Genomic DNA, 144,179 nt, shown 5'->3' with positions numbered 1-144,179 from the left:
AAGACAAGGAAATAAAATTACCTTGAAATAGAGTCTTTAATCTGGCAACTCTACCTCAGCACAAGAATATATGAGACTGTAGGGGAGGGTACATTTAATGGGAAAAATAGCTTGTAGCTGCTGCTTGCTCTGAAATATTTTATTTATTGAGTTCTCAGATAAAACGATTTGCTGTTTCATTTCAGATGGTGAACACTTGGAAGACCCACACAGAAAAGGCCTTCTGAGGATTTTAAATGATAATAATTGGCTTGAGAGAGTAGTGGAATTAATATATCTAACAATAATTAAAAGCACAGAATAGTGGTCACTCAGAAGTTCCCTTTAACAACAATGAAATTAGGATACTCATTACTCAAAAAAAGACTGGCTATTTGTTTGCATTCCATAAAATGAGGAAACTTTGCATCTCTGAGAAGTGTATACATGTAGATCAGTGGTTCTCAGTTAGGAGTAATTTTGTCTCCTCTCAGGCAATATTTGGCAAGGCTTGGAGACATTTTTGTCACATCTGATTGCTGCTATTGGCATCTGGTGGGTAGAGGCCAGAAATGCTGTGAAACATCCTACAATGCAGCACACAGCCTCCCACAGCAGATAATTATCTGTCCGAAAGGACAGTAGGACTGAGGTTGAGAAACCCCGATATAGATAAAAAAAGAATCATCTTAAATTCACAGAAAAACATATTCAAATCTCATTAAAAACTCCAAATAAGTCAATGAATTTGAAAACTGGCAAAAACTTTAGAAACTTTGTATTTCTAACATGTCTAATTGACTTCCTTATCCCAGGAACATATTCGTGAGGGCCACTGAAAAGAAACTTGTTAGTCATTCCTTCCAGTATAATCCCAAATCCACACTGACATTCTGGAGGATTCCAAGACAGCCTTTGAGAATTTTATCTATATTTAAACTAACAAGAAATGTTACTATACAATGTACTATGGGAAAGTTGGTGTACTTGGCAGTTTAGCAAATGAGACTCAACAACCAAGCAAAATTTGAATAAAAATCCAGTATTGCTATATAATATCTAAGAGTAGCTTTGGGCCTCTTAAAATGGGTGGTTATCTGAGCTGCAATTCACTATTAAGAGCATGAAGTCTGGTCAGAGACAACAAGTTTTGAGTCTCAGCTCCATTTTAACAAATTCTTCTATTGTGGAATCCGGATTCACATACTTCACCTAAAAACAATATTGTACTTAGCTCAGGGGGTTATTGTGAAAGTTAAAGTAAATAGCTCATATCAAAATATTTAGGACATTAACAGCTTAACACTCAATAAATGTAGGTAATAGTGACCTTGCTCCAAGCTAACCTATGAAAGTGTCACAAGATGAAACTTGATTGAGAGAAAGAAATTCTAGGAATTTTCTATATTTAAATTGCCCCTTCTTTTGGAAATTTTGACTTTCAGTAAGAAATCACTTTAAGCTATTAAGATGCTGAAAGACAGGAGAAAAGCTTGTGTACTACCTCATGCTGATTCTAAATCAGGGTATTTTGTTGATATCAAGAGAAAACTTCGTCACAAAGAATGAAGTCACAGTTACACAGGATTTCCATAGTTTTATTAATATACAACTTCAATTGCTGGATGGCCAATTTCAGTATTTCAAAATCCCATCTAAAGAAATAAATATAAATATAAAAGATAATGAAGACATGAAAAGTGACATAATTTTTGCTGGAAATTACAAATTTATGCATCTAAATAAAACCCTATAAAACAAAAAATAATGTAATTGTCAATTTAATATAAGCCATATATAATTTAGAGGTGAATAACTGAATGGATCCCTGAACCTCTCAATGAAAATTTCTTGGGGAACATACCTACCTACTCTAATAGGGAACATACTACCTACTCAGTAATCCCAAGATATCTATCCCAGTGTCCCTGTCCATGCTAGAGCATTAATAGCCTTTGATCCATAACTCTTTCAGCTTGAAACCAACTTCATACTTTGTCCAATTATGCACCAATGGCCCAATACAAACATGTAATTTATTGTTTCAAGTGGATAGCTAAGCCTGTAGCCTTCAAGTGATTTACACTTTCCCATGTGCAGTCTGTTACCCACGTGATGGTGACATCAAAAATATGATTTTGACCTTGTTTTCCCTCCTGGACACTAATGAAAGAACTACATAGAAGCTATACAAGATGAAGGAAAAAGCAGCTCTGTCATAGAGTTTGCCAAATATACCTTTTTCTACAATATTCCATTAACAATATACAAAAACTCACATGCTTTAGAAAGAAATGCTTTATATTATCTCTTGGAAAGCTTGAAATTCTCCCTAGGTCCATCCAAATTAAAGAGCAAGAAAACAGAAGTAAGGAAGTAATGGAAAGAAACTCAAGCTAACAAAGTACTTGGGATATAGTAGTAATCAATAATATTAATGATATTTAATATTACCAAATGAGTCAAAATATCAACAGTTAAATTCACTCATTTCTTAGAACCAGAATATACAGCATAAAATAATTTACCTCACATACTTCCAATCTCATTCCAAATATCTCCAAGAGGCTCTTGAAATTATCTCACTATGTGGGAATTTACCATAGCAAATTACTTTATATACTTGTTTAAATATAGTTTTAAATATAGGAAGCATTAGTTGAAAGTTGGAAAATCAGACTATATGCAGAATAATTTTATTTTAATTATATGTCTGGAGAGGATATGTGTTATTATATCCATTATTCATCTTTTTCTTTTAGAAGTTTCCTCTCCCCTACACCACATAATTGGGGGAACTGAGATTGAGAACCATTAGGATGGCATAAATATAAAGCTTCATGTGGACTACTTTTGCCCCCACATGGTGAGAGTATGCGTGAAAGATGCAGCCAATACAGAAGAAATGAGATCTCAAGGATAAATAAATGCAGGCATTGAAGTTCCTGATCATTCCTAGCAAGGATTTGGTCTTTGTCTTAAGAGGAATTGGAGGTCATGAAGCCATTGAAGAGAATCAATCAGGAGACAAGCCCGGTCATATTTACACCTGACAAAGATCACTCTGGCAACAGTGTGGGGCATAGTTTGGAGAGGAAATAGAGTGAGTGTGTGAAGTCCATTTTAGAGGTTATTGCCGACATTTAGGCAAGAAATCAAGGCACATCTTTGTGTAAGTCTTCCCTGATAAAATATTTATCCCCACTACTAGGTATTCTAACATTGTGCATTTTTCCTTCATCATACTTATCACAACTGTGAATGTATAATTTTTGTGCTATACTTTTTTAAATACCTGCTCCTCTGCTAGACTTGCCCATGAGTACAGGGACTGCATCAGTTTTATTCACCTCTTTTAACCCCAGTACACAGAAGAGTGCTTAGTATAAAATTGAGGCCTAATAAATATTCATTGAATAAATGAATGAATGACCACACGAATAAGAATTGACACTAATCTTTACTGACCTTAGAAACATGATTTCAATAGAAATTCTACCTCTGGACATATGATAAATAGAAAGAGATGAAAACAAATACATGGCTGAACACTCATTTATATCAATAACTAATATATCCACAAGCAAAGTCTTTTTTCCCCTCATGGCTGTCAGTAGACTGTTTTTACCTTTCTTTTGCTCAATATTATAAGGACATTCCAACAAACAGAAAATTAGCAGAAGTTGGGAAAGTGGGAAAGTGGAAAAGAGTTGGATAATGGCTACTAAGTTAAAAAGTTGTTTACAAACCAAGTCTACATTAGTGTCAAGATCCTAAAGCAAGCTTGAATATCATCTAATTGCTAATCCGATGGCTTTTTCTACATTTTAACTCACCCTCCAGTACATTAATTTGATAATATAGAAGAAAGATTCCTTTAAAGATAACTACAGCTCTAATTAAATTTTTGAGCCCCTTCCCCAACCCCTGGGGGAAAGGTGTACTGTCCATGGTGCTGAAACTCCAAAGATGGATGATTAAATTTTGTGAAGGTCTAAACACAATCTCAGCCCTTCTTTTTGATGCATGATCACAGACCCATAAGTTTGTTGTTGGATTCGTAATGAACCTCTCCCACTGGCTTAGTGAGATAAGGCACTGTCTAATTACTTAGTTTCAGCTTCTCAAATCGCATTGAGCACAAACCAGCACAGAATCAAAATCGTTTTGACTGACTAATCGGTCAAGCAATACTGAGTCATACTTTAAAGAAGGCTTTATTTTGCATGCACTATTTAGGTTTTCCGTAATATGACATTAGTAAGTAATTATTGTTTTAAATATTTTGAAAATCTGTTTAGATTACAAGACAATATTTCACCTCTGTATTAAGGAAATATATGCTATACCCCTACTGTGTTTTTATAATAAAGTTAATTCTACATAAAAATAATGTGATGATTTCTTTTCAGATTTCTCCCTTGGATAGTACATTTTAGTCTATATGAAGTCTCAAAGCACAGTTTCAACATAAGCTAACAAATGTGATGTATAGATAGTAAGTGCATCATAGGAAAGGTATTTCACGCCAAAATTACTAAATGTATTATTTCTATGTGCCCTACCTAGGTTCAAAGATGAGTTGGTTTCTGAAGTTGGAATAACTTGCATTTATTTTCAATATTTAACATGATTATTATTCACTATGATATAAAAATAATACATCGCAGCTCTTTTTTGTTTTGTTGTTACTTAGCTACATTCTTATTATAGAGCTCTAAATTCAGTTATCAATGTCCTCTTGAGCCCTGGATGGAAATTATTTTGGCTGAATTCCTCAAATCAGGAAGATAAATAAATATTTAAATGGATATGACTTGTGCCTTTGAGTAAATGTCCCGGGAAAATTATTTTCTTTTAATTAATTCCATTTTTCAGAAGAGATGGCTAAACAATTTTTATTTGTATGAAACGTATAACATTGTATATATTGTGTTATGGCTCATTTTAGACCACAAATATATAACATTACAATCATATTCCTGTATGAAGAGAAAAATGTAACAGTTACCTGATATTTCAATGAAGACTGCATGACAACCTAGACAGGGTTTGGGAACAGATGTTGAAATTCTGTGAGGAAAATTTAATACCCTGAAGCCTAACCACATTCTATTCTCATTGTCCATGCTCTATCATCACTTGATGGGGAAATTAATTAGTTTAAGTAATATCTTTGAGTATTTTGGGAACTCAGTGGATCCTCTGGAATAGAGTTAATTCTATTCTATTTTCAAGCCCCAAAGAAATCTGTGTTCATTAAATAAATATATAAGCACTTTTTCTATTTTCTATGCTATGTTGAGTGGTATACAAAAGAACAATAAACATACCTTATATCTCTACATTTCGATGTGAACTGCAAATGGTATTTCACTACAATTCACTTAACCCACATAATAATATAGTGAGGTAACTCCTTGGAAAACAGATCCAAGGGAGTTTGCTACTTGCCCAAGTTCATATAGACAAGGATAGAATTGGGACTTGAACCTGTGATTTCTGACTATGGCACCATATGTGTTTTCTATAGGTGTTGTCTAACAAAATACCTGACCTAAAGAAAGCATGACATGTTGAAAATAAAATGCAAACACATATGGAAAAAATTAAGTACCATATTAAAGAGGCAAGAGGAATGATCAACATTAAATTAGTGACCAATATAAAATAATGTCTAATATAAACTGAATGGAGAAAGAAACATTGGACCCTGAGATGGCTTTCTTAGAAAAGAGCCAATTATTAGAGAATTCTAAATAATTTAAGGAATTTTTCTAAATGATCTAAAAATACTTAATTCCCTCAGAATTTTGGACTATGATAGTTTCTCAGCTGCTTTCTTAAAGGAAAATCAAAGAATCTTCTCCATGACCAAATAAACTAACTAAAAATAATGTACACTGGAGGAGGCAGAAACGACATCTTCCGATAGCCGTAGACATTTAAAATACCATTCCTTGTATTTCCATATAGATGGCAATTCTATAGAAATACTGCATGTTTTGTTGTGTTAGTCTTGATAATGCTTTGGAGTAGTATAGAGTGAATTAATACTTGTTGCCATACACATTGAAATGAAACTATAAATGAGATTTCTTAAACATTTACAAATGTGCTGATAGTCCATATTTTGAAAGCAGTTCAACCAGTATTTGCCTAGGCATTTTAGTTTTCTTCCTAATGTTCAGATTAAGATAGAATAATTCTTCAAAGACATGGGTGAGAAAAAATTATTTCATTTGATAACCCAATTAATTTGGCCACCTAATGATCTGATTCATAGATATAATGAGGAACTGAAATCACTAGCTAATTTATTGCAGCACATATGGTGAGGACCTTCCTACTTTTGACCCATAGTCCACTAAAATGATAAAAAATTATAAAAACTGGATTGGTATGATGGAAAGTTGCACATTGAATGCGACTGGTCCTTGAAGAGGAAGAAAAAAAACATAGGTGGTTGTTGAGAGAGGAAAATAAAGGCACTGAAGAAATCTATATTTTATGTGACTATTTTGTAACAACTCAGAAAGAAATCTGAGCTAAAGAGAAATTTTCTATAAAGTGAGTGGATTAGATAAGTCCATTCTAAAATTCATTTCAGCTTTTAAAACTGTGGATGTTACTTTTCAAAAGTCTGATTCATTTATTAAAAGGACTATTCTGATTGCAAGTAGCAAAACACACTTCAAACTTGCTTAAGTAAATAAACAAGCTCAGAAGGAGTGAGTCTAACTCAAGACTCAAAAATAGATGAGAAAAAATTAATTTAAAAGTTATTGCAATAATCCAAAAGAGCCATGATGGTAGCCTCAACTAGCACACCAGCAGAGATACTGAGACATGGAAAGGCACAAGAGACATTTTCCAAGGCAGAAACAAAAGAATCATTTATTTATTTTTTTCAATTATTTTATTGAAGTCATATTGGTTTATAACATTGTGTAATTTCAGCTGTACTTTCTCATATATAAGTTTCTGAATAAACTGCATTGTGCTCACCACCAATAGTCTAATTTTTATGTCACCATATATATATGCCCCTTTGCCCCTTTTGCCCTACTCCTACCCTTTTACCTTCTGATAAAGACTAATCTGTTCTCTTTATCCATGTGTTTATCTTCCATGTGAGTGAAATCACACAGTATTTGTCTTTCTTTGTCTTTATCACTGAACATAATACCCTCAAGGTTCATCCATGTTGTTGCAAATGGGACAATTCTCTCTTTTTTGTGGCTGAGTAGTATTCCATTGAATATATATACCACATCTTCTTTATCCAATCATCAGTTCACAGGTGCTTGGGGTGCTTCTACCTCTTGGCTATTGTGAATAATGCTGCAACAAACATAGGAGTGCATAAATCTCTGTGAATTGTTGATTTCAAGTTTTTTTGATAAATACCCAGTAGTAGGATAGCTGAGTCATATGGCATCTCAGTTTTTAATTTCATGAGAAATCTACATCCTGTTTTCCATAGTGGCTGCACCAGTTTGCATTCCCACCAGCATTTATGAGGGTTCCCTTTTCTCCACAGCCTCTCCCGCACTTGTTATTTCCTGTCTTGTTAATAATCATAGCTATTCTGACAGCCATGAAATGACATCTCATTGCAGTTTTGATTTGCATTTCCCTGATAATGAGCGATGTTGAACATTTTTTCATGTGCCTTTTGGCTAGCTGTACATTTTCTTTGGAAAAATGTCTCTTCATATCCTCTGCCCATTTTTTGATCAGCTTGTTTGTTTTTTTGATGTTGAGTTGTATGAATTCTTTATATATTTTGGAAATTATCTCCTTGTCAGATATATGATTTGAAAATATTTTCTCCAAGTTTGTGGGTTGTCTTTTCATTTTGTTCATGATTTATTTTGCTTTGCAGAAGCTTTTTAGTCTGATGTAATCCCATTTGTTTATTTTTTCTTTTGTTACACTTATCTGAGTAGACATAGTCTTCAGAAAGTGCTGCTAAGACCAATGTCAGAGAGCGTACTGTCTATATTTTCTTCTAGGAGTTTTATGGTTTCGGGTCTTACATTCAAGTCTTTAATTCATTTTGAGTTAATTTTTGTCTATGATGTAACATCATGGTCTACATTCTTTCTTTTACATGTGGCCATCCAGTTTTCACAACACCACTTATTGAAAAGATTTTCCTTTCTCTACTGTATGTTCTTGGCTCCTGTGTCAAAGACTAGATGTCCATAGATGTGTAGTTTTATTTCTGGCCTTTCAACTCTGTTGCCTTCATCTGTGTGTCTATTTTTGGGCCAGTACCATGCTGTTTTGATTGGTATAGCTTTGTAGTATAGCTTGAAGTCAGGGATTGTGATGCCTCCAGCTTTGTTCTTTTTTCTCAGGATTGCTTTAGTTATTTGGGGTCTTTTCTTGTTCCATATGAATTTTAACATTCTTTGTTCTATTTCCATGAAGAATATCATTGGGATTCTGATGGGATTGCATTGAATCTGTAGATTGCTTTAGGTAATATGGACATCTTAACTGTATTTATTCTTCCAATCCATGAGCATGGAATATCTTTCTATTTTTTTATGTCATCTTCAATTTGTTTCAATAATGTCTTATAGTTTTCAGTGTATAGGTCTATCACCTCCTTGGTTGGATTTACTCCTAGATAGGGGCTGGCCCAGTGGCATAGTAGTTAGGTTTGCACACTCCACTTCAGTAGCCTGAGGTTTACAGGTTCAGATCCCAGGTGCAGACCTGGCACCACTTGTAAGAACAGGAAGATTGGCAACAAATGTTAGTTCAGGGCCAATATTCTTCACACACACACAAAAAGTTTATTCCTAGATATTTTACTTTTTGTTGTGATTGGGAATGGTATTGTATTCTTGAGCTCCCTTTCTGCTAGTTTGTTGTTAGTGTATACAAATGCAACTGATTTTTGTAAGTTGACTTTGTACCCTGCAACTTTGCAGTAGTTGTTACTTATTTATAATAGTTTCTGATGGATTCTTTAGGGTTTTCTCCACAGCATCATGTCATCCACAACAGCAAGAGTTTCACTTCTTCCTTGCCAATTTGGATACCTTTTATTTCTTTTTCCTGCCTAATTGCTCTGGCCCAAATCTCTAAGACTATGTTGAATAAGAGTCACAAGAGTGGGCACCCTTGTTTTGTTCCTGTTCTCAGAGGGATGGCTTTCAGTTTTTCACCATTAAGTATGATGTTGACTGTGAGTTTGTCAAATATGGTTTTTGTCATATATGGCTTCACTATGTTGAGGTACTTTGCTTCTATACTCATTTTATTGAGAGTTTTTATCATAAATGGATGTTAGATCTGGTCAAATGCTTTCTCTGCATCTATTGAGATGATCACATGATTTTTATTCATCATTTTGTTAATGTGGTGTATCACATTGATTGATTTGCAGATGTTGAATCATCCCTTCCTTCCTTGGTATAAATCCCACTTGATCATGGTGTATGATCGTTTTAATGTATTGCTGTATTCAGTTTGTCGGTATTAATTTAGAAGTTTCACTTCTATGTTTATCAGTGATACTGGCCTGTGATATTCGTTCTGTGTGTTGTCCTCGTCTGGTTTTGGTATCAGGCAAGGTTAGTGATGCTGGCCTCATAGAATGAGTTAGGAAGCACTCCATCTTCTTCAAATTTTTGAAATAGTTTGAGAAGAATAGATATTAAATCTTCTTTGAATACTTGGTAGAATTCTCCAGAGAAGCCATCTGGTCCTGGGCTTTTTTGGGGGGAGTGTTTTTTTTTATTACTGTTTCAATATCTTTTCTTGTGATTAGTCTATTCAGATTCTCTATTTCTTATTGACTCAGTTTTGGTTAGTTGCATGAGTTTAACAATTTATCCATTTATTCTAGGTTATCTAATTTGTGGGCATACAGTTTTTCATAGTATTCTCTTATAATCCTTTGTATTTCTGTAGTATAATTGTAATTTCTCCCCTTTCATTTTTAATTTTATTTGAGACTTCTCTCTGTTTTTCTTAGTGAGTCTGGCTAAGGGCTTGTCAATTTTGTTTATCTTCTCAAGGAAACAGCTCTCAGTTTCATTGATCCTGTATTATATTTTTAGTCTCTATTTCACTTATTTCTGCTCTAATTTTTATTACTTCCCTCCTTCTATTTACTTTAGACTTTGTTTTTCTTCTTTTTCTAGTTCTGTTAAGTGTAGTTTAAGATTATTTATTTGAGATTTTTCTTTTTTGTTGGGGTGGGCCTCTATTGCTATGAACTTCCCTCTTAGAACTGCTTTTGCTGCACCACATAAGAGTTGGTATGATGTATTTCATTTTCATCTGTCACCAGGTATTTTTTGAGTTCTCCTTTAATTTCTTCATTGATCCAATGGTTGTTCAGTATCACATTGCTTTGTCTCTACATATTGGTGGCTTTCCTGGCTTTTTTCTTGCATTTGATTTCTAGTTTCATGGCATTGCAGTTGGAAAAGATGCTTGATATGATTTTAATCTTCTTAAATTTATTGAAGCTTACCTTGTTTCAAAACACATAGGTTATCTTTGAGAATGGTCCATGTGCACTTGAGAAGAATGTGGATTATTTTGTTTGGGGATGGAATGTTCTATATATATATATATATATATATATATAAAGTCCATCTGGTCTAGTGTTTCATCTAAGGCAACAATTTCCTTGTTGACTTTCTGTCTGGATAATCTATCTACTGATGTGAGTGGAGTGGTTGAAGTACCCCACTATTATTGTGTTGCTGTCAATTTCTCCCTTTATGTCTGTTAATACTTGTTTATATACTTTGGTGCCCCTGTGTTAGAAAAATATGTATTCATAAGAGTTATGTCCTCTTGGTGGGATGTCCCTTTTATCATTATATACTGCCCATCTTTGTCTCTCATTGTCTTTTTAATATTGAAGTCTGCTTTGTGTGATATAAGTATGGCAACACCTGCTTTCTTTTGCTTTCCATTTTCTTGGAATATTGTCTTCCATCCTTTTGCTCTGAGGCTATGTTTGTCTTTAGAGCTGAGATGTGTTTCCTGGAGGCAGCATATTGTTGAGTCTTGATTTTTAAATCCATTCAGCCATTCTGTGTCTTTTGATTGGAGAATTCAATCCATCTACATTTAGAGTGATTACTGATATATAAGGGCTTAATATTGCCATTTTATCTCTTATTTTCCCATTGTTCTATATTTCCATTGCTTCTCCTCCCTTGTATTTCTGACTGCCATTTCAGTTTGGTGGTTTTCTGTGATAGTTTTCCCAGTTTCCTCTTTACTTATGATTTGTGACCCTATTCTGATTCTTTTCTTAGTGGTCACCATAAGGCTTGTATAAAAGATCTCATAGATGAGATAGTCCATTTTCTGATAGCCTCTTTCTGATAGCACCCACTATTTGCAAGGCATATTGTAGGTTGTATAGAGATGGCAGAAATCCTGGTTCTCATGACCAAGGTTCTTAAAATATGTTTAGAATGTAATAATATGTACACAAAAGCCATAATACAAGAAAGCATATAAGGACCAAATTAGTGGTTAGATGTAGCTTTTGAGTTCCAAAGAGAAAAAAAGTCACAGATATTATTTCTTGCCAGGGACTTTGCTAAATACTTTACAGGTCTTCTCTCATTTAATCCTTACAATCAAATTCTACAAAACAGTTATTATTTAAACCACTCTAAAGATGAGGACATGCTACAGAGCAGTTGAGTAATATGTACAAGATAACATAGCTGCCAAATGTTCAAACCCAGGCAGTGACTTCAAATACCATCATGTGTCCCTTAACAATGAGGATATGTTCTCAAATGCATCATTAGGCCATTTTGTTGTTGTGGGAACATCTCAGAGTGTATTAAGAGGGAACAAAATGTGCTAATCCACCCCAAAATGCAAAGTTGTTTTTTTTTCTTTGCTGAGGAAGATCACCCGGAGCTAACATCTGTACCAATCTTCCTCTATTTTTTAGTATGTGAGCCACCAGCACAGCATGGCCACTAACAGAGCAGTGTAGGTCCATGCCCAGGAACTGAACCTGGGCCACTGAAGTGGAACACAGTGAACTTAACCACTAGGCCACCAGGGATGGCCCAACAAGTCTTTAACATAAGGATTATTTCAGGCTGATTATTTTCAAGAAACAAAAGACTCAGAAAGGTTTTTTTTTTTTTTTTTGTTACCTCCCCCTTAACTATCTAAAAGAATTCAGATTTTAAAAAACCTGTCTTAGAAAGCAAGCTATTGCCTTAGTTCAAGGCATGAAGTAGGTGGTAGACAGGGAGGAATCTAGAAAAGTCTATTTGTTGGGCTCCCCTCTGTGTTCTTCCCCATTTCTGTGTGGCCAAACACTTGTTTTCCTAATGTTTGCTCCTTTCCACCTACCTGTGAGTTGCCTTCCTTCCCGTTGAAGTCCCTCACTCTCCCCACCCTCAACATCCTCTTTTGTCTCTAGCTGAGGATGACATTTTAGGAGAGGGCTTTGGTCATTTTGGTGAGTTACTCAGTTTTGCTGGGATTCTCCCACGTATAGATGTTATTATACTTTTATTTGTTTTTCTCCTGTTAATCTATCTTGTGTCTATTTAATTCCTAGACTTGCCAGAAGAACTTAAAAGGTAGAGAAAAATTTCTCCCTTGCCTACAGTACTTACACAAACCTAGATGGTACAGCCTACTACACACCTAGGCTATATGGTACTAATCTTATGAGACCACCATTATATATACAGTCCATCATTGACCAAAATGCTATTACGCAGTGTGTGACTGTATTGTACCCCACTGCACGCCCACAATAGTAGAAAGAATAACAAAAATTTGGAGAGGACATGAGATGTGCACTAGGACATAAAGTATACATAGTATTTCCTGTTATGAGAAAGAAAAGGAATATCATGGGCAGAGAGAGCATATTGTGGGTATCAGGGAAGGCCTGATATTGCAGGGATGGCAAAGTGCATAAGTTCATATACAGCAGTATTAGAAAATTAAGATGGAAAGTTAGGATGGGGCCAAACGTCAAAGAATTTGAGTATTAAGTTCAAGTGTTGTGCTTTATACTGTAGGCAGTGGGCGATATCAAAATTTTCTGAGCACAGGAGCAGCAGATTCAAAACAGACTTTTACTAACGTTAATCTGGCAGGAGTATGGAATTTAAAAAGAGAAAAAAGAGCAAAAGATCCAAAGAGGTATTGAAATATTTTGAAATCCAGGACAGCAGCCTACACTAGAAATAATAACTAGCCAGATTTGTTTAAGAAGTCCTCATCACCAATAACAACACACCAGATTTGTTTCTTACCAGCTATGAAAATATGCCCTTATTTTCAATGTTTGGTTTTACTCACTGGAACCATTTACAATGATAATTATGTTCAATAATATTTTGAATAATTGAAATGTTGATTCTTAAGTACCCAAAAGATCTTGGTTTTGTTGTAGTATGAAATTATTGAGAATTGACTCTGGTTACCAAAAAAGTCTCTAAGTAAAATAGAATAAATAAGATAATTACCTAAAATCTGACCTGAATTGCATATGTTCCAAATGTTTCCCATTGTAAAGGACACTTCTGCACGCATAAACTGTTGAGAATTCAGCACATCACTTATGAGAAAGGATATTGTAATCAAGTGTCTGGTACTCCACTTAAAAGAAAAAAAAACATTATTCCTATATAAGAACACAATGTGAAGAATCTTAGAATGTGTGTGACTTCTTTCTAACAAAGCAGAAAAGAATATGAGGTAAAGAGAAATATTCTACAAAGTGAGTGGATTGGACAAAAACAGACCTTTCTAAAGAATGTCTCCCCGCCCTCAAAAAAATAGAACACCTATTCTGAGCATCTTTTCTCAACTCTATTTTCACTGACAGTATGTTAGAAGCTAGAAATTGGCCATGCTGAGAGAATGCACCCCATGGAAATCAGAAAATGCTACAAATTTGGGCATCTTTTTTTCAGAGAGCCAATTTCCCAACAAATTTGCCAATTTGCTATCACTAATTATACATGTTCCACATATTTACTATAGTTAAGGACCCTTACTCTTGTGAAAATGTTGGCGAATACAGCACTTGAAATAGAAATTTTAAAGAAGACTTTTCAAATGAAAAATTAGGCATATTTTTGCTTTTTAAAGAACAGACATCTAAGATTTATAATTTTCCCTTTGTTATAACACAGCTCAATAATGTTTTGACATTCACTAAATATTTTTAAGGCTATTAATGAGAATTCTCACTAAAAATATAAAAGTTGTTCTCAACTCAGATCAGATCAGTTGATCTCAAACCCAGATCAGTTGATCTCAACCCAGGTCAGTTCTCAAATATAAAAGTGCATCAGAATTGCTTAGAGAAGTTGTTGAAATGCAAATTCCTGGGCCTTACTCTGAGAATTTCTGATTCTGTGGATTTGGGTGGGTGCTCAAGAATTTGCATTTTTAACAAGGTCCTGGGTGATGCCTAAGCTCCTGGTTAGGTATGATACTTTGAACACCATTGATCCAATTAAGTATATTTTATTATCAAATAGAAAATTTGCCATGAATAATTTTAAACACTTTAACTTTCTGATTCAAACCCTTCTAAAACAGAGAGGTCTACATTTTACTTCAGAACACTACCACACACAGTTTAATGTTTCTTTATAAGGGATCTCTCTGGGCCTTTAAGTCATCACTTGGACATCAGTTCTCATTTTTCAGAATTCTAAATAAAAGAGATGACCAGCATATATGCTTTTACAACCACAGCATATAGTGTCTCAGAGGTTCCCTTGGTAATCTGCAGTTAAAATTACCATCAGACTGTTTTGCTATGATTTTCCTATTTTCTTAAGGGTAAAATCATTCTGCCAGTTAAGATTATATTGTATATATTTTTACATGCAACAGTAGCATTTAGGAAGCATGAAACTCCCACACAAATGTGAAAATTGACACCAAAAATGGCCGTATTTCAAAATCTAGCTTTGGTCTTGGTTTGTCTCTCTTTCTCTCTTTCTTTCTCTCTACACACAAAACATCATTTCCAAATTTATTTACATATCTATTATTATCCCCTTAAATTTGAACAGTCACCTACATTTTCTATAAGTTAAATTTCTTCCCCAAAGTGGAAATATTAGTATTTCCCTCTTAAGGATGTTGTGTGAAACAAGTAACTAATCATGGTTTTTGTTAAACAATATTGTTAACAATGCTCAAATGTTCAAGTATATACTACAATAGTGAATTTGATTTTTAGTGGAAATTTAAATACTTTGCAAAACAAACAGAGAAGATAAGAAAGCTATTAAAATGTCAAGGTACTCCTTGAAATTAAATATCAAGAGTCCGACTTTAAATGGAGCATTATGCATTACATCAAAGAATGTCTGTCTATTAGTTCATTTATAGATATATGCATTTGTTTGTTACTTCATTAAACTAGCATTTATTGAGTACCTACTATGTGTCAAGTACTAGGCACTGGGGATAGAATACTGAACAAAAACGGAACCTGCCTTCATGGATCTCAGAATCCACTGGGGCATAGAGATATGACTGAAATAATCACATTAATGAATATATCATTCTAAATTCAAATAACTAATACAAAGTAAAGAAATGGGGTATTAAGAGCACATATAATGAAAAATGATTGACCTACATTTGGAAGTCAAGGAAGTAGTCCACAAGGAAATTACTGTCTTGTGCTGGGATCTGGAGGATTAATAGGCATTAACTAGGCAAAAGGAGAACAGTGTTCCAGAGGGAGGAAGCAACACACAGGCCCCTGGGCTGAGTGAGAGGACACTGGAGTGCTAGAGGACATGAAAGCAGACAGTGGAGCCCTGTCATGGAAGGGAATGGAGAGAGAGATTGAGAGAGAGTGAGCACATAAGGCTGGACAAATCATGGCAAAACTTTTAATTGCCCTAAGGACGCTAGAAAGGCATGGATGGGTTATCAGAAGTGGGAGACATGAACAGGTTTGCTTAAGAGATTGCTACTCTGGTTGCTTTAGATATATTGGATTACATAAAATATGCATTGTTAAATTAATTTCACTTTTTTTTACTTTTTCAATGTGATTACTATAAATTTTTAAATTTTTTTTATTGAGGTCACATTGGTGCACCCCTGTGTTCACTGCAGCATTATTCAAAATAGCCAAGACTTAGAAGCAACCTAAATGCCCATCAAAAGATGAAGGGATAAAGAAGATATGGTATATATAGAAAATTTAAAATTTTGTTTGTGGCTTTCATATTCTGGTGGGCAGTGCTATCCTAGAACTTTATTTTTCTCTACTGCTTTGAGCTAATCATTTGAGAAAAGCCAAGTGGCAGGGAATCAGAATGCTCTTTCTCATAGGTAAGTTTTTTTCAAAAATTCTGAATACTACTAAACACCATTACATATTAAAGATGATAAAAAATCAGGATGTTAACAAATCTGGGATAAAAAGCAGGGAACCCTATTCATTAGAATTTATAACTTCATAGGCAATACATTTAACTATTTTGTTATGACAATTATGAAGTCATTGAATAGTACCTAGTAACGATGATTATACTGACATAGGAATAATCATGTCAAACCGTAACTGATTCTTAAAGTGTGAATCACACTGTATGAACTTATGCGTATAATTCATACTCCACACTCAGCTCCTTAGCCCAAAGCAGTAGAAAAAATAAACAGTTCCGGGACAGCACTGTCCATGAGAAATATAATGAGAGCTATGTATAAAACTTCAGTTTTCTAGTGGCCACATTAAAATAAATTTTAGAGTGAAATTAATTTAATAATATATTTTATTTAACCTAATATATTCAAAGCCATCATTTCAACATGCAATCAATATAAAATTATTAATGAGATATTTTTCATTCCTTTTCTAGTACTGTCTTTGAACTCAAGTGTGTATTTTAATCTCTCAACACATCTCAACTCAGAGTTTCCACACTTCAAGTGCTCAAGAGCCACATGTGGCAGGCGGCAGCTGTGTTGCACACCACAAGTCTAGGAGGTAGTGGTTTGGGCCCCTTGTTCTGTCTCCGTCACTAAAGAACTTAGTAACTTTAAAAAAAATCACTTAAACTGTATCATTTTGTCATCTGTGACATGGGCATAAAATCTATTTTATCTGCCTCAAAAAGTTATAAAAATAATACATTTAAAAATAATTCAATATATATTTCACATTATAAAGAATGACTTCAATCTACTTTCATGATTTTTATCCCTCAAAATAAATAATAAAAACATAAATCATCAAAAAGGATGACTAATACTGTAACTAATACTACTTCTTTTACTGCTACTACTTGTACTGCATTGGTTTTAAAAAATATACTATGCGATATTCAGTTTTCTCTAAGTGAAATTAGAACTCACAGTAATGTCCGCTAGGAATTGAGTCAGCCAATATTTCAAAAAGAACATGCACAGGAATTTTAATAAATTGTAAATATTTAATGATGCTTGTGTGTAAATATTGGACAGATGCCTCAGCTATGAGTACCACAAGCATTTTCATTACCAGAAAATTGGAAATCACACAGATTAAGAAGAAAATTATGAATAATGGTACACAACTTTAATGAATATTAAAATACTCCAAGTTCAAACCACAATGACATGTAACAAACAAAGCTATGGCGGCAATTCCAGATATCTATCTTTATATAACTTCTGAAAAGTAAGTGAAGTTGAATGAAGTGTTTGGCGCCTGATTTTTTCAGATATCTTGTGCTATCCATTTGTTACATAAGAATTTAATTCTTTAGTAGACTATATGCTACATGAAAAGCATAATAAATGGGGTTTGACTTGTTCCTTATAACTCAATCTTATCACTGTAACTAGCATTTTGTGTGGTAAGGGGGCTTGGTTTCCCATCACTGGTATTCTTTAACCCAATTCCCAAATTCAAGTCCCTGTTACATACGGCATGCTATGCTAAGATAGATGTAACACCTCACTACAATTTTTTAAATGTGTTATAAATGTCAAAGTCATTTGAATAAAATTAAATTTTGCAATGATTCATTGTGCTTTGGAAAAAATGTTACTGTCTTTAAAAACATCCTCTGTAGTAGACGGATTGCTTGAATGTCCCCAATTTGCTTCTCTGTGTACCCATGTCTATTTTGCTACATGACATTGCAGTAATAACTACTAATGAGGTCCAATCTATTCCCTTACTCTTTTTCACTTTTTTATTGTGGTAAAATGCATATAAAATAAAATTTACCATTGTAACCATTTTTAAGTGTATGGTTTAGTGACACTACATACCTTCACATTGTTGTGTAACTATCACCATCATGCATCTCCAGAAATTTTTCATTTTCCCAAACTGAAACTCTGTACTCATTGAACACTAACTCCCCATTCCTCTATTTCCCCAGTCCCTGCAACCATCCTTCTATTTTCTGTCTCTATGAATTTTACTGTTCTGGGAACCTCATATAAGTGGAATCTTAGAATATTTGCCCTTTTATGAGTGGCTTATTTTACTCAGCATATCTTCAAGGTTCATCAATGTTGTAGCATGTCAAAACTTCCTTCCTTAAAAGACTGAATAACATTCCATTTTATGCACACACAGACAACACACACACACCCCACATTTTGTTTATCCACTCATCCGTCGATGGACACTTGGGTTGCTTCCATCTTTTAGGTATTGTGAATAATGCTGTTATGAACATGGGTGTCTCTTTGAGATCCTGCTTTCAATGTTTTTGGCTACATACCCAGAGGTGGACTTGCTAGATCATACAATAATTTTATGCTTAATTTTTTTAGGACTCACCATACTATTTTCCACAGTGGATGCACCATTTTATATTCCTGCCAACTATGCACATCCTTAGCAATACTTGTTATTTTCTACTTTTCTGATTATAGCCATCCTAATGGGTATAAAGTGGTATCTCATTATGATTTTAATTTATTCCCTTACTCTCGAATCTGACTGGCTTTGTGACTAACTTTGGTGAATGAATATTAGCACAGCAACTTAAGAACAAGCTTGAAAAAATGAATATGCTTGTTTCTTGCCCTCTGCCAACAACATGGGAAGAACATTCTCACGTTTGCCTGTTGGAAGAGGCGACATGAGGAAAAATGCTGACGCTTAAGTCATCCCAAGAGGCCATCCTAGATTAGGTAACGGGCAGCTGATCCTCATATACGTGAGTGAGCCCAGGCAAGGTGAGCAGAGCTACCCCGCTGACCCACTCTGACTGCGGAGGCATAAGTGAGCCCAGCTAAGATCAACCAAGCATAGCCAATCAGCCGAGCCCAGTTCAAATCAGAGAAACCCTACAGACTCGTGGCTAAATACATGGTTATTTTTTGTTTATTTTTCAGCATTATTGTGGAAAACGGATAAATTATACACAATCTATTGGGGGCAAACCAAAGAGCAAATTATTGTGTAAAAGTCTAGCACTAAATAATAAGTCAAGGGATAAGTGTCAGTGGTAAGAATGTACCAAAAGGAAAGATCAATTAGGTCAAGATTGCCAGAATACAGTGAAATAGACCAGTGGAATGGAGATGGAAAAACTGAATTCTGTGTTTTTGAGGAAGTATGCTTTCCTGTCTCCATCCACTCTGTCCAACCATGGCCAGTGTGCCTAGCTCCAGAAATTTCTTTCTAAGACTCCCTAGGCTGAGAAAGCAAAGAACCAAGGGCATTGGTTTGAACCTATGTAAGACCCAGAAATTTAGGAATCCGGGCATGACAGTCTTCCTCCCAGTTAGACAGACTGTGAAGTTCTTACTGGCTACACAATTTCCTTTTCACTTAACTTTACTCCTTGTGACCTGTGGTCATCTATTTGCCCTTCCTCTGTTTTACCCCTTGCCAAGTGTAGGCCTCAGTGTTTCCTGTCCAGCTTCTGTCAACATTATAGTTGGAACCCTCATCTGGAAATTATACCTTCCACTGGTTTCTTCTCCTTGTGTTCCTTGGAAACGAAAATTTGCAGAAAACAGAAACAAAACATGATTTGGATATTATGCCTAGTTTGCTATTGAAGATGGTTTTATTTTACTATGAAAAGTCAAGTTCAAGAATTTTAAACTCAGTACTAGAAACAATTATGGTCTTTCCCTTTTGGTTTAATTTTCTACTATGCTTTGGACTGTATTCTCACAGTTGTCATTATCATCATTAGTTTCATTACTCATGAAATGAGCCATAAAGCATGTTCAAGTAGAAGCCAAGGGAACTTAGTGCCAATTTTCGTCCCATGATCAATTTGAAATACCTTGCTGTTTTGGCCATGACTGAGAGAAATTAACAACATCTTAAGGCAAAATGCTATTAATTTACTCTTTAAAAAAATAAGTCTTATTCCCATGGAAATTTATTTCTAACTAATCAGATCCTTTTATTTAATTTTTGAGTCTAACAACATTATTTTCATAAATAGACACCTTTTCCCAGCAATGTCAGAGAATACAAATACCACAGGGATTTTATTAAATGCGTGTAACTGAGGCGAATATGCTAACAGAACACTTTGTTTCATAATGAAAAAAAAATCAAAAGAAAAAGAATAAAACCTGGTCCTAATTTCCCCACAAAAATATCATTTCAAAGATAAATTTTTAGCTGTCAAAACTTATGTCATGAGAAATATATCAAAACTATTCTTTGACATGTAAGAAGAAATCTAATTTATTTTATTTGTCTTAATCTATGTAGCAAGAATTTGTAACCTGGGGAACCACAGGCCAGCAAGGAGACCATGGATGGAATTCAGGAGGTGCACGCACAAGGTGACCACGGATAGAATTCAGGAGATCCATGAACAAGGAGACCATGGATGGAATTCAGGAGGTCCACGAACAAGGAGACCATGGATAGAATTCAGGAGATCCACGAACAAGAAGACCACGGATAGAATTCAGGAGATCCATGAACAAGGAGACCATGGATGGAATTCAGGAGATCCACGAACAGGAGACCATGGATGGAATTCAGGAGGTCCATGAATGTGGATGAATAAAATTATATCCTTGTTTTCCCACTAACCTGTAAGTGATTTAGCTCTTCCTTCAATTATGAATATAGACAACAAATTCCAGCACTTTTAGCAGAATCTGTGGCTTTGCCATAAGCAGAAATCAAGATATTTCCATATTACGTGGAAGTTGTTGCAAATAGTTCAAAATACCATTTATGTTCACCACCACTTAAAATTGTAATTAGGTAATAACAGATCCTATTATTAAAGGTGTTGAAGAAGTATATATATTACTATGTCACAAGTTTGTTTTTACTATATTTCAAGAATCGTATTTAACCATAACACGTTTCCTTTAATGTTAAGTATTTTATTTTATACTTTTAATAACGTTATTCAACAAAGGGGCCTACAGGTTTCACCAGGTGCCATCAGAGTCCACGGTAACGCAATTTGATGAGTCACTGACTGAAAACTTTGTGTTGGCAGCCCAAAGAAAAACTAAAATCAACACTATCTGAGGTGGTTCTCCTTCTCCTCTCTTTGAATTTGGGGTCCTTATTCTGCCTGTGCTTAAGGTACTGAGGATCCCCCTGCACAGCAAGTAGTTTTCCCTCCTTTCCCAGCAGTTCTCAAAGATCAAGACTTTTTCCCATATTCTATTAAAACCTTGTCTCTGCTATAAGCATAAAGAACTAAGTGTGTTAATGTTCAATGCCTCACTGGAAAATGACTTTTTTTTTTTTTTTTTAAGAAAGATTAGCCCTGAGCTAACTACTGCTAATCCTCCTCTTTTTGTTGAGGAAGACTGGCCCTGAGCTAACATCCGTGCCCATCTTCCTCTCCTTTATATGTGGGATGCCTACCACAGCATGGCTTTTGCCAAACGGTGCCATGTCCACACCCAGGATCCGAACTGGCGAACCCTGCGCTGCCAAGAAGTGGAATGTGCGCACCTAACTGCTGCGCCACCAGGCCAGCCCCAGAAAATGACTTACATTTTAACAGATCATTTATGGAGACAGTGTCTTAATTGATGACAGAAAATCCTTAAATGTGAAGAAAAGAGAGAAGATGCCATTTACAATCAAGAGTTCATAAGCTCAAGCTTCTCTATTTACCTGTACTTCCAAAACTCTAGAAAAAGTCAAGTTCACAAATGTATATAATTGGGCTACATTTTAAAGCCAAATTCTAAGGTTTGAGTTAGACTAGGGAAATGAATTTTACTCCTCTGCTGAATTAGAAAATAATAAAAAATCACATCAAAAGTTTTCTTCATCACGCCTATGAGACACCCTCTGAAAGCAGACATGTCTGAACAAGTACTCCAAAACCCAGATGTTTTCAAAAGCTCAACATTGCTGTATGTGTCTTCAATCTAATTTAATTGGTCCCATTTCATGCCCTCTTCTTAGATCTGGAAATTTAAATTAACATACACTCATTTCTGGTGAGACTAGCAGCATATGATATGAAGTATCACAAGATAACAAATGATTCAGCCAAGGTTTTTTTTCCCCTCTCTCTTTCTATTCCTCTATAATCTAGGGCACCCAGTTTGATGGGTAGAGGAAAATTTCAAGAAGCGAAATTTTAAGTTGAAATTGGCTAGGTTAAAAAAATTGTATTCACATTTCTCTGCCAACCTCAAGGGAAATATACTGACTGAGGATCACATTGAAATGTAGGTGCGTTCAGACACTTCCTGAGTTTTTATATTTAACTTCCTTTAGACTCAAAGCAAGAACCCAGGGAGCCCACTTCCATTTCATACTCTGTTAGCACCTTTCATGAGGGAAGAAAGGGGTGATTGAACAGTTAGAATTTGTAGCAATTCTAATTATGTGGGATGCTGAAATAAGATTAGCAAGAACTGAAATGCTGAGAAGTAGACAACATCCTCAAAAACAGTTAAGAAGTCTTGGCATCAGCGATTTGAGTGTAGGTCTCTTCCCAATGAGCTTATTATAACAGGAAGATTAAAATTTAGTACATAGAGAGCAAACCTGAAGATGGCTGACCCTCTTTTGTCAGGGAATAGATCTTTGACCTTTTTTAGACTGAAGAACTTCACGCATGAAAAACAAGCACCCCTGAAGTATGAGGTGCACACATATTCTAATGCATTCAGTAATTAATAACTGTAATGTCATCTGTAGAAGAAACATGTCACTATTCCATTTGGTCACATCCAAGGCCCCTCTGTTTACAGTCACATCACCATGAAGTTTTGCATACATCCAGAAACAACATACTATAAAGAAGAACAGGTGTTAGATAAATGTAAACATCTCAACAGATAGGTAAATGCTAGTGTGAATAGCAACACTTTTGAAAAATACAAATTAATGACATATATATGAGAAAAAAATTTATTCACTTCACTTGGCTTTTTCATACAGTTTCTGTTCTTCCCCTCCCTAAATACGATTTACCCTCCAAGTCGTATTTATCTAAAAGCTTGTGGGATATTTAAATGAGATTACACTTAAAACTACTTGCAAGGTCAGAGGACGAGTCCTCAGATTTTGGCAAGATCTTTGCCATTTGTTCAATTAACTCACTGATGATCTGAAAGTAAATCTGGTATTAGAGAGAGAAAGTTATATCCTGTGCATCTATGTGACAAGCAGCTGAACTGTATTAGCTTTCTCTGAGAACACAAAGAGCCAAAGCCATGAAGGAATACAAGCCCCAGCCTGGGAAGTGGGGGGGGGGGGGGGGGATGGGGGTGGAGGGGGATGAGGGTTAAACAATTCAATAAATAAAATTGTTAGGTTGGCTAAATCAAAAGTTTGAGAGCAAGGTGAGGGCTGAGAATGAGCGCCTCCGTAAATTTTGTACCTTTCTTGATGCACCCAGCCCTGGTTTAAGTAGTTTGATAATTTCAGCCACGTTTGACATTAGGATGTGTAGCATATAGGAAGGCGATATTTTCTTAAGTGTAGTTTATAGTCCTGAATGATAAGTACCTGCAAAACTTGGTGAAATTGAGGATGTTTTACAGCCTGTCCTTGACCTACCAAGATAGACGTTCAGAGAGTGAGGCCCAATAATCTGCATCTATAACATGCACTTGGGGAATAATGATGCATTCTAAAGTAGAGTTTCGTATGCGAAAGAATGAAATCGAACCCCTATATTACACCATACACAAAAATCAACTCTAAATGGATTACAGACTTAAACATAAGACCTGAAGCCACAAAATCCCTAGAAGAAAACATAGGTGGTAAACTCTTTGACATAGGTCTTGGCAATGATTTTTTGGATTTGACACCAAAAGCAAAGGCAACAAAAGCAAAAATCAGTAAGTGGGACTACATGAAATTTAAAAAGTTTCTGCACAGCAAAGGAAACCATCAAGAAAATGAAAGGACAACCTACCAAAAGGGATAAAATATTTGCAAGTCATATATTTGATAAAGGGTTAATATCCAAAATATATAAAGAACACATACAACTCAATAAATAGCAAGAAAACAAACAATCCAGTTAAAAAATGGGTAGAGGAACTGAAAAGATCTTTTTCCAAAGAAGAAAACAAATAGCCAACAGGTACATGAAAAGATGCTCAATGTCACTAGTCATCAAGGAAATGCAAATCAAAACTACAATGAATAAGAGAGTAGAACTTAAATATTCTCACCAAAATAAATAAATGAATAAATAAGGGTAAATCAAGCAGATCCTCAAGTACTTGCTGTGTAACTGGATGACGGATTGAATAAACAGAAGACAAGTGGAGACGTAGGTAGTGGTTTGAGGGTTGTCTTGTACTCTGGGGATTTTCCTTGAACTAACAGAAAACAAAGCAGAAAGGAGGATATCTGCATGATATTTACTCACTCACATAATTTACCGTGTTGCTTTTCCTAATGGAATATATTCTGACAACTTCCAATAATTTTATGCAGAAATATTAAATTTAATCTGAAGTGTCATTTTGTGCTAGATAATAGCCAATACTGCTATTTTCTCGGGTAGGTAAATTAAAAACAAATGGCAACTGAATTCTTAACTTTGTGAACTTGCATTTCTTAATTTCTAGTCCCCATTATTTTATTAGCCTACTTACCCAGCATGCTACTAAATTAGCACAATGTATACATTTAAAAACTTAGAGTATCTTAAAGGAAATCACAAATGCCCTTAAAATAGGGGCACACACTAGGATATGAGTTTCATACTATTCCACAGAAAGCATGGGATTGTGATTCCTCTACAGGACAAAAGGGTATCTTCTGAATCAACCTACACAGAAGAAACACTTCTATTTAGGAAACTGGAATAATCATAGATTAGACTTTTGATTGTGGAAAACACCTACGTTTGTATTTTCAGGTTGGCATATTGCTGCTGTAAAAGGAAGTTTTACGTTTTTCAGTCTTGAATTCATGTTTGTTTTTTACATAATATACAACACCTGTGGGCCTAGCAGAGCCTTACTCAATAGACATCCTCAGTTACCCCATTTGTCACAGCAATGATTAGGATATGAAGACATATTTTGGTGCTAACAAAGCCATATTGTAGGCTCAATAGCTAAAGTGACAGGGCGGAATGGCCCACTGAGGTACAGTTTTTGAGGAAACATTGCCACAGAATGTTCATCTAGGGAAACAGAGAATGTTTCTGCATGTTAGTTGAATATTGATTATAGTACTTTGGGGATTTCTGGATGGTGTTTTGGAATTGGGGGTTTCCATGCGTGTGGCAAAAGCTTTTTGTGTGTTTTCTAGGAAGAAAAGTCTAGTTTAGAGTGCAATAACCAGGTGATAGATTCTAAGAAAAGGCGACTCCTCAACATTTCTCATCCAGTCACTAGCACCAGATCCCAATCTCACCAGCTTTGGCCCTTTCCCCAAAGGTAGAAGGAGAAGACAAACGAGGTTATCAACACCTAGACCAATGTATCAGGAAAGGGGAGAATCCAAGCATGAGAAACTTTAACCAATGGAAATATGAGTTCAATGTACACAAGAAATAAGCAAATAACAGGGGATGTTAGTAAAATAGGTCTCTCACTCTTTCAGGGTATTTCTCTGGGTAGCCTCTTTAGTAAGGCTGAAGTATGAAACAAGATTTTCAAAAGTGGGGTCTCGGACCACCTGCACAAAATCCCTTAGAGAACTTGTTTCAAGTGACATAGTCAGAAATCTCTTCCTCTGTCTCCCAAGTCTGCTTTCCTGTGTTGGCATCATCTTCAGGCAGGCTCTCTCCTGAGACACCACAGGCAGCTCCAAGTTTCTATGCTCCTCACAGTCGGCAAAACATGAGCTCCTCTGTCCCAGCCTTTCCTAGATTATATCCTGTTGGTCTGATTTGTGTCACAAGGCTGATTCCTGCACCAGGCATTGTGGAAGGGGATGAAATATAGCCAGACCTGGGATGTCTGCCTTACTGTGGTGCCAAGATGTGAGGTCAGTCTTATCCAAACCTCAGAATGTGAAAGGGGTGGTTACCTCTCAAAATGAGGCCACAGATACTAAAAGATGGGAAATTAGACACTGGCATGACAAAAACAAGAAATGTCCTTTACAAGACACTTTGTATATGTTCATTTAGTTATTTTTTAGGTATTTATTTATATATTTATTGGTATCTTTCTTTGTTCCAAGAAAGATTTAAGACCAAATGTCTGGTATTAAGACACCCACACACAAACAAAAGAGATGAGTTGTTCACATTACAATGGGCATTTTTTTCATCTAGATATATTTAGGGAAAAATTTAGATATTTGCTTTATTTTTTTAAACCACTTTATTAAGGTATGATTGACATATAAAAATCTGTACGTATTTAATGTATACAACTCTATGAATTTGGGGATATACCCGTGAAACCATCACCACCATTAAGGCCATCAACATATCCATCACCAGCCAAACTTGCCTCCCACTCCCTTTATTAATATTATTATTACTATTTTTATTTTCCCTGTGTGGTAAGAACACTCAATATAAGATATACATGGATAGACCTGGAGGACATTATGTTAAGTGAAATAAGCTAGACATAGAAAGACAAATACTATGTGATATCACTTACATATGGAATCTAAAGCAGTCAAACTCATAGAAGCAGAGAGCATAATGGTAGTTGCCAGGGGCTGGGAGGAGGGGGAGATGAGAAGGTGATGGTCAAAGGTTACAAAGTTTCAGTCATGCAAGATAAAAAGTCCTGGAGATCTATGATATAGCACAGTGCCTACAGCTAACAATACTGGATTGTATACTTAACATTTGCTAAGAGGGGTGCTCATTTAGTTATTGTACTAATGAAAGTAGAGGCTTCCAGAAGGAACTCTTAAAATTCTGAATTGTTCTCATAATTTTTGTCCTTGCTCTGCATTTCTTTGTCTCGTTATTTCTATACAACACTAACTCTCAATTTTGCTCTGTGTGGTTTGGCCTTCCCACCATATTCCCATGGGCATAAGATGGTTCGGTGGGAAGCCAATCAAAAACACGCAACAAACTCTTAAGAGTATCATGTGAATTTGGAATTGCACTCAGCTACTAAAACAGAGACCTGGAGCAGCAGTTGCTTGAGCAAGATCAAGTTTTATCTTCTCTTATTATGGACGTCCAGAAGAGGTAAGCCAATCAGGGCTGATGTGGAAGATCTACAATGATCTCATTGTCCTAAGCTTCTTCCATTTTACTGTCCCGTCTTCTTTAACACGTGGCTTTCATTCTCAAGGTTGTCTCAATGACAGCAGAGCAGCCGCAGCTGCAGCCATCATGTCCCCATAGCAGGTAGGAAGAAGAGAAGGACTGATGGGGGGCATCTCCCTGCCAGGTTGTTCCCTTTACAGATAGTTCCTGGAATCTCTACCTAATGACTTCTGCTTACACGTCATTAGTCATTTTTACCCGCAGGAGAGGCCAGGAATCACAGGAGTTTTTGTTTTGAGCAAGACACATTGCTTCCCTTCCTTATCTCCACAACTCATGGGACTATTGCTAACAAAAAAAGAGAAATGGATATTAAGCAGCCAATTTGCAATCTTTACCATAAAAGAATATCAATGGGTTCTTGAGACTGCAAAGTCAAAACTCAAACTCTAGAGCAATTCACTGTTTTTTTAAGAAACTTTCCAGGAAAAATCTTGATAAGGCCTCCTACAAATTAAAATGAAAATCAATTCAGTTTTAATTTCATCCAGCTTTGATTGGACAATAAACATTAAGCAGTAATTTATTGAGTACAAGTGCCCATATTTTAGAAGATAATGATACCATAAAGTAGAGCCGCTACACTACAAAGGGGCAATATGTATTCCCAATTTCTCCAGGAGAAAAGATTTATCAGCCCAAGTCCCAGACAGAGGCAACGCTGTCTTGCTATTAGCAGCTCGCCCCTTTAGTTCTCTGCTACCAGATGAGAAATCTGAGGGAGCCATTCATTTATAGAACAACACGGATATCTCAGTTCCCTAACCTGCTGTTAATTTCACCACACTGTATCCTAGGGCACATTCTTTACCTGAGTCCACCAAATTATATGTGTGCTTTCTGGGCAACAGAGGCAAAGCAACTTATTAATTTGAGAGAATAGTGGAGCGTAAGAAAATATAGTGAAACAACCATTCCCTTGGCATAAACATCCATTTAACGAAGAACAAACTGTAGGCTCACTCATTTAATTCTAAGAATCCCTCTAACGCAGATTGCTATACTCACAATGCTTTCCAGTCTGATCATAGTTCTTCCACTCTTGTCTACTTTTCAACCTATTTTAATTGGAAAGTTCCTAACATCATTCATTTTTAATATTGTAAATAGGATGACCACAGAAATTGTTATTTTAAAAGTAGGAGAGAAGCAGGAGAGCTTTGCCAGGCAATGCATCCTTGCAATAATGATGCAACAATATGACATTTTTACAATTTGTTTACTTTCTAGTTTATTGCTATCCCAGCATCAATTCCTTTTCTTTTATTTCTTTTGTATTTTGTTTCATTCTTGTCACAGGACTTTGATTTTTCTTTGGATGTAAATTTAGTGGGAAAATAAATCAAAGCCCCCTCAACTCTTGGCCGTGGGAGGGCAGGAGGCAAGATGCTCTCTTCCCCGGAACTTGAATCTTAAGCCTAAAGACCCACAGGTTAAAAGAAATTCAAATTGACTCGTCCAACAAAAGTGCCCTATAAAGACCATCTATTTCTGCTACTTGAATTTGCAGAGTGGCTATGATCCTTTCTAAAGTTTACATCTTCATACTTTTGTTCAATTCTCTGAACTATTATTGCTATCCCAGCATCAATTCCTTTTCTTTTATTTCTTTTGTATTTTGTTTCATTCTTGTCACAGGACTTTGATTTTTCTTTGGATGTAAATTTAGTGGGAAAATAAATCAAAGCCCCCTCAACTCTTGGCCGTGGGAGGGCAGGAGGCAAGATGCTCTCTTCCCCGGAACTTGAATCTTAAGCCTAAAGACCCACAGGTTAAAAGAAATTCAAATTGACTCGTCCAACAAAAGTGCCCTATAAAGACCATCTATTTCTGCTACTTGAATTTGCAGAGTGGCTATGATCCTTTCTAAAGTTTACATCTTCATACTTTTGTTCAATTCTCTGAACTATTCAATATTCCTTCCAACAAAGGTCTACTTCGCTTAGGGCTAGTAAAGTCCATTCTATTTCCTTGCAACTAAAGAACCATAATTGATATGAAGAGTCAAGACCAAATGTGATAACAGCAGGAGTCCCCAAAGTCCCTGTACGTCCCCAGGTGTTGTGCTTCTAAAGCAAATGGTGGGAAGATAGTCCTTCTCAATTCTTGAAACAAAAATATAGGTTGGCTCTACAGAAAAAGTGCTACATCTCTCTAAAAGCCTGACTTATAACTCAGAGCCTCTGCACATCAGTTTGATGTCTTGCCACACAGATATTTTTAATGCATTAACCCTAGAAGTTGTCTTACACAGTTAAGACAATTTAAAGATTTGAATCAATATACCACTGTTTCTAAACTACAATTTTTTAAATATTTTTAAGCAGAGGATTTATTACTGAAAAGAATTAGATACCCTGACCTGAACCACAATAAAAAATAAGAGGGAGAAAAGATACTCAGTAGAACTAACTTTGTTCCTAGAGCCCAGCTAGTTTTAATCCTCACCACTCTTTATATCATATATGACACTTTTCAGAGAGACACAAAAATAAGCCCTTTCCCTAAATGGTCCTCATTTTTGCTCTTCTGCCCCTATCAGCTCTAAATTATAATTATTGGGAAATTAAAAGTGGCATTGGTTGAAGGTCATTCCCTTTGAGTAGGTGGAGTCAGAAGTTTCTTCCTGCTTAATGGATCAAAATGTTTGGGTAGTATCACCAAAGAATAAGAAGACAGCCATGAAAAGCAAGGAAGACTATTTAGGAAAAAAATCCGATGTTATATACATAAATTTCTATTTCATTTCTTTACTACACATCTCTTCTCCCGACCATCAATTTTACACAATTATAATAAAAAAATTTCTAGCTCATCTCCATAGAAAAAATAAACTAAAAGCTCAAAATATTCTTTATAGATTGCCATTTGTCAATGTTCTGAAGGGCTTTTAAAGCATCTAATAAGAGAAGAATAGTTTCCTTTAGTAAATAAAGTCCATAAATGGTATTTGACAGTAACGATTTAAATTTTACTTACTTAGCTGCACAGTCAATTATCCATATACAAACATGAAATTGGTATTTCTTTCATGCAATTTTAAAGGCTTAAAACAGTATACAAAATGATAAATGAGGAATAAACTGCTTTCCTGTAAAAGGATTTTAGGGATGCTCAAAGGAAGAAATAAAGAAATAGAATCAACTTGAATTGTACCAAGGTGGGAAAATAATGACTGCTTTCTCTCTGCATTTTGGAAGTGTAGCATGACGGTACAAGCAAGAGAATCTTGTTTTAATTCTTTTTCAGCTGTTAACTATTTTCTACATAGAAAATAGCATATATAATGTTTAAAGTTTGTTAGATGCATGGTTTAAACCATAATAAAACAAGCAGCTGGTACTCAGAACGAAGCTCAAAGAAGACAGCCTTACAGATATTTTGAAGACCCCAGGATGCTCCTCCTTGAGCAGAGCCCCTGCATACCCTGAGAGGTAACTGCTATACTAAATTTCTTTTAATCATTTGATTTTCCTTGGATTTGTTCTACACATGGACGTGTCCCCATTCAAAAAGCTTGCTTATGCTTTTCTTAAGGTTTAGAGAGATAGACATGTCCACAACTTGCTTTTATTTAATTTAATTAATTTATTTTTCAGTATTGTGTTTTTGAAATCATCTATGTTTCATTACTAAATAGGAAACTACTGTATACACAAACCAGAATTTAATTATACATTTTTTTTGTAGTGATGGACGTTGGGTTGTTTCCTCTATTAAGAAAAATGCTGTGATAAATATGCATACCTTAGACACGTGTAAGAGTTTCTCCAGGTTACATTTCTGGGTGTAGAATTGCTGGCTTTTAGCTTTCATGCATGTGCTTTTCTATTAGATAATTCTAACTTGGTTTCTCAAGTATTTATATCAATTTCATATTTCCACCATCAGAGTTCCTGTTGCTCCACATCCTTGTCAACACTTTATAATTTCATACCTTTTAAAACTTTTGCCAATCAGGTAAATGTACAGTGAAGTCTCTTGGTGGTTACAATTTGCATCCTTCTGCATACCTTGATAGCAGGCCTCTATGTTTTTTGGACATTCATATTTTCTTTTCTGTGGAATGCTTGTTATGTCTTGATCACATTTTTATTGACATCATTTTTATTGATTTATATGAGTGTTTTATACAGTCTGGATATTAATCCTAAGTCAGTTATAAGTATTACAAATATATTATTATTTTTTGTTGGCATTTTCATGATTTATAGTATCTTTTAATAAATGTAACTTCTTACCTTTAATATAGTCACTAATTTTCTCCTTTAAGATTTTTTGTCTTGCTTAAGAATATAACAAAGATACGTTTCTCTAAAAATATAAAATTACATCTTTGATATTTAGTGTCACCAGGAACTGATGTTTGTGTGTGGGTCTATGGAAATGAAGTGGAATTCAATTTCATATCTTTTCATATAAACAAACATGTGTCCAAGAACCTTTTCATTGCGAAGTCCACGCTTTGTCTAGTTGTCTGTAGAGAACCTCTGAAATATATTGTGTGTATACATATGTATATATATGAAATATTTTGATATGCAGATATATTTCTAGGATTTCTAACACTCCATTGATTGGTTTATCTGTCAGCAAGATCTTTTTGCACCTGCTATTGCCTCTACACTTGAGAAACGAAGTTAATACTACCTAGTAGAAAAGCATCTCCTGCAGGTCTTTGCTTGGCTCACTTTTCCCTCTATTTAGGTCTTTTCTGAAAGGATACTTTTCTGAAAATTTTAACCTAAAACAGCCCCCAATCTCCCATTGATTTTTTTTTTTTTTTTTTTGAGGAGGAGGAGGATCAGCCCCAAGCTAACATCTGCCACCAATCCTCCTCTCTTTCTTTTCTTTGGCTGAGGAAGACTGGCCCTGAGCTAACATCTGTGCCCATTTTCCTCCATTTTATGTGGGATGCCTGCCACAGCATGGCATGACAAGTGGTGCCATGTCTGCACCCGGGATTCCAACCAGCAAACACTGAGCTGCAGAAGCAAAATGTGCAAATTTAACTACTGTGCCACCGGGCCAGCCCCACTCATTGTTTTTTAAATCCTGTATCAAATTCTATTTTATATATCCTTCACCATTGCTTTGTACTTACATATACTAGTTTGTTTATTGCCCATATCATCCACTAGAATATAGAACCATGAGAACTGAGACCTTGCCTGTCTTGCTCATTTGTGCATCTTCACTACCCATGGAATAATACTCAGAGGATAGTGGGTATTTAATGAAATTTTGTGCAAGGAATAAATTAAGAAACGGGTATAAAATTTGCTCTGTAATTTATGAAATGGGGAGCATTGGACAAGTTACTTAACCTTTCTGAAGGGCACTTTTAAAATGCCAATATTATTTCCTTCTTTGCAGGCTAAGAGTTAGGGATAATGTACGTATTGTGCCTGCTACAGTGCCTGGCACACAGAAAGGACTTTGAAAATAATATATTGTATTATATATAGTCCCCCGATGAGAAGAAACAAGATGCAACTTGCCATTAAGAAAACATCAAATATACAGATAGGAAATATCAAATGAGAATTTTGGACTCAGTTGATTACAAAAAAAATGAAAGAAAGATAAAAAAAAGAAAGAAAGAAAGAAAGAAAGAACCCTCTGAAACTACTTTCAACAAAAGAAGGAATCCATTAGAAGACGATAGTGGTATCTCATGGAACCCAAGACTAGAAATAGACTCGGGGAATCCTCCCTCTCCCTCTCTCATTGCTGCTTTTCTCTGCAGTGAATTTAATTCATCTCCTTCCTTGCAACCAGCTTTCTCTGTTTTTCAGTTTACGTGGCAGCCAACAGCTACTGAGTTCATATGTTACATATTCAGTCAATCAGAAAGTGGCTGATCTTACTTTTCAATCTCAATTGCAAATTTTCCTGGAAAGAAAGGATTTGACTGCTTTGGTTTATATACCCACCATTCAACAAATCACTTGTGGTCACAGCATGAGGGTCATATTGCACAAACATAGCAGCTCCCTCTGACCCATGTAGATGGAGAGAGGAGTTACCTACTCCCAAAAAGGAAGCAGTCTTCCTTCCATAAGTTAAGGTGGCCGGGAAGACCATGAATAGGCATCAATTCTGACTATATTTTATAAATGTTAGTTAGTCTGATCTTCGAGCATCAGCTCAAAAAAGAACCACAACAGGAAGGTATAGCATAGTGAAAGGCCTCCACTGCAAAAGCTAAAAGACCTGGTTTCCCGTATCTAGTTAGCCAGCTGGGAAAATTCAGAGAAGTCACTATACATACAGTAAAAGGGTTAAATCAAATAGTATTATTTTTGTTGCTTTAAAGCTTTAAAATTCAATTCTTTCAATGGTGGGTTAAATTCCATGATACATTGATGGACATAAATAAAAATTTCCTTCCTTGTCTTCTTAATCTGTGCATTTTCTTCTAGATCCCTTATCTAATGCTGCAATTCTACGATGCAACAATGAATGACTAGGCTCAAACATGAATCCCTTGCTTAGAGAGACACTAAAAAGGAGACTTTATTTTGTTCTCCAAAGTTAAAGAAAGATCGATATTGAGACTGACTTTCATATCATGAAACTCTTATTTTACCTGATATCCTGCATGGCTCCACAAGGGCAACTGAGAAGGATGTATTTTCCTACCCTCATTTAACCTAACATTCCTTGGGAGGGGTCACTCCCATGGTGACAGCTTCTGGCAAAGGTTGACAGCACCATCACCAATTAAAGTGCCTCTTCTTCCTGACAGTCAGTACCCATTTTATTCTAGAGGTGCAATTTGGACTCTTTCTGTCATAAATCTCCTCTCCTGGATGGCAGTTTGAGGAAACAGCTGCTTCATTTCTCTCATACCATGGGAAGTTTCAGCCCACTGAAACCTCATCCACATGGTACTAATGACTGTTCCCTAAACAGCCCTCAAATTTGAAAGGCACTACCCACAGGTCCACAAAGCAGGAGGCCAAGAGTTAATAGTCTGCAAATGATATAGACAGCAAACTCACTAATGTCAAGTGAATAAAATAGTATATTAACAATTGTACAACAGTACTGTAAGCTAGATCCATACATGAAAAATAATGATTAAAGGAACGAAGCATTCTCTTTCTGAGCAACTACTAGATACCAAGTAATAGGCTCAGTTGTTTAAATACATTATCTCATTTAATCTTGTAATAAAAATCTCCATTTTTAAAATGAGGAAAAGGAGCCTCAGAAAAGTGACATCGATTTCCCAAAATTACACAGAAAAAAAGTATTGTTTAGTGTAACTTTCACAAAGTCAAATGCTCACAGAAGCCAAGCAGGTAAAATAAATGAATAAATTAGGCATGGCACTTGCACATTAAACAACAAGAAATGTTCCCCACCTCTACAATTAAGAATACACTCCCTCCAGGCTGGCCCCGTGGCTGAGTGGTTAAGTTCATGCGGTCCGCTGCAGGCGGCCCAGTGTTTCGTTGGTTCGAATCCTGGGCGTGGACATGGCACTGCTCATCAAACCATGCTGAGGCAGCGTCCCACATGCCACAACTAGAAGGACCCACACCAGAGAATATACAACTATGTACCGGGGGGGCTTTGGGGAGAAAAAGGAAAAAATAAAATCTTAAAAAAAAAAAAAAAAGAATGCACTCCCTCCTAGCAAATTTCAAGGATTATTATCTATATCTTAAATGTGCTGACCACAAAAAAAGAAATAGTAATTATGTGACATGATGGAGGTGTTAGCTAACACTATCATGGTAATCATTTTGCAATGTACAAATGTATCAAATCAACATGTTGTGCACATTAAGCTTACACAATGTTATATGTCAGTTATATCTCAATAAATCTGAAAGAAAAAAAAGAGGACACTCCTTTTCTCTGAAAATACCCACCCTGTAGATCATCCTTAATCTTCATAGGGACAGATAAATATTTCTCTATTATGAGAAAAGCAATAACGTGAAAGAAAAGATCACTGGTTACTGACACAGTTTTGGAGTCAGGGCAATATGGAAGGATAGAAACTATGGTTAACTGTGGACGGCATGTCTTGACTAAACAGAGCAGACATAGTAACCCTCCAGCCAATAGTTCTCCTGGGAATGCAGACACAGAGTGGCCAGACCTCATTTTCCAAGGAAAGATGCAAGTCTAGATCTTTACATCAAATTCTCCAATTTTTAAATGCTGGCTCAAATATTTTAAAAATATAATACACAGGCTAAATAAAATACACCTGTGGACCACCCTTTTTCAAAGATAGAGCAAGTAAAAATGAAGACACTGGATAGTGCACATCTGGGTTGAAACCTAGCTAAGCCACATAATGACTATGTACTTAGCTTCTCCAACCCTTAGTTTTCTCACTTGTAAAATAGAGATAAAAATAGTATCAGTAACAGGGTCATTAAAAGGATTACATGTGATAATGAATGTGAAGCACTCAGCACACAGCAACTGGTCAATAGATGTTAGCTAATACTTATACTAAGTAAATGAGTCAGGATTTAAACTAAAGTTCACCTTACTCCAAAGCCCATCCTTTTTCCATTATATCACCATTTTGCTTAACAAGCTGAGGACTCTTCATGGTGTTTTGGGGATCTCTTATAGTTTTGTTTCATCATAAAGTTGCTTTGATCACCCTATAATTATGATTAATCTCATGAACTTCCTTTCTCTAGCACACTCAGAAAGCTAAGCATTGGCTTTGGTCATCAATAAAGGAAAGCCTGACTCAATCTGGCTTACAAGATAAAGGGACTTTATTAGCTCACCTATCTAAAAAGTTTAGACTCAATTTTGACACAAAAGTTGTGTGTATGTGTGCGTGCGTGTTCCATATTTCTCTCTGCCTTCCAAGATGTTTCTATATTCCTAAAACTGACTTATTTTGTGATCCCAAGATGGCTGCTAATACCTTGGGATATGTGCTTTCTAATTCACATCTAGCAGGAAAGGAGATCATCTTTACTCCAGAATTCTTAGCGAAACCCTGAATTTCACCTTGATTGGGCCAGATTAGATGACATAAGAATGGGATGGCAACCCCTGAACCAAAGTACATAACCAAGGAAATGAATTGCTCTGATTGGTTTAGCCTAGGTTTTTGGCTCCACCACAAGATACCCAAATAGAAACGAGCAAGTGTTTGGAAAAGAGATTTAGAAGAGGGTTATCAAACAAGATATCATCAAATGTCCACTATACTGGTTTTAAAATTTTGTTTGTTTGAAGAATTGAAGTGTAATAGAAGCAGTAAATTTTATTACCAGGTGGTATTGAGATAGCCATGGACTGCACCAATTATGGTGAGTGATAATTTTACATTAGATAATGTCATTCTTTAATACAAAACAAAGTGATACTTAGTATCATGGACTCTTAAAACTTAAAAGCCAGAAGAAATCTTAGACAGCAGCTGATACAATATATATATTTGATAGATAAATAAAATGTTTCCTGAGTAGCATAAACAGCACGATTAACATCAAACTTTAAAGTTAATTGTAACTGGAATCCATATTTCTCTACTCATATTTCTGTTTTCTTTGAGCAGTTCAGAACAAATGGACAGGTCAAACTGCAAAGCCTTTTAGAGAAAATGTAGACTGATAAAACATAATTAGAGTAATTTTTAAGTCAGATCTACATTCTCTAAGTACTTCTAAGAGAAGAAAATTGATGGATCCCTATTTGGGGAAAGAAAGAGATAATAATCTCTCTGTCTGCCTGAACACATGCTATGATCCTACACAGCCATTTCGTTTTGCTTGATATTTGCAAGTTCTCCAACTTAGATGAGAAGAGAAAGGAGAGGGGGAAACAGGGGAAAACGGGATGGGAAAGGAAGAGAAAGGAGGGGAAGGAAAAGGAGTGACTTAATTACTAGAACTTGTATTTTGTCAAAGGCAACTCTTTTTCAAGGTTTTCAGATTTTTAAAAAAAATTTATATTGTTCTCTGATTCTGTCTCTGCCAACTTCAACAGCAGAATATTGCCAACAGAAGTGGTAAGCAATGTAATATCAAAAACATATGGTTCATGTGATAGGGAAACCAAATTCATTAGAATCTATATCTTTAAAAGTTTATACAAAAATTGGTAAATAATAATGAACACCTGAAATTATACAATGTTATAAACCATTATGATCTCAATAAATTAATTGAGAAAAAAAGAGTTTTTTGTTTGTTTGTTTAGGGTTAACAAGAATAGTATGATAAACTGTGCCTTACACTTCTAACTTGAAATTGAAAAGATTGTGTTTTCATAACTTTCAAAGAGATTGATTCCATAATTGTACCCCCTACAAATTAAAGAATCTTTGCAAATCTAAATCAAGAAAAAATAAAAGAAGAAAAATGAGCAAAGATTTCAGGATGACTTTTCCCAAAATATACATTTCTCAATCTCACTATTCTCCCTGTTCTTTTCCTCACATAAAAAGTTATGATTTATAGCCTAGCCTTTTTACAGAATAATGATTCTAATACTAAGATCAACTGTGGTCTGGATGGAACCGCCATGCTAAGAAACAGAAAACAGATTGAAAAGAGCCCATTTTTGTGTTTAAATTAAAAAATGTAGATTGAAAAAAATTTATCTGGAAATAATAGCCTTCTTGGACTGCGTTACTGTCACGAGGTATTCCTAGTCCACTGGTAAATAAAGATTTCCAGATTATATATGTGGCTGCACAGCGAATAATCTTAACTGCTTTCACCACTAGTCCAACCAGTTTGTCGGATGTTAGTCATCAATGTATCACAGTACCTCTCACTTCTAGGAAAGAAATACTCAGAGCAGTGTGAAAATTATTTCTTTAAAAGACAGCACCAGGTTTGTTTCTGTGGCGGGAACCAATTTTGCATAGGAAAATGCACTGACAAGAAAGTGAGTTAGGGGAAAGTGTGAGTGGGTAAAGGTTGGCGAAAGCAAAGACAACAGAAGAAATAACTAAAATTCTCTGCACTGAAAATAAATCCCTAAACAAAAATAAAAATAAAATAGCCTCTTTTCTTGCTTTTAATTTCCTGTTATACAGAGGATCAAAAGTGAGAAAAGGGAGAGAACAAAGAAGATAGAATGAGGGGCAAAGAGGGCTCCAAACACAGCCGGGAAGCCTGGAGCTCAACTTAGGGAAATAGCTACAGGACTTCTAAAAACGGGAATTCCTTACAGTGAATTTTAATTTATATGTGTTACTTCAGTGTAAAACTCTCCGTTTATCCAAAAGTTCAGAAAAACCTAGACATGAAAATCCCTTAAATAAGTGGTTTGGTGAAAAGTGAGGAGAAAGGCTAAATTCTTGCCTCTGGGTCCTGTGGCATGAAGCAGACTGAGGCAGAATGGACAGACAGCCCCCAAACTGACCTTATTCATCAGAGGTTATTTCACTCATCTCAAGGACCTAAAATAGTGTCTGGCATGTAGTGTTCAATAAATACTTGTTGGTTGAAGGAATAGATGAGCAAATGAATGAATGAAGAATCTTAAAGGTAGCAGTGATTTTGAGAAGGTAAGCCCCTTGGGAACCAAGAAAATCTTGCAGAGATGGTCATACTGTTAGTAGAGTAAGAAATGAAGTTTCTAGCAGTCTTATTGAAATCTTATAGGTCAATAAAACCCTGGTTAACATCTAGTTTACATCTAGGTTAACATCTAAGACTTTTAAAAATGAAAGTTTCAAGAGTAAATACTACTACAAGTTTTATTTTTTTTTTTAATCTTAAAGCATCTTCTTTTGCTTGCCTTTAATTACCTGTTGTACAGAGAATCAAAAGGCTTTCAAGGTCACTACCAAAAATAAATGTCCAAAGCATAATTTACAACTATTGGAAGAAAAGCATCCTGAAATAACAGCTTTATAGACGCTCTAGTTAAACCAAAAGCTCACTGTCATTCTTGGACCTAGTCAAGAGCATTTTCTTTGAGAAGGAAGAGGAGGAAGAGAAGAAGAAGAAAAGGAAAATTTCCTTACAGTTCACCTTGTATAGTTTCCTTACATTGTTTCTTGTTGGCTCTAACAGGGCCATGTGCCATCCCTAATCCAAACACTGGGGCCAAAGGAATGTTATATTTGGACAGACCTGAGGCACATGTTTCTTCCTGGAGTCCAGGATAGTGTCAATGCCTTAGAAGCATGTGAACTGCAAGTGGAAAAATAATAACATATCAGAGAGATCAGAAGCACGGTTATATAAGGAATAAATAGATTCTGGTTAGCCAGAAAACAGATGTCCACTTATAGACATCATTTGATTTTTCTTCTTTCAGGTAAGTCAATATTTCTACTAAAACAACAGCATTTTTTGCACCTTGGCAGAGTTAGTAACGATGTTAACACCAGTGAGAATCTCACTCAAAAATTTTTAGATTTTCTACATCATGGTAGTAGCTCTGGGAAAAAAAGCATATCATGAAATGGGAATGCTAATGAAAATACTCTGAGTAACTCTAAAATGAAACAGCAGCATTATTCCCACATTTCACTGGCTGCTATTTTAGCAAATTAGTAATGCGTTATTTAGCAAATTAGAAGGAAACTAGTCAGTGAAGAATTTTCCTTTATTGGGTCACCCTATAAAGAATGTTGTTAAAATTAGATCTTAAATACCACTCCCTTAACACCAAATCAGCAAGCTCTGCCAGGTTAATACATTTTTATCTCATTTTTCTATTTTTATTCATTATTTCTAACACTTTTATTTAATTAAAACTTGGCTATCTCCAAATGAACTTAAAGATAGTTTTTAAAGACAGACATGAATGCTTTGCATTCTAACAAAGGACAATGTTTGAATAGTGTCTTGTATGCCTTCCCAGAGAATATGTAAGTATTTTTAGGCATTATAGTGAATCAAAATGAAATTGATACTTCATAAAAATCACTTTGAAGAAATAAGAGAGCTGCCTTTGGCCATTGGGTTTGAAGAGGAACTCCTAGCTTACTACATTTCCTTTTAAGGGCATTGCATTAAGAACACAAGTTATCTTAACCTTAATGTACACCGCAACAAGAACCAAAAAATACGGGCACAACAAAAACATTCAGCTGAAGAATTGCTACCCATAGGCAACATGGAGAATGTTACCAACAGGTTTTGTAAAACAATAAATATTTGATATGTCTTATAGGATCCATTACCAAAGTGTTTTTATGAACAATGATATTAGATTTATTTTTTTCCGGCTTTATCTCCCCAAATCCCCCTGGTACATAGTTGTATATCTTAGTTTCAGGTTGATATTAGATTTTAAGACTCCTATGTTCATTTGTTCTTTTGATTAATCATTTATTAATTTTAATAACAAAAAGTCACAATGATTGTTGACATCCAAGAAAGAAAATTAACATTAAATATTAGAGATCTTTCTTGAATAATGCGTTGTTTAAATAACCAGACTTGTTTTAATCAGCATTTTCCACTGCATGTTTCTTTATACCAGACATGAGAACAAGTCATGTACAGACTCTTGAACTACTTTTCTTCACAGTTTAGAGAAACAGTGGACATCTGAATTAACCAGAAAGGGGAAAACATGATAGCTAGCTTGCTGATAATGATGACGTTTTACTCTGAAATTATGGATCAAAATTGTAATATTTACCTCCCTATTGCACTTTAAAACAATGCTATGCTATTTTCCCGTGTGTCATCCCCTCAAGAAGCTTCTGCATCATTGGAGAAATTAGACCAGTGTACATAGAAGGACCCCAGAATCCAGTTTAAGGCAGTATATGAGCAAGTACTATGTTTGAATGATTAGATATCATGGTTCACACAGTTCCACAATTGAATGCATCTCCAGTATACGTATATATTAGTGTCCCTTCAGCTGAGGCCCTATGAAGACCATGATTCCTGTTAGAAATGGAAGTTATAAACACATCTTTCAAAGGTTCTAAGGGCAATATGGTTAGTAACAATAAAAGATATGTAACTCATCATTAGTCTAACATTTAACTGTTTATATACAAATTCTAACATTAATGAGCATCTTTTCCTTAAAGCAAGTCATACATGACTTACCTTCCAAAAAGAGAACTCCATGTGTATCTAGACCAAGACAGAAAAAGAAAATAATCTAGTATCATGTTTGCAAGTTTTGGTAACTGAAATCTTGAAGAAAGCAAAAAATTCTTGTTTAACCTAAACATTTAGTGTATTTTCCATTCATGACTAGGTACAGTATAGTCAAATTTTTTCACAAAATCTTTTGTATTATAATTGACAGGCATATGTATTTAAGATAACCACAGAAAATAATACCATCCAAGACTGATCCATCATAACAACTCATCATTAATATTTTCTCAGAAAAGACATTAAATGAGTTATATGCTATTACAGCCATAGTGAAATGATCATTCATACTAACACAGGAAAAAAATCAACATAATCATCTACTCTTGAAAAGATTTCTAAATTTACAATAGCTAGTAATCTTCTTAATACTAACATACCTACAAGAATCTAGAGTGATTCAGATGTTCAATTGTAGACTAAATATTGTCAAATAAAAACCAAAGCTGGATAGTAGTTAGAGACCTAAAAACAGATCTTATTCAGGACTATTCCCATAGGGGGAAAAAGACTCAACATCAACCCAGGCTCAACTCCAAATGCAGCATGGGCAAGTGGGAACTTGTAGCCAAGGAGAAGGGTCGGGGGCAGGGGATGGAAAATTCTAAGAGGAAATAGTGATGGGGGGGGTTCTGGCTAAATGGACCTAATAGGATTCTTGCTGAAGGCAGGCCAGGGTGCCCAGACATCGCCTGGGGGATGGTGGAGGATGAGGAACCTGATCAGATAGCTATCGAGAGTGATCAGATATCGAGGGTGGGGGACTCGCTAAATTGACTTGGCAGAATTCTTGCTAAAACTGGATTTTACAAGGAAGCACACAAGGTGGACCCAGGAGAATGTTCGGGAGGAGCCTAACTAAAGTTTGGTCAAATAAGCCGTCAACATAAACAGAGACGATCTTAGGATATACAGTGTAGTGATGTCCAATCACCACCTGCTCTTTAATCAACATCTACTTTCAAAAAGCTCTACGTGTGAACACACTTATTAGCATAAAACATGAAAAAAGTGATTAGCTTAAAAGATGAACAAAAAAGGTGCTTAAAAGAAGAAACTACTTTTCTCTTAATTGTCAGCACATGGAAGGTCATTCTAAAAATGTTTTTTAAGTCCAAAACTAAAAAGAGCTGATAGATTTTAAAACATAAAAATTTTAGAAATTTGAATAATAAGATGACTATTATCAATTATCAATGCTTGCAAAAATCACTCTGGCCTCCACATTAGTCCTTGAATTCAATAAGCAAGTCTCCACTTTAGAATTCTTGCATTTGTTGTACCCTCGACACTTTTTGTTCAGGTAGCAACATGTCCTCCTTTCTCTTACTTCCTTCAGATCTCTTCTCAAATGTCACCTTCACAGTGGGGCCTTTCCTGACCACTCTACATAAAATAAATAACAGATATCCCCCAAAGAAGCAGATTTTCTTATCTCCCCTTATCCTGCTTTATTTTTGTTGATAGTATTAATCACCATCAGAGTTAATGCCCTCCACAGTTCATGCTTGTACTTTTTAGCTCTCATAACTAAAATGCAAATAATACACTTCATCAAGGGAACCTGTCTGAGACAGTAACCCCTCCATTTCAAGAAAGCATCTTTCAGCCAGCACCATTCTTCTGTGAAATAAGCAGTTTCTCTGGCAAGTCTGAAAGAAGGAATGAGGAAAATGAGAGGATCACTCATTATAACTGCCCTCCTGGAGTCCTTTCAAGAATATGATTCCATGGCAGATGAAGAGAATTCAGAAACTAAGAGGCACTCTGCTACGATTTACAGGAGGCTTGGGCATAGATCCACATGAAAGATAAATACAAATGTGTGGGGAAGGAGGGCTGTGGCAGGGGTAAAGACATCCTTCATGTGACATGGAAGACCCCCAGGAACAGTGATTCTGGGGATGCGAACTTAGCCTGTTGAATAGTCCTTGAGAATGACATTTTAAAAGAACATCAAGCACTTCAAAGACCAACGGGGAAATTGGCTTAAAATCCAAAACTTGACAGTCTGCACGCTGAAGTACTATAAGGCACAGATTATCCTAAACATTTCTCATTGTTCAAAGATCATGGCCATTCCCAATATAGAAATTACCAAAAGGGGGCACTCTTTCAATAGTTCTGAGTGAATAGAAATAATAGCATAAACCGAAATTAACACAGCATTCTGCCATTCTTTTCTTTTTAAGTTATTCTTTTTTCTCATATTTAATAGGATTTTAAAAAGTAAAATAGATATCTTTCCAAATTTCAAACTACAGATGTTTTATAAAAACCCAAAATATTCAGGCCTCTTTCAGAAACTAGCCAAATTCCCCATTTGGGAGATAGAATTGAAGTTGGAGGTAAAGCCAATAAAAAGATAAAATACTTCCAGATTACAGAAGACTTGGATCATTTTAGTGATGTTGCCAACAGATGGCAAATGCAGGGCAATGGAAGATAATGCCAAAATAATTACTTCTCAAGCCAGGAGCCAAGCTAGGGATGTGTTCTCTGAGAAATAATCATTCTGCTCACTGCTTGAGAAAAGGACATACAAACACAAATATTAGGAGGAAAATAATCAAATCTATAGACACAAAGGAAGAGCACTAAGTTTAAAAATATTCTAGTTGAGGGAAAGAAAAAGGAGAAGGAATATTTTAGATATGCCAACTAGGAATAAAATTCTATTAAAGTAATTCAATAGCAACAGTGCCTACCTTTTTAAAGCAGTGTGTGCTAGGCAATGTGCCCTGTCCTTTTACAAGTATATTCTCATTCAACCAACAGCAATGCTATGAGCTTGATTATTACTCACACTTTGCAGAAGAGGAAAATGAGGGATAAAGCAGTTGAATAACCTTCCCAAGGTCACACAACTTGTAAGTGGTAGAGCCAAGATTCATTACTAGGCATTCTGATTCCAGAGACCATACTCTTGGACATTACACTACGTTTTAGGTCAAATGTTTCATGTAAACACCCCAAAGACAGCTTGACTTTCTGTTTAAAGGCAATCCAACTACGTAAGCCTGGTACACTATGACAATTGTAATTCTGCTCACATAAGACTCAAAGACTCATTGATTCAAACATTTTATTAGCACTTACTTCCTCACAAGCATCATACCAGACACTAGAGAGATGACAATTTAATTCCAGGTCAGGAAGAGCTTATAGCCTAGTGGAGAATAAGACCGATATGTAAACAAATAATCATAATGCAATGCAGGAAGTGACATCCTAGGAGGTACATTCAAGTATAAAAAATTGCAGACTTACCACAGGATTCTATTGCCTTTTCCTCTCAGGCAGGGAGGGGAAGATTGGAAGGAAAAAAGGGCTAAGAAAGAAATAATGGCCGAAAACTTCCCAAACCTGGTGAGAAATTTTGACATCCAAGTTCATGAAGCTAATAGGTCACCCCAAAATTTCAATTCCAAATGATATTCTCCAAGACACATTATAAGAAAACTGTCTAAAAACAAAGACAAAGAGAGATTTTAAAATCAGCAAGTAAAACAAATTTGTTTCATATAAAAGAACCTCCATAATGTTATTAGTGGATTTCTCATCAGAGACCTTGCAGACCAAGAGAGAATGGCATAATACATTCCAAGCGGTAAAAGAAAAAAATTGCCAAGCAAGAATACTTTACCAAGCAAAGTTATCCTTCAAAAATGAAGATGAGATAAAGACTTTCTCAAAAAACAAAAGCTGAAGAAGATCACCACAAGATCTGCTTTACAAGAAATGCTGAAAGGAATTCTTCAAGCTGAAATGAAAGGATGCCAGCTAGTAACATGAAAACAATGAAAATAAACAACACTGGTAAAGGCAAGTAAGCAGTTAAATGCAGAATACTCTAATACTGTAATATAGTGGTGCGTTAACAACTTAACTCTAGTATAAAGCTTGAAGCACAAAAGAAACAAAAATTGCTATAACTACAATAGTTTGTTAATGGATACACAATATAAAAAGGTGTAAAGAGTGACAACAAAAAGAAAACACATGGAGGGGGGAATAAAAAGGTAGAATTTTATATGCGATTAAAGTTAAGTTGTTATCAGCTTAAAATAGACTGTTATATCTACAACCTATTTCAAGTAAGCCTCAGAGTAGACACCTCTAGTAGATACACACAAGATAAAGAAAAGGGAATCAAAGTATAGCTCTCTTGAAAATCATCAATTCATAAAGGAAGATCACAGAGAGGAAGAAAAAAACAAAGGAACCACAAAATAGCAAGAAAACAACTAACAAGATGGCAGTTAATTTTGCACATTCCACTTCTCGGCGTCCTGGGGTTCGCTGGTTGGGATCCCAGGTGCGGACATGGTACCACTTGGCAAAAGCGATGCAGTGGTGGGCGTCCCACATATAAAGTAGAGGAAGATGGGCATGGATGTTAGCAAAAATAGGAGGATTGGCAGTAGTTAGCTCAGGGCTAACCTTCCTCAAAAAAAAGATCGCAATAGTAAGTCCTTAGCTATCAATAATCACTTTAAATGTAAATGGGGTAAACGCTCCAATAAAAAGGCATAGAGTAGTTGAATGGAATAAAACAGGACCCAACCATATGTTGCCCACAAGAGACTCACTTCAGCTTCAAGGACATATATAGGCTCAAAGTGAAGAAATATAAAAAGATATCCTACACAAATGGACACCAAAAGAGAACAAAGGTAGCTATATTCATATCAGACAAAATAAACAGACTTTAAGCCAAAAATGGTGACAAGACAAATAAGGTCATTATATAATGATAAAGGGTCAGTTCATTAAGAGGATATAACAATTGTAAATATATATGCACCCAACATCAAAATATGCAAATATATTAAGCAAATGCTAACAAATCTGAAGGGAGTAATAGACAATAATATAATAATAATAGTAGGGACTTTAATACCTCACTTCAACAATGGATAGATAATCCAGACAGAAAATCAATAAGAAAATATTGGACTTGAACTATCCTTTAGATAAAATGGACCTAACAGAACATTCTATGCAATAGCAGCAGAATACACACTTGTCTCAAACCTGCATGAAACATTATCCAGGATAGATCATATGTCAGGTAAATAAATAAGTCTCAGAAAATTTTAAAAGATTAAAATTATACCAAGTATATTTTCTGACTATAATGAAATGAAACTAGAAATCAATAACAGGAGGAAAACCAGAAAATTCACAAATATGTGGAAACTAAACAACATGCTACTGAACAACTAATGGGTCAAAGAAGAAATCAAAAGGGAAACCAAAAAATATCTTGAAGCAAATATAAATATAAACACACTATACCAAAACTTGTGGAATGCAGCAAAAGCAGTACTAAGAGGGAAAAGTTTATAGCAGTAAATGCCTACGTTAAGAAAAAAAGAAAGATCTCAAACAAACAACCTAACTTTACACCTCAAGAAACCAGAAAAACAAGAACTAAGCCCAAAGTTAGCAGAAGGAAGGACATAATAAAGATCAGAACAGAAATAATAAAATAGAAAATATAAAAAAATAGAAAAGAGCAATGAAACTGAGTTTTTTTTTTTTTTTTAAGATTTTATTTCTTCCTTTTTCTCCCTAAAGCCCCCCGGTACATAGTTGTATATTCTTCGTTGTGGGTCCTTCTAGTTGTGGCATGTGGGACGCTGCTTCAGCGTGGTTTGATGACCAGTGCCATGTCCGCGCCCAGGATTCGAACCAACGAAACACAGGGCCGCCTGCAGCGGAGTGCACGAACTTAATCACTCAGCCACAGGGCCAGCCCCCTGAGTTGGCTTTTTGAAAAGATAAACAAAATGGGCAAATCTTTATCTAGACTTACTATGAAAGAAAGAAAGAAGACTCAAATAAATAAAATTATAAATGAAAAACTAACATTACAACTAATAGCACACAAATACAAAGGATCATAAGAGACTACTAGGAACGGATTATATACCAACAAATTGGACAACCTAGAAGACATGAATAAATTCCTGGAAACATACAACCTACCAAGACTGAATCATGAAGAAATAGAAAATATGAACAGAGCATTATTAGTAAGGAGATTGAATCAGTAATCAAAAACTTTCCAGTGAAGAAAATCCCATGACCAGATGGTTTCACTGGTGAATTCTACCAAACATTTAGAGAAGAATTAATGCCAATCCTTCTCAAACTCTTCCAAAAAATTGAAAAGGAGGAAATACCCTCAAATTCATTTTATGAGGCTAGCAATATCTTGATACCAAAGCCAGATGAGGATACTACAAGAAAAGAAAACTACAGGCCAATAATCCTGATGAATATAGATGCAAAAATTCTCAAGAAAATACTAGGTGACCACATTCAACATCACATTAAAAGGATCTTACACCATGATCAAGTGGGACTTATCCCTGAGACACAAGGACAGCTCAATATATGCAAATCAATAAACATGATATACCACATTAATAAAATGAAAGATAAAATATATATGATCCTTTCAACAGATGCAGAGAAAGTGTTTGACAAAATTCAACATTCCTTCATGATAAAATCTTTCAACAAATCGTACCTCAATGTAGAATGAATGTACGTCAGTATAAGAAAATCCACATATGACAAGCCCATGGCTATCGTATTCAACAGGGAAAGGTTAAAAGCCTTCCCTCTAAGATTAGGAACAAGACAAGCGTGCCAAACTCACCATTCCTATGCCACACAGTATACGAGTCCTAGCGATAGCAATTAGGCAAGGTAGAGAAAAAAAAGGTATTTAAATGTGAAAAGAAGTAAAATTTTCTCAGTTTACTGATGAAATGATCTTGTATGTAGAGAATCCAAAAGAATCCACCAAAAAAACTGTTAGACCTTCTAAATAAATTCAGTAAAGTTTCAGGATAAAAAATCACTGTACAATACTGTAATGGATGGCGGATGGTGGGAGCAGGTTTCTCACTATTGGAGTGGGAGATAACAGACAAGCAAGGGGACAAGGCTGGGATGATCCATGAAGCAAAAGATTAGAGTTAGCGATATCTATTACTCATACTACACTCATGTTTAGCTTAATATAGAGACAGATGGAAATGTATAGAAATATTTATAGATAATTGCATATGCACAGGTTGATAAAAACACATTTATCTCCTTGTTTTGTCAGTTGTGAAGGCCTGAAAGAAACAAACATACCAGTATCAGCAAGCACACCTAAACCCCAGATCTTGGTTTCTAATACCCTTCTCAATAAAAACAATCAAGTCACTTGGAGAAACATCTGATTCTAGGACTGGGGCATTATGTATACAAGATGAGTATGGAACATCTTGTATACAAAAATAAAAAACTAAAACCTAAATTAGTGAAGGTATGTCTAAATGGCACAGGAGTCAACCTCAAGAGCTCCCAAAGGACAAAGCTGGAACGATTTGAGCAAGAAATGATAGAGCTGTATCAGATTATAACTCAAAGGATAAAATAAATATCCAAAAATCCATATTAATATAAATAACTGATTGAATAAATAAATAGATGAGGGAGAATTTAGATACCTCTTAGGCAGAATTCCAGATAATTTATGAAGACACTCCACCTTCAAGAAGGTGAAACACAACTGCCTATGCCTACAGTGTATATTATGCATTGTGGCTTCCTTCCGAAGAGTAAAGTATGGGAAGAGAGGGGGGAAGGATAACTTTACAGTGGAGAAACCTAACAAACACTACCTCAGGCAGGTGCCCAAGGTTAACGCCCACAGTGACAACTCACGTTGATACTATGTACCCTAGATATGACATGATGACAATGGAACTTTACCTCTGTGGTCTTCCTCCCAAGTACTAGTAACACTAGTCTAATCATTAGAAAACCATAATATTAATCTAACTTGAAGAACATTCTACATAATGCATCAACAATATTCCTCAAAACTATCTATCAAGGTCACCAAAAACAAGGAAGGTCTGAAAAGTTGTCACAGCCAAGAAGAGCCTAAAGAACATGACAACTAAATGTTACATAGTGTCCTGGATGGGATTCTAGAACAGAAAAAGGACATCAGACAAAAACTAAGGATATCTGAGTAAAATCTGGACTTTAGTTGGTAAGAATGTATCAATGTTGGTTCATTAATTGAGCTAAATATATCACACTAAAGTAAGTTATTAATAATAGTGGAAACCAGGTGTGGGGTATGTGGGAACTCTCCATATTATCTTCATAATTTTTGTGTAAATCTATAACTATTCTAAAATTTAAAGTTTATTAAAAATAAATATCTATCACAATAAATAAAGAGAATTTAAAGAATGTAGGACAGAAAATAGAATATTTTTACATTTATGAGCTTTTTAAAAAGAAAAATAGCATCTTTCGAATATGTACTTCCAAATATTAAGAGGATAAGTACCCTAAAAACTCATACACGGGAAAGATGAACACTTAGTCTCAATATATAAGAATATTATGAGACTAGAGCAACTTCTTAGCAAATTCCAAGATGTAGGACTTCTGGAAAACATAAATAACTCAAGCAAAGAGTTGCAGGACAAACTAATCTGACTTTCCTGAAGTGGATGGAATTGGTATTATTAAAGAATACGATTGTCCCCTGAATGACTCTCGCTCAATTGCTAGGAAAGCTCTTTCTTGTTTTTTTTTACCAAAACATTCAAAAAGATAGGCCTTAAATGAACTACCAAGGACTGAACAGACTACAGTCGATTTTCACAGCAATTGAGGATGATGGAATCTCAGAGCTGGCAAAATCACCAGGGTCACTCCCTCATTTTTTACATGAGGAAGATGAGATCCAGACAGATGAGGCATTGTGTCCTATAAAATACATGTAGCTGGTGACTCAATTGATTCTAGAGCAATTTTCCTCTAACTCCAGGGCCATGCTTTTTCCAAAATATAATACCAGGGATGGTGAATAACCCCTAGCTGTGACTTCATAACAGTCATTCCTTTCCCAACACACACTCTCATTCTCTCCCTCATGACAGACAGTGCTTGTCATCACAACACACTTTCTCATTGAGCAGACGGAGGTTAAAATGGTCATCTGCAAAGTACCCATGCATCTCCTACTCAGGATAAGAATCAACATAGAAGAGTAAACTTATGTACCATCCCTGAAAGATAAGAAGCTGTACTAGCATAAAGCAGCTATGCCCTAAGGTGACAAGCTAATATTGGAACTGGAGTGAACAACCATAATAAACTCAGAAACTTCATTAAAGTAATGTTTGCTTATTAAACCGGAACCAATTAAAAGTAATCAACAAAAAAGTGATCCATTTCTTCTACTATATTAATTTAATTTGGATGAAAATAAACTGTACCTCGAATCAATCACTCCAATAGGAGTTAGTTAAAATGGTTAGGTTGTCTAGCCCACCAATTTTAAAACTAAAATGGAGAAAAGGAAAAAATCAGTTCAATTTAAATAAAAGTACAGCTTTGAACTTCAAAATAATCAGATATTGAGCAGACACAGCTATTTTTCCAGCTTAGGTTCTAATGAGGTTTCTTTGGTCTCAGGCTGATATGCATCCAATAAACTTGCAAATTTAGCAATTATCTGTAAAAATCTTTTCCTTTAAATAACTTGTGAGTTGTCTTCTGGGACTAAAAATACAAGCAACAGATATAGAAATGTTTAAAAATGAAAATTTTGCCTAACTAAAATATACTTAGAAATGTGAAAAATCTGTGCTTAAAGAAGCTCCCTCAAAACTACATCATTTGACCATGAATTTTGAACTTATAAACTCAAACTTTTAAAAGCTCAAAGGTGGAAGGAGAATGTCAGCAGTTGACGGCAAAGCAAGAGTAAACTTTATTTTACGGTAATGCTTCACAAACCTTCAAATATGAATTTCAGAGAAGAAAGAAATCTCCACAACCACCTAATCCAAATCCCATATTTCACATCTGCGCGACATACCCACAGAGTTGGAGTGATTTTTCCAGAAGGGAGGAGGGGAGTTGGGATGAGATCGCAAGGGTGCTGCCTGCCCACTCAATGCTCGCCACCGCTTTCCAGAATAACACGCAGCCCTCTCACTTTCTTCTCTTCAGAGCTGGGTGGCCGCCATCACTTATGTAATATGAAACACGCACTCCCTTATCCTCATCTGTGTTTTCACGGTTCCACTTCACCCTAAAAGTCAAGACTACTTACTTTGGGATCTTTATTTCCTCCTAGACCACAAGACTTGACTTTTGCTTTCTTTCTTGAAGGAACAGGTCTAAAATATAATACAACTTTTATTCTTCTCCTCCCAAAATAGGGTGACAGTAAGTAAAATATATTTTTCAGAGCCAGGATAAGCAAAAGAGAAGCTATGAAAGTGAATGCTGACTAAAGATAATCAAAAAAAGTGGAGCTCCTCAATGACTCAACACCGTTGTTTTAGTGAAGAGACGGGCACTGGAGTCCGACTTCCAGACTTTAACTCCTGCTTTTCCCACTGATTGGCCGTGTGGCCTTAGGCACAATGCTCCTCCCACATCCTCATCACTTTTATAGTTCAAACAGAAAAGACAACAAAACAAAATAGTAAAGTCTCTGGTGTGTTTTCCATAATTGCTGCCTCGGTGCTTCTTTTTGAAATATCAAATACATTATTTCATTACTTTCATCTTTTAGGGGGCATCTCTGCTGTATTAAACATGTGTCATCCAGCCTGTTATGTAATCCACGGACTTCTTACACGAGTTCCTTAAACTCTCTAAGTCTCAGGTTTCCTCGTAATTCTTCTCCAATTAAAGATCGTAAATATTCTGCTGTGTGTTGACTGGAGAGATTTGGCAGCTTTTTCAAGGCTTCTCCCTTTAGAACAGAGACTAGGATCCTAGAAGCTATATCTCTCAGACTCCTTTGCCAATATGATTCTAGATACAGCTTAGGTTCTACCAATTGGGCTGAGTTGTGGAAGACAGAAGATAGTCAGAAGCTTATTACTCTTCCTCTGGCAGTGACAGGAAATCACATGACCTTTGGCAGACAGGAAGTTTCACAGCGGCCTCAGGGTATTTCCCCCTGACTTACCCACCTTCCTGCTTCAAATTTTCTGTGTTTTCCTAACATGGCAAAAATGGCAACTTCCTGATACTCTAAAAATCTATAGTAGGGACCGGCTGGTGGTGCAGTGGTTAAGTGTACATGTGCTGCTTCAGCGGCCCAGGGGTCACCGGTTTGGATCCTGGGTGCGGACATGGCACCGCTTGGCAAGCCATGCTGTGGTAGGCATCCCACACATAAAGTAGAGGAAGATGGACATGGATGTTAGCTCAGGGCCAGTCTTCCTCAGCAAAAAGAGGAGGATTGGCAGCAGATTTTAGCTCAGGGCTAATCTTACTCAAAAAAAAAAAAAAATCTACAGCAAATAGAAAGTCAGTGATAGCTTTTCATGACTTTCACTCTTTGAGCTCCTTCAATGATTTCACAAGCACCTAAACCCCTGTATTAAATTCTTTTCTTCTCAAAATACTTAGTGGCATCTGTTTTCCTCACTGACCTGACTGATGAAACATATAAAGTATTCATCATAGTACCTAGTACACAGTAGGCACTCAATAAAGGTAACTCGAGGGATACTATTGATATTAAACCAATTTGCTGCTTTCCTGGTTATTTTGGGTTTTTTTAAAGATTTTTTTTTCCTTTTTCTCCCCAAAGCCCCCCGGTACATAGTTGTGTATTTTTACTTGTTGGTCCTTCTAGTTGTGGCATGTGGGATGCTGCCTCAGCATGGCTTGATGAGTGGTGCCATGTCCATGCAGAGGATTTGAACCAGTGAAACCCTGGGCCACCAAACCAGAGTGCACCAACTTAACCACTTGGCCACGGGGCCAGCCCCTGTTTTCCTGTTTAACTTGAGGGGTGACTCAGGGGTCTCCAGGATTTATGAGCTTGTTTTATAGAAAGAAAAGAATGCCTTTGGGGAGGTTGCAATCACCTGAATGGCCGGCCTTCAGCAGCGTTGAAGCCCAGAAGTCAGATTGCCCAGGGGCTTATCAAGAGTGACCCCTTCATTGCCCTGAAGCTCCTCCTTCCAAGGCCCTTAGCTCTATAAACCCCCATGCTTTCTGCTCTTGGGGAGGTGGATTTGAGCAAACTCAGGCTCCCATCTACTCATTTTGGCCAATTCGAATAAATCTTTCTCCATCTCCAAGCTCAGATGTCTTGGTGTTCGGCTTGCTGGGCATTAGGCACATGAATTTCAGATTAAGAGGTTCGGTATCAGTAACAGCCATAGCAGCACTAGTTGTAGAGGCAGTAAACTAACTCCCCACCTTTAAAACAAAACACGGGTAGAGTACCACCCAAATCAGGGGAAGTTCTAGACCATGCAAACCATAAGAGAAATACTACATTAATGCTTAGAATTAGATGCAATAATTCAATTCAGCTGTCATTCTGTTTTGTAGAACAATATATGGATTTGCAAGTATTGTTTGTGTATTTTATTTCCAGGTGATTTGAAAGAATGATGTCTAGACAAAAAAACCCAGCAGTTTGGGTTCAAATCTCACTCAGCCACTTTTTAACTGTGATCTTGCACAAGTCAGCTTTCTGTGCTTCAGTTTTCAAATCTGCAAAATAAAGTCGAACCTAATGTTCACTGAGGGCCTATTCAGCTGTTTAATGGTATGCTTTCAGAACTAAGTATGTGAAGGCCTTAGAGGTCCTTGAAGACTACTGCCTAAAGTCATTTAAATATTCCCCTGGAATCAAATGTATGTGATTAATTTTCCTAAGAAAGAAAGCATTTGCATATCAAAAGGTATTTTTCATTTTAACATAGCCCGGCTACTGCCCCAATTACCACCAAATTTTTATTAATAAAGTAATGCTGTCTCATTTCAACCAATTTACAGTCAAGAGAAAAGAGACAGACAGGAAAAGAATCCATTCATCCATTCATTCCAACTATAGCTCAGAAAGCAATTATACCTCGGTCTCCTCAGTCATCAAAATCAAACAAACAAATGGCTTCTAGAAAAAAAAGGCAGAGAAAAAAATAGAGAGAGATGCAGAGACACAGAGATAGACAGAAACACAGAGAGACAGAGATTCAGAGAGAGAGATGGAGAGACAATGAGAGACTATGGAAACATTTTGAAAAGTACAAAGCACTAAATAAATGTAAATATAGGTGGCTTCAACTACCTAACTGGAAAATTAACCAGTCAATGAATTCTATTTCTTTATACTGCTAGAAAATTTAAAATTCCTACAGCAGTCCAACAGGTGGTAGGTTGAGCATGAACTTTGTGTCCAGGTAGACATGAAATTGAATGCCAGATTTCAATAATCACTAGCTGTTTGTGAGCAATTTAATCTCCATGAGCCTCAGTTTCTCTCTAGTTAAATGAGAAGAAGAATAATCTCATAAGACTTTTGTGTGAATTTACTGACAAAATACATATATATGCACGTAGGACACTACGTAGAGTAAATGTTCAATACCTGTTAGTTATTGGTATAAATCACCCCTTCAACCTGTTGTTTTGCTTCATGAACTATCCTTAGCTAAGCCATTGGTGCCTTTCACATTCCAATGGGTATTTGTGCATTTTCATTATTCTATGCCCAGCTCTGTAAAGTTAAATTGATTTCAACTTACATCACCTTGGACATGTGAAGATACGATAAAAGGAAAAATTAGAACAAATCAGAAGTTAAATTTAACTTAAGTTGAAACTGGAGTTGAATTATAAAGGAAAAGTACGATTTTTTTAAGTAGTGCTTAGGAATACTCTATTCTGTCACAATTAAGTCTCTTAATATAATTTTATTTTCAACAGATTCTGACCCATTCAGTCCTAATTTCATTACTGAAATGACTGTGAGCCAGAAAAAGACCAACATGTGTCCTGGCAGTCCCATGTGAGAGTGACTGATCAGATTATCTTCAATGACAGAGAGAATCTTGCAAAATCTAAAGGAAAGAGAAAAAAGAATCAAATCTGTGAGGCCTCAGAAAAGTGTTTTTCAATGTACTAATAAACTGGTGTCTTATCAGACAGTTATTCTAAAAGTGCGGCCCATGGCCCACTGTGGGCTGCCACAGTCTTCACGGTGGGCCACAAACTTTTCCAATCCAATGGCAACATCATTAACAAATATTTATTAGGCATAATATATCCCAGGAACTACTCTAGGTGCTCAATATATAGTGGTCAATAAGACAGAACAAGCCCTTACTCTCTTGGACTTCTAGTGTCCAGAGATAGACACATAAAAATTAGTAATATGTATTCTATAGCAGATGATGACTAGTCCTTTGGAGAAAAATAAACAGAGAAGGGGCATAGGAATGTCATGTCACTTTCCATTTCAACCAGAACTTGCTTCAATGGAGAAAGAAGGCAATGGCATTCTAAGAAATACAAACGACCAGAGAACCCTAGCATAACCATTCTTTCTAGAGTTACTTTCCTGAATTAGGCAACCATTATGCTGAAAATGATGACACAGAAGGAAAAGGAAAGATTGGGCAACTTATGCTTCCTTTTCCTTTTGGTCCTTCTTTACTCAAAAGTAATCTGAAGAGAGAGAGTATTGATAGACGTGCACATATCATGAAGTGAAATTAGTCTGATGCAGCATCTCCACTGTTTTGGTAAGAATGAAATTCATATGTGTGGACAAGCTATGAAACACAAATACAAATGTATAATTTCAATGATTATGCATATGAGTTAAATGCCATTTAAAACTGGCATTGCACAATATGAAAAATCCATACTGATAATTTAAAAATTTAACTTCTCTTTATTTAAATGACATTAAATAGCAAATAAAAAACAGCATGACAAGTCAAGAGAGCAACCTTGGAAGAAAGAAAGAAGCTTTATATGTTAGTACCTTTAACAGCACTCTTTTCCTACTTTTTGAACAAGGGCCCTCACAATTTCATTTTGTAAGGGGCTCTGCAAAATGCGTAGCTAGGCCTGCCTCCTTGCCACCATGATTGGTTCAGATTGGGAAGATGAATTAATCCAGGCCAATGCGTCTTAAATCCATATTTTTGTGTGTGTGTTTTCCTAGAGCAAAGAGATACAGAAGCTCTCTCTCCACTGAGAGCTGTGAAGATAAAAGCCTGGAGCTGCTTAAGAATGAAAACAACCTGGAGGAAAGGCAAGCCCAGACGTGGAGAAAGATTCCCAATAGCATCATCTGAGCACCTGGGCACAGCCATGCCTACCTCTAACATGTTCCCTTTGCTCAAACCAGTTGGGGTTAAGTTTCTATCACATTCAATCAAAACATTCCTGCTATTGTAGGGGAGGAAGACATTTCCTCTACCTGCTCTGGGTTCTTCTGGCTGGAGAATAAATTAAATTCACATGAGACAGAATAACAGGAGAAAATTACACAAAGCTTTATAACATGTATACATGGGAGAGGCTCAGGCAACCTGAGCAACTCACCAAAATGGCTGAAGCCACCACCTTAAATATCATCTTCAGCTAAAGACAAAGGAGGATGTTGGGAGTGGGGGGAGTCAGTTACGAGAGATTACCAGACAAGTACAGCAAACAAGGGTCAGGTTATTGTCCAGATTTAAGTCCTTGCCTTCTGCATTGAAAGAGTTTCTAGAGATAAGTTCATCCCCCTTCTTCCTGTACAGTGAGGGAGACACATTTGCAGATGGAGATTTCCTTTACAATGTAAATATCTCTTAACAAAGGATAAGTAAACTCTGCTTTTCAGAGTTTCTTTCCTGTCTGCAGTTTTTAAAAGTAACCAGCCCAAAATAATCCTCATGCCAAAGAGACATACCTTGGGGTAGCCAATTCCACTCCCCCACACCATCAGAATTCTCTCGCCCAAAGGCCTTTGGTGTGGCCCGATTCCTTTGAGTATAGAATAACAGTGATCCCAAGGAGTTTGGCATTCACTCCAGATCCCTACCTATCTTTCCACTCTCTCTTTCCATTCTGCAAACCCCACACTTGATATGTTTTGGCCACTCCACTCCGCTCCTACTTGCACTTTCTTATCTGTGCCTCACTTTTACTAGTGCCTCCTTCACATAGAGACCATGTATCTATCCTCAATTATTGCTGTCAACATGCTGCATCACCTTCTTCAATGCCTAGCTGGAATGTTTTTTCTCTAGGAAGACCTCCCTATTTCTCCTCAAAACCATGTTCTTCCTCTCCATTTTTTTAAACTTAGTTATTTCAAATATACACCTAGTGTCAAAATAATTAGTTATCCATCTCCCTCACTAAACTGTGCATATTTCAAAGGTGTCTTTGAATTCTCTAAAGTGCCTAGCACCAGTACTAGTACATACTTGCTGCTCAATAAATATTGGTTAAACTGAATGAAGTGGAAGACTGAAGAATAACAGGAAAATTCAAAATAAGAAGAAGGCAAGAAGAATCAGAAGCCTTGATAAATACTGGTGGTGATCTCTTAATTAGGCTATATTGTGTGATTCTTAATTGAATGGTACTCTTGACTGTGGCAAGACACAATAAATGACACTAAAAAGTTACATTATATATTCCTGCTTATGTGGCTTAGGATGAAATGGAATTAAGGAGTTCTACATCCTGCCTGATCAAAATTTTGCCTAACTTTCACTCATAGATTCCACCAAACAATGCTTCAAGTAGACAAACTCCCCCAACCTCTGGTCTGAGTCTATCAAGTCACACTCACTCATCTTTTTGGCACAGCAGGAAACATATTTGGTCTTTGTCTCTGATTCCTGGCACACAGCTCCTAAAACCCTCAGGATCTCCAGAGTGATGACTGTCTTTGTGTGCTAATGAGATGACTAGTGGCTGAGGGCCCTTCAATCTTCAGGATGGGAGCTGGTTGCCGGAAAGACCAAGGCATGATCAGGGGTTGTAACTTTCAGTCCCCTCCCCACCCCATCTCTGGGGAAGGGAGAGGGGCTAGAAATTGAGTTAATCACCAATGGCCAATGATTTAATCAATCATGTCTACATAAAGAAACTTCTATAAAAACCCCCAAATGACAGAGTTCATATTGCTTCCAGGTTATAGAACACAACCATATGCCAGGAGGGCAATGCCCTCCAACTTCACAGGGACAGAAGCTCCTGTACTCAGGACCCTTCTTGACCTCACCCTGTGTACCCCTTCATGTGGCTGTTCCTTTTTGACCTTTTATAATAAACTAGTGATAGTAAATAAAGTATCTTCCTGAATTTTGTGATCCATTCTAGCAAATTATTCGACCTGAGGAGGGAGTCGTGGGAACCCTCGATTTATAGCCAGTTGGCCAAATGTATGAGAGGCCTAGAACTTGCCATTGGCATGTAAAGTAGGGGGTAGCCTTGTGGGACTGAGCCCTTAACCTGTGGGGTTTGTAAAAATTCTAGTTACTTAGTGTCAGAATTGAATTGAATTGTAAGACATTCAGTTGGTGTCTGGAGAGTTGGAGAATTGGTTGCTGTCGGGGGGAAACACATTTTGGTGTCAGAAATGTGATTAGAAACAGATCAGAATCTTTTAGGCAAAACCAGCCCTTTGATATAGAAAGTTTAATAATGTATTCCAAATGGTTTTGTGTTCAATAAACAATAAATTCAATGAGGTCAAATCATACCATTTCATTTTCTTCCATCCTTACCTCTCTTCTACTCCTAGAATCCAGAAAGCATTCAATCAACCCTAAGTGAAAATTTTTAACCTAGTTATTATCAAAGTCTTTTCCTTACCTATTTCTTCCATGGTTTTCATTTAGATATTCTAATGTAAATGTCACCCTTTGAAGGACAGAATACAATGTGAATAGTGCCCCCACAGTTTTGCAATGGTCTGGCCTTGTCCTAGTTAGGGTTTCTCCATAAACAATGATATAGGTGCAAGTATTTTATTTGGGAGCTGATACCAGGAAACATTGTGAAGAAGTAGAAAAGTGAGAGAGGAAAGGGAAAGTTAATAAAGAGTACATAAATAAGCAAGTTACCGCTGTAGGCAATTGGTTATCAATCCTGCTGAGGACCCTCTGGAAGTCCTTGTGGAGTACACACTAAGATTCCCATCCCTCACTGGTTGAAAGTCATTCCACAAACACTAACCCTGCAGCACTTCTGGCCTTCCCCTTGGGGGCCACACTTCTGCAGTCAGAGAATGTCCTTGGGCAAAGAAACACAGAAGGCTGCAGGCATATAAGGGAGCTGTGTGTGGTTGTCCTAGGGCAAGTTGAGGGGGTATGACTGACAGCATCTACTACAGTTCCTGATACGCATCCATGATGTGCTGCTAGGGTATCATTATTTATCTATTGTGTATCTGCTATCTGCCAGCTATTGTTCTAGATATAAAAGATACGCAGTTGAAAATAACAGATTAAAATATCTGCCACTATGAAACTTGCAGACCAGGTAAAATGATAGATATTAAAATATTATACAAATATATAGAGCACATCTTATGAAGTTCAGGAAGTAATAAATGCATTTAATGATTTGGTTGTGTCTGGGAGATTAAGGAAAGCTTCATGGAAAAGCAAGGTTTGAGATGAGGAATGAAAGATAAATAAGAGTGTACTAAGAAATACCTCCAATAAATTTAAAAAGGAAAACATGAATGGAGTGCAGAGAGAAAAGGTGAAGGGTAGCAGGAGGTAAAGCTAAAGAGGCAGACACGGGCCAGGCCATTCAGGGCCTTAAGTGTCATGTTAAAAACTGTAGCCCTTAAAATGAGAGCAATGAAAAGCCATTGAAAAGTCTTAAGATGGAGGGTATGTGTATGGCAAGAAAACTATGTGTGTTTTAAAAAGATTGCCATGCGCATCTCGCAGCGATTCATTTAGAAAAGAGAAGAGCAGATGTAAGAAGTACACTTAAGGCCATAAGTAACAAAGTGGAGGAAAAATGGTAACTTGGAATAGATAGTCGTCGAGTTAAAAAGTAGATGAGCTGATATAAAATTGGCAAAACTTGAATAAGAGAGAGACAGCATGAAGATACTTGTACTGCCACTTCTGGCTTTTCCTCAGTGGAGTCACTTTGGGAGACACCTTGCCTTGTGCATTGCTATTACTTCAGTAACGAACATAGCTATTAGTTCCTGGATCATGAAAGAAAATATAGACATAGAAATATAGAGAGAGATATAAATATTTTTATACATGTTACATATATTATATATAGTAAATACATATATATACTATATATATGACATATATATATTTATATCTCTACCTATATACTTGGATAAACGTCAGGGAAGAAGCAAATTTAGATGAAGGAAGATGACTTCACTTGGGACGTACCTTGGAGACATCCTAGTGGAGAGGATAAGTCAGCATTTGGAACAGCAAGTCTGTAGCTCACAGGAGGGTCTGGTCTGGAGATGTCAGTCTGGGATGGTCACATATATTTGATAATGAGGCTCTGGCCATACTTGAGATTGCCTGGGGAGAGAATTTAGTCTAAGAAGAGACCCTTGAGAAACTTGACTGTCCGCAAGCTAAAACTAACATATAACCACAAATCAATTTTGCCTTTGAAAGTTTATGTAACTATTCATGCTATTTTGATATAAATAAATCACAAAGAGTAGTTTTCCATGTTGCCTTTTTGCTTTGGTTTGTTTTTTACATTGTCTTGATTTCTCAGTCTCTTAGAGTAATTTTGTTTTTCTCTCAGACATAATTTCCATCCAGACGCAAACACACAAGTGAGTCTCACATTTTAAAAGTCTGTGATAAAGCTTAACACAGTTTGAGCCATTATAAATAAGAAAACTATTCAACAGTCTTCTCAAATAGCTCTCTTTAGCCTCTAAATTTTGTAAAATGCAGAGTTAATTACTTAGTGGGCCATAATGGCAAATAAAATTAAATGGAAAGAAGACACAGAGTTGTCAATAGAATCCAAGAAATAAAACAACGGCCTAATTGTAGGTCGATAAAGCAAAGAATAAAATCTCTTTCTAAAGTTTTTTTCTTTTTTTACAGAAACAGAACCTACACATCAAGTAAATAGTTTATATCTTATATATAAGAATACCATAAATATACCTAAATGCATTTGATCTCTGGGATCCTGTAAACAAGCCAAGCAGAAAAACAGTGATGAAATGATATTTACAGCATTGGAAACAAAGCCAAATAAATGGGAACTTCAGTTCCAGATTACTTGAGTTTAGATTTTCCTTGAATGTTTGTTTAAGCCCCATATACTATTGGGGAGAAAATAAATATAAATGGGGGTAAGTGATATCCCTCGAATCATAAAGATCAGATCTGGGATTCAGATCAGGGTGTGTGTTAGACCAGGACTCTTCATCAAACCACACTGCTTCATTTTTACCTCCTTGTGAGTGCCTCTATTAAAACAAGTCTGCTCTATCATGCAGATTAACCCAAGGGTCATTATTGTAAACAAGCAAGAGACGTGAAATACATTTATATGTAAAGTTTATGTTTGAATTTTATTGCTTATCAGTGAATTGAAAAAGGAAACTAAGAAAAAGTGGGCCCACAGAGTTATAGCCAAGGGTGAATCGGTTCATTAGGCCATAGCAGCCTTTAGTTATTCAGGGTGATTTGACTTTCAACCAAGACTGGGTAACGAACTGCCCAGCGGTGAGGAGCATGGCACTAGCTCTTTGCCCGGCTTCTGGAACTACAGACATGAAGTGTCAAGAATCAAACTCACTTAATTTTAGATTTTAGAAATACTATTGGACATGAATGAGGAAAACACAATTTTTAAAATCTGACGTATAAGTAAAATGAGATATACAAATGGACTTACCTTCAGAAAACCAAAACTTAGTAGAAAATATTTCCTATGTGATTAGATTCTGTTTATTACATTTTCCCAAGCATTTAATCAAATGTAGAGGTGCCCCCAAATGAAAAGCTCCAGGTTCTCTCTCCCCTCTGACTTCCAGACTCATACCTACCTCATATTGACTTCTCTACTAGGTCATTCCACTCAAAGCTCTAAAACTCTATTGTGGATTGCTATCTTCTCCCTCCAAATCTGTCCCCCCTCAGCTTTCCCTATGACATTAAATTGTGTTCAAGCCACCCAGCTGCCTAAGTCAGAAATATGAGAGTCATCCTACTCCTTCACACCCCACATAAAATTTATCAGCAAATCCTATTGTTACCATATCCAAAATATGAATGAAATCCATACAATACAGTAGTTTCCAACTCAGCTACCACCAGCTTTGTCAAAACCACCACCAATCCTCTTCTGCACAGCTGCCTTAGCCCCTGTGTGATCTCCCTGCTTCTACACTTACCCCCTATTCAAATTGATAGTAGCCATAGTGATATTAGAAAAACATAAACCTGATCACGTCAGTTCCCAGCTGAAGACCCTTCACTAACATCCAGAGGAACTTCAGATAAACCCAAATCCTTTTTCATGGTCAAAGATAAATTCCTGCAAGACTGAGCTCTGGCCACCTCTTCCACTGACCCCAATCATCACTCGCCACTGTGCTCACTGTCACCCAGATCAGGGCCAAGTCAGAAGATGGTCAAATACACTGAGGTCTTTCCCACTTTGGGATTTCTGCATGAGCTGCCTCTTTTGCCTGGAATTTTCTTTTTCTGCTTATCCTTGATTGTTCCTTTTAATCTTTCTGGACTCAGTATAAATGTCATCTTCTCCAAGAGTCCTTCTAGAGTCACCCAACTTGAAGAGAAACATCCCCTCCCCACACTCTTTTCCACCCAGCAGCCTGGTCTTTGCTTTCTTCATAGCACTTACAGGAGGTAATTAGATGTTGATTGCCTTGTTTACTTGCTTATTCCTTATTTTCCCCACAAGATACGAGCTCTGTGAGGGCTGCACTTTGTTTTATTCACTGATTTATACTCAGCATATGAAACATTGGAAGCACTAGATCTGTATTTGCTGAATGAATGAATGATGCAGTGAAGTGGTAAATGCTCCTCCTTGGAGAATCATGGCCAAAGGTCATGATTGGAGAATCAAAGGTCAGCCTGGCTGATTGTTGGAGGAGGTCATGGAGAGGATGTGACCTCTGGTTGACCAGGGAGCTGGACCCGCAATTGAAGGTTCCTGACCCTCCTCCCAGTCCTTGGACTGTATGTTCCACCCACTATTCCCACAGCTCGAGCTGTTTTCAAGAACACAGCCTTGAGAGAGCAATGTGTTGTTGAGACCATCTGGATGGTATATATGACTGAACCCAGTTAAGGCCTTTATACAAACGTGTAAGATTCTGGCGAGGGGGTGCGGAGATCCGCTCGTCTTGTGGCCGCCCGAGGCAAGTCTCCGAAGTAAGTTCCCTTGCTTATTAAACCTGCCACCTACCAACCTGGAGTAGTCTGCCTCTTGCTCGGTCTTTCCTTGCCCTCCTTGTTTAGGAGCGAGTTTGTGAACTAACACTGATAATCTATTGAATTCAGAACCCGCTATGAGTAAAGAAGCAAAAACAGAAACCACAATCTGGCAGTTTTTGCTGTGAAAAGATGATTCTCTCTCTCATTTGAAATATTCTAACCGTAGAGTGTTTCATTGATGTCTCCAATTTCACAGCTCTTCTTAGATCTTGGATTTTATTTTTAACCTTTTTCCTGGTTTAAAATGAATGTTTGTTTCATCAGCGTTAATGGGTATGCCATTTTGATTTCAGAGCAGTGAAATGAAAATTTAAGACATTTATTTCCAGAAAGTCAATTATTTTGGATGTTGTAAAAAACTGAAGGCTCAAACAGTTCTAATCTTTCTCAATCAGCATTTCCCAAGAGACTTTTCTAAGAAAAACAGTTGTTCCAAGAAGTGATAATGTGTTATACAAACAGACACACATACCTATCTACATAGAAGGTTTTTATATAGTCAAATAAGTATAGGAAATACTCAGTTTAATAATATTAAATAGGCCTCATAATTGTTGATCTTCTCAGAGTCTTTATTAACACGTGAATATGATTATGAATTTCTAAAGTGGGATAAAGTACTCAGAATTTCCTATTTTATTTGACCCTGAAGTCCTTATCATCTGTTACCACCTTGTAGAAGCATTGTTCTACAGAGCGCAGTATAGAAAATGCTTTTCTAGAGAGAGTGATTGATTCTAATTTAAGAATTTTTAAATTGCAGAACCAGAAGGAATCTCAAGAGTTCATCTCACTCAGCCTCTTGACGAGATGTCACAAACTCAAATGCATATGATATCTGGCAGATAACATAAATGGTTCATTTGGGCTCAGTGGGGACTATGGCACACTGAAAAGCATATATATCCAGCATAGGGGAGAAAGTAATGACTAATCTTCAGCTCTAATGCAGAACCAACATGCCAGATTATTTGATTTTCCAAAAGAAGCCAGAAACTCAGAGTTTGTATTAAAGCTTCCTATTGTTAGATATTTGTAACTATTCAAAACAATCTTTTTCAAACAGTGCACAGACCAAATAAAAATACCTGCAGGTCAGACTCATTACACAATCCACCAGCTTGCAATCTGATTTAAACTACCTAGGATAAATAAGTGTCTATTCTGTTTTTCAAAAGTTTGTACTTAGCGTCTCATCCTAATATTGTTGCATTTGTAATTATCTTTGATTTATTTGTCTTTATGGTCCTCTGTGAATCCTCCAATTTAGTAAATCCTTTAACTTGAAAGTATAAATAACATCAGAATAGTCAAAATTTCCTTTGCATATAACAACAGTAAGAAAGGGCCAGGTAATAGTGAGTAGATGATGTCCTCCAAGATGAGCTTTAGTCCATTGAAGAGATTCATTTACTCTCACACATTCTATAATGTCCTATTCTACTCAAATAGAAATATCTAAAAGAATTCATTAAAGACTATTTCACTTGAAAAAATACCAGAATTTTTCAAAGGGAAACTTGTGTAGCTCCTGGAAATAATAATTTTAATGTCATTAGGACCTAGGCATTTATCGCTTATGAAGCAGTAGAAGAAAAATTAGCAGCAGAGATAAGAGAATGGCCTTTGGAGTCAAACAAGCCTGTGTCCCAGTCTCAACTCATTTCTTACTGGCTGGCTCATTTTCAGCAAGGCATCCTCCCAGAGTCTTGGTGCCTCGGTGTCCTTGGTTAAAGTAGAGAAAATAACTGTATCTGCTTCAACAGGTTGCTGAGACTCCATTTACATAACATGCTCAATGTAATAAAATTATAGCAATTGAAAAGAGATCAGTGGTTCTCAGGCATTAAGGTGGTGGTATGTGACTACTGAGGAATGACATGAAAGAATTTCTTTCTGGCAATGGAACAGTTCTGCATCTTGATTGCAATGACGGTTACATGAAAAATGCATGTGGCAAAATTTCATGGAACTATGTACACCAAAAAAAGTATGTAAAACTGATGTAATCTGAATATAGTCTGAAGTCATGTTAATAATATTCTCCCAATGTCAGTTCTCTGGTTTTGACAATGTACTGTTATGTAAGATATTACATTGGGGGAAGCTGGGTGATGGGTACACAGGAACTCTCTATACTATTTTACAACATCCAGCGAGTCATAAACTATTTCAAAATGAAGTCTAAAGAAAAACAGAAGAAGAAAAAAAGCTTGCTGAGAGGTTATATGTAATAATGATGCAAAGAACTTAGCACAATATCTGGCATATTATAATGTTCTCTAAATGGTAGATAGCATTGTTTTATTAGTAACAGTTTAGGAATTGAAACTTAAGACTACGTAAGTGGAATATATATCATGGAGAAATGAGATGAAGTTTATCAGTTAACCTAAGGAGATAACTCAAATTGAATTTTGAACATTAAGAGCAAATAAAAGAGTAAAAGATAAAGAGATAACATCATTAAGAATTCATCAGCTTCAAACTCATTTCTCACTGCCCACCTACCACTTGACATTATACCTGGGAATCATTAACACATTACCGAAATATTTGTTTTGCTTTAAAGAGTTGCATAATTACTGTAAATGGCACACTAAACTTTTCCATCTCTATGCACTTTGATACTAATGATGCTTTGAATACTTACAGCTTACTAATAGCTATAATACATTATAAATAGCATATTATCTAATTACCTATTTTAATTTATAGCAGGGCTTAAGCAGTAGGCAAAAGTAAATTGTAATATATCTTCATAGACAAGTTAAACTGACTTTCTAGTGAGGATAAATGTTCCCTCCTCTTTAAGTAAACTCAGAAAACAAACTTCCCAGAAGATTCACATATATGAATCTTTACTTTCTTCTTTCCAGATGCACAACTGTTTTAGAAAGAATAACAGTTTGATGTTCTAGTTTTAATGAAAAATTATGAAAAAATTCTAATTATTAATGATTGATAAATGTCTAAAATAATCTATAACCATACAAATATTCTGATTAAGGTATAATGAAAGAGCATGTGATTTGAGGTGAGAAAACATGGGCTCTATCATTGATACATTCAGTCAACAGATTTTATTGAGCTCAAACTGTGTGCCAGTCATTCTTCTAGGCACTAGGCATACAGCAGGAAGCAAGACAAAGTATCCCCACCTTACAAGGCTTATACGCTAGTAGGGAGGACAGACAAACAAATGATTGCAGAGTAGAGCATCCTTTGTTATTAAAAAAAAAATGATGTGGATCCACAATAAAAAAGGAGGAGTGATGGAGATAGATAGGACTATGTTATATAGTAGTTAAGGAAGGCCTCTTCAAAGAGAAGACATGTGAACAGACACGAATGAAGGTGAGGAAGTAAGCCATTTGAAGATCTAACAGGAGAGGATTCCCAGAAGAGGAAGCAGCAAGCACAAATGTCCTAAAGAGGGACAAGCTTGGCAGTCTAAGGAACAAGAGGAAACCATTGTGACTAGACTAAATTAGCCATGTAGAAGATGAGGTAGGCAAGAGGGGCATGGGTGTTATTGAGTGCGATGGGAAGCTTCTGGAAGGTTTGAGTGTGTGTGTCCTCATCTGACTTAGGTTTTGAAAAGCTCAGTCTAACTCCTGGATGGGAAACTAACAGTAGGTGGGGCAGAATGAACAGGGAGTCCTAGTTTAGTAATAGTCTTCCAAGTGAGAAGTGATGGTACCCTTTCTCAGCACTGGGAACAAGTTACTTGCCCTATCTGGCCTCAGTTTCCTCATCCTCAGACCGTGAGCTGTAAATCCGCAGTTATTACATGTAACTTAAATTCTATACAGACTGTTAAACAAACTTCAATGGGTGACCTTCAGATTCGGCCTCTGAAATCAACATTGATTCCAATTCTATCCTAGGCAAAACTGAAGGGATATCTTTACAAAATTTGTTTCATATGTATTATACAAATTTTGGAAAAGACCCAAAAGTATAAAGAATAACATAAAAGATCCATACAATTCTACCATGTAAAAATGATAATCCCAAACATTTTCATTTCCCCCCAGCACCCCCCATATCCTTTTGGAAACTGCTTTTTTCCACAGAAGCATTTAATATCCTTCAATTAATTAAATATCCTTCAAAAACAGGAACTTTTGATTTATTCATACAACTCTCTACCATTGTGTATTTTACCTGTTTCCAGGCCTACATAATTATAAACAATGCTGTGATAAAGATGCTCTACATAATTGCCTTTCTCACCCTTCTCCCTGGCTAACAATGACACTCTTTCATTTGGGGATCAGATTGATCAGATTGACAGCAATGTACTTGAAGAAATTAGGCTTCTCTTCCAACCCTGGGGGCAAGGGGTGAGTATTTTTCTAATCCATTGTTAGCTGATAAATCATTATTTTTTTTTTCTAATTCCATGTCTTTGTCATTAATTAGAGGCATGTGAATTATGCCTAGCAAATAAAATATATGGGGAAATATGCTGGGGGCTTCTGGAACAGCAATCTATCCTTCTCAGACCACAGAAAACAAGTAGTTCTCTAGCTACCCTGGCCACTGCCTTGCTTCCTAGTTTTGAGTGGAAATGTGATACATGGACACTCGCAGCCATTGGTAGCCATTAGTAAGTTTCAGGATGAAAAACAAACAGGTCAAGGACAGTAGAGCAAAAAGATGGAAAGTGCCTGGCTCCTTGACCTGATTCAGACAATCTTGAAGGCCATCTGTGTTTACTAATTGGCACTCTTTGAAGTTAGGCTCCTACACTCCCTCAGAGACTGGGAGACAGGGGCCCTATCTCTTTTGATGGTTACATTCCAAAGAGATGTCTCCCAGGTCTTTGGCCTTCCAAACATTCCTGGGTTGTCAAACTAGCAGGAGGCTGGGAGAAGATTTCTATCTCAAAGGGCCAGAGAAAGAATTTATAGTTGTAAGTTTCCAAAGTAAATACTCTAAGAAAAGGGATCCCAGGGGCCTATTGTGAGGAAGAAACCTACCTAATGTTTAGTCAATGAAGCCATCTTGGTCAATGAACATGCTGTTTTTCCTTCTGAGTTCTCCTAATTACATCCCACTTTGAAAATTTGTGCTGAGGAATTAAGTGAGACTCTCATGACCTTTCAGCAAATTCCCTTTTGCCTAAAATGGCCAGAGTCAGTTTCTGTCGTTTGCAAACAAAGTCCCTCTGATGAATCAAATCTGCATTCCTTACATTTCTTTGTTTTGAAAATTAGGAAATGAAATCACACTTTCCACTGAGACTAAAGTAGACCATATATAGTAGGAAAAAAGGCACTGGGAGGCTGGCCCACTGGCATAGTGGTTAAGTTCACGTGCTGCACTTGAGCCCCCCAGGGTTCATGGGTTCAGATCCCAGGCACAGACCTACACCACTCATCAAGCCATGCTGTGGCAGCAACCCACATTAAAGATAGAGGAGTCTGGGCAACAGATGTCAGCTCAGGGCTAATCTTCCTCACCAAAAAATAAAAGTAAAAAGACATTTTAAAAAGGCACTGGACTTGAAGACCTGAGATCTGGATTCTTATTTCAATTTGGTCACCCTCTGTTTGAGGTCTGAGGCTCTTTTTCTCAAGCTGACAAATGAGAGGGTTGCACCAGATGGTCACCGAGGTCCCTCGTAAATCTGATACTCCAAAACTCCGTGATCATTTTGATCAGTTAAATAAATGCATCTTTAGAAACGGAAAGTAAAAACATCACTCATTTAAACCCAAATTTTCAATAGGCCGAAAGAATAAAGACAACTATGCCAAAGCTGTCCATGGTTTAGCAGAAGTGAAATCACAGGCAGAATTTCAAACAGTAAGTTTTGATTAGAGGGAGTTCAAAGCAGTCATAATTTACTTGCTCTTCAAAGAAGCTCTTAACATACACCTGCACAAATTACCAATATAAAATGGTTGGCAGGTACAAAGCAAAAGACAAGAACTATATGGAGTAGACAAAGAGTTATCTTAGACACTGGAGGATACTTTAGAACAGCAACTTGAGAAAGGAGGAACATGACAAGCTGAGCATTATAGAATACATTCATTTTTCAAGCAATCTAAAAGCAGCAATCCAAGCAACGAAATAAAATCAGCAAGTCTCACCACATGGGGCAGCCAAAGCTGCAGTCTCCACAAAAGAAGGATGAACGGAATGTGTCCCTGGGGATTAGGTGTTTAAGGGAGGAGAAAGTTCTTATAACAGCTGCTACTTGTGATGGATCTCAAGGATCTTTTTAAAGGAGTAGATAAGGTATTGAAATCCTTGCATCCTGCCTGGACTCAATCCTTTGGGAAGGGAGTAGAGCAAGAAACAGAAGCTGAAATTTGTTGCTAGAAAATGCTGGACATAATTTTAAATATAATACTTTTTTATTTGAAATGTAGTCTACACCCATCTTAGAAAAAATTGCAAAAGGAAGAAAGAAACACAACGGAAAACATATTTTGATTGATCTTCTAGACACAACTTTACTTCTAGATTTTTCTCTGGAACAAAATCTCAGATAATCCAAAAGACGAATTATTCTTGACATTATTAGCCACACACCTAGAGGGAGTGTGTTCAAACTGGAGGACCTGGGAGAGGTGGGCTGTTATCTTTTCTGTCTCTCCACTTCTAACCATAAATACAATTGTGCAGATATTACTTAAAGAGCCTAGGAATGTGGAGGGCTTAACAGAGTTTGCCCAAGCTACTAGGTCAGGCTACAGGGAAACTAACTACTTCCACTACTAGAACTAGCTTTCCTATAGGCCTAGCATCACTTCTTGGACAAAGGCTGTAGCAAGGATTCCCATATACTAGGCTTCCCTACAATGGGAATTATCAAGGTACAGTTCCCTGCATTAATCCCGTAGGTTCTCCTCCCATACGCCAGCACTATTCACTCACGATTCATGAGGAGTAATGGATATTCAAGTATAGACATTATCTAGTAGCAGTACCTGCTACATCTATGTTCTACCAACTCAGGGAAGTAAAAGTATTTTACCACGTAGCCCCACCCTTATCCCCTGTTATCTGCAGAGCACTTGAAGAGCATCTGGAAACCCTTGTGTGGCGATCTTAGGCTCCCAGATGCAGGCTAGGTCATCTTTCTGGCCTGGGAAATAGAGCAACCGACCACACTGAATGGCATAAAAGCCTCTGTTAAAGGGACTAATGAGGATTCCCACAGGATGTTACAGTGCTAGCCACAAAAACATTAGACTTTTCATTTAAAGCCAGCTGCTAATCCCTGAGACACAGGCAGAGCCGAACACTTATACAGATTTTAAAAGCACTACCAACCAATCCAATACTTTAAACATTTAAATTCTTACTAGGAGGCAAGCAGTTCAAGCTGTGCAGCCAACACCAACTAGTTTTTGCGTTACTTCTAACAAAGAGAACAAAAAACCCAAAACTCTAACCCTGGAGCATTCAAATCCTGACAATACACCACATAAATCATCTCTTCAAAAGAACATGTCAACAATGGAAGGTCGTGACCTCCCCAAACTAAGCACCACTGAGCACCTAAGGAAGCCTTACAAAGCGTGTTGATTGGTTGGTTTTGCCAGGGGCAACCTAACCTTTTAAAGGAATGTGCAAGATATTAAAACTTGTGATTTACTTGTACCGTATGTGCACAAGATCTATGCTGGGACTAGATGTTGAAAAACATGGCATTCAGAAAGAAAGAGTGCCTGGGCTGGCTTTTCTAAAGACTTGGGAGAGGATTTCAGGATCCCCTCTCTTATTTCTTAATCCATCTTAAAGAGTTAGGAAAGGGGTCTGGCCCCATGGCCTAGTGGTTAAGTTCAGTGTGCTCTACTTTTTTGGCCTGCATTTGGTTCCCAGGCACGGACCTATACCACTCATCATCAGCAATGTTGTGGCAGCAACCCACATACAAAATAGAGGAAGAATGCACAGATGTTAGCTCAGCGTGAATCTTCTTCAAGGAAAAAGAAGAAAATTGGAAACAGATGTTGGCTCAAGGTGAATCTTCCTCAGCAAACAAGAAAAGTAAAAGTTAGGAAAGAATCCTGAGGTGAAGTCTGGAAACAAAAATAATTTTGAGGAATTTTCCAGAAATTCCCAGAATCCAAAATTCTTCCCCAAAATTTTAATGGAGCAGAATGTTCTCCCAAAGTCCTTTGAGTTAGCCTACATATGCTGGTTTTAAGTGACTTTAGATAGATGGTTAAATGTCTGAAAGAGATAAATAATGTTAATAAATGTAAACAACTGTTTGACTGTTGATTGATGATTAAGTTGTATTACCAATACTATAATGGCATATTCCCTCTGTGATGTGATACAGGATATGACTAGATCCATCCACAATGGCTAGGACCAGTGATGTACCAAATGTGTGGATGTTCCTAAATTTCTCAGCTGAAAATATAATCTGACACAACTATTATAGGAACAATATTAGGCTCTTTGTTTTGTTATAGTATTAGCTCTATTTTTTAAAAAAAGAAGAGGACTATCATGAAGTAGATAAATTATGCTAAGAATCAAGTACAATATCCTTACCATCTTCTAGAAGACTCTGCATGAACTAGACCTGCCTCTCTCTTAAGGCTCATATCCTATGACCACGCCTCAAAACTTCAGCCCCTTCTGACTTTGCACTCACTTTCCTCCACATGAAATGCTCTTCCTTCACTCTGTCTTTGCAGAGTTAACTCCTCCTTACTTGGGTTTCAGCTCAAATGGTACCTTTTCAGGGAAATGTTCTTAACTGACTAATCTAAAATAACGTCATACCCTAGGTAACTCTATGTTTTTCATGGTTCTTATTCCTATCTGAAATTATCTACTTTATTGGTTCATTGTCTTCTTTGTTTCTACAAGAATATAAATTCCATGGGGATAGGAAACTTTTATATCATGTTTATTGCTGGAGTCCTATTTTCTACAAAAATATCTAGAATATTTGTTAAGGAATTAATAAATTAAGAGTACAGTGGTTTCCCAAGAAAGAAAAATTAAAGAAAGATTTTGTTGCTTCAGTACTGGTATGTGTCTAGCTCAGTACTTGGTACATATCATAAACACCACAATCAATAAGAGGTTAAAATACCTCCAGTTTCCTTAATGTGTTATTGCTATCCATGTGGCATGAATAAAATCAAAGTCACATGCAGTATATGTTTACATTTTTCAATGAGGGTTGTATACCTTTGTTGACAACTGACTCCCAGCACTTCATTTAATGCTATACTGAGGAATGTTCTAGATTTTTGTACTCATCTATCTCTAATCAAATTAAGCCAAGTCTATACCTTAGCCAAACACTGCACTGATCCAAAGTTTATTATCCCTTGTTGGAATCCATCAGAGAAGATGGCCTATGTTACAGTACGGTTTTCAACTTCTCTTCAACATTAGCTGTTTCTCTTCTCCCAGGATGTGACCCTTGGCTACTCCTACTAGAGACCTTCTTTTAATATTAGGTTTGATAATAAATTTGGGAGCCCCATCAAGCCTAGGAATGAGTTGTGCAAATAAATATTATCCCAGAGTTAGTGGTTATCTTTTCAAACAATAATCTTGTCATCCAACCTGCTAGGGAGCTCCCCTGGAAAATAATTTAAACATTGATAAATGGTTGAAACCTAATCCACCTCATCCCCAACCTCTGCCCACTCTCACAACCCCTGCTTTAAATTAATTCCATCTAAGCAAAAAGTAAGTTGAATTTTAAAAGATTCCAACGCCTTCTCATTTGAGGTCCCACCAGGTTACTGCTAGATTGTTTGGAATCTGGCTGCTTCATTACTGCTATCAGTATCAATTAATGAATATGTCTATTATCTGTCAATGTCAATGTCTTTAAAACCTCTTGACTGGGTCTCTAATTGAAAGACATTAGATGACAGGGAAGTGATTTCTCTACCTTTCTTTTGGTGTCTGACACCATTAATGTGATTAATGAGGTGACCAGGGAACCCAAATCACTTGTCACCATTAGACTGTTTAATACAATAGCCAAATCTCAAAGGTGGGGAAGGAATGAGAACAAAAGTCTTCTCTTATCTCTGTTCTCTACTTTATCAAGGAGACAGACAACCTAGCTTGTGTCAATCTGTTTGTAATAGTAAACATTTTATAATAGTATATGCTAAGAAAATGACAAGTGTTTATTTGGTTCCAAATTATTTGTGACGACTAAGAATTATTTTATTTTTAAAGCTTAAGAGTACACTCTAAATGATTGAACAATGATTATAAAATAGAAAAAAAATAGCTGGATCAATGCCTTTGAAAGGGGGCAAAAGGAAGATACACTCACCAATGGAAGTGATGGACTTTTAGCAAGGGTCCAGCAGTAGTTCTTGCTTCAGATGCAGCTGGATCTACCCGTCCCACACTTTGCCCCCATTCCTTTCTTCCTCTCTCCCCCATTTCCTCTTTCTCCTTCCATTTCTCTGCTCTAATTGTCTGTATTGTTTTCGAAATCCTGAGAAAAGGGAGAAAGAGATTGGGAGAGAGAGAATTTCTTTTCTATCACTGCAGTAAAATCTCAAAATTGACACAAACCTGGCTTGGGTTACTTGCTGAGTCTTAGAGGATGAGAATGTAACATACACTGATGTGTTCATGTGATTCACATGTCCAGTCCTGGAACAGGAGGAAGTAGTTCACCTCCATGTGAAACACACTGCTGAGAGTAAAAAGTCACACTGCTTTCTACCCATGAAAGGAAAAATCAGTCCTAGGTAGCCAAACAATAAAAATAAAATATCTGCCATAGAAGGCATAAACGGTTTTTAAAGAGAAACCGGGTTTGTGTTTGATCACACAAACTTTTCTGCAGAGTGATGGACTGATGAGCATTCTCATGCATGGCTGGTGGAAGGGTAAACTCTAGAATTTCCCTGAAGGGAAATTTGGAAAGATTTTAGACATGAGCATACACCTTGATCAGGCAAGTACCATTCTAGGAATTTATATTAAACAAATAAATCTTCACAAAAATGTAACTAGAGTGAGGTTTATCTCAATGTATATATGAGAACATAGAACTGGCAGCAACCTAAATGTCCAAAAAATAGGGGAGTAGATTAAAAACAGCATGGAGAGTACTTTTTAAATTTATGTATTTATTTATTTGTTATTTATTTATAAAATCTGAAAATATACACACCAAGAGACTAGGAGTGTCTAACCGTGGGTGGCTGAAATATGGGTGATTTTTCCTGCCTTCTTTTTGCTCCTCTCTGTTTACCAATTTTTCCCCAGTGAGTATAAACATGTATCAATTGTGTAGTGTTTGTATTCTGAGAAGCGGGCAGCTTGAACACAGATTCCTAATTCACTCAAATACCCTTTCTAAGTAATTCCATATTTGGATGGGAGGCACTGTGAGCAGGAAATAGGATATTTCTCAGATGTCTTTAGAAACCAAGAATCAACTAAAAACTATTCTCTTTGCTGTTTGTCCTAAGCCAAGAGGTCAGATCCAGGGGAGAGGGCTTACCAATGTTTGGGGTCTCCGATGATGACAGGTTTCTTGGTTCCCTGAGGAAAATCAGCAGGTAGATACCTGGGTTCATCTTCCAGAAACACTATACGTGTCTATTCACTGCATGTGGTACAGCAGGCACCTTCCAGAAAACCTGGAAGGAATTACACAGAGGGGAAAAATGCCCCCAGTCCCTGAAGTGGGGAGAGGAATGCCACTTGTACCCTAATTTCACATGATATTTTAAAATTAATTCCAGATTAAATAATGATTTAAATACAAAATTTAAAATAGTTAAAACATTATAAGAAACTTTTTGAAAATATTTGTATAACCTGAGTTATACAACATCTTCTTAAGAAAACCTAAAGAACCTATGTAATATTTCATTACATAAAAATTTAGCTTCATTCATGGCAAACATAAGCAGAGTTAAAAGAAAAATGGGAGACTGGGGAAAATAATTTCAATGCCTATGTCAGATAAAAGGTTTATATTCCTTACATAAAAAGATCTTGAGAAATAATCAAGAAAAAGAAAAGTAACTGAAGGGAAAATAGATAAAGAGGAAAAGACAGAAGAGGAAATCCTAGTGACGAATAGACAAGAATTCTCTTAATCTCTCTAAGGCTTAGCGAAATGCAAGTTAAAACAATAATAAGATGTCCTTTTTTCATTCATCTCATACAGTAAGAATACAGCACTGATGAGGAAACATGAATATGTAACCTCTGATATGTAATAACTTGCAAATTACAATGATCCCCCTTTTGGAAAGTAATCAGACAATGGCTATTAAAATTGTAAATGCTTACCACCTTTGACCTACTAATCTCAATTTGGGAATCTGTCCTAGTGAAATAAAAATCCTTGTGTTATATGAACAAAGACATCTATGGCAACAGCAGTTTACGATGGCAAAATAAAAAAAAAAAAAAATACAGGGCTACAATAGAGGAAATAATTGGATAAATCACAACACATCTGCTCCATGCAACAGTCCATAGGAATCAAAAAGAGTAGGCTAGACCAGTGGTTCTCAAAGTCTGCCCCTTGGACCAGCAGCGTCAGCATCACCCAGGAACTTGCAAGAAATGCATATTATCAGGCCCAACCCTAGTCCTACTGAATCAGAATCTCTGAGGATAGGCCCAATAATCTGTCTTAACAAGTTATCCAGGTGTTTCTGATATACGGTAAGATCTCTATCAATTGTCTTGAGAAGTCTATTCATATTGTTAAGTGAGAAAATTAGATTTCAGAGTAATAAATTTAATGATTCATTTTTATAAAAATGAACATCCATAAGGCATACACTTTCTTGCCATGTACTCATACTTTTGTATGAGAAAGCAGAAAGTTGTGGAATGGTACTTCTGATGCTGTTGACATTGATTAAGGTAGGAAAGGAGTAGAATGGGAGAAATAATCTCTCTCTTCATGCATCTTTGTTTCATTTTCCACTGGAAACAGTGAGCATATGTTACTTTCTTAATTTTAAAAAAAGAACATTTAAATAATAAATTAAAGAAAAATTAGTTGCTGAACATAGATTTTCACCTGACCTAGATCAAACAGACTCCAAACTAATTGGGCATCAATTGCGAAGAGAAGCTTCCTTTCACCAAGTCTTAATTGGCCTTAAGATCTAGTTAGTGAGAACCCTGGCATAACCCTTCATTACACAAAATATTTAAATAGGTAGATTGGTCAGAGCAAGGATTCTTGGATTTGCATGAAGGAGCTAAAAAGTACAACTCCTCTGGATTATTTTCTCCAAACTACCTTTTTAGTTAAAGTTGAGACCCATCCATTGGACCCTCTGGAGAGATTACAGTCACTGAAAGCAAATTACGTAGATGCCAACATCTATAATACAACTTTATGCATGGTTTACAAAACGTGGAAATTTTGTCCACTGGTACTTTATTCCAGTCCTTCTTTCCATTGTGTTTTTTGGATTTTTAAATTTTATATTATTTTATTGAGGTCACATTGGTTTATAACATTGTGTAAACTTTAGCCATACATCATTATACTTCAGCTTCTGTATAGACTGCATCGTGTTCACCACCAAAGGTCTAGTTTCCATTCATCACCATATATATGCACCCCTTTACCCCTTTTGCCCTCTCCCCACCCCCTTGCCCTCTGGTTAACCACAAATCTGTTCTCTGCATCTATGTGTTTGTTTGTTTATCTTCCACATATGAGTGAAATCAGTGATATTTGTCTTTCTCTGTCTGACTTATCTTGCTTAGCATAATACCCTCAAGGTGCATCCATATTGTCGCAAATGGCACAATTTCACCTTTTTTATTGCTGAGTAGTATTCTCCATTGTTTAAAATTATAAATTGTGTTTTAAATTATAAATTATGTGTGTAGAAACAATAGTTTCTTGTTTAAAACCCTAATCATTCATTGAAATACCATTTTTCAGGTCAAATTAAGTTAAATGTTGAATTATTAGTTTTTTTTTGGCTAAGAGTTTCCTTTCAAGGACAAAATATTCCAATATTATCACCTGAGATTGAGCCTATTGATATCTGAAGTTAGTTGGAAAATACATTTACTTGAAAAGAGCTATAAAGCCAACAAGTACATGACTATGAGGTCCAAAAGTTACATCTCAGGAAGTCACAAAAGCTAACACCATGGGCCAGAATAATGACAGAGATTACATAAATTTAACTCATGATGTTGACTTCTTCCTTTTAATTACTTAGCTCTTGAATATAGTCAATAGTCTGATGAGCTCTGATTATGGAGAACTCAGCTAAAAATATTTTGAATTAATTGTCTGCAATGTGATACTTAGGATTCCAAAACTTTAGTCCCCCTCTCCACACATTCTTTTTCCAAGGGACAACTTTAAGGTCGTAACTGAAGTGACTCTCCAGTGAGTAATTCCCAGGTGATTTGATTTTTGTATTTTGCTGGAAAATTAAGAATATTTACTTATCCTTAAAAAAATCTATATTCCACTGAAAGGAACCTAGATTTAAAATTTCCCCAAGACTAAAAGAAATACTTCCAGGGGCTGGCCCTGTGGCCGAGTGGTTAAGTTCACGTGCTCCACTGCAAGCGGCCCAGTGTTTCGTGGGTTCAAATCCTGGGCGTGGACATGGCACTGCTCATCAAACCACGCTGAGGCAGCGTCCCACATGCCACAACTAGAAGGACTCACAATGGAGAATATACAACTATGTACAGGGGGGTTTTGGGGAGAAAAAGGAAAAAAATAAAATCTTTAAAAAAAAAATAAAAGAAAGAAATACTTCTGTAACCTAATCTGTCATAGCGGTCTAAATGAGAATTTTCCCAAGACAAACTCATAAAAAGAAGCCTTTTGCAACTAGACTTAGAATAGATTAGACTTATATAATTTAATTAACAAAGTCCACTGTAATTCATTAGAAGTAAATCTCTTTTAATCTTCGAAATTTATTGTCTTCATTACTGTTGCAAAGAAGTTCTAACCCATGATTTTATCTGTGCCTTTCCACAGAGCCACTCAGAGTCCTGAGAAAACCAACTAATTTTATTACATGCTTTAGTCCACAGCAGATACAAACAAATAGAGAAAATTCTTTCTGCCTTAGCTCTAAAATTTTGCTCTGCATTAATATATTCCACTAGTCTAAGTAAATAGTCTTTTCTTCCTTCAAGCAAATATTTGAGAACCTACTATGTGCCAGTTCTTGCCAAGTACTTCAAGTACGTAAGGAAAATCAAGACAAGGAGTTGACATAAGTAGTTTACGTTACAGTGAAAGTGTATCCCTAAAAAGATGGCTTAACTATTTTTTGCTAACTCAATAATTGCTTAATCAGATATTTTACTTCACACCCATGTTATTTCCTATCCTTTAACAACTGATTAATGCATTTTCCTGTTTTGCTTTATACGTTTTACCACCTCCAACATTGTTCTTTTGGATATTTCCCTTCATTGAGGCAAGATGGCCACTGGTACCGAACCAAGGAAAAGATTCTGTTTACCTTCCAAAAGTATTTGACTTTATTTCTACAATATAACACCCCTTCTCTTATCAGAGTGTTCTGAAATGCTTGGAGTGGAGAGAATATTTTTATTTAAATATCAAGAATTTGTGCCTGCATAATTTCAAGCACAATACCTTCTCCCGATAGGATTCATATGTTGTGCTGAGAGAGTTTATCAGTTCTATTTGTGGTGTTAATGGAAGTTCAAATTGTTAAATTAGATTCAGATACTATATTCATGGTCCGTATTAACAAGAAAAAAAGCAGACAACTGAATAGATTTGGAAACTGTGCGTGTTCAAGGCAATGAGCATATTAAGTGTGAAGAGAAAAGTAATGTAGTTTTAGCAAAAAGTCTTTCTAATTTAAACTCTCATCCATGGCTGTGGGATTTTTTTTTTCTCACTAAATTTTAGTCTGCTCTATAGTCCTAAAGAGACTGCTCAGTAAAGGAAGGAAAAAATCTGATTTTGAAAACTTCATGTTACTGAAATTCCCACCAGTTGTTAACATCCCTCTGAGTCACAGCCAGACTCTAAAGGTGAGAGAGTGTATTCCCTCCTACAAAGTTCCTTCTGTTAACCAGAGGAAGCACAGAATCTTGGGTCTGAAAGAGTTCAAGGTCACCACCCCTATCAGATACTAAATTTCCCACATTTGCAGTCAGAGATTATCCACAAAATGCTTCTATGCATCAGAAACAACAAACTTTTAAAAAGTTTGATGCCATCCAGTAGGAGTGTTCCTGGAAAATTTCTTTAACTTAAAACTGTCTTTAACTAAAGTACTTTAAACTTCACACTAGAATTCTTAGAAAGGAGATCTATAGAACCCATACTAGGATTTTCTATTAGAACTACAACAAAGAAAATATGAACCACTATCTCCATCCAATTGTTAGGAATGAAGATGCTGGAGTTAAAATGCACATTACTCACTCTCTCTAATCTCTTGAAGCCTCAGCTTCTTCACATGTAAAATGAGGATGAAAGTTATGCCCATCTCAAAGGTCTTTTCTGAAGATTAAATGAAATAAGGTGCTTAGTACAATGCCCAGCACACAGTTCCCAATCTACAAATTCATGATTCAACAAATATATCTGTGCTACTCCTTGGTTAGTTGCCATATTTTTACTCCATCATTTTCATTAATAGACTCTAAGTGGCTAAGCAATTTCACTGGCATTTTCAAAGAATCAAATTAGTATTTATTGATCTTCTCTAGTCTTTTTTTTTGACAATTGTCTTTACAAAGCCATCCTGATATGTTGGGTTTTTTTTTTTTTTTTGAGGAGGATTAGCCCTGAGCTAACATCTGCTGCCAATCCTCCTCTTTTGCTGAAGAAGACTGGCCCTGAGCTAACATCTGTGCCTATCTTCCTCGACTTTGTATGTGGGATGCCTGCCACAGCATGGCTTGCCAAGCGGTGCCATGTCCGCACCTGGGATCCAAACCAGCGAACCCAGGGCCGGCAAAGCGGAACGTGTGCACTTAACTGCTGTGCCACCACGTCAGCCCCACCAACAAAATTTTCATAGGCCCTGTAGCTGCAATGCTGAGAAGCACAGAACAATGAGTAAAATCAAAAGAATGTTTATATTTGAATGTCTGGGCATTTATTCTACGTTGCTTTATTATAAATTTAAAATACCTGGTAGGGGGGCTGGCCCCATGGCCCAGTGGTTAAGTCTGCATGCTCCACTGCAAGAGGCCCAGTGTTTCGTTGGTTTGAATCCTGGGTGTGGACATGGCACTGCTCATCAAACCACGCTGAGGCAGCATCCCACATGCCACAACTAGAGGGACCCACAACGTAGAATATACAACTATGTACCAGGGAGCTTTGGGGAGAAAAAGGAAAAAAAAAAATAGCTGGTAGGAATCAGGATGGGGAGAATTTAAAGTATTTCCACCTGCTTATATACTTTACTCCACTCAGTTTTGATAACATATCTTTATAATAAAAGCCAGCCCAGCGAATTTTTTGGAAGTAAAATTTAATAAGAACTCAGGTATCAGGGCAGAGTGTTCAGTGTAAAATGGGGCCAGCACACTGGATGCAAGGAGGACGCAGGTGATGAAAATCTAGCCGATGTTGAAAATAAATAAGTAAACCATCTGAACAATATGTATGAGGCACCAGAATACTGTGGGACCTCTGCCTCAAGGATACAAGAAACTCCAGGAACAAGTGGCTTAACTTCCAAGACATGGCCAACAACTCTAGGTCAGAGACCTTCGTATTAGTTCTAGAAGTTTATAATCTAATCCCCAGTCCCAGAAAAACATTTAACCATGGATCCAGAGTTCTTTCCAGTTTTATGTGGAGTTATGGGGGGAAAAAAGACTATTTTCACAACTTTGGGCAAGTGGTTTTCACTGAACCTTAGTTCCCTCATCTGCTAAATAGCTACCGGGTGGCAATGGGCCTCATTACATAATGCGTAAGATTATTTTTATCTCCAGCATTTTATAATTCTCTAGTCTGGTTAACATATGTCTATTCTAAGGATTAAAAACATATAAAGAAATCCCAATCACAAATAGCCAGGCTATAACAGACCTTACTAAAATAGTTTTTATCAAATACACGACACTCTGAAGTATTACTTGATAAGACTAGTTTTTAAATAACCCTGTCATTGATAAGTTAAGTTTCAGATGTGAGGGTTAATTATGTCAAAAGCAATTTTGCAACACATAAATTTTATTTACCTAAAAGAATAAAAAGGAAGTAAAATTTTAAATACCTAAAATGAATCACAAAATATGTGCTGGGTGTTTTACATGTGCCAAATAACTGGAAATCATGAAAATAAAAATTGTGGACTATCGGTCGATAGTGGATGGTATTGGTTCCCTGCCCATATCCCTTAGTTTTCGTTACTTCATTTGCTCCTGCCCTGATACCAAAGGCCATAATCTGCCTCTCTCCCCAAGAGTCTCTGAAGCTGTCACAGGCTGCCGTGTCTGCACCCAAAAAGCCTAAGGTTCCAGGAAACTAACGCGCCCACCCCAGGGAGCAGCCCAACCCAACGGCTGAATCGAATTGCTATATAAATGAGCAGCTTGCTCACTCCACAGGCAAGGTGTGTTTTACACCATTTTTTCAGGTTTTCCCAGAGGTGTTAAGATCTAGTCACCAATAGCAGTGGCTGCCTTGATAGTGCTTCCCACACTGGCCACCTCGCCTTCCTTGTCGCTCTTCCTCACCTCCCTGCTCATGTTTCCTGCACCTGCCAAGCAAACTACTTGTACTCAAGTCCTTGATTTGTCTCAGGATCAGCTTCCGGGGGGACCCAAACAGACTAACAAGAACAGATTAATCTCATTGCGCAAGTAAATCTTCAAATTAAATTATGATTTTGTCCTTTACCACATCACTGATCCACACACTCATGCTCTTTGCCCAAAATCAGGAAGACCTTCAGCAGGAATCATGCATATGCAATCAAGAAAGTGATACCGACTTGCAAAACAAAAATAAACATGGAGGTAAAATTTAACACACACCCTGGGAGCAAAGAACATGACAGACACTTTTTCACAAATGCAGATATTATAGGTTGGAGAGAGTGGGAGAAGACGGTTTCCCTTTAATTACCATTTTCCCTGCTCTTAGAATTTTGAAGATAAAGACTTGGACAAGCATATTTTATCAGGGCAAGTGTGAGCTAAGGGTACATTCTGCTCAACACTGACCTTGAGTCTAAAGGTGAAATTCTGGCATGGACACATCATGGATATAACCTTAACCTAGTACAGGGGTTGGAGCATCATAGGAGCTCAGTGTGTACCCCTAAGTATATAGTGGGAACCAAGGTGGATCAGGCTGGGCTTAGAGGTTAAGAAGGAGGGAGTCAATCCTCTATAACTAGCTAGTAACTCTAGGAAGAAAATTAAAAAGAAACTTCTATGTTTCTTCTAAGTCATCCAGTTCAGCTCACCAAGTTGGGAAGGAAGACTGCTTGTTCAAAAACTCCATGTGTACTGTCTTTCAGGAACTTAGAGGTAAAAATAGAAAGGGAGGTGGAGATTCTCCAAAAGAAAGAAAAACGTCCATCATCCCAATTATGTTTTCAGTAATAAGTCCAAACCAAAGGCAAACTTTAAATTTTACCTTCAGATTGACTAAAGAATTAATTACTGTTCTAATATCTTGATTCTCATGTGTGAAAGTCAAAATTATAACTTCTCAAATGTCTATTTTTCATATCTCCGAATCTCTTATGAACACACTATGGGTGACAGGCATGCTGTTTTTATCTGGCTTGACCATTATGGAGCCACTCATATTAATAGGTCTGATCCTCCATAAAAGTTACTCTGATGAAGACAAAAGAAACTTAACATTTGACTGATCTTAATCTCCAGTTACGAAGAGTTCGATCCTTTTTGCTAGCCCTCTCCCTTATCTCTTCTCTGTTCTCTTTCAAGGGGAGTTTTTTTGGTAAGCCTAGTTCCCAGGACTTTATCATTCTGAATCTGGAGAAGAGGTGTAGTGATACTGATTGGAGGAAAGCGGATGCTTCAAAAAACAATGGACACATGGTCTGGGGATTGGTAAGACAGGAAGTAAAAGGAGAGAATGAGAAGATCAGGGACTACTATGGGATGTGAAAAACTGAAAGAGGAAAGGGGATTTTATAAAGTGTTGAATTACAGAGCTGTGATGCAAATATAAATCACTAAAATATTTGTCAGGAAGTATGAGCTTAAAGTGAAGTACAGCAGAGTATAGTATAGGATGTATTGTCTGGAACACTAGGCTAAGCTGCCTCTCCTACCCCCTTTCTAGCCGGAAGCTATATACAATGATGTGGATGGGTCCCCAGAGGACTAGCAGGACAATTTTGAAACAATTCATTAGAAAACCAAACCACCAAACAAGCATTAAGCTATCATCTCTCCATCAACCACAAAATCCTTCTGTCTCTAAAAGACAGATGTTTAAAGAGTGAGCATGTGCACATTCTATCTGGGAAAAAGTGGGAATTTTATTTCAGTTTTCTGTGCATCATTAGGTCGCTGGAAATCATGGAAACCTAAATTATACATGCAAGGCATTTCATGCATTGAGACCTCTTTTAGGAAGAAAGTAGCAATCAAATCAGTCAGCTCAAATCATCCTTGACCTTAACAAGGTGGCTGTAGGATCATTTTAAGAAATTACTTTCAGCTCCTATTAGCAGACTGATTATACTCTAGCTTCTGTTCTAGAAGCATATGACCAAACTAGTCTCCCAAAATGTATATTAAAAGGATACAATTTCTTTGCCAGTGTTTACATTCAAGTTAAATATTTTTAAGAAAAGAACAAGAATACCAAAAAGTCGGAGGCATGGCAGTTTGCACCTCTTCAGCAAAAGCAATCATCAAGGCAAACATTTTCTGTTTGGGTTGTTGGACATAGATGTATGGACAGAAGTTTAATGTCCATGAAATCTGTTTCCAGTGCATTAGCCATCACATTAAAAGCAACAAACAAGATTCTTTCTTGTTTAAAATGTGTCCCACATGCTCAGAATCAATATTGATCAACAGACTGCAGTATAATTTGGCAGTTCAGAGATGAGAAGATTATGGACACATTTCAATGAAACGATAAATTCAGAGACGACAATTTGTATGAATTATGTATCTAACAATGCTTCCGAAAGACATTTAGGAATCCACCAAGTCAACTCTGAACAGAATCTTGGTCTACTTTGGCAAACAATACAATGTAGATGAATTACCTATGGAGAAGCTATAGGCAATCTTCCATTTCTTTATATAACAAATTCCCAAAATATATTCAAAACTTAAATGCAAAAAAATAAAATGGTCCATGTTAAATCTTAGCTCCACCAATTACTAGTTAAACGATCTTAAATCCTTTAATGTCTCTGATTCATACATTTATTCATTCAACAGATGTTTACTGTGTTCCTGTTTATGTGTCAGACCCTGTTCTAGAGTTTGGGAATACAGATGTCAACAAAAGAGGCTACAATCCCTGCCTTCACATTTTGAAATGAGGGAGGCAAAAAAGAGGACTGAAGACAAATATGTAGTATATTAGAACATGATAAATGTTAGAGAAATAAAATAGAGAATGGAAACTGTTTGGGTGGGGTGTATTAGATATATATTAGATAGATATTTTAGTTAGGGCCAGGTAAGATGTCACCAAGAAGATGACTTTGTTGATAACTCAAAGAAAGTGACGGAACAAGTTGTGCAGATATTTATGGAAAGAAAAAGCATTCCATGAGTGGCAAGTGCAAAGGCCCTGAGGCAAGACCATGCCTGACAAGAAAAGAAATAAGAAGAGCTGGAGAAGAGAGGTGAAGTGCAGAGTAGTAGGAGATAAGATCAAGGAAGTAATAGGGTCAGAGCTGGGGAACAGACCATGAAGGCCTTTGAGTTCATAGCAAGAGACTTAAGAGAGAATAAGAAGCTATTAGAGGATGTTGAGAAGTGATATCAGCTTAGATTTGACAGGAATAATAATAATTCTTCCTTGTAGGTTCGCTGTAAAGATGAAGTGAGATAACTGATTTAAAAGGCTTCTCATGATACATGGCAAAAGGTAAACATAAAATACTAGCTGCTATAATTATCTTTGTTTTCTAGATGGAGATTAGAAAATCATAATAAAAAATGAAAGCCATTGCATGGGTTATGTGTTCTTTTTATTTTGTCTTTAGCCTTCAAAAATCAGAATAACATGTCAAGGAGGGAAAGAGAAATAATAAAGAGATGCTTTGGTTCAAAGATCAAATGAAGATAATTTCTGAAACAGTTAAGTGCTTAAAAAAATGGAGGAAAAACCTAAAATACAAAACGGGGGGTATTAAATTTTCCAGGTAAATCTCCAAATGCTCTAAGCAAAGAAATAATTGGAAATCTATTTGAATTGATGTTTCTTCCCACTTAGAGCCAAGAAGAAGCATCAAAAACTGGATGACTTTCGGCAAAGAGTTATGGTCAATAAATGGAAAGGATTTGTTGTAAATAGACTCCAAGAAAGCTACTAACAGGCCTCCCTGCTGGCTGAGCAAGATTACTGAAATAAAATAAAGCAAAGTAAAAGGTATTATTGCCTACTTAAGCAGTCTGGCATAAAAATTAATGTGGTAGCTGGACTTCATAGAAAAAATAAACAGATCACACTCAAAAAATCATGAGTAGCAAAGTAAATTATATCTCTCTCTGTAAATTATGACAGGTGTACAATAGGCATAAATGACATAAAGAAGGGAGAAGGATTTATGATCTGAATCCCAGACAACTGACAAAGTGCAGGATCTCATTTCACACACAGTCCAAGAACTAGTCTATTGCATCTTTCATTTTTATATGCATCTTTCATTTTTATATCATTTTATGTATTTCATTCATTTAAAAAGCATTTATTGATTACCTATTATGTGCAAGGAGCTGTGGAAAATAGAAAATTGTGTAAGACATGGTCCTTGCCACCTAAGAAACTCACATTACAGCAAAGGGACACAAGGCACAGACTATATTTCATTGAATATAAGAAACCATCCATTTAAGTTAAATCAAAGTAATAACTTTGAGAGATCTCATCAAGATGGCAGGATAGGTGGACTCTGAACTCACCTCTTCCCACAAACACAACCAGGTTACAACTATTCTTTGAAAAATTACCCCAGAGAGAGAACTGAAAACTGGATGAAAAGAAATCCCACAACAAGGGACAGTCCTGACTGAGGCAGAAGAGGCATAAATTCCTTCTGGAGAGAAAAAAAGCCACCCTCCTGAGCCACAGAGCTTCACAGCCAGGCAGGAGCAACCCTAAGGTACGCAGCCTTCCCTAGAGGAGCAGGGACCTGAGCATGGGAATGTTACTGCTATCAGCATACTTTGGACTCAGTGCAACTGAGATGAGTGTTGTAATATTTCCCTTCACTGGCTATTAACTACAATGGGGAATATGCTCAGAAAAGCTATCAGACATAAGCCAAAAAAAAAAAAAAAAAGCTGGCTCTTAAAGGGTCCATGCACAAATTCACCTGTCTCAGGAAGCAACCTAAAATCAGTAGAAAGAAAGGGGCACAGTCCTTTGGTGAAAAAAGACTCACCTGGTATGCTCTGGGTACATCTCAGTGAGAGGTGAGACCTTTTGGAGACTGAGACATTGACAGTAGCCATTGTGATGTAGTACAGGTATGCTGACAGATGCCATTGGAGTTCTTCCCCTGGGCTATTAGCTCAGGGGTCTGCCACACCCACTGGAGCACAGATTTAATCCAACTCAGTCATGGCAGGCAGCCCATCCTAGGGACTGGTCCCACCCAACAGCAAGCCCTCAGGCTACTTGTTGGCCTGCATAGACTGGGTGCCTCAATCCTCTGCAAGCAGGTGAGTGTGTCTGCCTCTGTGGGTCAGGGCCTGTGTGGGGTGCAGGTGAACTGTAGGTGGCACTGGTGGAGAGTGTGGGGGCCTCTACAGTGGGGTGACTGAGTACGCTTCAGGGGGTCAGGAAGTGCAGACCAGGATTGTGTTGACAGTGTTGGTGGACCTGTGGGGGTAGGGCTTATCACTAGCAGAAGACCTGTGCTTCACAAATAGCCACAAAGGGGATCTGCCCTGCCTTCCAAAGCCTGAAATAATTGGTGGCTCTTGTGCCTGTGGACAGCCTCACTCAGTTGCAATCCTAAGAGAGCTGACAACAGCCTTGCAGGCCTGAGGCCTACAAAAATTGTATGCCCCTGAGCATAGCAACAAGCCACACGGGGTGCCTACTCACTTAACAGAACAACTGCAACAGGAGTGTGCTATTAGACCTTGCAGCCACTGGCGCTGGGGCTCCCCAAACCCGATTTACAAACAACTGGTAAGTTAGGGAAAGCCTAGACTCCCAAAGTACCTGCAGTAAGAGCAACCCTGTTGCAGCAGAAGGTCACATGTAGCCCACACGGAGGTCATTCCTGGACCATTTTGACTGGTGACCGAAGGGAAGCACACTGCTGGGCCTCAAAAGGTGTCTCTTACATAAGGCCACTTCTCCAAGATCAGGAGACATAGCTGACTCACCTAAAACATAGATATAAACACAGAGAAAGAGGCATAATGAGGAAGCAAAGGAATACGTTCCAAGCAAGGGAACAGGACAAAACTCCAGAAAAAAGAAGCAAATGAAACAGAAATAAGCAATCTACCTGACAAAGAGTTCAAACAAAAACTCATGAGGAGGCTCATTGATCTTGGGAGAAGACTGGATGAACACAGTGAGAACATTGACAAAGAATTGGAAAATATAAAAAAGAACCAATCAGAAATGAAGAATACAATACTGGAAATGAAAAATTCACTGGAGGGACTCAGTAGCAGAGTAGATAATACAGAAGAATGGATCAGCGAGCTGGACGAAAGACTAGAGGAAATTACCCAAGCAGAACAGATAAAAGAAAAAAGAATTTAAAATAATGAGAAAAGTCTGAAGGAACTCTAGGACAATATCAACCATGCTAACATTCCTGTTATAGGTATCCCAGAAGGAGAAGGGAGAGACAGAGGGGTAGAGAATCTATGTGAAAAAAATAATAGCTGAAAACTTTCCTAACCTAAGGAAGAAAATAGACACCCGAGTACAGGAAGCACAGAGAGCACCAAATAAGATAAACCCAAACAGGCCTACACCAAGATACATTATAATTAAAATGTCCAAAATTAAAGATAAAGAAAGAATCCTAAAAGCTGCAAGAGAAAGGCAACAAATGGCATACAAAGGAAAGTCCATAAGACTATCAGTGGACTTCTCAGCCATAACATTACAGACTAGAAGAGAGTGGAATGACATATTTAAAATTCTGAATGGAAAAATCCTACAGCCAAGAATACTCTACGCAGCAAGATTATCATTCAGAATGGAAGGAGAGATAAAGAGTTTCCTAGACAAGCAAAATTAAAGCAGTTTATCACTAAGAAACCAGGTCTACAAGAAATGTTGAAGAGACTTAAATGTAAGTGAGAAAGAGAAGACCACAAATAGGAATAAGAAAATCATCAAAAAAAACCCCAACAAAAACCGGGCAATAAAATCACTGGTAAAGGCAAAAATACAGTAAATGTAGGAGATCAACCACCTATGAAGAAAATATGAAGGTTAAAAGACAAAAGTACTAAAATCACCTATTTCGATGATAAAACAGTAATGGAAAGATGCAGATAAAATAAGAGAGTAGATATGATTTCAAAAACATAAATAAATGTGGGAGGAGGTGAGTAAAAGAAGAGAGCTTTTAGAAGGAGATCAAACTAAAGAGATTATTAATTCAATATAGATTGCTATATATATAGAATGTTATATGTGAACCTCGTGGTAATCACAAACAAGAAACCTATAATAAATAAACAAAGAAGTAAGAGAAAGGAAACATAGTACTAAAGAAAGCCATGAAAGCACAAGAGAAGAGAAGAAAGGAACAAAGAAGAACTACTAACGCATCTGGAAAAACAGTAACAAAATGGCAATACATGCATATTTATCAAGAGCTACTTTAAATGTCAATGGACTAAATGCTCCAATCAAAAGACATGGGGTGGCTGATTGGATTTAAAAAAGACCCATATATACGCTGCATACAAGCAGCACACTTCAGACCTAAAGACAGGCAAAAACTGAAAGTGAAAAGATGGAAAAAGATACTCCACACAAACGGCAAATAAAAGAAAGTGGGGGGTAGCAATATTTATATCAGAGAAAATAGACTTTAAAACAAAAATTGTAACACGAGACAAAGGAGGGCACTACATAATGATAAAGGGAACAATCCAACAAGAGGATATAACACTTGAAACTATCTATGCACCCAACATAGCAGCACCTAAATATATAAAGCAATTATTAACAGACATAAAAGGAGAAATAGACAGTAACACAATAATGGTAGAGGACTTTAACACTCCACTTACACCAATGGATAGATCATCCAAACAGAAGATCAATAAGGAAACGTTGGTCTTAAATGACACATTAGACCAGATGGACTTAGTAGATATATACAGAACATTCCATGCAAAAACTGCAGAGTACTCATTCTTTTCAAATGCTTACATAAAATTCTCCAGGATTGATCACATACTGGGCAACAAAACAAGTCTCAATAAATTTAAGAAGATTGAAATAATACCAAGCATCTTTTCTGACCACAAAGGTATGAAACTAGAAATCAACTAAGGAAGAAAACCAGAAAAGCCACAAATAGGTGTAGATTAAAAAAAAATGCTACTGAACAACAATTGGGTCAATGAAGAAATGAAAGGAGAAATCAAAAAATACCTGGAAACAAATGAAAATGAAAATACAACATGCCAAAATCTATGAAATACAGCAAGAGTGGTTCTAAGAGGGAAGTTTATAGCAATACAGGCCTACCTCAACAAACAAGAAAACTTCAAGATAAACAATCTAACAGTACACCTAAAGGAACTGGAAAAGGAGAAATAAACAAAACCCAAAATCAGCAGAGAAAGGAAATAATAAAAATCAGAGGAGAAATAAACAAAATAGAGACTTAAAAAACAATAGAAAGAAATCAATGAAACCAAGAGCTTGTTCTTTGAAAAGATAAACAAATGATAAACATTTAGCTAGACTCACCAGGAAAAAAAGAAAGAAGGCTCAAATAAATAAAATCAGAAACAAAAGAGGAGAAATTGCAAAAGACACCTCAGAAATACAAAAGATTATAAGCGAATACTATGAAAAGCTATATGCCCACAAAGTGGATAATCTAGAAGAAATTGATAAATTCTTAGAATCATACAACCTTCCAAAACAGGATCAAGAAGAATCAGAGAATTTGAATAGACCCATTGCCGTTAAGGAGATTAAAACAGTAATCAAAAACCTCCCAAAAAATAAAAGTCCAGGCCCAGACAGCTTCCCTGGTGAATTCTACCAAAGATTCAAAGATTTAATATCTATCCTTCTCCAACTGTTCCAAAAAATTGAAGAGGAGGGGAATCTTCCTAACTCATTCTATGAAGTCAAAATTATGCTGATGGCAAAATCAGACAAGGACAACACAAAAAAGAAAATTACACCAATATCACTGATGAACATTGATGCAAAAATCCTCAACAAAATACTAGCAAATCGAGTACAACAATACATTAAAAAGATCACACACCATGATCAAGTGGGATTTATTCCAGGGATGCAGGGATGGTTCAACATTCACAAATCAATCAACATGATACACCACATTAACAAAATGAAGACTAAAAGTCACATGATCATCTCAGTAGATGCAGAGAACGCATTTGACTAGATCCAATATCCATTTATGATAAAATCTCTGAATAAAATGGGTATAGAAGGAAAGTACCTCAACATAATAAATGCCATACGTGACAAACCCACAGCTAATATCATTTTCAATGGAGAAAAACTGAAAGCTATCCCTCTAAGAACATGAACCAGACAAGGATGCAAACTTTCACCACTCTCATTTAACGTGGTGTTGGAAGTCCTAGCCAGAACAATCAGGCAAGAAAAAGAAATAAAAGGGATCCAAATTGGAAAAAAAGAAGTGAAACTGTCACTATTTGCAGACAACATGATTTTATATCTAGAAAACCCTAAAGAATCCACCCAAAAACTTTTAGAAATAATAAATGAATACAGGCAAGTTGCAGGATACAAAATCAACATACAAAAGTCAGTGGCATTTCTACACACTAAAAACAAAGCAGCAAAAAGAGAAATTAAGAATACAATCCCATTTACAATTGCAACAGAAAGAATAAAATACCTAGGAATAAACTTAACCAAAGAGTTGAAAGATCTGTACACCAAAAACTATAAAACATTGTTGAAAGAAATTGAAGACACAAAGAAATGGAAAAATATTCCATGCTCTTGGCTTGGAAGAATTAACATAGTTAAAATGTCCATACTTCCTAAAGCAATCTACAGATTCAACGCAATCCCTATCAATCTTCCAACAACATTTTTCACAGAAATAGAACAAAGAATCCTAAAATTTATATGGAACAACAAAAGACCCTGAATAGCCAAAGGAATCCTGAGAAAAAAAGAACAAAGCTGGAGGTATCACACTCCTTGACTTCAAAATATACTACAAAGCTATAGTAACCAAAACAGCATGGTACTGGCACAAAAAGAGACACACAGATCAATGGAACAGAATTGAGAGCCCAAAAATAAACCCTCACATACATGGACAGCTAATTTTCGAGAGAGCCAAGAACATACAATGGAGAAAGGAGAGTCCATTCAATAACTGGTGTTGGGAAAACTGGACAGCCACATGCAAAAGAATGAAAGTAGACAATTATCTTACACCATGCACAAAAATCAACTCAAAATGGATTAGAAACTTGAATGTAAGATCCAAAATGATGAAACTTCTAGAAGAAAACATAGGCAGTATGCTATTCAACATCAGTCTTAGCAGCATATTTTCAAGTACTATGTGTGACCGGGCAAGGGAAACAATAGAAAAAATAAACAAATGGCACTACATCAAAAAGCTTCTGCACAGCAAAGGAGACCATCAAGAAATTGAAAAAGACAACCTAACAATTGGGAGAAGATATTTGCAAACCATATATCAGATAAGGGGTTAATATCCAAAATGTACAAAGAACTCATACATCTCAACAACAAAAAAAACTACCAACTCAAGTAAAAAATGGGCAAAAGATCTGAACAGAGATTTCTCCAAAGAAGATATACGGATGGCAAACAGGCACATGTAATGATATTCAACATCATTAACTATCAGGGAAATGCAAACCAAAACTACAATGAGACATCGCCTCACTCCAGTCAGAATGGCTATAATTAACAAGACAAAAAATAACAAGTGTTGGAGAGGATGTGGAGAGAAGGGAACCCTGGTACACTACTGGTGGGAGCGCAAACTGGTGCAGCCACTATGGAAAACAGTATGGAGTTTTCTCAGAAAATTAAGAATAGATCTACTATATAACACAGCTATTCCACTGCTGGGCATTTATCCAAAGAACTTGAAAACACAAATAAATCAAGATACATGCACCCCTATGTTCATCGCAGCGTTATTCACAGCAGCCAAGACTTGGAAACAACATAGGTGTCCATCAAGGGACGAATGGGCAAAGAAGATGTAGTACATATACCCAATGGACTACTACTCAGCCATAAGAAATGATGAAAACTGGCCATTTATGACAACATGGATGGAGCTTGAGGGTATTATGCTGAGTGAAATGTCAGAGGGCGAAAGTCAAATACCATATGATCTCACTCATAAGTAGAAGATAAAACGACGACAAACAAACACGTAGCATCAGAGATTGGATTAGTGGTTACCAGAGGGAAAGGGGAGAGGGAGGAAGGCAAAAGGGGTGATTAGGCACATGTGTGTGGGGATGGATTGTAATTAGTCTTTGGGGGGAAAACACCATGTAATCTACACAGAATTCAAAATATATTATGATGTACACCTGAAAGTTATATAATGTTATAAACCGATGTTACTGCAATTAAAAAAATAATAAATTTTAAAAAATAGAGAACAAAAAGATAAAAATAAAAATAATGCAACACTTAATCTAAAAAAAAACACAACTTTATAGGAAAAAAGAAAATCATTAAATATACATAGAGTTTTTAAGATAAACTCCAATTTCAGAAACATTAAAATTTGAAAGAAAAGAATACCTTAATATATAAAATCAGGTACATAAATATCTACACTGAGAAGAAGCATAAGGTAAGTGTCAAAGATGATTTTTGAAATACTGTGTGTTACAGTAGCACAAAGGAAAGAGATACTACTACTGGGTCAGAGGAGTGAGCAAAATCCAGATGACGTTAACAATTCAGCTCAGCTTTAAAAAAAGACAGAAAGTTTATAATGGAAATGATCGGTAAAAAATGCATTCCAGGCAAGTGGAAATGGTGGGTAAGAAATGCATTCCAGGCAGATGAAACAGCACACCTAAATGCGCAGGGTAAAAATTCCTTAACACAGAGGAGCAGCCATAAACTCAGATTGACTAAAGGAGGTTCACATTGGACCCAGTTCAAGGGCTTTAAATGCTAAATAAAAGATTGTAAACAGTGCCCTGCCAGAAACTAGAAAGTTTTAAAAGCAGAGAACAAATGCTCTCACACTCATGATTTAGGAAGATTTAACCAAACAGTGTTTTAACCAAACAGTCCAGAGTGAACTGCAGGGAGGCTGGCCACAGAGCAGGAGAGAAGTGAGGAATCTTTCATTATACTCTAGGCAAGAGATGCCAAACCAAACCAGCGAGGTGAAACAGTGGGTTGGAAAGAGATGGATTTGTCTCACACTTTATTAGTGCTTTTACTTACATCATGATGTCACATCATAATGTGACATCGGATGAATGAGTTATTATTCAGAGTATAAAGAGGAAGAAGCCAAGAGAAAAAAATTGTGACTTTTTTGTCTTTTACCATATCTAGTGTTAAAAGATAAACTGAGGCATATTAAAGATTTTAAGAGTTTATTTGAGAAAAAATGAGTTAGAATCAGGCAGCACCAAACCGGAAGTGATTAGGAGCACTCCACCAATAGAGGCAGGGGAAAGACTTATATAGAGAAAAGGTAGAAGCAAAGAAAGGAAATTATTTGATGGGCTATAGCTTAAAGCCTAGTTGGCTGTTTGTGACCGGATGTCCTTAGTGGTTTTATAACCTCGAGGCATTTATAGGCTTAGATTTTGGTTCACTTACTAGGCCACCAGCGCATTAAGGCCACTTCAATCTGATGGCCTCCTTGTTAAATAATTTAAAATTAGGTAGTGACAGAATCAGACCCAGAAAACAATTCTACTGCCTCAGAGGACAGATCTGGTGTTCTCTTCCCAACACATCATCTAACACTCATGTAGGTTTCTGGTCAGGAATTAAAGAATGAATGTTTTAGGATGAATTGGACATTACAATTTGAAAGATAAAAGCACTATGAGAATGAAGTATACAGTGCTTCATTAAACAGAGATGACTTTAGTGACTCAGCAGTTCAATCTCATACAGTTGCTGAAGCTTTTAGTGGCTGTGACAGTTTGTAAAGGCATTATCTCCAAGCCCAGCCTGTGGCCATGTAATCAGAAAGTTAAAACAGATGGCTGGGTGACTGCATAGGATGAGAGGTGAGTCAAAATTTTGGCTACTTCATTAGCAAGATCGAGTTTAGGGTGATCTGCTAATTGCACATTTCAATTTCAAAGAATAAAATATTTCTGAAAGTGATTGGACATGCACACATCATTAAAAGAAATTTTATTTAATGATGAACAAATTGCCCATCAAAATAGACTAAATTCCCAAGCATCACTTGCATGGCGAATATTGGTTCTCAAACTCCAAAACATTTTGAACTGTACAAAAATCTTACAGTTTGAAAGTGATAGTCTTTGGGACAACTCTACTAGAATCACCTTGGATGATCCATAATTCAAACTATAAATCTGGCTGGCTGGAATCAGCCTTGGAAATCTGTAGCAACGAGATTTGGAAAACATTGCTCCAAGGGTTTTTGGAGAAATAAATAGCTCACAGTGAATCCATGAAAATAGATTAGTCTTTATCCTTACATGCCATAATAGCTTACATGTTTAAATACATTCTAAGCCATATTCTTTCGCAAGCAACCAATTTCTGTCCTTCAAGATAATTACATTAATGTTGATACTAAGCATGTATGAAAACCACGTATTCTTTTCTGTGTAGTATGTTTTAAGTTGAACCATGTTATAGTGTGTATCAGTGGTACGTTCCTTTTTATTGCTGAGTATAAGAGGAAGATTGGGAAGGAGGGAGCAATCCTGACAACAAGTGAGATTTTTCATCCATGAAAATTATTCTTGATTAGTAAATAGTTACACGTATATGTGCATATATACACATACATATATACACATGCTACAAAGTTCATTTATAGTTTCAAGATTGTTCTATTTGTAGTCATATGGTTTGTGATGATATTTTATTGGCTTTCAGCAACCTCTTTTTATTCAATGCCCTCCCGAAGATGTTTTGTTCAACAAAGAAAGGAACACAAAAGTCTCATTTTTGCCAAGTTCTTTGCAGGATGAGCCTGTTCAATTATTGCCTTAGTAATAGATTTACTCCACTCCTCTAATAAAAGACCTTGCAGGCTCATGATTATTCTAATGAACAAAACACAAACATCTCATAGAAATTTCATATAAATTCTAAAAAAGTTGTCAGGGAATGTGCTAGAAAAAAATATTCTAAAGCAAGTCTCCACAAACTTTTTCCATGAAAAGCCAGATAGTAAATAGTTTAGGTTTTGTGAGCCATCTGGTGTCTGTCGCAACTACTCAACTCTGCCACTACAGCATGAAAGCAGCCACAGACAATATGTAAATGAATGAACACATCTATTTCCAATAAAATTCTATTTACAAAAACAGGCAATTAACAACACCTATTAGAATGGCCAAAATCCAAAACACTGGCAACACCAACTGTTGTCAAGAATGCGGAGCAACAGGAATTCTCATTTGTTGCCGGTGGGAAACAAAATGGTACAGCCACTTTGGAAGACAGGTTGGTGGTTTCTTAGAAAAGTAAACATACTCTTATCATACATACCGGCAATTATGTACCTTGGCATTTACTCAAATGAGTTGAACATTTATGTCCACACAAAAACCTGAACACGAATGTTTATAGCTGCTTTATTCATAATTGCCAATAATTCAAAGCAACTAAGATGTCTTTGAGTAGGTGAATGCTAAACAAACTGTGGCACATCCATACATCGGAATGTTATTCAGTAATTCAAAGAAATGAGCTATCAAGTCATGAAAGACATGAAGGAACCTTAAATGCATATTGCTGAATGAAAGAAGCTACATTCTGTATGTTTCCAACTATATGATATTCGGGAAAAGGCAAACTTATGGAAACAATAAAAAGACCAGTAGTAGTCGAGACTTGGTGGGGGAGTGAAGATAAACAGGTGGAGCACCAGGGATTTTTAGGATGGTGAAACTAACCATTCTGTATGATCTGTAACGGTGGATACATGATATTATGCATTTGGCCAAACTTATAGAATGTACAACACAAAGAGCAAACCCTATTGTAAACTATGGACTTTAGTTAATAATAATGTATCAATATTGGCTAATCAGTTTTAACAAATGTACCACATTAATGCAAGATGTTAATAAAAGGGGAAACTGTGGGTGGGATGAGAGTATATACTTTCTGTTCAATTTTTTTATAAACCTAAAACTGCTCTAGAAAAACAAAACAAAACAAAAACAGGCAATGAGTCAGATCTGGCATATGGGCTATCGTTTGCTGACCCCTGTTCTAGAGAATGAAAACATGATCAGAGAAGTCTTGGAGTTCATAAAATTGTCTTTGTGAAACTCACTAACTTCAAGGAAATCCATTCAATATGGCTTTCAGAATTTTGTTTGGAAAAGCAGTGTTCTCACAATAGCACTCCTGCCAAATACATTCATATTTTTATTTCTATAGCAGAAAGTTATCCATCACAATCATGAAACTAAATCCATCCACTTCTCTTACAAGCCAACAGTTAAGCCTATGCTTCTTGCTCAAGCATTAAGGGGACCTTGCTTGTGCTGGGGAACCTAGCACACTTTATCTCAAGCACAAGCAGTGCTCCAGATACAAGGGCCCTCGGGTTATGTCTTCAGCTAGGCTGCTCAAAAATTCTCCATGGGACTGGATACTTTGTTGCCCTCTGAAATAGTCTCATATTTTATGCCGTACAAAGCTTCATCTTGTAGAGTTTTCACCTGTTGTGTTACCATCAGCGGCATGGGAAACAACCCTAGTGTTTTTCGAAAAGATTATTATAATCTTAGTCTTCTTTAATCACCATGGCCACATATAGCAGCAACGTTTATTGCATTTTTAAAATACTAGTCGAGGGCCGGCCCCGTGGCCAATTGGTTAAGGCTGCGAGCTCCGCTGCGGGGGCCCAGGGCTTTGCTGGTTGAGATCCTGGGCGCGGACATGGCACCACTCATCAGGCCATGCTGAGGCGGTGTCCCACGTGCCACAATCAGAAGGACCCACAACTCAAATATACAACTACATACTGGGGGGATTTGGGGAGAAAAAGCAGAAAGAAAAAAATAATTAATTAAATAAAATAAAATACTAGTCGAATTTATTTTAATCAAGATAATAACATATATTCTTAGCAGCAACACTATAAATAATCTGTTTTGCACTTATTGTAACAGTAAAAACATGTATTCCATGGTGTTATTACCTTAAATATTTAATTGTTTTTGTAAAGCTTATTTCAACTGCAACCACCAATGCAACTACAACTTTTTTTTTGAGGTCACACTGGTTTATAACATCATATAAATTTCAGGTGTACATCATTGTATTTCAACTTCTGTATAGACTGCATCATGTTCCCCACCAAAAGTCTAGTTGCCATCCATCACCATACACATGTGCCCCTTGACTCCTTTCTCTCTCCCCCGACCCCTTCCCCTCTGGTAACCACCTATCTGTTCTCCATACCTATGTGTTTGTTTGTTTATCTTCCACATATGAGTGAAGCCATAATGGTAATTATCTTTCTCCATCAGACTTATTTCACTTAGCACAATACCCTCGAGGTCCATCCTTGTCATCACAAATGGCAGGATTTCATCTTTTTTATGGCTGAGTAGTATTCCATTGTGTGTGTGTGTGTGTGTGTGTGTGTGTGGGTGTGTGTGTACCATATCTTCTTTATCTATTCATCCGTCGATGGGCACTTAGGGTGCTTCCAAGTCTTGGGTATTGTGAATAATGCTGCAATGAACATAGGAGTGCATATATCTTTTTGAATTAGTTTTTGTGTTCTTTGGATACATAACCAGAAGTGAGATAGCTGGATCATATGGTATTTCTATTTTTAATTTTTTGAGGAATCACTATACTGTTTTCCATTGTGGCTGCACCAACTTACATTCCCACCAGCAGTTTTTATTTTCTTATAATTTGACAGAAATCATAAATAATGTAATGCCTATAAATGCACAACTATCTTTCTTGGGAAAAGTTGGCTTTTTATTCCTGTAATTTTAGCGACAGCTGTCAAGAGTCAAGAGTACAATTTTAGCTCACCTGGTATCCGTCTGCTGCTAAGTGACCCAGGACGTATAGAAACCTTGGTTTCTTTAGGGAAGAGCTATAGTTGCTCTGGGAATAGTAACATGCATGTTTCTGCCCTATTTTTGTTATTTTCAACAGAGAGTGTACTCATTAACAATGGGAAAGCAGCTGAACTTCACCCATGCAGCATGAAGGTCAGATTGATTAGCTTCTAGGGGTAGATGGCTGAACTGCAGTGAAAGACCTAACTTCTCAGTATCTATACATAAACTATTTGCCATTCATAAAAGACTAACAACTTTCCTTCCTGACCATGTCTGTAACTAGGCCAACAGACATTTTGAAAAGAGATGGATATATATAAATTGTGGAGTGGCTAGAATAGAAAAGAGAGAACCCAGAAAATTCTCTTTTAAAGAGAAGCAGCAGCATCTGAGTTATGAAAAGAGTTTATTTGTCAAGTGATCTAGTCTTGAGAAAGTATGAATAACCTTTAGAGATGTCATGGAGACACCTACTGCCAGCTATTTACCACATATAATGCTGTAACAGAAGTTAATACATAAACAAAATGAGGTCAAATACATTAAACAACAAGGTAGTGTCACATAACTGTAGTCTGTCCCAGCCTCTCTCTCTTTTTCTGTTATCGCCAATTTTTATGTGTGGGAGGAAGACAAGGAGGGAAAGGAGCTTGCAAGGAGAATTTTGCCTTGTTATTTTGCTAATGTAATGTTCAGCATCTGGTCCACCTGCTGCCGTGCATGAGCTACGTTGATCTGACACTGCTCCTGGAATGCTGATTGGAAAATAATGAAGAGTTGACTTCAGACTGAAATTCTTTGCAGGTGAACTAATAACATTCAACCTTATTAAGACCAGTCAATAACTAACCAAATTTTTGCTTTTGAATTATTTTAACAGATGGCTGCTTTATCCTGTTTCATATGTCTTTCATAAGTTCCCAAACAGGGCTCATTTGCATTTTCTTTCTATCTTAGAAAATAATTGCCGTGGTTCTTCACCTTTATTCCTTTTTGTGTTTAAGTTGAAATTTTTATGTTGAAACTTTAGTCTGGACTTTTCCACTTTATAGTAGCAAGATTAGAATAAGTTAGTAACAACTAAGTGTGGTTCAGAGGCATATGTAATTTTCAACACAGGCCAAGGCAAACTCAGGTTGCCTTGGGAAAACATTCCACCCACTTCTTCAACTACAAAATGTGAGAGTCAGTGTTTGCCAGAGAAAAATCTGCTTATATAAGACAATTTTTCTAAAAGTTTAAGGCAATAATGTAAATTTCTCTCATAGTGACTGTGACTTTTTGTAACTCAAACAGATATTTAAGCAATTATGATAAAGTCACCTCTCTGAGGTGCTTACAGGGCAAAGTTTTCCAGTGACTTTATGCTCCAGCCTAAATGTAAGAATCCTTGGCAAGTGTCATATTTGATGTCACACATTACACCAATAAGGAATTTGTCCCAATCAGTAGATACTTTTTCTCCTCTTGTCTAGCCTAATTTACTTCTAGAAATACTTGAAAGAATTTTTTTCTCTCATGGATAGGGCTTCCCTTTAATCAAGGATAATAATTGCTGTATGAGAGAAACATAAGCCTTGATCTACTGGGAAGAAACATAAAGGCTTGTATTGTGGAGATGTCAATTAACTGCAATATTCATAAAACTTCCCAAAATTAAAAAGAAAATTGGAATCAGGTCTGAGAATACCATAATTATCATCTGAAAAATACAAGCAAACTAGTTTACATACAAACTAGCTTGATAATTCTGCAGCCAGTTAGTAACAAGACAACCAAAGTTACCTGAACTACTCAGAGAACAGCGCTTATTCTCATTACACTATTCAAACAAAACACAAACCAGTCTAGTGTGGGAGACTGGTTACAATAATGATCCCAAATAATGCCTCCCTACCCCATGGTCTTTGCCCTGAACTGTGTGGTCCTCTCTCACTCTGACTCTGCCATCTGACTTATTTTAACCAGTGAGATACTAGCCGATGTGCTATGAGCAGAGTCTTGAAAAGGACATGTATGTTTCTGCTTGCTCGCTTGTGTGACTGGGCTGGCTCACTTTTGGACACTTACCACCACCAAGTGAACATGCCTAGGCTTGTCTGATGAAGGGATATGAGAGGTTTACAGACTAAAGCCAAGGTGTCCAAGCTAAAGCCATCCTAGTCAAGACAGCTCTCTGCTAATCTGCCATCTGACCACACATGCATGAGATAGCCCAGCTCAGACCAACGCAGCCTATATCAGCATAAAACCACCCAGCCAATAGACTCATGAGAAATAATAAATGTGTGTGTTTTAAATCTCTTTGTTTCAGGGTGATTTGTTACATAGCATTTTATGGCAATAGATAATTGATATATCTTGTCATATTTTGAAAATCTTTCTGAAAACTTATTAACCCACTTTTTTGCCAGGATATGTTGAGTTGCTGAGCACACTAATTTTCACACTTTGTTTCTTTTCCCCCTCATTAAGTTGAAATTAAATGCTTCATGACAGATTGAAATATCTTTCTGTTATTACTATTACTTGCATTTCAGGAGTGATATACAAGTTAACTAAATTACTATTTAACTTCCAGGTCAACTTTTTGCATTCATCCAATACGCCTTTTACCTAAAAGTAGTCTTAAGATCTGAAAGGACACTTCTAAAAGAGATTAGGCTTAATCTAAGAAATAAAATATCCTTAAGAGCTTTGGGGAAAGAAACAAACAAATCAAAAAAAAAAAACAAAGAAATAAAATGATTCCAGGAGATCAAATAAAATCTTACTTAAAATATATGCAATTCCTTGCTGCTACATTTTCCCTTTTTGAGTTTTCAGTAAAGGTCAGCTTGATGACAACTAGAATCAATTTATTCTCTGTTGTTACTAGTCAAAGGTCATCTTAAAGGTACCCTCCACTTCTTGCCAAGTTTCCCATACCTTTCCCAAGGACAGAACTACTGCATCGACATTAGTATAATATGCTCATCATATGTCTTTGCATCCGGGCTTTGGAAATCATCAATTTTTTAATATTGAAAGGAAATCTGGGGCATTTGAGAGGTGAGATCATTTTAATTTTGGGAAGTTTTATGAATATTGCAGTTAATTGACATCTCCACAATACAAGCCTTTATGTTTCTTCCCAGTAGATCAAGGCTTATGTTTCTCTCATACAGCAATTATTATCCTTGATTAAAGGGAAGCCCTATCCATGAGAGAAAAAAATTCTTTCAAGTATTTCTAGAAGTAAATTAGGCTAGACAAGAGGAGAAAAAGTATCTACTGATTGGGACAAATTCCTTATTGGTGTAACGTGCGACATCAAATATGACACTTGCCAAGGATTCTTACATTTAGGCTGGAGCATAAAGTCACCGGAAAACTTTGCCCTGTAAGCACCTCAGAGAGGTGACTTTATCATAATTGCTTAAATATCTGTTTGCAGTTACAAAAAGTCACAGTCACTATTAGAAAAATTAACATTATTGCCTTGAACTTTTAGAAAAATTGTCTTATATAAGCAGATTTTTCTCTGGCAAACACAGACTCTCACATTTTGTAGTTCAATAAATGACTGCTATTTTTACAAACCTGATTATCATTTTAATATATTATCTTATTTTTTAAGTGTCTTTAGACAAAACCAGAAGAAATACCTTCAACCACTTTCATACTTACTCGACTTTCTAGCCTCAGAATGAAATCTTCTTTTAAAACTTATAATCTCTAAACATGAAGCAAGGCAACTGTGGTGACAGCAGCCCCTGATCCTGACAAGACCCCTGACTGGGCTGAGCAAACACTGGCTAAACTCCAAGTTCAACGAGGGCTGAGAGAAAATAAAATAAAACCACAGCAAGCTCTGTTTGCTCCATCTGTCTAAAATGTGAAGAAAGTGCAAATGTGGTGTCCTATTAGTCTACATTTTATTCGTTTAGTAAATGTGAGATTGGGCAAGGAGCCCGTGGTACATTTGGCAACCTAGGTCACAAAATGTTAGCCATAAATGAAAAACAAGCTCTTACACTGTCTTTATGCTCATTCTTCCCTCTAGACTGTTCTTTTAACGAGTATTTGAGCTCTTTCTGTTTGATAGGCATTAAGGATACAAAGGTTAGTAAGATACAGCTCCTCCTCATGAAGAGCTCCCAATATGGCTGGAATGAGAAACTTAAAAACTGGTTTCTGGGGCAACCACAATGAGCAGTGATGAGAGCTGAGAATGAGTTGTTTGTAGAGATCATGGAAAATAAACGCTCTGCAGCTCAAGTTACTTATCAAAGTTACATCAGGAAAGGTCTCCCTTCCCCTGCCTCCCTGATTAAAGTTCTCTCTGTGAGTGCCAAGGCTGGGAGACCGGAGCGAGGCAGACACGATTATCCAGGCCTGCATTGCAACTAGATCATGAAACCAGCCTGAGAAAACAAAGAACTACGGGTCCTCTGTCCCATGCAGGCTGACTCAGAAATTCCAAATGTCCACAGCCCAGGTGGGCAGCTTGTGAGCCTGGCTCATGTCCCCATGAGAGAGCCTTATCCCAAAGAGGAATGGTGGCAATTGTGCCCTGATACAAATCAGGAAGGCTCTCTGGTTGCTGAATCTAGCTATGTACACTTTGTCTACAGCCATTGTCTTTCTCTTCCCTGCAACAATGGAGATGGAAGAGTATTAATGAGCCAGACATGCAAATAATTAAGTCTAGTGCAATGTAATATGGAAACACTATGTATTTCAATGTATTACGATGTAACATGGAAATATGGAGTAGTAAGCAATAAATTCACCTCTGTCCTGGGATAGGGTGCTGACAGAAAACTCAGGAGGCTTGTCATGTGCTGATACGTGGAGGACGATATAGAGAGTTCATCAAGCTGATGTGTGGAAGTGGGGAGCCACGAAGAGAGCACCCATGCCGATGGAAGAGCAGGGAAGTAGGAGGGTGACTGATGCACTCTGGAAAAGACAAACAATTTGGCATAACTGGAGTGCAAGTGCTCTGTGTGTGTAAAAGGTGGGAGCAGGGTGTGGTAGGGACAGAAGTAAGTAGAGAGATCAGACAAAACGAAAGTTAAACCCAGACTGGATACAGCCTTTTGCGCCAGGTTAAAGGGTCCGACAGGCCACAGGCCCACGTAGCTCAAATTTGCTCCCTAAAAGGACTTATTTTTAATTTCCAGTAGATTACATAATAGGAAGATTTCTTTACATACAAATCCATATTTTTGCTTTTTCTTGAAAACTCAGACGTGGCAATAATCACAGAAGCAAGGTGCAGAGGCCTTCAGAGGCACACGTGATCCAGGGGGCCATGGACCCTGCCCAGCCCACTTCCTCATTTTGTTTCCTGCTAGACCCTGGAAGGCACGTGAGTCTTTTACTCCTGCACTCAGTGATGAAAAGATAGTAAAAGTGTTTTAATAGACTAGCATGGTCACATCGGTTATATGTTCCACACTGTGAGCAAAGAAGGAAGGGAGACCACACAAACACTACTAATGCCAGCCAGCATTTTGACCGTCTAAAAGTCTCTCTCTGTTGCCTATGCAATTTTCAATCTTTCATAAAATGGACCTCTGAAATCCAGCTGTCTTACTACCAAATCCCTCTTTTTCTCTCCTTTTTCTAAAAGGAGTTTCAAATCATAGAGCTTATCCTCAGAAAACCACAGAAGATAAATTATTTTAATGTGCTGAGCACCTTGAAATAATTCAAAGCAAACAATGAACTTAATGTCACTCACCTATGATGTTTTAATGTACATTAAATACCCAGCCTTGCCCCAATTGGTTAAATAAAAGTCTATCCCAAATTTGCAGCATCTGCAATGCTCTTCAGCGTGTGTGTTGCTGTGGTACATGACCTCACTATTTGATTGTGGTTTAGTTTTGCCCCCAAGTCAGAGGAAAGTTGAGTTTAATAATATGCAGTGGACTGAATTAAAAACAAATTAATACTTTACCTTCAAGTAACTCTTACCATAATCCAGAAAGTCTTATTAAAAGAGCTAGGAGTTTGATTGATTTAATTTAGCTTATTTTTTATTAATGTTACTAATCGCAGTTGTTTAGAGATTTACCAAGATGCATACGGAAGAAGTACAAAAACGAAAAGCTTCTTAAGAAATTGAGACTGCAAAATCCTCTAAAGTAAAATATTGGCCAATGGAAAATATGAACAGATATGTCTCATGTCATCACAATGAATGAACACATGTCAGGCACTATTTGGGGCCTTTTATATATTATACATTTAAACCTTACAAGAAATCTATGAGAAGTTACTGTCCCCAATTTATGGAGAGGTTAAGTAATATATGCAAGGTGACACAGCTGCAAATGGCACTCAATTTTGAATCCAAGACTTGTCTGATTCCATAGCTATGCTTTGGAGGGAAAGTAAAGACTTAAAATGATCACGAGTTTTACCAAGCATTGCCCAATCCTGCTGAAGGACTGCTGCCAATCTCAGCTCTGTGGGACGATCTGAAGCTACAAGTACATATTAGGGAGGAGAGACCATGGGTCTCTCATATTAGTTCTTCTGTTAAGGGGTGCTCCTGTCAGGTTACATAACCACAAATACACACACAAAACACACACACATACACACACTATCAAGCTGAGCACAGTCCTACACGTCTCAGAAGTTATGAGAGGATAGGCCATTCCTCCCCACCACCAAATATTTAGGCCATTTTAAAGAATCCCAAATGTAGGACACCTGGACAGACAATGCCCCTTTGATTGGCATGGATAAGTGTACAAGATCCTGCTCTAAGAAACTGTAATAAATACACTCACGAGCTATGCATCTTTGCCAACACTCTGAACTGAATTGTGCACCAGAGCCATTGATATCTTCTGAAAATAAATCCTTAAACTGAAGACCCTCTTTCTCTTGTTTATTTAATATTTCACTAGGTTTGAGGAATAGCTGGCCAAATAACTCCACCAAAGTAGCAATAATTCTATCCAGATATTCTTGTCTGCAAAGGAGCCAATAAGACTCAAGGGTAAGTATAATAAAGCTGCCAAATAAGATGGATGTAAGGGCAGCATGAAGCAACGGGATAACTGACTGAAGAGCAGAATGAGGGCCACGCTGCAGAGGCCACTCAACCAAAGGCAGCTTGTTGGGACTAAGCTCTAAACACTGAGAACAGATCACATCAGAAAAACTCAAAGAAAGGCTTTGAAAGAGCAAATCTCTTTCTGAAGGCTTCATTTCATTTACGGATTCACACAGGTGCTCACCTACTTTCAAATTTTGCTATCTGCCTTGTATGAAAGAGCAGAAAGGGCAGGAAATAATACCCTCCAAAAAAATGAGAGACAGGTAATAGCAGTTATCAAAATTTTAAATGAAATCATTATTCTACTTGATGTCAACCGCTCGCTGTAAGTGGGCACATTTCCAGAACCTTGACAATTACTTTATGTCCAGATTTCACAATTTTTCCCAGTCACAATAGCATTTGAAGGGAGCTCTTATCTTCCTGCCTGTATATTGTGTGAGATTTTAAACTCCTAGAAGCAATGATCTATTTTACACTTAATTTTATATAACTGACTTTCTTTTAAATAATAACTCATTGCCTTTACAAAGCAGATTATATATTTCAGTAGTTTTTCCATTATATCATTTTATTTGACTCTCATTGTCTGGTGGGAACAAGCAGGATGGCATTATCCCAATTTTACAGACAAAACTTTAAAAGAATAAATAGCTTCTCAAGAACACACAATTATTCAGCAGGAGGGTTGAGGCAAGAACCTGAATCTTCTGATCTAAGAATAAATGAACCCAATCTTCAGATTTATTTAGTTTCAAAGAAGAAAAAAGCTGAAACAATTTTCATGTAATCCTCTTAAGTCTACTCAGCCTAAATCATGGGTCAATCACTGAGAACCCATGAGCAAAACCTTCAGGACATTTGTTGTTTAGCCCAGACACTGTTATAAAGGGCGATGCAACAAATTACTTAAGTATTTGGCAGAAATGTGAGTTAGATATTTTCTTTGAGGAGGAAGTTAATTTTGATTGGGTGCATGTTGAAGTTTTAATTAAAACAAAGGCCTATTGCACAGCTTAAATAAGAAATAAAGCAAAGGTCATTGCTATGGACTGAATGTTTGTGTGCCCTCAAAATTCAGATGTTGAAACCTTAACCTCCAACATGATGGTATTTGGATGTGGGGTCTTCTGGTAATTAGGTAGTTAGGTAATTTGGTAATAAAGTAATTAGAGTTAGATTAGGTCATGATGGGGGGTGCCTCATGATGGGATTAATGCCTTTATATAAAGAGGATGAGACACGGGATCTTTCGTAGGGCGCACACCAAGGAAAGCCATGTGAGGACATAACTAGGAAAAGGAGCCTCACCAAAAACCCAACCAGGTTGGCACCCTGATCTTGGACTTCCACACACCAGAACTGTGAGGATTATATGAGTGCTGTTTTCGCCACTCAGTCTAGGATATTCTGTTATAGTGGCCCAAGCAGACAAAGACAGTCCCACAATTAGGCAGGCGTCATGTATGGCCACAATACAAGCAGCTTAGCACCAATGCCTTATATCAAGTGGCCTCTGTTGTCATTTGAGATTGTGACCCTGCAACCCAAATAATGATTGGTTCTTATTCCTAAAAGGCACTAGACTGAAGATCCTATTCCTAGCAAGTTACAGCTTCTAAAATGCCACCACGTAAAGAACTCTTCAAAACAAGGTTAAAATATCTATTGACTGAATCAATCAAAAATTCTTTAAGTAATATCGGCTAGTTAAATCCATGAGGTGATTGCCTCAGTATGCCATCCACTGTTCAATGAGATGTCCCATATTATTTTTCCAAAATAAAAGGAAAGACCTCCAAGGAAAAAAAGACCAACTTGGAGACACTCTTAGAGAGATATAATACTTAAACACACTGCTTAGATTATGAGAATATTAATACATTTCCTAGAAAAAACTATAAGAATTATCTAAACATAATAAGCACAAGACTCAAGAATCCAAAGGAATATATGGGTCAAACATTTTTCTGTGGATTCTTTGAACCTCAAGATGTGTATAAATTAGTAAAATGTCTAAATGAAATGCCAGTGTTTAGTCATTCAATTAGGAATAAGGAGGAGCGAATGAAGTTAGTACAAAGCACTGGGCCCCTACTAGAAAGAAGCTAGAGTGAAACCCATGTCTGCTTTTCCTAGGGAGCCATTTATTTCCACTGGGCCAAAATCAGGTCATAATTAAAGTATTCAGGGGCCAGCCCGGAGTGCGCACATTCCACTTCGGTGGCTCAAGGTTCACTGGTTCGGATCCCGGGTGCAGACATGGCACCACTTGGCAAGCCATGCTGTGGTAGGCATCCCACATTATAAAGTAGAGGAAGATGGGCACGGATGTTAGCTCAGGGCCAGTCTTCCTCAGCAAAAAGAGGAGGATTGACAGCAGATGTTAACTCAGGGCTAATCTTCCTCAAAAAAAATAAATAAAATATTCAATATTTATTCAAAAAAATATTAACTGAACACTTACAATATTCTAGGCGTTGTCCTTGACACAAAGAACAGAGTAGTAAACGAGACAGAGAAGATCCTTGAACTAATGGAACTTGCATTCTAGTGGGGTAAATAGTTAACAAAAATGTAAACAAATAAGAACATTTCTAAGGAAGGTACTTTTTTATGAAAGAAACATAACACATTAGTTTGACAGAGAGTGGCCTGGCTAGGTGTCTACAGAAAACCTACTATTGCCAAATGTCTTGTATTCTAAATTCCTGTCTGCTTTCACTCCCTGCCTTGGCCAACCTTTTCTGATGACCGCAAGACACCATAATCAGCTGTCCTAGGGCTATAATCTCAGGAACTATTAACATCATTTCACACTTCACACTTCACAGGTTATATTTACATACATTGTCTCATTAACTCCTCACACCCTAGGAGATAACCAAAGTAAACATTTATCTTTTGGGGGATATTCTGCCTCATTTCCACCCTCCTAACCACACCCTTACCTCCTTTAGGAAGTTATCTGTCTCCTACCGTGTGTAGTCTGGATAGGATTATAAATCCAGGTGTCTGTCTGCCACTAGAACCTAAATGGACTGGATTATTCCACATTGTCCATCAGCTGAATTTATGACCTAAACATGGCCCAATAAATGCTCTCTCACAAAATTTTAATCTTTAATGCAAGAATTGAAGGAAAAGAGTGGTTGGATGTTATTCATCCCAATTGTGTGGCCTTCACTAGACTGTTCCTGTTATCAGATGAGTTCTGTACTTTCCAGCCTTCAGAAGAGGCTTTGCTCCCAGCCATTCTCCAGCTTTCCGTTTATTTCCTGACCTCTAGGTAGACTTTCAACGAATGCCTTTCGCTTGAGTTACCAATAGTTTCTATTACTTGCAACCAAAGTCTTCCAACTAATAAATTAGATCAAATTAGATCAATTAGCTCACTTTACCAATGAGGGCTGAGACTGAGAGAAGTCACCTGTCTAAAGTCATACTGTTATTTGAAATGGAATTTGAACCTAGTTCTCCCATTACCAAATGCAGTGTTCATTTTGTGACATTCCAGCTGATAAAACATATCGAAAACCTTCTAGAAAAAGACTATAAACTGAAAACCTGCATTACTTCTTCCTCCCCATCTCCCATTAAATAAAAATGGAAGTACAGAAAATTTTAAAAATACAAACCCAGAAGGATAAAAAATAAAAAAGATGGTAGTAAAAATTCTAGAAACTGGAGAGCGGAAGTGTGAACGACATTCACAAGAAAACTGAATCCTGGGCCGGCCCAGTGGCATATCAGTTAAGTTCGCACATTCTACTTCGGCAGCCCAGGGGTCACTGGTTCAGATCCTGGGTGCAGGCCTACACACCACTTGTCAAGCCATGCTGTGGCAGGCGTCCCACATATAAAGTAGAGGAAGATGGGCACACATCTTAGCTCAGGGCCAGTCTTCCTCAGCAAAAAGAGGAGGATTGACAGCAGATGTTAACTCAGGGCTAATCTTCCTCAAAAAAAGAAAAGAAAAGAAAACTGAATCCAAATCCAATAGTGAAAAAGCTGAGATGCAACCCTATTTGAACTGTGGAATCCCTCAAAAGACATATATGTTGTTTGCACATATTACTTCTAGAAGTAAATGTAAAAAAATAAGGCTAAAAATTGGAGAATATGTATAAAGTCTGCTTAGGAAGAAATTAAACTTCAGATTCTCTCCCCAACCTTACAAAAGAAATGGAAGCTTACTCATGGAAAGGTAAAACTGAGCTTCTGAACTGGTAGGCACAGATCATAATTAAATGCAAGAATAAGGAAAACCAATGGATTAAAGTTTTCATGGGAACACTAAAATGCACAATCACCTCTCCAACTATACAGCTTCCAGAATACTGGCAGCCAGGTTTACATCATAGGGACAGAAAACAGGGGGATCCTTCACTGCATCACCCAACCAGTCCAAGAAACAAGATCTAAAGTTATAAACATGAGGTTTTCCTCAACTAAATGGCCCACATATATCACCTTATAATGAAGCTCACATCTGACCACACACACACACATACACACACACACACACACACACACATCCAATCAGTGCTTTAATGTTCCACTCTTAAATGTGAACTGAAAGGGAAAATCATCAAACATCTGAGGAAAGTTTCAGATATGAAATATAGGAACCAAAGCACATAAACGGAAAAAGGGCTATGTTAAGGAAACGAAAATGTGCAGAAAAATAAACACTTCAGAAAACTCTCATTAACATCCTCAGAGAGATAAAAAGATATTGTATCCATGAACAAGAACAGGATGCAATTTTTAAAAAAAAAACAAAGACCAAGAAAGAACTCTTGGAAATTAAAAATATAATAAAAGAAGTGAAAGGCTCAATAAACAGTTAGACAATAATTCTGATGAGATCTCCCATAGGCAGAAAGTTGAGGAAAAAAGATTTTTAAAAATTAAAAAATAAATCCACAAAATCTAACATTCAAATAAGGAAAATGGAGAAGAGGAGAATAGAGAAAGAGAATAAAACAATAATATGAAAAAAGGAATTCAAGAAAATTTTTCAAAACTGAAAGATTTGAGTCTCAAATCAAAAGAGCCCATCAATTGTTCAGAAAAAAAAGTAGAAAAAACACAAATATAGGCACATTTCTTTGAAATTTCAGAACACTAGTGACAAAGAAAAGATACTAAAAGCTTCCAGAGAGGAGACAAAAACAAGGACAAGGACGAAACAAAGACTGAAACTTATTAAGCATTGTGTTTAAGAATTACTTCAGACTTCTCAAAATCAATACTGAAAAGCATGGAGACAGTGGAACAATGCCTTCAAAATTCTGAGAGAAAATTATTTCCAATCTAAAATTTTATTCCCAACCGAATTATCAACTGTTGGTAGATGAAAACATTTTTAGACATGGAAGGTCTCCAAAAATATCCTACACAACATTTCTCAAAAAAATCACTAGAGGAGATACTCCAGCAAAATAAGAAAGCCATAGCATCCAGGAAACAGAGTAGCCAATCCAAGTGAGAGATGAAAGGAATGCCGAAGATGATAGTGGAGACAGATCTCCAGCTGACAGCCATATAACTAAACAGACTGAAGCAAGTGGGAGGGGTTCTGAGAGACATATTGTCAAGAAGATAAAATAGAATACCTGCTGTGTTTGAACATGTTGAAAGGAGACAGACAAATGTAAGAGAATTGCTTGAAAAAAATATATATATATGTTTTTTAATTTTAAAAAGGACAATTAGCAATTAAACAGAAACAGGAAGTTATGCAACAAAGGAAAAGTGGTCAGAATATACCACATGGCTCCATGAGCCTTGGATTTACATGATCCTAGTAAATATAAAGGCTGAATATTCATCAACCAAAATAATTATGTAACTATGTTGGCTGAATGGAAGATTATGTTTTTTTGCATGCCGACGATGGGAGGGTTGATGAAAGAGAGGTAAATTTTCCTCTTCCATGATGAGAAGGTAGTAGATAATGGTTAAAACCGAAAAATCAATGAGCAGTCCATTATTCAGAAAGGGGGAGGCGCTTTCCATAGAGGCCGCTGAAAATGGTTGCCTCTGGAATGCAAGAAATGGGCAGAAGAAACTGGGGACAGATATTCTTCCAACAGCCTTGTAGAACTTTGAGTCTTTAAATTAGATTTTAAAAAATAAAAATAACTTTAATAAAGATAAAAATTGAATTAGTCCTTGCCCACAATAAAGAAGCCACATATCTATGCTATCCTTCCATAGGTCAAGCTTTAGCTATTTAACCATTAATCATATATGCTTATTCTGGCAAACAACAGAGGATGCTGTGTGTGTGTATGTATGTGTGTGTGTGTGTTTACTACTCAGAGAAATATTATTCTCCTGCTGGATTGCAACTGGCAAAGGAGATTGCCTGAAAAGATTAGCAGAATCACTTTGATTAGATTGGAAGAGAGAAGAGTTTGCTAAGTAACCCTCCCCAATCCACCACAGAATAATGAAGCTAATTTCCAAAAACCCTGATGCAATTCTTTGTCCTGTTCCTTGGGCCCCATCCATCTTCCCTGCATTGGTAGGCAAGAATCACTGTAGCAAAAACCTTTTCTTAATTTAATAGATGCTGAGAAATAAAATTGACTAATGGAAGTAGTCAGAACACCTAAGCAAACTGGATACTTACTTAACACTTGAATTTTTCCCGGTTGAAGACAATGCACTGATTTAACAGCATCTCTCTAGTCAGTCATCTCTGGTTACAGCCCCTTCACTAATGTGTCATTTAGAATCTCTGTGTCTTCTCTGAAAGACAAAGAACTTTTCATGCTTACAGGGACCCAAGATTCTCTAGGGTTTTAAAGCTTCCTTTGAGCAGGTTAAGGTAGGGATATTTCACCATTCTTCATTTTTGAAATGTCATGCCACTGCAAGTTCTTTTCCTTGAAGTGTTTAGCCAGAGTAAAATCACTCTGAGATGTATACACAGGAGATGCACCCTTCACATGCCCCAGGCACACGCATTTGCCATATAGCACAAAACCTAATTAATCTGGGGTCTGCAGCCATATTAACAGATGTTGTACGTGTGCCATTTTCTTTCTTCACTGGTCTTCTATTCTCCCTGGCAGTGGCTCTCAGTGTTCAGTGGGCATAAGCATCATCTGGGGTGCTTTTTAAAAATGCAGGTTCCCAGGCCCCAGTGATTTGAATTCTTTGTCTCCAGTGTTGAGTTTGTGAATCTGTATTTTAACAAATCTCCCTCCATCTTATGACACCAATGCAATAGTTTCACAAATACTGGCCTGTGAGATAAAATTTCAATCCCTCATCACACCATACACAGTCCTCCTAATCTGGCCCTTGCCTAGTTCTATAATTTCTACCTCTTACATTCTAGAGTGAATGTTACTGTTCTAGTTGAACTCGCACATTTCCATGCTTTTTCAAATATTTGTGCCATATTTCACATCACTTCCTGGAATACACATCTCTAGCCAATATTTATTTTTATTTTCCTGTCATCCCTCATATCTTCTGGGAATAACAGGCTCTTGGTGGGGGGTAGGGGATGGGACTCTTTTGTACCCACTCCTCACTCCAAAGATGTTCTAATAGGATCTGCTAACCATAGTAACCACTTCCCAAGCCACAGGGAGACAGGAGTATGCGAGACTGACCAAATATTTCCCCCAGGATTTTTCAAACTGGGAATTGTGAAAAGAGACAGACATTTACCAGTGAAAAAGCTGAGAAATGTAAAAGGCAAGAGCTATGTGAAGACCTGTCCCTGGAAAATGGAGGAAGGTAGTCAAGAATAAAGCTCACATCCACAAAGAAGCAGAGATAGTTAAGAATGTGAATTGATCAAAATATAATTTAGATACAGATAATAATTGCTATACACTTTTAAGTTAAATATTCTGAAACAACTATTACTTGACTGATAGACTGAGGTCTGTATGGGTATATTTTATGTAGGAAAAATGTATTTAAGGTTTACTTAGGACATTTACCATTGTCCGTAGTTTACTTCAAAATGCCAATAACTCAACCTTAATATGTTAGCATATATTAATATGTGGCTAAGATAAATAATTTCTTATAAATGGCGTAAATTGACAGGAAATTATAACATCTTCTAGGTCATAGATCCCTTTGAAAGACTGATGAAAGTTACAGATTCTCCTAGGGCAAAAAAAAGTGCACATTCACACAAATTTTGATGATTTTTGGAGAATCACAGATGCACCTGAAGCCCATTCCTGAACCTCTTAGAAATCCCTGCGTTCGATGAGGCTTGTTTCTGTGCTGTTTCCATGTCTGCCACACCAGCCTCCCTGTGTACACAAAAATGGATAAAGTATGCTATTTGTGAGAATTGAAATTTATTTAGTTTCCACGTCAGAGATGATAGATGATAAAATAGATGAGGGAATTCCCAGTGGCAATTAAGAATCAAGGAAAACCTTAACCAATTTTAAAGACATCTTTTGGGGCCAGCCTGATGGCGCAGGGAAGTGCACCAGTTCTGCTTCGGCGTCCTGGGGTTCCCCGGGTTCGGATCCTGAGTGCGGACATGGCACCATGTGGCAAGCCATGCTGTGGTAGGCATCCCACATATAAAGTAGAGGAAGATGGGTATGATGTTAGCTCAGGGCCTCAGTCTTCCTCAGCAAAAAGAGGAGGATTGGCAGATGTTAACTCAGGGCCAATCTTCCTGAGGGGGTAAAAAAACAGGCATCTTTCTTCTCTCCAGTTTGTGTTTGTTTGGTTTAGTTTTTGCTTTATTTGTTGCTGTTGGTGGAAGTGCTTTCTTGCTTGTTTTTCTTATGATTCCTTAGTATATCTATTTTGTCCAAAGTAAAATGCAAATGCTTTTCTTATGATTTTTCTTCAGATTTTCTTATGATCTTTGTCTGATGCAAAATACAAGTGCTTACTTGACACATTCCAGGTAGTTTGTCTTCATATCTGTTGACTATGAAGATGGGGCAGAACTTTCAAATAACAAATAGGTTATTGCAGATTGAATAGAGAGTCTACATATTGAATAGAGATTCTACACTGTCTTTACAATCAGTATCTCATGAGAAATTTCTAGACTATTTCATAGTCTGACATTTAATAATACATTTTATACTGTTTTCTAGTGATTACATGCCTGTTAAATCTTCTTTATCTTACTTATGGCAAATTATTTATAGGCAGATTCCAGGTCTTCTGTTTCCTAGGTAATTTTCACAGGGTATTTTGGACAATATTATGAGCTGCATGTGACAGAAACAACTAAAACTGCCTTAGGGTCAAAAAGGAAGGGAGGTGTCATTGTATTCAGAAACTGAAGAGTTCAGTGATAAATCTGGAGCTTGGGGCGGGGCAGGTCTCCTGACGCTCATTATGAAGGCAAAGTAGACATTATTGACCTCTTTAATACCAAACTTAACTCTGCAATTTGCCACAACTACAAGAGAGTAACACAAATGGAAATAAGTAAGAAAGTAAGGCTTTAATAATGAGAATTTGATTCTATTTGTCAGGCCAAAACCAAGTTAACATTTAAGGAAAATGGTAAAGAATGACGTGATCTGTTATAAAACAAGAATAGCATTCATCCATTTTAAAGCAAGTTTACTAAAAATACCTTATCTTATGAATTAGGAAAGTAACAGTTATAAATAGTAAAAGTTGAAGTTTTAAGGGATAATAAAAGTAAAGAACTTTTAAATCTCACCAGACGTAAGAATCTCTGATATTAAAATATATTCATATTTATATATATATATCTGAAATTCATATTGGAGTTAATACGAAAATAATAGGTAATATCTATTTAAATAAATATGTTATTTCAAAAACAACAATACAGTATATATTGTAGTCTCAGCTTCTAAAGATTCACTAACAGTAAAAGTAGGGTTATTTTATTGTTTTGGCTATATTTTCCTTATGCTACGAACCTGTTGATATTAAAAAAATGGAAATGAACACATTTTCCATTAGATTTGAGTCATTTGAATCAACCACACAGAAATGTGTAATTCTGGGATATGTTCCTTTTCAATGGTCCATTTAAAATTAACCAACTACCAAGTAAAGGCAAATGCTATTTACAAAAGCACCTTCCCAAAGAAGGAAAAACAAACTGATTTAATTCATTATACAGCAACTTTTAGACCATCTAGCAGTAGAAAATCTGCCAAATGTTTTCTATTTATTTTTACAACTATGTATATAGAAGTTTATACTCCTACTTGGGGTGGGTAGTTATCAACAGACTACAGTGACATAACACTTCATTTAAATCTTAAATCTTCCCTTAACTTTGTCAGTTTGGGGTCATTAGTTGTGGATAGAAGCCTGTTGCCATGAAATCTCTAGTGCATGAAATAAAAAAGAAAAATTCGTAAGAATCCCCCAGAAAATGCATCATGTACAGTTCCTTGAGATATCTGGGACTGTCTTTCTGGAATTTACGTCTCCCAGATCCCATACCAACATTCATCTTTCTGGGGAAGCAATTTTACAAAGTAGTTAAGGCAAGGAGTTTAAAATCAGACAGAGTAACAGGTGAATTCCTCCTCCCCCACTTACTGGCTGTGAGACCTAGGACAAATTACTTAACTCCTCTCAGCCTGTTTCTCCATCTATAAATGGGTATCTACTGTGGGGGCCTGGAATTGGCCACCACAAGATATGTCTCTTTGGCATGATGATTATTTTGGGCTGGGTACTTTGCAGACAGAAAAGCAACTGAAAAGTAGAATCTACTTACCCTTTGTAAGAGACGTTAACATTTGTAAGGAAATCTCCATCTGTAAAGGTCCCTCCCTCTCTGTACCAGGAAGAACGGGGATGACCTTATCTCTAGAAACTCCTATCAATACAGAATGCAAGGACTTAAATCTGCCTAATAATCTTATTCCTGTTTCTGGTAACCTCCTGTAACTGACTCCCCCCACCCTCAACATCCTTCTTTGTCTTTAGCTGGATATGATATTTAAGGTGGGGACATCAGCCATTTTGGTGAGTTGCTCAGCTTGCCTGAGCCTCCCATGTATACATGTTATAAAGCTTTGCTTAATTTTCTCCTGCTATTCTGTCTCATGTGAATTTAATTCGTTCTCCAGCCAGAAGAACCCAGAGAGGGTAGAGGAAATGTCTTCCTCCCCTACACTACCTCATGGTTGTTGTGTGGATTAACTGAGATAAAATGTGTAAAGAACTTCGGACAGTACAGACACACAAAAAATATGCAGTCAATGGTAGCCATTGTTGAGAAGGAATTCATTATTAAAAAAAATAAATAACCACAGGGCCATTCCTACTCTGAGTTTATATTTTATACTGCTTTTGTAATACATATGGTCATTGTTTTCCATACCTGTCCTACCAACTCTCACTGGACAGTGAGCCCCTTGAGGACAGTGATTTTGTCTTATATTTTCATAGTTCATCCAGGTCTTGGTACAAATTAGGTCTTAAACAATTGTTTGTAAATGGAACTGAACCAAAAAATTCCTACAGGTCCATTATTCCGTCCAGGATGCAGAGCAATGTAGCTCTTTATTCTGCTCTATGTAGTTGAAGTGAGTAAGATATATGGCCCTCTGAAACCTTCAGTCAAATGCCAGAAGAAAAGAGGCAGCTGTTCACCGTAAAACAGGCTGCACAGTTTCTTTTAACCAGTCAAGGAGCTTAAACTCTGAAGGCAGGTACTGAGTTAATGTCTAACAAAACCTGACTGCGATTCCATTTTAAGTATGGACAGTGTTCTTAGCAATCAGAATAGAAGAAAGGCTGCAACATTCTTTGAGATATTGCATCAGAATTTTTGGTTCTGGGCTCCAACCCTTGCTGCATCAATTTACACTCTGAAGGTTATCTTCAAAGCCAGAAGGGTAAGGAACAGAAAGGATTCAAATAAAAAAATTCTGGGGGTTACTATATCTAAAAGTCCTTCTATTTTAAAATTGGCTTCACCTTGATAATAGGACTCTGATTGTCATAAAAAACAGCCTTAATTCTTTTCCCCTTGAAATGTACTTTCCCAGTGTGGGTGAGTGCACTGAACTACTTGTAAAGTTATGTTCATGGATATTTCATAGACTGCCTAGACTTACAGGTCCTGAAAGGGTTAGTATTTCTCTCCTTTGGGATCCTGACTCAACTCCTGGACCAATAACCAGCAACCTAAAGCGAAGCTTCGTTAGAAGCTTTGAGCAACTCCCAGTTGTTTCTAAAGGCACCTTGGGGGCTTACCTGGCCTAGAAAAAATCCCGCAGACATTGAAGTTGGGTGCTAAATTACAGAGTGGGGAGAGGTTGACTAAAGTCAGATAATCTAACACCTGCCTGGAGAGTAAGGAAGAAATGTTTATTCTGATCTAAAGGCAGAAGAGGATGATAAGATGAGTTTGCAATACTGAGAAGGAGAAGGGAGAGAGAGAAGGAACTTCAAGGTGAAGGGCAAAGTGTAGAGGGGAAGGTTGTCAGTGGTCACTTTGGATAAGTGTTCTAATCAACCATCACACATCATCCTAAGGTACAAATCTAGAAAAGCTACCCCTCTTGACAGAGTGAGCACCCCTGGTTAAGTCATGCTCCAGGATTCTCAGACTGACAATGTTGGGGTCCCTTGGGTTCAGTCCTGGGTCCTCTTTTCTTTCCCTTCTATAGCCCCTCTGCCCTTAGCAACCTTGTCCACCCACATGACTTCAATTAATTTGTATACTCTGATGACTCTGAAATTTTCATCTTCCAAGCTCCACCTGCCTTCTTCACATCCCAGTGTGGCTATCTCAGCCACCTAACTGTATCACCTGTAATGCAGAGCCCTTGATCATCCTGCAAAAATCCGCTCCACTCCAATTTTCCTTGACTTAAGTAAATGATGCTACTATCTACTTCCTCCTATTTTCCCCGACCACACCCTAGTCAAAGCAACTGTTCTATCTTGTCTAGACAACTCTGTCACCCCAAATGGTCTTCCACAGCCACCTTTGTCCTCCTAGCATCCATTCTCCATACGGCAGCCAGAATGATTTCTTTTTTCTTTCAAGGAACAGTGTTTGATGGTGTCACATTCCTGAGGAAAGGCTTTACACAGTTTACCTTTGCTCTTAGAATCTAATCTCACATTCTTAATGTAGCCTAAAGAACGAGCACAGTCTGGTGCCTTTCAATTACCCCTTTCCTTTCCCTCCCTCCACTCCAGACATACCAGTGCCTTAAACACACAAAGACCCATGAGAGTGCAGGGCCTTTGCAAACACTCTTTTTCCACCCTAATCCTCAAACACCTTCACAGGGTAACTCCTACTTATCTCTTAAGACCTAATTTAAATGCCTCTGTCTCTGGGAAGCCTTCTCTCCATGTTCTGGACCAGATTAAGTGTGTCTGTTAGTTTCCTTCTCCTTTTTCCATCTTGTAAATATAAGACTCTTTGTATATTTTTTGTGTTGTCACTCTCTCTAATTAGTCTATGAGCTTCAATAGAAGCAGAGGCAATGTCTAGGGTGCTGTCTACTGAATGTTCAGCAGCTAGCAAAGTCTTTGGCATATATATAGTAGAGAAACAGTAAATATAGTATTTTTGGAGAACTCACCAATGAAGGAAACAAGTATATTAAAAGATCAACTAATAATCGCAGCTGTAGTATCAGGGTTCTCCAGGGAAACAGAAGCAATAGGATAGAGAAAGAGAGAGAGATTTATTATAAGGAATTGGCTCATGTGATTATGAAGGCTAGCAAATCCCAAGATCTGCAGGGTGAATTGACAACCTTGAGACCCTGGAGAACTGATGGTTTAGTTCCAGTCCAAGAGCAAAGGTCCAAGAACCAGGGAGCCAACACCCCAGTTCAAAGGCCATCAGGCGGAAAGAATTCTCTCTTACTCTGGGGAGGGTCAGCCTTTTTGCTCTATTCAGGGCTTCAACTGATTATATGAGGCCCACCCACATCATGGAGGGCAATCTGCTTTACTCAGTCTACTGATTTAAATGTTAACCTCCTCCAAAAATACCCTCACAGAAACACCCAGGATCATTTTTGACCAAATGTCTGGGCACCCTGTGGCCCAGTCAAGTGGGCACATAAAATTAATCATTATACCAGTCAAATGATACCATGAGCTTGGCTTTTTATTAAACATGAAATGTCCTTATGTCTCCAAAATATTAATGTCAAAGCCAAAATCCTAACATACAAGGGGTTTTAGCAAAGTCAATTTGTCTGACATGTTGCTGGAAAACTCTGTTTATGTTTTTCTTTTCCTAACTGTTGAGCTGCCTTTTATTTCAAAAAAAACAAAAAAACAAAAAAAGCCAACAAGATGGTAGCAGAACTAATCATGCTAGAAGGTCCATGGGCTCTCTATACACCCCCATCACCACCACATCCACATGCCCTAACACAACTCTAACACATGTGTGTATGTTTTCATCAGATTTTCTGCAGTTCTGGAGACGACTAAACTAAGTTACAGTAAAGAAAAAGAAAGTTAGACTTAGATACTCAATACAATTTTTCTCAGAGTCTAAGGGAAAGAATTTTAAATAAAAATTTAGCTATATGCATGGGTTCTCTTAAAGGATGATCCACAGTGTCTAGCTTTGTCTCTCTCTAACTCCTTCCTGTTCTCTCCCCCCTCAAAGATGAGTCCCTTCAAAGTGTAAATCTCCACCTTCATTTTGAAGAAATGCTCATTATTGTCATTGAGTCCACTGCCTTCCCCTACCCAAGGCTCCCAGTGAAACACAACTATGCACTCCAGTACATTTTCTGAAGATGACACATTCCAGAAAAAGGGGGCGGAGGGCTCCAGCAAAACACTGCACATTGGGAGACAGTTTGAGATTTCAAATCTAGTTGATCTCTATGGCTTTTAATACATTGGGTTCTTTCATTAGGCAGTTCTCCAAATGCTATGAACTGAATGCTGATGACCCTTCAGAATTCACATGTTGAAGGGGACTGCCTAGTGGTATAGCAGTTAAGTTCGCATGCTCTGCTTTGGCGGCCTGGAGTTCGCAGCTTTGGATCCCCGGCACAGACCTACCCAGCTTTTGTCAAGCCATGCTATGGCAGGTGCCCCATATATAAAATAGAAGAAGATGGGCACACTTGTTAGCTCAGGGCCAATATTCCTGTGCAAAAAGAGGAGGATTGGTGGTGGATGTTAACTCAGGGCTAACCTTCCTAAAATACATATATATATTCACATGTTGAAATCCTAACCCCTAATGTGATTGTATTAAAAGGTGGGGCCTTTGGGAGGGAATTAGGTCATGAGGGTGGAGCCTACATGAATAGGATTAGAGCACTTATACACAAGAGAGCTTGCTTTCTCTCTCTCTCTCCTCTCTGCCGTTGTGAGGGTGCCATGTGACATGCTAGCACCCTGATCTTGGACTTCCAGCCTCCAGAACCGTGAGAAATAAATTTCTGTTGTTGATAAGCCACCCAGGTTACGGTATTTGTTATAGCAGCCCAAACTGACTAAGATACCAAACACGTAATATTTATTGTATTCCTACTACATGCCAGGCACTGTGCAAGTTGAAGGGTCACCACCAATGCAAGGTGAAGACGTGCCCCTTCTTACTTTGAACTATCAGAACACAGTACATACACACACATACGTGCAAACACATTCTCATGGAAAAACAATATTTTCCCAAGTGTAAATTTACCTGCCAAAGTTTCTCCTGCCTAAAGTGCAGATAGCATTTTACATTTTAATGCAGAGCAGTTGGAGTTCCTATATGAGCACTCTCTCATTCACACCAAGTCAGGCTCTATCTTTACCTAAGAGACTAGCAGATAACAGAGCTTGTACAAACAACAGAAGCACCTGCCTCACATCTCCACTTCTAGGAACAAAATGACTTAAAAACAAAATCTTGAAATTATATTTTTTTCCCTTTTACCATTGTCCAAATCGCCCTCCCCCCACCCCCCACATCCCCCCACTGGTTTCTATAGGCAGAAGGGGAACAGAAGAGGGTGAGGAGGACGGGCTTTTCTTCCACTTATACAAATTTATACCATGTAGATATATGTGTGTGTATATATATATATATATATATATATACACATACATATTTACATAGTGTGTCTTTAATGTAAAATGTAACTTGTTGTAAGTGGAAAGCTCTTTTCTAAATGCAACTTTGCAAGATGGATTTTTAATGTAGGATCATACTGCATTCACTGGGTGCTTGAAAGGTGACCTTCACCCCAACTACATTAGTCAGCAATTCAATTTTCTCAGTACCTTAAAGAGGTGATAGCTGCAAATTGTCCTGATGTACACTACCAGCTGCTTCCTTAAAGCAACATTACAGGACTTGCTTTCTCTCAACTTGAATTTAAAAAAAAAATGTTCTTTAACAGTTGCATTTTCAAATTCAAGTTTTGAATTGAACATTGGGAACTCATATGTCCAGAAAGATCCAACAGCCAGTCTCAACTAAACATACTAACGCCACTTTGACAGATACAGAATTTCACCTTTTCTCAGTTTCATTATTTTTTAAAATAACTTAAAATTCCATCCTTTTTGATATGTTTATATCATTTGTCATTGAAATTTCACTAATCTGAAATAACACCACATTTTTTTCAAAGAATGTTCACATCTCTCACTTCATGAAAGCCTCACAACCACTGTGAATATGATATGTTGGGGGGGGGGGGTAATATTAACCATGGTTCAGAGTAAGAGAAATGGAGGCACAAAGACATTAGATGTGAACAGTCTCAATAACACTGTCTTGAGCCCCTGTTCTTCCATTACCCAAGAGAAGTCTTTACTATATCATCATAGATTCAACACTCAACTTTATGCGATGGCCTCAGAAAATTCTATTTTTAATTCCTCCCATTTATCCAGGCTCCAAGTTGTGATTCCAAATGCCTCTTGACCATTTCTTGTTGTATATTTGGCCATAATTCAGACTGAACTTAACATCTTATACGATCTTTTTCTCTTTCACTAATTCCTGTTGCTATCACCTAGGTAGCCCACTCTGACTTGAAAACTTTCAGATTTTTAGGGATTCTCCCATCCCTTTCCACAAATAAAATTAGTGGGATGTCATTCAACTCCCCTCCTCATAAATCTTCAATAACTCCCCATTTCCTACCACAACTGGCTGAAAATGCTACTCCTTTAGCATCCTTTAAAAACAGGTTGGAATCGTCTTATCTACCAACTTCATTTTCAATTGCTACTGACCCTTTGTCCTGTTTCTCATCAATTTGCCCACTTTACTGTCTTGTGAAGATATGAGGATCATTCTTGAATGTCTGCCTTTTATGTTTTACTTTTTACCTAAAATACTTTCCACCAATGTCTCAGTCATCACTATTCTTTTCTTTGTATGCCTACAAAACTTCTTGTCTATTCCAAAAGTTTCAACATTTTGGCATGGTGCTTTAGTGGTTTTCTAAAAATTATCCCATCTTTAAGCTCCTTAAAGACAATATGGAAATAGATCATGTGAATTCTACATCCTTTCCCAAGAATCCTAGCCCAGAGATTAGACACACTCAGACAATGTAGGTGACAAGGGTAGTTCTGGACCAGGAATCAGAAAGCTTATCCCTATTTGTGTGATCTTGGATAACTCATTTAAGCTCCTGGAATGCAAGATTTCTATCTACAAATAGAGGAATATTAGAATAGGAAAAAATCCCTCAACACTTGTTCACGTCCCGTCTTCATGATTCACCTACTGAATCATTCCCTCAGCATATAAATAAATAGTAATACCACCATCAACTAGATGTCACGTCACCTTTCACGATCACTCCATTTTTCTGATACCCTTTATGGCAAGGCTGCTCAAAGAGGTTTTTCCTTTCTCTCTGAATCCATTTCTTTACTTCCATGTTTTTCCTTAACCCATTCTAATCAGACAGTTTGTTTCCTGCACCCTAGTAAACTATGTTTGTCAAGGTAATAAATCATCACCATTTTACCAAATCTAATGCCTAATTCTTAGTTCTCATTTGACTGAACCTATTAGCAGCATTTAACATAGTTGATCACATTCTCCTTCTTGAAATACATACTTAACCCGACTTCTAGGATACCACACTATTCGAGTTTGTCTCCTACATCACTGGCTGCTCCTTCACAGTCTTCTTGCTGGTTTCTTCTTTTTCTGAACTCTAAAAGTTGGAGTGCTCCAGGGCTCAATCCTCAGCCCATTTCTTTCAATCTACATTCATTCACGAGTCACATATTCAACTTTAAACGTCATCTATACATAGACCCTCATGCATATATCCATAGGTAACCTTTAATTTGCACTCCAGGTTCGTATACACTACTTCTGATTAAACATCGCCACTTGGAAGTCTAAGGGGCATCTCAGCTTTAACATGTCCAAAACAAAGCCCTTTAACAAAATCCACCCTCTTTAAAATCTCCAAATTTCCTCTTCCTTTACGCTTTCCCATCTCAGTAAATGGCAACACCTCTCACGCAGTCATTCAGGTGAAAAGCCTTGGAGACATCCCTGACTTCTCTCTTTTCAACCCACATATCCAATCCATTTGCAAATCCTATAGATTAAATTTTGACACTTATCCTGAATCTATTCTCTTCTCACCACCTCCATCATCACAACCCTAGTTGAAGCAAGGATCTACTGACCTAAATCTGTCACTGTGCTAGGTTTTTAAATCTACCCACTTTGGGCAGGGAAACAGCTGGATGGCAAAATGGAGCATCTGTGAGATTTAGAAAAATATGTCCCTTCTGTGGGCACATAGTTTGGCAGGAGGTGATTTTGCAAGGATTAGAAAAAGGCTCTCCTTCCTTTAGGTAAAAACAATCCTGTGCCAGCGCACAAAGCTCGAAGAGTGGAGCTCTAAATGTATTTCAGCCCTTACTTGATCCTCAACCTGCACCACTGCACTTGGCGGCCCTGAGTCCAAGCTATCTGTGTCTCTCACCTAGAACACTGCGATCACTTCATATTCACCTCCGCACTTCAACTGGCATCCCACTACATTCATTTCTACATAAAACTTCCACAACGGCATTTCTAAATTGTAAATCTGATAAGGATTTTCTCCTGGACCAAATTTGAGTCCAGTTCCTCTGAGCCCTCTTTTCCATGAGACCCAGGCTCAGGTCTGTCCTTGACCTGCTGAGTCCATTTTTACCAAGAATCCTCCTGAGTCAGTTTAGTCAGAATCCCCCACCCTCGATATCTTATCAAATTCCTCACCCCCCACCTTTGGTATCTGATCATCCTTGATATATTATCACTCTGGCCTGTCTTAAGCAAGAATCTTGTCAAGTCAGATTAGCCAGAAACTCCCTTACCTCTGATGTTTCCTCTTAGTAATTTTCCATCCCCTGGCTCCCATCCTACTCCTTGGCTATAAATCCTTACTTGTCCTTGTCATTTGGGAGTTGAGCTTGATCTCTCCCCCTACTGCAAAACCCCTTCTTGAATAAAGCCTTCCTTATCATCTTTAACATGTAGCATGAAGAATGTTTCTTTAACATAGCAGATCTTGGCACACTCTGACCTAAGATCTCCAGTGACTGCCCGTCACACCCAGAATACAATGCAAACTCATAACCATGGCCAACAAGCCCCTGCATAATATCACTCCTCCTCCTCCTTTACTTTGTCTCTTTGCATTATCTGCCATACTCACTCTCGTCTAACCATGTGGCTTTCTTGCTGTTTCTCTAGCACACAAAACTTATTCTGCCTCAGGACTTTATAGTTGCCGCTCTTTCTACCTAAGCCACCTAGGAGATCTTTGCATAGTTTATTACTTCAATTTACTCCAGTCCTCTTAAAACATTTCCTTCCTGAGTATCCTATATTTAAAATATCACACACACTCACACACACATACACACTTTCACTTTCCATCCCCTTACTCTGCTTTGTTTTCATAGAATTTATCACAACATGATATATTTTATACTCATTAATTTATTTTTTTATTATTTGCTTCTCCCTCTAAGTTGTACAGTTACAAAAGGGGATCATTTCTACTATGTCCTCCAATGTCTAGCACAGAGACTGGAATGAGCAGATACTCAATACTTGAATGAATGAAGGATACTTGCCATGTTTATATACCACCTTTCCTATTGTTTTACTTAAACTCAATGCCTTTGCTACCCATGTGGCTGTATTTCCGATGAAAAAAGTTGAAAGTAACTAACAGTAGCATTTGCCACAAATAGAAAGTAATCAGAAAAATGGATATATTGAAAACAAAATAGCATTATTGCATTTCAGTTAGCTATTTATAGTCAAAGACTGAATTTGGGCCTCCCTCTGTGAAAAAAGGAGATTACAAAGTATTAGAGAGGTCATAGGGACTCATCAGCACCAAGCCCAGACTTTCTTCTGAGGAAATTAAACTAATCAAGAGAAAACTAAAATGAGAAAAAACTTTTTTGCTTTCAAGATTCCAAGTTGTTAAATACCATGTCATTATACTACTTAAAACCATCAGAGCAGTTGGTTTTTCACACATTGCGATGCCCAATGTCTATCCCACTAGATGGCTAAGCCCTTCACACATCTCACTCTATGAGGAATAAAATCAGTTTGCCCAGGTTCACACAGCTGTTCAGGGCAGACTAACACTTGGAATCAGATTCTCTGACTGTCGCCCAGGGCTCTGTCCACTTAATTAACTCTCTCTCCCAACTGACGTCAAAAATATACCTAGGATCTTCCTACACACCTGCAACCTGGCGTTGGCCTTCCCTAAAGAGCTCAGATATTCCAAGACTCTGGCCATGAACTGCACTCACAGCTTACCCACGGGCTAAACGGAGGTCTAGGAGAGTAACAAGTTTCACCATCCTTAATGGAAAGTCAATTACACCACAGGGCTCATTTTTAACAGCTTACATCATTTGCATATATGCAATGAAGTTGATGTGCAGTTGAAATGACAGAAACAGATGCTTCTGCCACCACTTAATACGAAACATATTTTTCCACGCTGGTGAACAGAAGGCTATCAGCTGCAGAGGCTATAGGTGAAAAGGGTCTTAAATGTTAGAACCCACCGAATACAAAATGTCTCCAAACTTTGCCCAAAATGCATTTGTTTTGTTCATTTGAATGCTACACATTCTATATTGGGTGAGGTTATAAACCCCACTGCTTAATGATTGTCCACAAGTTGACATTTTCACTCCTGCTTCTAAGACATAAATATCCAGATTGAAAACCTGAGCTTCTATGGAGGCCTAGTAAACATTGGTTCATTACAAATGGTTGTCATAGCAATAAGCAGTGTATTACAAAACCAGGATAGAACAATATATCCACATGCAATTTAGATAACTTAAATATCCAATCAAGAATATTTAAGATAAAATTTTAAATCCACTATAGCATGATGATGATTTAAACGTCTGTATTCAGAAGGTTTTCCAGCCTTAATTTATTAATTTACTCAACAGTCATTTGTTGTCAGGAAGCAACAAAATACGGTGAATAGGGTAAGAAATTGGGTATCATATACTCCTGGGTTCATATCCTGCCTTTTCCCACTTACTATTTCTATGGCCTTGGATTAGAAACTTGGCTCTTCTGAGGCTCTGTTTCCTCTTCCACATAAAAAATGATAATGCCTTTCAAGGATATTGTGAAATTAAATTAAATAACATGTGAGTCCAATATAGTGTTTGACAGCTACCAGGCAACTAACAAATGTCAACCTACTCACCAACTCCTCTTCCTTCCCTGCTGCCAAACTCTCCTACCATGTGCTGCTATCCGTTATGAACACAAAGATGTGGGGTATAGTTGTTGACTCAGGAGTTCATAGCATGAAAAAAAGTCCAATTCCTTTCCACCTAGTGCCATACATGTGATTTCTCAGTCTGGAAAGCTGGACACAATTCTACAATTCTCTGGTGTCTCATTCCTTCTCATCCTTCAGATCTCAGCCTAAATGTCACCTCTGAAGAGAAGTCTGTCCTGACTGGCCCATGACACATACAGTTAGTCTTAATTCCAAGCATCCCATTTATTTCCTTCATGGTGATTATTACTATTTACATAGTCATTTAGAGAGAGAAGGAGAGTGTGTGTGTGTGTGTGTGTGTTTATTTCCTCCACTACTTCACTGAAAGAGGTCTGGGAATACAATTTTCCTGTTACTAATATCCCCGGTTCCTAGTCTAATGCCTAGCACTTAGTAAACACTCAAAAATATTTGTTCAGGGGCCCGCCCCATGGCTGAGTGGTTAAGTGGTCTCCACTTCGGCAGCCCAGGGTTTTGCTGGTTCAGATCCTGGGCGCAGACATGGCACTGCTCATCAGGTCATGTTGAGGCAGCACCCCACATAGCACAACCAGAGGCACTCATAACTAGAATATACAACTATGTACTGGGGGCTTTGGGGAGAAGGAAAAAAAAGAAGATTGGCAACAGATGTTAGCTCAGGTGCCAATCTTTAAAAAAAAAAATTTGCTCAATGAATGAATGGAGATACATGTTAAACAATAAGAACACATCTCTTTCACTTATGAAAATAGCATTCTAAAGTGAAAAACAAATATTAAACAACAAATTAAAAAACAATTGTTCAATTATAACTGAGATAAGAGCATCCAATACATAAAAGATACAAAGGACATTTATTTTTGAATGATGAAATATAATTTAATGTGCACTATAATAAAGGAATGTCCCTAAAATTTCATGGAGTAGCTGACATTCTGACCTGGGACTTGACAAATAAGTATAATATTGTCAGAAGCTGAAAGAGTAAGAGAGCATTCCATGATAGAGACCTTTCAGTAAACAAACTCACATATTGCATAGAACATTTGTCAAAAGGTAGAAAGAAATGTCAAATGGGAAAAAATAGGAATATAGTTCAAAAATAACCTATTAGAGAAAGCTTCAGTTTCAGCTCTGACATATAAAGACTTCAGAAATCATCATTCCCAACCTTGCAAAAAACAATGGACATATGCACACACAAAAATCAATGACTTTTCTTGGACTTATCAGAGAACTGAGTTTGCAAAGTAAACTACCAGCCTGAAATCTGGAGAGATAGGCTCATCTGGAGAGACAAAGCTAAGATTTGCTTTGTCTTCTGGATAGAAGCTGCTAGAGCCCAAATTTAAACGGTGTATTCTTTCCTAAGACTGCCATAATAAATGACCACAAATTGGGTGGCTCAAAATAACAGAAATTTACTCTCTCACAGTTCTGGAGGCCAGAAGTTCAAAATCAAGGTGTGGCCAGGGCATTCTCCCTGTGAAGGCTCTAGAGAAGAATCTTTTCTTGCCTCTTCCTACTTTCTGGTGAGTGCCGGCAAATCTTGACGTTCCTTGACTTGTAGCCACATCATTCCAATTTCTGCCTCTGCCTTCATGTGCTGTTTCCTCTCTGTGTATCTCTGGGTCTTCCCTCTGTGTCTTGCCTCTCTGTGCAATATAAATAGGCTGATATTTTTCCAAATCATCAAATTCCAGTTCCATTTTGCTTAATCATTCCTTTCTCAATTTATCTCTTTTCTCTCACATTTTATTATAATCAGAAATCTCCCTCTCCTTTCTCTGATAAAGACACCAGTCATTCTGATCCAGTATAACCTCACCTAACTTGATTACATCTGCAAAGATCCTATTTCCAAGTAAGATCACTTTCACATGTCCTGGGGGTTAGGACGTGAACATATCTTTTTGGGAGAACACAATTCAACCCACTACAAACTGCCCTCTGGCCCCCAAAATTCATGTTCTTCCTACAGGCAAATACATTTACCCCATTCCAATAACCCCAAAAGACTTAACCCATTTCAATATTAACTGTAAGTCCAAAATCTCTTTTAAATATGATCAACTCCAAAAGTCCCAAATTTCATCATCTAAATCAGGCATGTGTGAGACTCTGGGAATATTTCCTCCTGGGGCAAAATTCCTCTCTATCTGCGGACATGTGAAATTAGAACACAAATTATCTGCCTCCAAAATACACTGGTGGGATAGGAATAAGAAAGTCATTCCCATTCCAAAAGGGAGAGGCTGGACGGAAGAGAGGGGTCACAGGTCCCAAGTCTGAAACCCACCAGGACAAATTCCATCAAGTTTCAAGGTCTGAGAACAATCTTCTGTGGCTCTATGCGCTCTCCTCTGTGCTCATGGCCCATGGCAGTGGCCCCATCCTCTCCTGCCTCTGCAGGGGTGCCCCCTCTCTCTCAGCTGGCAGCTCTGTCATTTGAGTCATTCTTTCCATTTCTTGAAGGAAAACACCTTTTTGTAATTAAGTAGCTTCACTGGCCCTCTTCCTGCCTGGAGAATCCCAGAAATCTGACAGTCTTCCTTCATTTCATCCCATCTTTCTCCCTTTTAATCCAAACTGGCAGTGGTTTTGGTAGCACAACATTCTCAAAACCCTATGGGTCTTCCAAGGATTTCAAGGACATCCCCACTGTTAGACATGAGGGTTCTCCACAGGTCCTCCTGGATAACCACATCTCTATTCCTCACTTTTGCTGAGATGGTTGATTGGAACCGCGAATCACACACCTAATCTCTCCAGCAGAAGGTGGCCCAGCTACATCCTTGGTGCTCACTGCAGAATATGTTTTAGCATCTTTTGGAATATAGGTAGGCTGAGATTTTTCTAAATCATCAAGTTCTGCTGTTGATTAAAAATTCCCTCCTTAATTTATCTCTTTCTTCTCACATTTTACTATAATCATCAAGGATAAATCAGACCAGGCCTTCAATACTTTGTGTGGAAATCTCCTAGGCAAAATATCCCAACTCATTGCTTACACGTTCTATTTTCCACAAACAGTAGAACACAGTTCAGCCAAGTTTCCTACTATTTTACAACAAGGATTACTTTTCCTCCAGTTTCCAATACCATGTTCCTCATTTCCACCTGAGACCTCAGTAGAAACACCTTTAACCTCCATGTTTCCATCAACAATCTCTTCAAGGTACAATAGGCTTTTTCTATCACGTGCCTCAAAATTCTTCCAGCCTCTACCACTACCAAATCCCAAAGCCACTTCCACATTTTTACATATTTGTTACAGCAGCACCCCACTCACCAGTACCAAAATCTGTACTAGCTTCCTATGGCTGCCATAAAAAATTATTATAAACTGGTAGCGTAAAACAACAAAGATTTATTCTCTCACAGTTCTGGAGGCTAGAAATCCAAATTCAAGGTGTAGGCAGGCCCATATTCCCTCTGAAAGCTCTGGAAATTATTCTTTCATTTTCTCTTCCTACTTTCTGGTAGTTGCAGCAAATTCTTGTCATTTTTTAGCATGTAGCTGCATCACTCCAATTTTTGCCTCTATCATCACATGGCTGTCTTCCCTTTGTGTGTGTTTGTGTCTCTGTGTTCAAATCTCCCTCTCCTTTCTCCGAAAAAGACACTAGTCATTGGGTTTATGGCCTACCCTCATTGAGTATGATCTCATCTTAACTCGATTACATATGCAAAGACCCTATTTCCAAATAAAGTCTCATTCACAACTACAGGGCTTAGGACTGGCAAAAGGTGAGGTGGGCAGGAGAGAGCTGAGTTGCCAAGTTTTAGAGTAATCAATTAACCAACAAGCCAATCAAAGTAACAGTCAAGCCTTTACTCACTTACTGCCATAGTAAAAGCAAAGGCCTAAACCACAGAGAGCACTGACCCTCCTCTGCCCTATTTTTCCCCATGGAATGGTGCTTGTGGAGGGCTAGATGGGTCAGCACAGATATAGGAAGTTTTCTCACTGCCGAGGACAGCCCCAACAAAAAACTCCTGTGTTTTTTTTGGACCTAGGAGACGGAAGGAAGATGAGCGGACGGACTAGAAGTGGAAAAGTACTGAGTACTGAGTCAGAGTGGAGAAAAAATGTTTTCAAAGGACCTTCCCCCAAGTGAGGAGGCCTTGACAGATGTGCCTGTGGAAGGCCTCAGTAAAAAGGCTTTCAAATGCAGGTGCCTAGGTTAAGAATGCAGATATGTGTAGCAGGATGGTTGACCAAAAGGGTCTGAGACCTTGACTGTGGCTTCCTTCAGAGATAGTTCATTGACTGTCCACCAAGTCTGGTGTAGGTCAGCTTTTCCTGGTGAGGCTACGGTTGGGCCTGAAAAATCACACATAGGCTTTTGGCCAGGAGGTGGGCTCCTCAAGAAATTGAACATATCTTTTTGCAGGGACACAATTCAATCTGCTACATACGGTAATTTTGACAAGTTTCTGGAGACTGAGTGTGGTCTGGTGTAACAGTGAGAAACACCTAAGGCTACAGTCTTAAGGGAACAAGATGCTTTCATAGGCTTTATCTCCAGGAATCCCACCAGGTGCTCACTGTGAAGATCTAAGAAAGATCCCCTCTTGGCTCTGGCACAGAAGAGGAAGAGTAATCGATGTGAAATACACCCAGAGCCTTCTCCATAACATAGACCTTCTCTCCAGAGAAAAAGACTTTTCCAGAGCCTTATCCTAGTTGGGCATTCCTCCTTCTCCAGTCCCCTCAAGCCTTCTTGTCTCACCTAAGGGGGAAAGAAATCATAGTCAACAGGGCTCAAGGCTTCAAGGAAATTAACTGGGAAGGCTGCAGCCAGGGAAAAAAAGTAGGAGACAAGGAGAATAAAAGGTATACCAGTGGAGTAACAATTGTGAAGCTCATCGCTCCAAGACACAGGGCCACTAAAAAACTGAAATTTAGTTAGAATATCCCCATACCTTACCACTACATAAAAAAAGCTCTGGTATACTAACCACGGATTACAGCTGAAAGAGCTACATGACAGACTCTCTCTTTGAGAAGGAGTACTTAAAGAAGCTCAAAGTCAAGAGAGGAGACAACAGCAAAGACCCAGAGGAACTGGAAGTCTCTGGAACCTACAGCTATAGCAATCAATAAACACAGCCCAAGCCCTAGGCAGACTACTATAAATCCTCATACCAAAGGCCTATTTACCTCAGTTTCTATTGCCTAACACAATAGCTTTCAACAAAATATTGCAAGCATGCTTAAGCTAGAAAAAACACAGACTGAAGAGACAAAGCACTCATCTGAGCCAGACCCAGATAGGACAGAACTGTTGGAATTATCAGACAGAGAGTTTAAAATAACTATGATTAATATATTAAGGGTTTAATGGAAGAATAGAGTACACATAAGAAAAGATGGGGAATGTAAGAGAGAGATGAAAACTCAAGAAAGAACCTAAAGAAAATTCTGAACATTCAATATTCAAAATATTGAAATAATAATGACCAAGAATTTTCCAAAATTAATGACAGACACCAAACTGCATATCCAGGAAACTCACAGAATAATGAGCAGGATAAGTATCAAAATAAAAAAATGAAAATAAAATAAAAACAAAAATAAACAAAGACAGAAAATAAAATATCCATACTTAGGCATGTTGTATTCAAACTACAGAAAGGCAGAGGCAAACAAAATCTTGAAAGAAGCTAGAGGGGAAAAAATATCTTACCTGTAGAGGTAACAAAAATAGGAATTGTAGCAGACTTCTCATCAGAAATCATATAAGCATGAAGAGAGTGGAATGAAATACTTAAAATGTTGGGGAAAAAAGACGCATAAAGGACTTATACCCAAAATATACAAAGAACTTTTAAAATCACCAATAAGAGAAAAACAATCCAAATTTTTAAAACACAAATGATCTGATCATGCACCTCACCAAAGAAGATATACACATAAGCAAATAAACATATGAAAAGATGCTCTACTTTGGAAAATACAAATTAAAACAATGAGGTACCACTACATAGCCCAAATCCAAAAACCTGATAAACCCAATCACAGAGTAACAGGAACTTTTATTCACTGTTGGTGGAAATACAAAATGGTTAGCCACTTTGGAAGATGGTTTGCCAGTTTCTTATAAAGCCGAACATATACTCAGCTGAATAATACAATCCAGCAAACACACTTCTAGGTATCTATCCAACTGATTTGAAAACATATGTCCACACATCAAAAATAGTACTTAAATATATATAGCAACTTTATTCATTAATTGCCAAAACTTGAAGCAACCGAGATGTTTTCAAAAGGTGAATGAATAAGCAAAACTATTTGTTATCCCACCCATACAACAGAACACTTTCAGGCAATAAAAAAGAATGAACTATCAAGACATGAGAAGATATGGACAGATCTTAAATGCATACTTCTCATTGAAAGAAGCCAGTCTGAAAAGGCTGCATGCTATATGATTCCAACTATGTGACATCCTGGTAAAGGCAAAACTATAGATACAGTAAAAAAAAAAAAATAGCAGTTAAAAAAAAAATCAATAGTTGCCAGAGGTTTTGAGGGGAGGGAGGAGGGAGAAATGAATAGGCGGGGCATGGAGTATTGTTAGGGCAGTGGAACTATTCTGTATGATACTGTAAAGGTAGATATATGACTCAATGCATTTGTCAGAACCCACAGAACTTTGCAGCACCAAGTATGAACCTTAACATATGCAAACAAAAAAAAATCATTTAGGAGGTCAGGGATCACAGGATGGAAAGCAGAACGTGACAAAAGAATCCAACAATTATACAAATATATGAAACAACTTCACAAAAGGGATTGGGTAAAAGATGCTGACTCTAGAACTTTAGAAATAAGTGGAATTTGAAATACTAAAGGCACAGGGAACTGTACATAAGCACTGTACCCCAGCTGATAAAGTAGCTGCCTACAAGGGTCAAGGGTATAGGTTAACAATTTTGAAATGATACTGTAACTGAAAACTTAAGTAAATGGATGGTGGATGGTAGGAGCCAGGTTTCTCATTGTTGGAATGGGATGTTAGAGACAAGCAAAGAGACAGGTTAGAATGATCCATGTAGTGATGGACTAGAGTTGGAGATATCATATGAACTCACATTTAGTTTAATAGAGAAAGAGATATATACAATATATAAATATTTATAGCTGTGTGTATACAGTTGTCCCTTGGTATCTGCTGGGGATTGGTTCCAGGATCCCCCATAGACATCAAAATCTGAGGACGCTCTAGTCCCTTATATAAAATGGCATAGTGTTTCCATATAACCTATACACATCTTCCCGTGTACTTTAAATCATCTCTAGATTACTTAGAATAACTAATACAACATAAATGCTATGTAAATAGTTGTTATACTGTATTGTTTAGTGAAAATGACAAAAAAAAAAAAAAAAAGCCTGTACACATTCAGTACAGACACAAGCATCGGAGGCCTTTGGATCTGCAGTTGGTTGAATCCACAGATGCAGAACCCATGGATACGGAGGGCCAATCACATACAGACGTGTATTTCCTTGGTTTGTCAGCTGAGAGGGCCTGGAGACCATGGCACCTAGCACCCAGATCTTGCTAACACCATTCGCCAATGACAGGAACCAAGGCTCCTTGAAGGAACGGCTCACTTTAGGAATATGGCACGAAATATACAAGATGAGCCCGAAGCACCTTGTAGTGCCAGGAAGCAAGTGTTAAAACATCCACATAAACACACACACACATACACAATAATGGGATTATGTCAAAGAGAAGACAACCAACTGAAAGAGCTCCCAGCGGCCAAAGCTGGAACAATTTGAGCAAGAGAATAAAGTAATAGTGGACTATAACTCAAAGTATAAAATGCATATTCATCAGTTCAGACTGATATTAATAAGTGATTGAATAAATAAATGGGGGAGAGCAGGCTAATCTGTCCAAAAGAATTCCAGATAGTTTATATAGATCCTCCCTCAAGGAGATGGAGCATAACTCCCCACTCCTTAAGAATCGGCTGCTCCTGGTGGCCTTTTCCCAAAGAGCAGAGTATGAGAAGAGGGAAAAAGAGTAACTTTACAGGGAGAAACCTGACAGACACTGACTCTGCCAGGTAATCAAGGTCAATATCAACAGTGATAACTCATGTTGCTAGTGTGCTCCCTTGATAGGATGTGATGAGAGGCAAACTTTACCTCTACGGTCATCCTCCCAAAAACACATTATTCCAGGCTAATCATGAGAAAAACATCAGACAGATCCCACTTGAGGGATTTCTACAAAGCACCTGACAAGTACTCCTCAAAACTGTCAAGAACATTCAAAGCAAGGAAAGTCTGAGAAACTTTAACAGACAGAAGTACCTGAGGGGACATAACAACTCACGTAGGACCCTGGATGGGATCCTGGGACAACGACAACAAAAAAGACATTAGGTCAAAATGAAGGAAATTTGAATAAAGTACTAACTCATGAATTGTGACAAATATGTCTTATATGACACATGTGACACGTGACTATAATTATATACTTAAATGGGTTAAATATACAAGATATTAACATCAGGAGAAACAGTGTAGGGTGTACAGGAACTCTATACTATCTTCACAATCTTCCTGTAAATCTGAAACTATTCTAAAGCTAAAAGTTTATTTCAAAAAGAACTAAACATTTTCAGTGGCCACTCATGAATAAGATCCTACATATATCATCAAAACCCTCCCTCTACAACACTTCCAACTAGGTATGAAAGAAAAAGGCGAGTAAAATTCATATAAAGATAGTGATACCAAAGCAACTACTCCTCAAATCCACTTTCTTATCTTCATTCTTTTACTCACAAAAATGTTTCACTATACTCCTGAGGGCCAGAAAAAGGCTTTGTCTTGGCAAGAAAGGTGAAGGGGAGAGCAGTGTTCACAACTTTAAATTTAAAATGTGCGCTCCTGTAGCTTTACACTAAGGAATCACCATTTTTATTCCGACACTTTTGGCTGCCCATCTAACCAGGCATTATCCCTGTTTTCTTATTTTCTGGCACAGTTTACCCTGCATTATAAAAGCTGAAAGCATCAGATACTCTATCTTATCAGACAATTTTGAATATCAGACTTGGACATGTGACACAGTCCTGGGGAATTCTGCTAAGAGGCTTTGGGAATAGTTTTCCTTCCTAATCAAAAGACGTGTAAGGGGAAACTCCTCATATTTCCTCTTACATATATTTCATGGATGTAACTGTATGAGCACATGACGTCTGGAGCTCAGCAGCCATGCAGCAACCATGACAGGGTAATCCTAACAGTGAAAGTCAAACCATCAAGAATGGTGGTTCGCTCAAGTCTAGAAAAGCATCCTCCTTTGATGGCATCATCGAGCTCCTGAATTAGCTAAGCCTAAAATACGCCCCACATCCAGAATTCTTGTTAAATGGCTAATAAACATCCTTACGGCTTCAGATTCTTTTAGTTGTGTATTGTTACTTAGAGAGGAGAGCAGCAGAACTGTTACATCTAATTATACCATTGCATAAATTTGCTCTTCTCCACTCCAACTTACGTTTGTCTACCTGAGGCTGACCTATATTATTCAAAGTTCAATGAAATTTTCAACACCTGACAATCTCATTCCAGGGGATGACAACCCTGCTCTAGTTCACTAACCTTTATTGTCTACAGCAGTGGTTCAAACAGCTCGCTGCCATCAGAATCATTTGTGGAACTTGTGCAACATTCAGCTTCCCAACCTCTACTTCAGATATACTAAATAAATCTCTGAAAGAAAGAAGTGTGGAAATTTGCATTTTTAATAAGCCACTCGAATAATTGTCGTAATCCTCTAAATTCAGGAAGCAGTGGTCCACACTGCATTGATAGTTAGTTCATTATCTAATCCCAGAACCAGATAGATTCGTAAGGTTCTAGAGGGCAGAAACTTAGCCTTAAGTGATACGTTTTCATTTTTCTGGTATATCTTCTGTCTTTTTCTGAGGTAGTACTACTTAAAGCATAGCCCAAGTCCATGGCAGGTCTAGAGATTATTCTAGGTGGCACAGTATATGAAATGGATGAATATGGTATGCTTATCTTAAAGATACGGCCTGAAATCTAATTTCAAAGCAGGCTTTAAGAGGTACTGGGGGTAAAATCATCTATAGAAAATTAAATAAAAGAAAAGAGCTCTGTGAGAATCACTTTGTTCCATTAGACACCAAGAACCCCTTGGAACTTATTTTTATATTTACCTTCTATTTACTATACATAATGTTAATTTAGACAAAAATACTATCGCAAAAGGGTAGAGGTGGAACTCAAATGGTTGAAGATTGGGGAAGATTGCTCTGTGGCATTGAATGACAATCTACCTTCTATTTGTTTTGCTGTCTCATACCAAATGTTACACATAGTAAGAAATGCATTATAAAAAGGGAAATAAAATCAAACATTTCACCCCCTGAAGAGTGAGGAGTGAATCTCTATGATCATTCACACATTCTGTCCTTCATTCATTTAACAAATATTTATTGAGCATTTGCTATGCAGCAAATATTATTCTACCAGCCTTTTGGATACTGCAGTGACTAAGCAAAAACATCTGGAAGTTTTCGTTTTTAACAGGCTATTCAGATGACTGTGATGATCCCTCAGGTGTAGGAAGCACCGATCTGTGTTACACGGATATTTAGTCATATGTTCATTAACGTTGCCCTCTTGGAACATATATTTTCCAGGTGGGAGAAGGTAGACAATAAACAAATTAACAAATAAATTAACAAATAAACATAGTATGACAAATAACGCTAAGTGTTGTACAGAAAAATGAATCACGGTAGTACCAATTTAGAGCAGGTGGTGTTATTTTATATCCAGTAACCAGGAAAGTCCCACTAATAAAGTGGCATCTGCACAAGATCTGAAGAAAGGGAGGGAGGGAGTCACGGGGACACCTGGGAAAAGAGTGTTCCAGGAAGAGGGATGAGGGATAAGGCAAGGCCCTGGACAGGGGGCTTCAGTGGAGACCAGTGTGACTGGGAAGTTGAGCTTTAGGGAAAAGAGTAGGAAATGAGGCTAGAGAAGCAGTGGAGGGGCCAACCTTGAAAGCCCATTCGGCCATTAAAAAGTGTTTGGTATTTATATCGAATGAAATGGGAGGCCAGTTGATGATTTTGAGGAGAAGGGCATAATCTAACTTATGTTTTAAAAAAATTACCCTGCCTGTTGTGTTGAGTGTAGACCACAGGAGGTGCAAGTGTGGAAGCAGAGAGACCTGTTAGATGACCAAGGCAGTAATGTGGGCAAAATATTTGGCAGGTTGAACTATGGTGATCATAATGAACGTGATAAAAAATGGATCAATTCTGTATGTTTTGACAGCAGAGCCAACAGGATTTCCTGAAGGATTAGAAATGGGGTTGGGGGAAAATAGAAGAATGAAGGATAACTCCATGGTTTTTGTTTTTGTTCTTTTGTTTAGCTTTTTTTTTTAGTTTTTGTCTGAGCAGCTGCGAGGAAGGAGTTTCTGTTTATAACATAGGGAAGATTCTTACAAGAGCAATGTTGGGGAGAAAAGGGCAGAAGTCAGAGTATGGTTTGGGACATACAATATTAAGTTTGATGCAACAATGAAGTGGAAATGACAAGCAGGTATTTGAATCTATGAGTTTGGAGTTGAGGGAAGAGGCTCAAGGTTGGAGACAGAACTTTTGGAGTTGTTAATATTTAGAAGGTATTAAGGCCATGAGAGCTGATGAAATCACAAAGTGAGGGAGTATGGATAAAGAAAAACACATCCCTAAGGATGTAGCCCTGAGGCAACTCAAAGAAGTGAGGGAGATGGGAAGGAACTAGCAAAGACTGAGAAAAAGTGCCCAGTGAGGTAGAAGAATCAAGAAAGAATGGTGTCCTCAAAGACAAGTTGAAAATTAGGGAATGAGCACCTGTGTGAAATAATCTGAAAGGTCAAATAAGATAAGATAAGATTGGTCATTAGATGAGCAAAAGGAAAGTCACTAATGACTTTGACATGCACAATTCTGATGGAATGAGAGGAAAAATGCCAAGAGAAAATGAAAGGAGAGAAACTGGTCACATGTGATACAGACAGTTTTTCTAGAAGTTTTGCTTTGGAAGAGCTAAGGAATGGGATGGGAGCTAGAAGAGGAAGTATAACCAAGACTTTTTTTTTTAGCAAATAATATTCCATCATACCATTATGCTGATGAAAAGTTAGAGTGAGAAAATTGATTACAGGAAAAAGGAGAATTGCTAGCATGATGTTCTTGAAAAAGCACAGGAAAATGGGATCCCGTGGACCAGGGGAAGCGTTGGTCATAAGCAGAACAGATAGTTTTTCCATAGTAACAGAAAGGAAGGCAGGATAAGTGGATACAAACACATACAGGCTCATACATGTGGTAGCATCGACTCGTACTCTATACCAGACCTCAAACATCCCCAAAATCCACTTTTCATTTGACAAGAAGGAAAGATGGGTCACTATTCTGTTTTTCCACCAATAGGCTTTATTAGAGGATTTTAATTAGATCCAAATTCTGAATGAAGGTAGGTTTACAGAGGTGTTCTAACTCAATTAGCTGAAATAGAAAAGTACCAAAAAGCAATATTCAGAGGTATAGTCAATTGAAAATATCTTGTCTCCAAATAATAAATGAAGGAGGGAGCAAAGTTTGAAAGCTTTCTTCTACTTAACTATGCTTCTCTTACTATTTTTAATGTTAATCATATGACTAATAATAACATAGCTCAATAATGTGTCATTTCCTTCTGACTATGATTGGTCGTCCTGACTATGATTGATAGTCTTTATGGTTGCTATCGGATGAGGGAATCAATTGTGGCCTGACTTAGTCAATGATTTCAACTTTCCCATACAATTTGATTTAGGAGTCCCTGGATTACGGTAAATTTGATATTGAGATGATATTATAAAAGCCTGTAGAAATATATAATACACTGAAATGATGCACATTTGGATAGGCTCCAAAAGGTGATTAGCTTTGTCTGCTACCCTACTTCAGGCCAAAGTCCCTGGAATGCTGAAGCATCAGTTCTTGGATCAGGGTCGGACTTGATCAACATCCAAAATAAATCAATGACATAGGAAAAGTTGAACAAGATTGGCCCTTAAGTTCTTGAGAACAATTGAGGTTTGCATTTCTCATCCTGATGAGCCAACAAAAAAACAGAATAGTGAAACTGCACTGTCGTAAACTTTAAGCTGATTTTTCCACAGACCACCAGTATGTGCAGCATATTTTCAATATTCAGTAGCTTAATAATAGCACTGCGAAATGCAAACACATCTTTGCTCTATTTGAGAATATCTGATATTTACATATAGCACCAGAAATTTTTCACATTTGATCCAAAAATTGTGGCTGAGCCAAAGCCTACAATCACTTTATTTCCATTAGTTGTTGGGAATCAGTCATTCTTCTGCCTCTGATCTCAGTGTTATATCACTTCTGTCTCTTTCCAAATTAGCAGTCTCAGAGTCACCCTAAAATCAGACCAATTCTTCCTTTTGGCAATAAACAATTAAATTGTTTAACTGTCAAATATTGGAAGCTCTTATAAATTGGACCTAACTTTACCTATATAGTTACCTATCCTTTACCATGGTTAAATGAGAATATAACATACTTAGCTCCGAAAAGGAGAAATGCCATTATGTAATATGCAATATTGTCACCTTTTGGTACATTACTTGCTGAGTTCTTAACAAATACACAAATCTGCACAAGGTACATGTCGCTGGAAAAGCACAGGAGATATTTGAAAGAAATAAGCACCTGACAATCAGGAGAGATGGTGTCTTAAAGAACAAGTTAAGAATTTCAAGTGATCTAACCTGTACGAATCATTATTTCTTCAATTATTTAGGACACAATTTTTATTTTCCACTGAAGGCATCGTGAGAAGATTTATAATAGTCTTTTTAGTGGTTACAATACCACTTCTGTTTACCTAAATAAGAATATCTCATTTTATGTATGTGCCCACAACCACGTTTCAATGCTAAAGACCAAGTGCACAGCAAAGTAGGTTTAGTAACATTAACCAGTTTATTTTTATTAATCTCCATAGAGGTCAGAAAAGAACATCTTAGCATTTTTAAATACTTGTGTCATAAGGAACTGCAGCAGAAATAACTGAAAATATATTGATGCCCACTATAATTAGCTGATATATAATTCCACATGTAAAATTTAGTAATACAAATACGTAAATGTTTCTAACCATAGTTTTCCACCCATGGGACCAAATCTAGCTGTTTTCCACTTTTTTCCTAACTGGAAATTTCATAGGTGAGTCAGAGCTAGAACTCAAAAGACAGCGAGGAGGGAAATGAGTCAGCAAGTCTTTGAAAAAAGTTATTGAAAGAAAAGTACCTAATTTTCTTATCCACATTAATAGAAAACAATTCTGTCTCCATAATGTCACCTAATACTGTACATGTAAAGCTCATAGCTTAAGTCAAAAGCCTTTCACTAATTCCAGAAGCATTTCTTCTGGGTTCAGACCCACTTTATTCCTCACATCCTGTCTGTGGTTGGGGCGTGCATGGAGGGTGCTCAGCACTGATCACACATCAGAACAGCGTGCTTTTATCTGGAATGTGCCTTTTCCATCTGGAGGACTCCATCCCACAGCTCCTGAGGACTGCACGGCTTACATTTCATTATTTATGATTTGTGTTCCTATTAAGGCAACATTCAAAAAGCAGGATAAATGAAAATGCTTTTGAGTTTCCATTTGCAGTATGAGTACCAACAGCAGCTTGTAGTGTCAATTGTAGTGAGCCCTGGTGATGGTTCACACGTGGCAGAAAAAGCAGGAACAAGATGCTGCTTAGCATCTACCAAAATGTGAACATAATTCTTTCTCTTCTTGCTTTCTTCTCTACACTCCAGTAAGGTTATAGCCTACAGATATTCAATAGGTAACATATTCAATAGTTCTGTAGACCCAGGTACACCCAGACAGTATTTTTCATGATAAAGTATAACTGTATTATCCCCCACTAGTCAGTAATGCATTAAAAACTGCTTTTTATAAATTTTAATGGCAACGTAGTTTAGTAGGAAAAAGCCCTTATGATTGAAGATCTATAGCCTACTCCAAGCCACCAAACATTTATGATTGCAATCCTGTCATTTTTCAGGTTCCCTTGCTAGAATACGGGTATGGAACCCTATTACAAGTGCTACAGGATTTTGATTGAGAGAATGCTGGATACATGTTTACAGTAGACGGTCAAGGGCAGCAGGCGCTTTCCAGTCTATCACTGCAACATTCCTCCCCATAAGGCCACAGGGAGTAAGGCAATGACATCTGTGAGATAACAAGTTCACTGGAGACGGTATTTGGGATTGATTCAGGTCTCAAAGTGTTACTGCCTGCAAACATAGGTTCTTTACCTGCCACACAAGAGGGGCCAAATAAAAACTGGAATGCCAGTTTTATGGCAAGGAAAGGAGTTTTATTTTGGATGATATCAGCCGGGAGACGAGAGTAAGCCCTCAAATTTGTCTCATTTCATCTCGTCTCCCCAAAAGAGGGGAGGCAAGGGGTTTTAAAGGTTTGTGAGGAATGTGGCTGCTTGTAGAGAGGCAGGGGAGTCAGTGGCCTTGCTGGTCGGAACTTTCCCACCAGCCTGCATTCGGCCTTGGGAGGAGGAGGAGATGATAAGGAA

The 144,179-nt window shown here is 37.2% G+C and overlaps 1 long non-coding RNA gene across 1 annotated transcript; it reads left to right on the top strand.

The window, feature by feature from the left end:
* Positions 1–87,706: 87,706 nt before the first annotated feature.
* On the top strand, positions 87,707–133,887 carry LOC139075055 (uncharacterized). The gene is made up of 5 exons (XR_011525083.1): positions 87,707–87,867; positions 104,902–105,018; positions 106,578–106,669; positions 129,920–130,016; positions 132,505–133,887. It is a non-coding gene; the product is annotated as an uncharacterized lncRNA (long non-coding RNA).
* Positions 133,888–144,179: the final 10,292 nt, after the last annotated feature.

This window comes from Equus przewalskii, chromosome 13 (assembly GCF_037783145.1).
Source record: "Equus przewalskii isolate Varuska chromosome 13, EquPr2, whole genome shotgun sequence".
Lineage (NCBI taxonomy): Eukaryota > Metazoa > Chordata > Mammalia > Perissodactyla > Equidae > Equus > Equus przewalskii.
The sequence above is the reverse complement of the archived record's forward strand: the minus strand, read 5'-3'. Positions and strand labels throughout refer to the sequence as shown.